Source organism: Emys orbicularis, chromosome 4, assembly GCF_028017835.1.
Source record: "Emys orbicularis isolate rEmyOrb1 chromosome 4, rEmyOrb1.hap1, whole genome shotgun sequence".
In the NCBI taxonomy this organism is placed as follows: Eukaryota; Metazoa; Chordata; order Testudines; family Emydidae; genus Emys; species Emys orbicularis.
In genome coordinates this window covers 43,074,639-43,218,817 of record NC_088686.1, presented here as the reverse complement: position 1 = coordinate 43,218,817, position 144,179 = coordinate 43,074,639, and the positions used below count along the sequence as shown (strand labels likewise).

General features: G+C 45.4%; 1 protein-coding gene across 4 annotated transcripts; it reads left to right on the top strand.

Moving 5' to 3' along the window:
* Positions 1 to 49,530: 49,530 nt before the first annotated feature.
* ESRRB (estrogen related receptor beta) lies at positions 49,531 to 99,782 on the top strand. Of its 4 annotated transcripts, none has more exons than XM_065402988.1 (6): positions 49,531 to 49,927; positions 60,694 to 60,810; positions 79,186 to 79,296; positions 80,241 to 80,402; positions 91,713 to 91,982; positions 99,538 to 99,782. In XM_065402988.1, the coding sequence occupies exons 1-6, from the start codon at positions 49,531 to 49,533 to the stop codon at positions 99,780 to 99,782; spliced, it is 1,302 nt and encodes a 433-aa protein (XP_065259060.1). The 4 variants fall into 4 exon arrangements, with proteins under 4 accessions (XP_065259060.1, XP_065259059.1, XP_065259061.1 ...); XM_065402987.1 differs by having other exon boundaries at positions 80,214 to 80,402; XM_065402990.1 differs by having other exon boundaries at positions 49,810 to 49,927; positions 80,208 to 80,402.
* Positions 99,783 to 144,179: the final 44,397 nt, after the last annotated feature.

Sequence of the window (144,179 nt, the reverse complement as noted above, 5' to 3'; positions counted from 1 at the left end):
TCCTATTCTCTACTGCTTCTGACACCCTCTGGAAAGCATTCTGTGATGCCCTTTACGAAGAGCACTGTGTACAAATAAGTACTAGCACATTGCACTGTTCAGTGCATTCTGATCACCGCAGGCAATGTTCCCATTCAGTGCCCCCTTACACTTCGCAAAGGCAACTTGTGAAAAGCAGGTGGCAAGCTGTTATCACACAACCTGTGTTGGGTTTGTGTCCCTGCTGAGCTGAATTTTTCTTGCTCCCCTCTTCTAAATAGGGGAGCCTACTCAGCTCTGTTTCTTTCTATTGGGAGGGGCTGAAGGGAGTACAAGAAATCCAATTCCATTTTTTGGGATCCCAGAAAATCCCACTGTAGTCATCCTTATTCTGACTTTGTCAGTTTGTAAAGAATATTCTTGGCCCAGGAGGATGTTATGAACAATAGAACCAGAATCCATGGAAGAAAGTCACTAACTTGTGTGTAAGGGGTAGAGTGTCCTTTGCTTTCTCATGCAAATTCCTTCATTAGTTTCTTTTCTTCCCCTTTCTGTGCTTGGGATTTAAGTTGCAGTAACATTCCATGACAGAACTGTTTTTGTTTTGTTTTTTAGTGTGAAAGGGAATGGATTGAGCATAGAGAGAGGCGGCCTGTCTTGTCCGATGCTGCACTGCCGGTGAGGTGTTCATTCTTAGGGCATCTCCCTGATTTTACATTCCATTTGAGAGGGGTGGGAGAAAAAGGAAACCTGTTCTAGGTTTGTTCTTTAGGAGAGTAAGAGCATTTGGTGAGAACCCTTCTCTTACAGTCCCGACTTTCCTTTTCTGTCCCAGGAAATCATGTCCAATTCACCATACATTTTAAGTCTCAAACACTTTTAACATAAGAAAACTAGGCCATCGGATGGGTTAGAGAGAGCCAGTTACTTTCAGTTGGGGAGCTTGTGAAAGAGTCTTTTTTCAAAGTGCAGTTCATTCTGAACTGATTGTGCATTTTTAATACAGCTGTTTTTATTAGGAGATTTCTTGTTGCTATTTTTCTCCTATTCTCCCAGTCTTTCCCACGCATATAGTTTCACAAAACATTATTTTTGAATTCCTTCTGTTTTTCTGGCACTTTAAAGTTCCCTTCAGTAATATTGAGCCTCAATCGCTGGTGATGGAGCCGTCACCGTGAACGATACCGGTGAGCGTATTGTCTCACTGTCCTTTGACTCAAGAGAGAGGTCAAAAGAACAGCCTTAAAAATGTTTAATTCTGTGATTATGATTTTGCATGTGGAGATGATCATTTTAAGAACATCTAGTTTTTCGTCCTCCACAAAAATGTGGGGAAAAGTAAAGGACAGAAATATAATTTTCTGTCAATTGCCGTCAGTAAATAAACAATAGCAAAAACAATTACAAAACATGCTTCCACTGCGCTTTATACCAGTTTGTAGAATTAAAAAAATTAAACACACAAAAATAAGGACAATAAATAATTTTGCTTTGCCTGATTTTATTTTTAAAAAGTTGTCCTTGCATTTTTTTGTTCATTCAATCTGACATGTTTTGAAACCTCAACAGTGTATTTGCTTATTTTTAAAAAAATTCTTTATGGGATTTTCACAGACCTAGAAATACAACAGTTAAGAATATAGGCTTGTGACATTGAGTTCCGGGGCTCATTTTATAACTGTTACCACAGTACTGGTAGCCAGGGTTAATCCAAATTTTTTTAAATGTTTGTGTGTGTGTATTCATACTTTGTCTGCTTTTCATTTTTAAAAATGATCCTTGATTGAAAGACGTTTCTGAGAATTACCTTTGTCTTTCATTTGTTCCTTGTTTCAGAATTGGATGTGATAGGCAAACACGGTCTGATTTTTTTTTTTAACTGTCTAAAAGGTGGGGGGAAGGTCAGATTAATATCTTTACAACACTCAGATTGCAGTCCCTCTCTAGCCCCTTTTCAGCCTCTCTGGGCATTGCCTTCCTCTCCCGACCCCTTTGACTTGCTGCTTCATTCAGCCTCTCAAATGTTTCTGTTTTTCTGCCGTTTGCATTTTTGGTCATTGTGAAGGAGTGTGTGTGGGGGGGTGGGGGTGGGGGCGCTGTGCGTAGTGAGATACTGGGCAGCTACTCCTGTGAAACCAAAGACCTTAATACCCGTTGCCTGACACTCTTTTAGTAGTCAGTTTGCTTATCTGATTCATCTGTAGTGCAAAGGTATCAGAAGGGAGCAAGGCACTCTGTACGCCTAACTGGATTATTAAGCAGTGACTTCCAGGCAATTGAGCGTAGCCTGCAATGCAGTCTAACCTGGGACCAGGGGCAGGGAGAGGAAGCACAACTGTCTGATACAGTCAAAACTCACTTTCAAAGCCAAATGAATCCCTGTATGGGGGCCTGTAACAGTGGCACTTCAGCTTTAGAAAATATTTTACTTTCGCTCCTTGTGGGCTTTTTCTGCCTTAACAGATCATAGAAAGTGTGACCTTTTGAAAATGATGGTGAGATGTATTGATGTGTCCACACATTCTACCTTATACAAATGATACCAGATAAGTCACCCTTAGAATAATTGATGAAAATTGTGCTGTTGCACCTTATACACTACACAGACTTAACATGAGTAAAGATGAGAAAGAAATAGTTTTATTCTCACACGTGTGTGAATAAGTGTTTATATATATATATATATATAAAATGTGTGACCTGAAGAAGAGCTCTGTGTAAGCTCGAAACCTTGTCTCTCTCACCAGCAGAAGTTGGGCTGTTAAAGGATAATACCTCACCCACTTCTCTCTCTAATATCTTAGGACCAATATGGCTACAACATCATTGCATGTAATATATTCTAAATAAACACACACACACACACACACACACACACGGTATTTCTATATAAAACAGGTACATATACTGTATATGTGAATAAGTGTAACCTAAGTGTACTGTGTGTGAATACTGTCTATATATGTGTATATCTATACAGTGTGTGTACTTAAAGTATATATGAAAATACTTCCTTCCTCACAGGAGTGTTCTATGGCTTAATTAATGAATGTTTCTAAAGCTTTTAAGATCTTTGGATAGAAGGCGTTCTAGAACTAAAAAGAAATTTAATGGTATCTAGATACAGTGTACATAACATCTGTATTTATAGATTTTTGTAGTCTGAATTAGAGCAGATATAATTAGATCGTAGATAATAAGATTAGATATCATTGGATAGCTAAATGTGGTTAGATATTCTGTTTATAGATTCCCCCCATCAGGGTTTCTGATTTTAAAGAAATGCAGTGATATTTTTTTATATTAAAATGCGAGAAAGGATGAAAAGACAAATGTGCAAAATATGGAGCAAACCACAAAATACTATTTGGATGAAGCTGGGACTTGTGCCGAAGCCGGAAAAATCAGCACTTTGGTTTAATCTTTGGATACTTTGGGAATTTTTATTTTGTTTTGGGGAGTTTTTAAGCATGGTGCTTATGGGAGGGCACAAAATGTAGCATGCTTCCCACTGTACAGTCCATCACTTTTGAAAGCGTTATTTGAGTAAGGAATAATTCAAGTCACACCCTATCGAAGCAAACAGCATTTCTGACCATCCTGTTATAACTGTTAGAAGCCGCTTGTGATTTAAAATGAGAACTTTTTGCTTTTGGTTCCAGTGATTACAGCTAAGAGGCTGAAAGAACCATATGCCCTAAACAGTGCCCATGCCCGTTTCTCCCATTCCAGTACAGACCCGTCTTCAAATTTCTCCCCTGCCTCAAGTCCCCTCACTACAAGGACTTGCCTTTTTAAGCCCTAAAACTGCAGTTTATTTCCCTACCGTCCTTCATTTTCCCTCTGTGTATATTTGCAAAAGGAAATCAGTTCTCCCAGCTCAGCACTACAGTATTATGTATATTTTTAATATATTCATTTTTTCCTTTAAATTTTCACCTAAGGTGTTTAGGAAAAAAATAGACACAACCATTCTTTAATGGTTGGTTGAAGGGGAAAAAATCTGCTTTTGGCTGTTCTGCTCTGTCGACGTAGAGCTTCTTTGCCTCAATCTGTGGAAAATGTTATAGATTCAATTCCCCTGTTGGACCAAGAGTTAAAAATTAATTCATGAATAATAAAAACCAATCAGTCTGGTTGAGTTTAAGAAGGATTAGAAGAAAGGTTTTTGTACAGAAGCAGTTATATATCTTGGTGCTGATGCTGAACTATTAGATATTGTCCTGGTCTCCACTGGTTATCTGATAAAGGTACTTGATTTGCAAATAGGGTTGTTATCCTGATGACTAGCTGGATCCAAATCTCCAGCTTGCAGCACACTCTCCTACATCCTACGGAGATCACCAGCTGGGAAGGGTTCATCTTTCAAGAGCAAAGTTTTGAAGGTACTGGACTAGAGAAAGTATGAATTGGATTAATTAAGAAAGGTCGGGTGGTTGGTGTCTATTACAAGTTCTCAACCACCTCTTAGCAGATAATTCATTTGATTAAAAATGTCTGGATGGTAAAGGGAATGTAACAAAATACATATTTTAAAAATAATTTAAACTCATTATTTGTAAAGGCTGTTTAGGCATCCAAATCCCCTTCAGCTTCAATGGGACTGTGGCAAATGTGCTGGGTTCTGTACAATACACAGCCAGCAAGGTAGTCCCTGCCCCAGACAGGCATAGAAAGAACAGACAAACTGGCAGAGCCAGAGGAAGGAGTTACCGCATATACTCGTTCATTAGCCCATTCGTTTATAAGCCGACCCCCCAACATGGCTAAGTAAAAATTGCAAAAAATGTATGACCCTTTCATAAGCCGACCCTATATTTCAGGGGTTGGAAAACTTTGGCTCCCGGCCCGTCAGAGTAAGCCGCTGGCGGGTCGGGACGGGTTTACTTGGAGTATCTGCAGGCATGGAGCCCCTCAGCTCCCTGTGGCCACGGTTCGCCGTTCCCGATGGGAATGGCGAACCGCAGCCACAGGGAGCTGAGGGGCTCCATGCCTGCAGACGCTCCAGGTAAACAAAAGTACAATGTATTAGATCAGGGATCGGCAACCTTTGGCACACGGCCTGCCAGGGTAAGCACCCTGGTGTGCCGTGCCGGTTTGTTTACCTGCTGTGTCCGCAGGTTCGGCCGATTGTGGCTCTCACTGGCTGCAGTTCGCCGCTCCAGGCCAACAGGGGTAGTGGGAAGCAGCGCGGGCTGAGGGATGTGCTGGCCGCCGCTTCCTGCCGCCCCCATTGGCCTGGAGCGGCGAACCGCGGCCAGAGGGATCGGCCGAACCTGCGAACGCGGCAAATAAACAAACCGGCCCGGCCCGCTAGGGTGCTTGCCAAAGGTTGCCGATCCCTGTATTAGATATTCAATTCAATGATTCCACAGAGTTTAAAATCATCAAATCATTTTGGTGTAGACCCGTTTATAAGCCGCTCTTTGATGCGTCACTTTTTTACCAAAAATATTCGGCTTATTAACGAGTATATACGGTACTTTCCATAGTCCATCACCTTCAAAACTTTGCTCTTGAAAAGTGGATCCTCCCCACCTGGCAGTTTCCTGTAGCATGCAAGTGGGTGGGCAGCAGGCTGGAGATTTGGATCCAGTTAATTTATTTGCTTCAGGAGACTAGAAAGAAAATGTCTCAGTTGTTTTATTTTTCAAACGTTGGGCTCCAGTTTTGGGGAGTTTCTTTGCTGTTGAAAATAACTGATAAAGAGCAATGTATGCACAATTATTCTCCCAGAGCAGAGTCTTGCTGTGCAGTGGTGTGGGATAGGGTATAGGGTGATTGCACGTCTCGTGAGATACTGCTGGAGCTCAACGCAAGAGTGAATAAGGCAAGCCAAGGACAGAAGCACTACGTTGTCTTTCCACACCACAGAGTGATTCGCCTCAATCAGTTGAGAAGATGTGGTTATGTGGGTGAGGAAGGAAGACATGACAGTGGCCTTGGGTAAGGCAGAGGAAAGGGACAGAGCCAGTTTAAGCTCCAAAAAGTCTGCACCTGTAAGAGCTGTTCAAGATTATATAGCACTTTGAGCTAAAAACAACTGCGCAGTTAACAGGAGTTTGAGGTTGACCCCAGCTACAGCTTCAAATAGCCACCGCACCTTCTGCTTTGGCAGGTCGGTATGGAAAAATTGTCATTGCAGAACGTTTGAGGTTACAGGATCTGTCAGTCACTAGTTTAAACCTGAAGGAGACTGGATGTTAAATATGGGGAATAGGAGAGAGACATGAGAAAGTAGTGTCATTTTTCTGAAACAAGAATGGATCTGCATCCCTTACTGGAAGACCAATCAGTGCCCATCATCTTTACCTCAACCTGCCTTAAAATAGCTCCGACCATTACAGTACTCCAATCCATGCACCAGATGAGAAAAATCAGAAGAACTCTACAGCCCCCTGCAGGACTTGGTTGATGCTGCATTGACACATAACTGAGTGTGGGTTCAGGGTTGATGAAGTACTGAGAAGGGTTACAATCATAGTTTACTTTTTACAAATGTAATCCTGGGAAATAATCAAATTAATTTGTGGTCTGAAAAGTAAATGTGGATTCCTTTCAGCCACTTGTCTTGGCAGTTCTTTAATTCTTGTCTCAAGCACAGAATCAGATATTAGACATGTAACTATTGGGTCATCCAGCTCATCTTCCTATGCCAATGCAGGATTCTGCTCTATGGTACATTTTCCAGTATTCTATCTAGTCTAGTTGTAAGTGTCACAAGTGAGGAGGCTTCCATCCCTTCCCTCCGGGGATGATTCCACAGCCTAAGGAGTTCTCATAATAGAAAATATTTTTTCCTAATATTCAGCGCAAAAGTTTTCCTTCTTAATTTCATCCCATTCCTCCTGATTATGTCCTCTACTATCATGCTAAGCAATTTCTGTCCATCCTTGCTGTTTACAAATATTTGAAGAGAGAATATATTGTTATCCCCTTAGTTATCTGTTGATCTCTCTTCCTAATGAGTGCAGACAACCACCTGATCACATTTGGGTGCTCAAAGCTGCATCCAGTTTGTCAGTATCATTCTGATAAAATGATGCCCACAAATTAACACAGTATTCCAGGTACAATTACGGCAGAACTGTGTAGAGCATTGTCCCCTCCATGCTTCATGATATTAAGGCAATGTCCCTGGAGTGCATGGTTGGCAGTGGAGATAAAACACAAGACTTCAGGATCTGAATGACTGGCTAGAAGATCCAGGTCTGTTGCTCAACGTCTGTAACAGGCTCTTTGTGGTCCAGACACTAGAGGGAGAGAGAGGGATTCATTGTGTAAGTGTGGTATACACATTCCCCAGGACTTTTCCAAAATAACAGTCTGTGGAGCCGGAAGTTTGTTAGCTAATCCCCTGTCTGTCATAGTATACATTTTGTCCAGAACAATTGATGAATATATATTCTTAAGTATTCTTTTACCTTCTTAGAAGCACCCTGCTAAGCCAGCTTACTTCTAAAATGTTTGTTCCTCTTTTATTTCTCGTTAAAGGCAGATGTTGACAAGCAGTAACCCAATCATTTTTGGCTTGTCACTAAACTCATCCCCCTATTCAATCTTTAATAGTTCTACTTCCCCCAAGTACTTCTACCACGGGGAATGATACTATGAAAGTCATGGTGTCCAATATGAGCAGTCTCAGTATGTAATGCTCATACAACACCAGTGTTACAGCTATATTAGAGCTTTGATACTTTTCATGGTGGACTATCAGACTAGACAAAAGAGCCTCACAAGCTCAAGAAGCAATCTTTGGTGCCTTCTGAGATGGAAGGCCATACTAAATGGCAGTGACTCAAAGTGATTCACTTTTCCCCACACTGAAGTAATCTAATCAGTACTTCACAACTTCTAGGAGAGACTGATGTGTAACTGATTCCATTTTACTTCCAGCAATCAGTAATTTGTAATAGATTACTGCACATTTTCAAAGTAACTAACAACCATGAGATGCTGTCAGTGCATGTATAGAAGGATATTGCTGACAAGAATGTAAATGGGAGACTAAGATAGGAGAGGTCAGCAAATGAAGACACTATCATCAAGTCTTTTGAGTTCTGCTCTAAGGATCAGCTTATATCTGAAGATGCTTTGGGCTGATTCTCATTTTCACTGTGGTAAATGAGGAGTAACTCAATTGAAATCAGTAGTTACTCCAGTGTAAAACTGATGTGAGATCAATATTAGGCCATTCAGCTTCACACCACAGTAGGGAAAGATACACCTGGAATTGTTTAGAGAGTTCTCCGTGAGAAGCAGACTAATGCTCTCACTGTACGGGGAAGACAGAAACTAGCATTCTACGCTCTGCAAAACTCTGCCAGGTGCTCTTATTGAGTCAGATCACCAGCTGCTTCTTTCAGAGTTCAGGTTTCATGCTTCTAATGCATGAAACGATTCCTTCAGTCCTTTGGGAATAATTTGGAGTATGTTGGAGGAAGCTACAGAGTGGTAATTGGGGATGAATTTGATGCATTGCTGAAATGCACAGAGGACAAAATGGCAAATGAAGTGTGAGAGGAGACAAAGTGTGAACTCACTGAAGTTGCAAAGAATATTATTTGGGATAAAAACATGGCAGAGAGGAATAAAACAAGGCTCAGATGAAGTATTATGTCATGTGGAGAATCCCTGAGAGCTCCAGGCAGGAAGGCGCTCTGATGAGAGAATGAGGAAGAAATCCGTGTGGAGGGAGTTGACCCATGCAAATGCTGTTGAAACTCTATAGTGCCACCAAACCGAGCAACAGTAAAGCCCTCACAACAGCACATGAAATCAAGAAAAAGTGAAAGAAGAACGATAACCTCTGCTCTGAAGCAAGACAGGCTGCCTGATAGCCCCGACTGGGAAGGAATTCCAAAAGAACTCTCTGGCCCCTCAAAATCTGAAATGAGCAACGTGTAAACAAAATCCACAGAGACAAAGCTTGGAAGAGATGACAGCTCTGCTGCTGAAAAAGGGATGAGTTTTTTTACACAAGATCTCTGAGGCCAGAAGGGAAGCCAGCATTGGCTGAATGACTGATACCAGGTAATAATCACATCCCCACCCCAGACAGGTGGTCTGAAGGAGAGTTGGAATTGCAGGCTAGCATCACACATTTCTCATGTGAGCAGCATCCTACAGCCAGTCACTCTAGGAACAGTGTTTGAAGATGGAATGCAAACTGGAGGCAGAACCAGCAAGGGTAGAACCAGCAAGGGCAGAACTGAGGTCAGGGAGCATGGGATCAGACTTGTAACCTAGACATAATGATTGAAAAAAACCCAAACAAAGTGAACCCAGTCATTGTGACTGTCTTATTCGTATAAGCAGGATTTCTGGTTTTAGGTTGAAACTGATAAATGATGACAGACTCCCCACATTTAAGATAAGGTTTTATAAAATATACACTGCAAATGCCCAGGCCAGGGGCAGTTCATTCCAAGGAAAGGCAGGGTTTTGAGTTTTTATATATAGTGAGTTGGGGGAAAGGATTTTTTAAAATGCATATTAGAAAAACCTACTTTCACAAAAACTGAGTCAGGATTTGCCTAAAAATAAACATTAAATCCAACAAACAATAATAACAGCACTAACCTTCGTCCTATCCATCTCACAAGCACTTTCAGTCCAACACATCAGTACACCTCTGAGCCACTCTGCTGGAAATGGGCTTTCCTGCAGGTTTGAGGAACATGTTATATTGAGAAAGTGGCAGCCAGATCAGTGCAAGGTGTAGCACTGCAGAGAGGTTTCGCCACAGCTATTAAGCTTTCATACAAATATACAATGCCCTTTGTGCTTGATGACTCTGATAGTGCCAGGTCATTTGTGAAAGCAGAGTCTGCTACCTGCAACCTTCTTGATGAACGACATTGAGAGCTGGAACTATGCGCAGGCAGAGGTGAATTGTACCTGAGAGAGATGGTGAGACTTGGGAAGCAGGATATTCCAAAGAGCAGAAGAGTTTGAAATGGAGCCATTGATAATGGAAAGAGTTACAGTGCTGGACTTCATGGAGTTTGAGGAATAGGAATTGCCCTCATCAGATCAGGAGATGGTTTATTACAGCATGTTTAGTGTCCTGGAAATTGGAGAAGACACACTCATTGGAAGCTGATAGAAGCCCTATCTTGCACGGATGCTCCAAAGGAGTTGGCGGGGACAGGAACCATGTCCCAGTATGAGGCTTAATGGGAACTGATGGGAATGGAATCCAAAGGTGGTGTTCAGGGTGAGGTGGAGCACATGGCCTGCTGAGTCCTGGCTTGGCACTTGGAGGGAGCAGAAGCTCAGAACCATCCTGTTTTGTCATTTTTGCCTCTGTGATGGATAAAATAAAAATAGCCATAAGAGAACAGACAGGGAGGAAAACTTATAGTGAATCAATCCTAGAGAGAGAACGGTGATTAGCTTATAAGCAGATAATTATCTGAGGGTTTTCTTTGACCTGCTCAGTGGGCTTATGCTGACTCTTGCTGTGTCTTTAACTCTCTGTGCTCTGACCTAGTGCTTAGTCCTGTTCCGTGGAATTACTGAGCCCTCCAGTTGTTCCATTGCAGTTTAACAGCAGTGAATGGCGGTAGCCAGCCTCGCTCTCACCTGGCCTCTCTGCTGATTTGAAATATTTTATACTGAAAACAGAGTGAGTGAGGTGAGAGTAGAACATGACGAAGACCCTCTCTGCTTAAAGGGTCATTAAAGGGCCAGGCTGATTTGTGCTCTGGCCATTTACATTTGCAAAGGTGCTTGTCACAGAGCATGTAGGTCTGAGTGGTGTGGGGCATGGTGGGGTTCTGTGGTAAGTGTTAATCTGCATGTGTGTTTCATGAATGCTTTGTTTAATGTCTTTGTGTTGGTATTTAATGTGAATGTAGGAGTGTGCATGCTTGTGTTCATATGGTGGGTAGTGGAGTATGTGTCTCTTTGTTAGCGGTAATGGATTTGAGTGTGCCGATGCATGTGTGTATTGTTTGATGTTTTGTGCATGCATCTTGTGCACACTCGTGCTTGATCCTTGTGCACATATAATTCTTTTAAGACATGCAAAATGCAAGTTACAAATGAGGCCTACTCAGTGTGGCCCTGTTATTTCAGGCAGCCGAGGTGCTCGCAGCCATCCCAGCTCCATGCAGTTCCTATTAGCTTGGCCAGAGGGAAGGCTCCCTTTGGGCTCACCTGGTAAAGCTAGTGCCTAAGGATACTGGAAGACCTAACTGGAGTGTGAATTGCAATAATGTGCAGATGCTCATGCTTGGGGACTCAGCCTTGAAATGGGGAACTCCAGGAACCAGAGGCCTCCACTCCAGTTTTGTTGTGCCTGGATTAAAGGTGCAGAGTTCTGAGTAAGCAACAAATATCTGTGTGTGTGAATGAAAGAGCAAGGCACTGTTGCTCCATGGAGAGTGAGGGGGTGAGGTGGAAACATGCACACACAAGTGATTCTAAGTCCCTTTTAAAACGAGGTATTGTCAGTCGGGGGTGTATTTTGACATTTACTCATCACTCTGAAAGTGAGGACACAGCCTCTGTCTCCAACAGCAAGTCTCTAGAACAGAGTTAATATCGTTCTGTGACCAAAAGGTCCAGTTAGTCTCCAAGAGACACCAACCAGCAGCACTCAGAAAAATTAACAATAACAGTACATTATACAATTCATCAATCTTTTTGTTTCCTGCATTGAAGTGATGCTGCTCAGGGCACTCTGGTTACACAGAGGCACAGAGGTCAACACTTTCATTAGAAACTCCCCCCCCTCCCCCCCCCCCCCCCGAGACATACACCCTTTCCCAGGGGTGCTGTAGAACTTGCCTATAGAAGTGGGTGCAGCTGGAAGCTTGGCACAGGCACACGGGTCCAGGAGTGATGGTTTAGTTCAAGACGTAGTGAAAAATCAGGCTGTTCGATAGGAGTGAAAATATTCTACATTTCCTCAGTGTCAGTGCAGGCCAGTTCTGATTTTAAAAATGAAATATGGCAGCTAATTAATCTAGATCACAGCTTAATCGCCTGTGGTGGGTTTAAAAAAAAACATTTTTGTATGAATATAGTGCTCATGAAAGTGAGGAACTCATATTATTGGGCAGACTAAGGCACAGTGTGAGCAAGCTACTTCCCCCTGCCTCTCTGCCAGTGCACCTCAGTCTTGACCTGCCGCAGCCTCTGCTGTTCAAGTTCTGAGTCTACCCTTATTTTACTAATGTACCTTAAACCTAGTGTGCAGCAGATTTCCACAGCTCTGCCAATGAACTTTGATCCAGATCCGCAGCACCCCGGTACTTCATTAATCCAGTCATGAAGATTCCAAAGCACAGACTTGCATTTGTGCAGATTTACAGTATGATGTTGGTAGGCAAATATCCACTTATGTATTTGCATTATAGTAGCACCTGGAGGGCTCCTACCAGGATTGGGGCTCCATTTTGCGGCATGCTGTTCAAACACATGGTCAGAGACAGTACCTGCCCTGCAGTGCTTCCAATCTAAAAGGACAAGTAATTGACAAAGGAAAGGGGAGCAGGTTAGAACAGGATAAAGTAATCAAGGCCCTGATAGGTGCACATCTTGCCAGTTCCATTCTTCCCTCAGAGGACATCCCAAGTGTAAGTAGCAGCATGTAGAAAGGCTTGTAGACGTTTACGTGAGGGGCTGACAAATTGGTGGAGATCACTGGCATAGTTGATGGACTAGAAAAGGTGAGCAGGGGAACATGATAAGAAGTTTTGTATTAAATTCTGTATGGTGATTTAAAAAATCCTACAGAAAGGCGATCATTTTCTATTAAATTCTGTAGGACTGTTCATTGATGGTTACATCATTTAAAAACAAATCACTTGCTCCATCCTCATGCTTGCGGTCATCCTTGCCTGGGTTATGGTTTTGGCTGATCTAACAAGCTAGGAAGAGTTAAACCCAATTAGTATGCTGTGGGAGGCCTGCAAGGAAAACTTTAGGGCAGTGCAGGAAGTGATGCTAGTGAATCAGAAGATCTTCACTCTCAAAGAGTTGAACCACAGCAGAGTGCTGGTGTTGGGGGGCTGTGCAAGAGGCCATCGTCTTTCAGATGAGATGTGAAGCTAAGGTTCTGACTACTGTGTCCTTAACCATCCCATCATGTTGGGGTATTAATCAGTTGGGACATTAATTCCAGTGTCCTGACCAAATTCTAACTGGGGTAATTACATTCTCGCTCCTTGTGTTCTGCGGGACTTTCAACCGGGCACAATATTCTTCTTCGCTTCCTATCTTAAATGGTTGTGCAGCACTGATGTGTACTATAAAATAGCTGCTGTGTTCTGCCTCAGAGGTTTCTACATTTCTGGAGAGGATGAATTGATCCCTTGATGTGTGATCAATTTGCAGAGTGATTTGAAAACCTTTTGGCTGAATGGCACTGTGTAGTACATATAACGTTATTGCAATAATATGAACACCACATTCTGCCAATTTTTTTCTTTAAAATGTCCTTCTTACTGAGTGGATAACATGAGTGCTTCCATTTTGTGAGGTAATAACTGTATCATAAGGTTAAATAAAATCCAAGGCCAATAACTTTGTATTAACAAGAAGTTGTTAATATACTAATAAAACTTAGCAATATTGCTTGATATCCTTTATATTAACTGATTATACTTATGTGTCTAAGGAGTGAAATGTTTTGAGATATAATGGGGTAAAAATATTGTCTCTTATTCTGTCATCTGGATGAAACAAGATGATGAGGTGGCTGTTTGTTGAGGGCACATGGAAGGTGAGCCCTGAGGACTGCAGCAAATCAGAGTGCACGGATTTGAAGAATGGATGGTTACCATTCAACTAGAGCTCTCATTTGTGGAGAGAGATGCATCTTAATATAGTAACTGGGATCCAGACAAACTATCATAACCCTGAAAGCACAATACTAATGGGATAAATTTTGCTAGGCAGCGTTTGAGACGTGACTCTCCCATTGGCTTCAAGTGAGGGTCGTGTGGCTATCTTGTGAAATGGGTATGCGTCAGAGAAAGGGGAAGAATTCAGATTTCACAGTTATGTGGATCAGAGCAGTTTCACTGTAGTCTAACTATTGTAACAGGTAGAGCTGCAAACACCCTTAGCCCAGCCTGAGGGCACTAAAAGTCATTTGTGATGGCTCCAGGTAAGGATGTGTCTGTTAATCACAATTAAGACTAAAATTTTGTCAGTTATTTTTAGTAAAAGTCACGGACAGGACACGGGCAGTAAACAAAAATTCATGAAAGCCTGTGACCTGTCCCTGACTTTTACTAAAAATAACTGTGACAAAATGGGGACGGAGGAGGATCCAGCACCCACCGCTGCTGGGACTCTGGGGTCCCCATGGTGGCTGAGAGGGCCAGGGTCTCCCCCACTGCCTGTGGCAGCTGGGAGCTGTGGCTTAAGGCCAGGGGCTGAAGCGGAAAATGTCATGGAAGTCTCTGGAAGTCACAGATTCCATGACCTCCATGAAAATCTTAGCCTTAGTCATGATCTCTCTCTTTTCCATCTTCTGACCTAATTCCATCTGTCTACAAACTACTTGCACTACTGTACAGCCTCCACCGCCATAGTATCTCAAGTCTGTTGGGTGTTTAGTAGGAGGAAGAATAGTAATATTTATATGGTTTTTAGTTTTACACATTATTAATTCTTACAAAACAGGGCTGCCAGGAACCCTGGGGTCATACAGTAAACTGTTTCATTTTAATGCAGTCCCATGGGGAAAAGTCTGGGTTTCTGTCTCTGGAATTGCTTTGTAAAGGTGATGGCTAGTTAGCATTTATCTTGAACATTTGATCTTTGAAGCTCAGTGAACTGTCATTCAAACTGTGTCCAGATTAGAGGAGGAGAGAAAAACAAGACTGGGCTAAGCACCAGTGAACTGACTTACAAAATAGTCTTACACTGACCCCTTGGGTTGCCAGTGGACTAGATGGAACTTGTATGGCTTTTCCAGCTCTAACTTCCATGATTCTATGAAAATTAGTGAGACAAGGCAGTCAGCAATCCTGGAATGAAAGAAATCCAAGGACTTCCAACCAGTGTCCTTTTCTTTTTTCTCCATCAAGGGGAACTGATTAAGAGGTAAGAGCATTACAGCAGGTAACAGCGCAACCGCCACAACCTCCATCCATAAAGTCATTATTCATGAAACTGAGTTCACACTTACTGGCCTAATGGAAGGATTCTTTTCCCTTCATTGCTTATTTCCGTCCCATACCCAGGAGTTTCCCACTGATGTTATTGCTGTGCAAAACTCTCACTTGCCTTCTCACCAAGAGTCATTAATTTAGCCTGAGGACAAAATTTTTAGAGAAGAAATGGCAAAAATTTGACCTTCAAAAAAATTGAAGGTTTCCTGTGTGATGTTGGACAAGTGACTTAATTTCTCTGTGCCTCTATTCTCCATCTGTAAAATGAGGGTCATAGTATTTTCTTTTTCCTACTATTTGTCTGTCTTCCTACTTAGATTGTCCCTGCCCTAATAAGTACAATCAATTAGTAGGAGTATGTGCAGTGCCTAGCGCAGTGGGGCATCTAGGCACATCTGTATTAATACTAGTAATAATAATGATGATGCTTTTAATAAGAGACCTTTCTGCTTCATCCATAATCCCATAAATCAGATTGTTTTCCATTCCTGTTTTGTCAGGATTGGAGTTCCCAGAGATGGGTGCCCTGTGCCCTCAAAGATGCATTTCTGAATTCAAGGGGACAGCTTTCACATTGGAGACCTGCGCATGCGCTACCTTGTCATAGAAACTTTAGGCAAAAAAAGCAGAAGCTGACCTTGCTCCTCTGAAAATGGCTTTGCAAGTAAGGCCTGTATTTGTGTGAGTACTCCCCTCCCACAAACATACAATGAGTCATTTGCATATGGAGTCACCTGATTAGCGCCTCAGGTGATGAGGTGCGTGCATTTTGCAGTTTTTAAAAATATGCTCCTATCTAGTCTTTCCCTTCCTGCTAGTAGCTATGCTAAAAATAACCAGGGCCCTAGACTAAACTCTGTATGCACCTATGACTAGGACTGGAACCCTTTTGGGATTGTGTGTTTCTTAAAGTTATGGACAGAGCTGTAGATCAAAGGAGCAATCACATTTTTTTTTTAATGTCAAGAAGTTGCTGGTCAGTTGACTATCATTATTAATTTGTATTTTGGTAGCAATCTACTGGTCCTAATCAGGATATAGGCCCTAAAGTACTGGATGCTGCACAAACATAAGTCAGTCCCTGCCCCTTATGGTTGATCTACACTAGCAACTTATGTTGGTAGAACTATGCCGTTCTACTGACCTAACTCCCAGCGTAGACAGCGCTATGTCAACGGGAGGGCTTCTCCTGTCAATACAGCTACCGCTTCTCAGGGAGCTGGATTACCTACGCTGACGGGAGAAGCCCTCCCATTGGCCTAGGTAGTGTCTTCACTGAAGTGCTACAGTGGTGGAGTTGCATTGGTGCAGCTGCAGCACTCTAGCCTTTACGTGTAGAAAAGCCCTTGGAGTCTACAATCTAATATAATAAAAGATCCAAGAAAAGTATGTAATGGACAAAGATGGGAATTGGGGAGGGAGAGTGATGGTAACAATGGTATGAACACACAGTACAAGTGTAGGTGGTTGGGTTTCATAGCACAGAGTAAAGTGACAGAGCTCAGTGGGGCCTGATGTGTTGCCAACTCTTCTGAGTTTATTGAAAGTCTTGCAGCATTTGGTGGTTTTTCTTATAGCACCAGCTCCTGGACTCAGTTTGGTGAGAATCTCCACTTTCATTTTAAAAAGTAACTCTCTAGCCCTCAGGAATGCAGAGAAAAGTTTGAAAGCATGACTCAAGAAACCCCAAAAGGCTCAGAAACATAGAGGCAAATAAAAAGGATCTACTATTTATTATTATTTAAAATCTCGGGGTTTTGGGGATTATGACTCGTGATTTTTGCATGCTTGAGTTGCCAGTAGTAAGGCTGAACAGTGTAGGACAGATCTGAGCTGGGGAGTAATGGGTTAAAGCAACAGAGTGGAGTATGGAGTGAGTACTGTAGGACAGGCCTGAGCTGTGGGAGAAGCCCTGTGGGAGGGATCTGTGCTCATCCAGAACCCCATTGACCCAAATCCACTGGCTGCATTAACCCATGCAGATCCGTAACTAGAAAGCGGGAGGTGACTCTGCCAGTGTTAGGCTCTGCATTGCTCCAAGCATTCAGCCTTTGTGCCACACACAGACTAATCCTTGCTCTTCCTCAGTCCTGGAATTGAAGCCTTGTTTCCTCCCGAGCTCTCCTCCTGTGTGGGGTACATTCCTGGAAGAACTTTGCCTGTGACACAGCAGGCTCAGGCTCAAGTCACCTCTCCTCCCTGGGATCAATACAATGTTGGCGTGTGATGCTGGGGCTGGCATCACCTGCTCCTTTCAGGTCTGGCATTGATTAGCTGCAGCCTGCAAATAGAACAGAGCGGTAATGCTGTGTGACCTCGATAACCCCTCTTCAGGAGCCTGCTGGAGCCAAGGGGCTTCTCACCACCATCGCAGCCAATAGAACCATTTCATTAGTCTGGAAAGGTTAATTGCATTGAAAACTGGCATCGTCCTCAGCGCGTGACCATCATAAAACTGCACAGCAGTGCAAGGCCTGGAACCTTCCCAGTGAAGGGGGAGCACATCTGAGCTCTGAGCATGAACCAGCTCCACCTAACTGCACTTCTGAACAGAAATAGTCAGACCCCAAGTTTTCCTCTCTTGTCTCCATTCCATTCCTCCTGCCTGCTGCTGCCCATCCCTCTCTTCACTTCTGCTTACCCTTTATGTCTCCTATCCCTCTCTTCTCTGCCAGGGTATATCCTGCTTTGGGGAGGTGTGGGGTGGGGGGAGAGGCTTCTGAGCTGGTGAAAGCTATTCCCTTGTTATGCATCAGTCTGTAGAGCGGGTTGGCCAAAGTGCAGATTGTTGGCCACATGCAGCCCACGGAATCCTGTCATGCAGCCCACAGCTGCTTGAATGGTTAATACAGATGTGTAGCCAGTAGGAGCATTGCAGGCTGGGATCTGTAGTCTCTGTGAGCCGCAACTCTGTGCTTATGATAAGGCAATTGCATTCTTCTCTATTTTATGCCAGTTAGATACAGAGCTCGGGCTTCTGGCAAGTTGTTGCTTCAGCTCTTGGCTGGGTGTAGTTTGAGTTCCCCCTGCTGCAAAATGCCATATTTACATTTTGCATCCTTTCCAATTCACATTACAATCACCACCTCTGCGGAAAACAGTAGGACGGACAAGCTGATTTTATTAAAGGTTTGCCCTTCATCTCAGGCAGTTTATTGATAATATAAAATAAAAATTATATATTTTGCAAGATGAAAATTCTTCCCGGTGAGAATTGTTAATGAATTTGCTCTAGGGAGCATGTATATTTATTTACATATCTGTTAGCTGTTGGTTACAGGATCATATTTTGTGATCAGGATATTACATGGGCCTTTGCTTCTATAAAAAGATTGTGTGAGAAGAACACCCCAAATAAATCAGCCAGCCAGGGCATTACAAATCAAAAAAACTTCTCCAAGCATCTGAATCCCTAAAGGTTTTGAGGATCTAGTTAGTATGTTTTCTAGTAGCCAAAGAGAGAGCTATTTTTGATGGAGGATGGTCTTGTTCTTAAGACACAGAGCTTGGAACTGAGACTGGGGTTCTATTTCCAGCTCTGTCACAGATTTCCTGGGCGACTTTGGGCAAGTGCTTTCACCACTCTGTGCCTCAGTTTCCCAACCTGTAAAATGAGGATCGTGACACTGTGATCTTGTGTTTTGAGGTGTGATTCATAAATGTTTATAAAGTGCTTTGAGATCCTCCAGTGGAAAGTGTCAGAAAAGGGCAAATGATTGTTGATGTGTTTGGAACAGTGAGTTTGGCACATCAGAGACTTCAGCTCAATCATGGATAGAGGTGCCTAGCAATAGCTGGGCTATTTTATCTCTAGCTTTAGCTACTTATACAAAATCTCCTCTTTTCCTTTTCTTTGCCTCCCTCTCCTAGTTTACATCCACCCAGGCTTTCCCACCTAACAGGAACTTCCCTCATGTCTCTGCATTTCTTCTGTGCTCCTTGTGACAATGCAGAGCACAGACTTCAGAGAGAAAAACGTATTATTTAAAATACGAGGATTTCCACTCCTGGGCTGTGGGAGAGCTGAAGATGGGCGGGGAGACGAGGTGTAAGGGATGCCACCTTCTAAACACCATCCTCTGTAGTAGACTCAGTCACATCCTGCTTCTAGGATGTGTGTATTGTGGCATCACAACATGGTGTTATGATATCCTGATGCAGCCAGCACCACATCAGGTTTAATGTTTTGTAAGCAGCCACTGGACAGCTCTTTTGAAATTGAGACTCCCCTTCAGCCACAAGCAGGATGGTTTGCTATCTGGGACCCCTGCCTGCTAGAGATTCAGCAGTGTTGGAATTCAGCTGTCAGAACTAGAAGCATCCCCACTTTGTTAGTTTTAGCCCCCTTCCCAGCACATACTAAGGCTCAGTAATTCCCATGAAGAGGAGAATATGGTGTGCAGGGACCTCCTGCAGCAGCTTGAAAGGGAAGGAAGGAAAGAAAGAAAGAGAAACTGGAAAAAGAAAGAGCCAAGTGGAGGTCCAAAGGATGAAAAGGAGAGAGGAGGATGGGGGGATGTCTTGTCCATGTCAGGAGGGCTGTTTTTGTATTTTGAATTGCTGTTCCCATGTGCGCTGGGCTCTCCGTGGGAAGGGCACAGCGAAGAGCTCTCTTTTTAATACAGTGTGTGCTTTATCTCCACAGACTTCTTGCAGACTTAGTTTAAAGATCTCAGCTCAATACCATTAGTGTATCTCTGCTGAAGGCCCTTTATAAAATTGATTAGAAAGTGGGCTTTTGCATGTGTGTGTGTGGGCTCTAATCTGATTTCAGTCCGAGATGGTATCTTTAATTCAGTGCATCGCAGCAACTAACTCACGAACTTCACCGAGAGTCAGGGCCCCTAATTTGGTTTGAGAATACATTAGCAAAACGAGCTCAGAAGGCCCCTTTTGGGAGGGGGTGCTGTGGGGAGGTGGGGGTGGAGTGACTTGATGGAAAAGCGTAGTGGATTTAACCAAGAACCTGGACATGATATTCCTGCAATGGTTCCTAGGGGGGGGAAAAAGCAAGATTGATTGATTGCTGGGCTTGCACAAATCATGGAGAACAAAGTGAACCTCAAAGCAGGCTTAACTCTTTCCACTCCAGGCAAACAAAGGCCTAACGAGCTGTTCATTCAGCACTGTTTCCTCCTTCCATGCTCTTTCCTCTCCTATCTGTGTAGGTGCCCCAAATAGTTGCCAGTGGTGTAGAATTGAAGCTACATTACTGCAGTGACATACAGTCCACAATGTCAAAACCTTTTGGGGCTGTTCTGATCCAAAAAAAACAAACCAAAAAAACCCCAGCCATGCTGTCATTGCTGGGAGTGACCGTGAAAACCATAAGGTAGCCAAGTCCCATTTCACTCAGTTAAGTAAGCAGGTAGTATGGGGGACAACCAACTTTGAGGGAAACTGACTTGGCCCTATAGGGAAGTCGTTGCACACAATAACTGCTTTATTACTTCCTTTCACTTTTACATTGATTATTCATTGATTGTATATGCCAGGGATTGTGTAACATTGCATACCTCCCAAAACCTACATTTCCGCTAAAAACAATTTTTTTTTTTTAAAAAAAAGGAGGGGACAGGAAGTAAGCCTAATCATTCCCCTTCTCTTGGGGAAAAAAAATTCATTTTAAAAATAAAATAAGCATGCAAAAGTTAGGAAAGCAATTAAGTGTTAGATTCTATAGGGTGATATAATGATACCTAAGATAAAGAAAAGTAAATATTTATTTTGAAAAGTTAATTACTGAGTTATTAAATATAAAACCTATGGTATATTAATTTTAGTTTAATGGCTGAGGTTTTACATACACAGGATGTCAGGAAACTCCAAGTTCTGCTTCCTTTGGTAACGATACTGCAGTCCCCATGCAATTAGATAATGTTTTGTATTACTATGAGTGATGATAACTTTAGTGTTTTAGAGCTGGCTGCCTATCTGTTGTAAATCGTCCCAGCTACATTGTCTTCAAGGGACCTATGCCAATTTACCACAAGTTGAGGGTCTGGCTCGCAATGTGGCGTGTGTGACACATTTTTTAACATAAGTGTCTAAATCATGCCTGCAAAATATTCACAGGCAAACACACACAAATATTTGTATGCATAAAGACGTGCGCACATAATTTCACATGCAGATACATATTTGTGGGCAGTTGAGTCTGCTTTTATTTTTGAAGCAAAAATGCATATTTTCTGTGTAAAATGCATGTTCATACAGGCATTTTTTATGGGTGCAATTTAGGTGACTGCTTGAAAATATGGCCCTCTATGCAATGTGTCCATGTCACACTTATTTTGGAAAGTGTAATATTGAATTTCCTGACTTCAGTGCACGTAAAAGCTTAACCATAATGTTCCTTTGGGATATTTTTTTGAACTTGAATCCCTGACTAAAACAACAAACAAAGATCAGAGCTGTCCCTGAGAGCCTGGCATATTCAGTGACGTTGCTCTTGTAGTTTTCAGAGGCCCTTCGCTCTGTGCTACTTGTAGATCACCTTTTGTGGGGAGGAAGACTGATCTACTATTTAAAAAGAAGGAAAGTCCAAAAGTGATCCCTCAAAATCAGGAAGCTCCTTTGATATCCTGGGATGATCTGACAGGTGGGCCTATCACTGTCACTTGAATTGAAACTGGATATGCTGCTTGATTCGAACATATCCAGACCTGGCCACCATATTATTTAGGCTCACCAAGTAACTCCATGCCCTTCAAATTGTATCCCCATATGGTTAGCTGATTTCCCTGTTTCTACCTCCCCTGACAAACTGCTGAGGCCAGCAATTTTAGTTCAGTAGCTTGCTCCAATGAATTTGAGTTCTATACCAACCTACCCATCCAGTCAGCACCGCAGTGCAGTGAAATAATCCAATTTTACTTGATTATTAATAATTACTCTCTGCTGCTATTTTTTGAGTTGATTGATTAGAATAAACACTGATCCAAGGGGACTCCCTCCCCTTCACTTCCATCCACCCTGCTCTTTGGGGGTACAGAGACCGCACAGGCAGCAGGAGGGGAAAGTGGGTTACAGGGATATTTTAATATTGGGGAGAGACAGATGAAGGGTTCTTTCCATCCCTTGTAGCCTGAAACTCTATCCAGCAGTTCTGGAGGGTCAGAGGAACTTTAAAGCATTTGCAGATTTGCCAGAAACCTAAACATCTCAGCTAAATTACACACACAAAAATAGGAAAATGAACACTGATAGGACTAGCTGTTTGTGCTGGGTCAGGAGCAGCCACATCCAGGATTGCAACCCAATCCTCATGGCTCCCTTGCTGACCCATTCTGTACTGTATCAAAGGCGGTACCTTCACACAAGTTCCCTGTAGGTGCCTAGGGGTGAGCAACAATGCAGTTGGTCTACAACAGGTGATTCGCTAGGTAGCTGGTGTGATCTGCAGTTTTTCTGTTGAATAGCTGTTGTCACTGCATACTGGGATGCTCTCTTGTCAAGTGGCTGGTGCTCTGTTCTGGTTAATTCTTGTAGTCCGAGCTTGGGGACTCACTTGAGGTCCTTCTGTTTTGAGGATATTGCTGCTTTTGGGAGGAGAAAGTTGTTTGGACTTGGACTGAATTTTCTGCATCTGTGAAGGCACAACACTTGTCAAAGGCACCCGGAGCTTGGGATGGGTGGCTGTTGTTTGCTTGTTATGAATTCAAGTAAATAAAGGAGTCATTCATAGAGGGACCCTTTTAGGGCAGCTGTTGCTGCTGAAGATTTCTTATAGTGATCTGCACAGGGTGGGTGAACTTGCTGACGGCTAGCAGTGAAATGGTCTCTCGGGGGTCATTGTACTACTGGATGTCACTGGAGGACTGGGACATGTTAATTGACTTATTGCTTCCAGTGATACTTAAAGGAGTTGTACTGCAGTTGCCACCAGTTGGGTATCTAGCACCCTCAGCAATACATGCAGCGTGACTGACACTACAGTTTGTTAGCAATGTTTATTAGCATTACAAGTGACTTCTGACAATTTTGTATCATTGTGGCAGGTCTGCTCACCCCCTTTCCTTCCTTGGAACAGCCTTGCCTTTGATCTAAGTACCTATTTCAAGAAGAGCTGGTTCAGCTCAGGCATGGTAGGCAGATGGACCTCTAGCAGGGACCTTGGAAATCTGACCCTCCAAACTAAAGGCAATGGGTGGCACTACTTTTTACCATATCCATTCGGGTACATGTGTCCTGTATTCTCAGGTCCAACTCCCACTGGAGTCAATGGGATTCTCACCATTTAACTTTAACGGGAGCTGGTTCAGGACCTAAATGCAGATGTGGGTATTTTTCTTACCTTATTTCTGATGGTCTTTCAGTGGAGTTATAAACCATTTGGGTAGGATTTAGGTGGTAGATAGGATATTGCTTATCACTTGAAACCATTCTTCCTCAGCAGATTGTAAAATTCACTATTGTTCAATGGCTCACGCAGCTTCTATAGCTCCTATCACAAGTGGATGAGGAAGAAGTTTCATTCAAGCTCATTTCAAAGGCGATAAAATGTTCAGGTCACTTTTGCAAATCAATATGCAGTCAGAATTTCTGAACCTCTTACCAGACACTAGCACTAAGTTCATCTTGTAGCAGAATTGGTGTAAAGCTTAAATGGCACCATATGGAAAAACAGACCAGGATTTCTCCATGAGCACTCAGCTTTCAAAACAGGGTGTTTGGTTTTAGCTGTGTGAAGCCTACAACATGTGGCTAATCCCCCTATCCTGTACAAAGCTCTGTGTAATACAGGGTGACCATTTCATATGAATTAAGGGCAGAGCATCCACTGTACTTGTGAATTGTCAGGGTTTCTCTTTTAGCATTAGAGCTATTAAAGTTATTTCAATGTAGTTTGCATGCCTCCCTCTTTCTTTCACCATTAACCTCCCTATTTATATGGATAAGTGTCAAAATAGAAGTCCTTTCCATATACAATACATATGTAAAGGGGGGACATGAAATGCTGTATCTTCTGTACTACAGATCAAAAGAGAACAAGGCAGGATTCAGATACAGAATGCGTCACAGGTAGATGGAGTTGGGATTGGAGCTGTTCAAATAACAGATTTTTCAGTTTGCTGGCAGTCCCGAAATATGGGGCGAGGGGAATCATTTCAAGTTGACCCGAAAACTACTTCCGGTCTAGCTAAAAGTTTTGTTTGTCCCAAAATGAAAATTTTCATTTAAATTCTGAGCAATTATTTAAAAATATAATTAAAGGAAATTCCAAAATGGAAAGTCTTTTTGACCCAAAAAATCAAAACAATTTGTTTAGAACATGTCAAAACAAAACATTTTGATGTCTTTTGAATTTTTTTTCCCTTCTAGACTAGCAATTTGGCAAAACTGACACAAAGCCATGAGCCAAATCAGCTGGGAGGAAGAATTTAATAAAAAAATGTGAATGATCACTGGAAATTCTTTAATAGAAATACTTTACTAGATGCCCAAAAAGCCACAATCGAGGAAGAAATCTGTATTGACAGGAAGAAAGCTAATGTTGTACCAATATTTAAAAAGGGTAAACAGAATGACCCAGGTAATTCTAGGTCTGTCAGTCTGACATTGATCTCAGGCAAAATAATGGAGCACCCGATATGGGACTAGATTAATAAAGAATTAAAGGAGGGTAATATCATTAATGCCAATCAACAGGGGTTTATGGAAAATAGAGCCTGTCAAACTAACTTGATATCTATTTTTGATGAGATTACAAGTTTGGGTGGTAAAGGTAATAATGTTGATGTAATAGACTTCTATAAGGCGCTTGACTTGGTACAGCATGGCATTTTGATTTAAAAAAATAACTAGAATGATATAAAATTAACCTGGCACACATGAAATAGATAAAAAGATGGCTAACTGATAGGTCTCAAAACGTGACTGTAAATGAAAAACCATTCAGTGGATATGTTTCTAGTGCAGAGGTGGGCAAACTACGACCCGTGTGCCTTATCCGGACTGCCAGCCGTTTTAATCCGGCCCTCGAGCTCCCGCTGGGGAGTGGGATCTGGGGCTTGCCCCGCTCCAGCACTCCAGCTGGGGAGCAGGGTCGGTAGCCGCTCCGCATGGCTCCCGGAAGCAGTGGCATGTCCCCACTCTCTGGATCCTACGCATACGCTCCGCTCTGCACACTGCCCCTACCCAAATGCCACCCCCGCAGCTCCCATTGGCCAGGAACTGCAGCCAATAGGAGCTGCAGGGGCGGCGCCTGCGGAGAGGGCAGCGCGCAGCAGAGCCGCTTGGCCGTGCCTCTGCGTAGGAGCCGGAGAGCGGACATGCCACTGATTCTGGGAGCTGCTTGAGGTAAGAGCTGCCCGGAGCCTGCAATCCTGAGCCACTCCTCCCCCCCCCCCCATGCACCAACCCCCTGCCCCAGCCCTGATCCCCCCTCCCACACTCCGGAGCACCCTCCTGCACCCTAAACCCCTCATCCTCCACCCCACCCCAGAGCCTGCACCCCCAGCCGGAGCCCTCACCCCTGCCACCCCATGCTCCAACCCCCTTCCCCAGCCCTGATCTCCCTCTGAACCTCTTGGTCCCAGCCCGGAGCACCCTCCTACACCCCAAACTCCTCATCCCCAGCCCCACCCCAGAGCCCGCAACCCCGGCCGGAGCCCTCACATTTCCCCCCCCCCCCCCAGCCTGGAGCTTCCTTCCGCACCCAGAACTTCTCATTTTTGGGCCCACCCCAGAGCCCGCACCCCCTAGCTAGAACCCTCACCCCTACCACAATTTAATGAGCATTCATGGCCTGCCATACAATTTCTATATGCAGATGTGGCCTTTGGGCCAAAAAGTTTGCCCACCCCTGTTCTAGTGGGAGCCCACAGGGGTCGGTTCTTGGCCCTATGCTATTTAACATTTTTATCAATGACCTCAAAAAGAACATAAAATCACTTCTGATGCAGTTTGCGGATGACCTAAAAATTGAGGGAGTGATAAATAATAAAAAGGACAGGTCACTGATACAGAGTGATCTGGATTGCTTGATAAGCTGGCACAAGCAAACAATATGCATTTTAATATATCTAAATGGAAATTGTATACATCTAGCAATAAAGAATGTAGGGCCTACTTTCAGGATGGGGGACTCTGTCCTGGGAAGCAACTCTGAAAAAGATTTCGGTGTTGTGATGGATAATCAGCTGAACATGAGCTCCCAGCATGAAGCTGTGGCTAAAAGGGCTAATGCAATTCTTGGATGCATAAACAGGGGAATCTTGAGGAGCAGATGTTATTTTCCCTCTATATTTGGCACTGGTGTGACTGCTGCTGGAATAGTGGGTCCACTTCCAGGGTCTGCAGTTCAAGAAGAATGTAAATAAATTGGAGAGGGTTCAGAGAAGAGCAACAAAAATGATTAAAGGATTAGAAAATATACCTTCTAGTGATAGACTCAAAGAGCTCAATCTATTTAGCTTAAGAAAGGGAAGGTTAGGAGATGACTTGATTACAGGCTAGGAGTACCTACCTGAGGTACAAATATTTGATAATGAGCTGTTCAATCTACCAGAGAAGGATACAACATCATCCAATGGCTGAAAGTTAACGCTAAACAAATTCAGACTGGTAAGGTGCAAGTTTTTAAGGGAGAGTAAGTAACAACTGGAAGAATTTACCAAGAGTCATGGTGGATTCTCCATTACTTCCAATGTTGAAATCCAGTTTGGATGTTCTTCTTGAAGACCTGCTCTAGGAATTACTTTGGGGAAGTTCTATGGCCTATGTTATACAGGAAGTCAGACTAAATGATCACAATGGTCCCTTCTGGCCTTGGAATCTATGAATCTATAAAAGTCAGTAAATGTTTGTTTCACCAAATCTGCATTTTTTCACACAAAAATTTTTGTCTGGGAAGTTTTGCCCAGCCCTAGTTGGGATGTAACAGAAGAATAGGTTGTGTGGAGGTGGGGATCAGGAGATGGCTGGAGTCCGAAATGGGACCCAGGGAGATAGAGATAGATAGCATAGAGTGATAAAGTTCTTGAGTCACAGGGAAGTGAGTTTAGGGTGCAGAGATGGTGGTGCAGACAGGTAAAAGGAACACAGAGTTGGTCTGAATGATGCTAATACTCATTGTAACATGTTTACAAAGTACAGTATATGTAAGGCTTCTGTTTGTCAAGGTTTATTAATTTCATTTTTCAGGGTTTACTTCTAGCAATTTTTGAGTTTTATGTAGGTGTCCAAAACCTGGGTTTTTTCAGGCTTTCTCTTCGTATATACTGTAATGAGTAATCTCTTTGTAATGTTCTTTAGTGCATTTTAACATAGTATATTTCAAACAGTACTGTGTTAAAATGCACTTGGGAACTTTTAGTGTTCACCAGCAGGGTCTACATGGACCCATAAATGCTCACGTGTTAGTGTACTTTCAAAATCACAGCCCTGTTGTCCACATTACTGCTCCGTGTAGATGAGACCTTGGACACAAGTAACCATTTCTGGATTTCATTGTTTTTTGTGTCAGGGTATTTTATGTTTTTATTGGTTATAACCTAAAATAAGAAGCCCTAAGTATATGTTGTGTTCCCATCTAATGGCTAGTTCACATAGAAGAAACCTACTTACTACTACTGCCAGCTAGTGGAGTTACTCCTTTAGTTGAAATGGCCGAGGTCTGTGCTTTGGTGCTGAAGGAATGTGTTCAAACCCTACTGACCACTTGTGGTAGAGGTCATTATATGAGCACTTAAGATAAAATTAAGCCATCGTGTTTAATTCATTCATTCTCATAATATCTATATGCTTCATATTTCCAAGCACTGTATAAAAATTAACGGATTAACCCTCACAATGCTCCTGGGACGTGGATCAGTCAATTGGGGAAACTGAGGAACAAGGTGTTGAAATGACTTGCCCAAGTTTATAGAGGAGGGTGTCAGAGTTGGAATAAGAACTTGGAATTGACTCTGTGCCCAGTGCTCAGTGCCCTGTATCATGCTGCCCCACTGTGATGATGAACAAGAGAGAGGGAACTGAGTTAAATAACGGGTCTCAAGGGCATGCGTGGGGCTAGGGAATACAGTATCCACTGGAAAAAGAAAAGGTTAGGGTGCAGTATAAGTCACACAGAGTCAGGGCCAGCTCCAAGTTTTTTGCCGCCCCAAGCAAATAAATTTTCCTGCGTCCCCCAGCCCCGCCCCAACTCCGCTCCTTCCCCGCCCCATTCCAACCCCTTCCCCAAATCCCCGGCCCCGCCTCCTCCCCCGGGCGTGCCGCATTTCTCCTCCTACCCCTCAAAAATCAGCTGTTTTGCAGCAAGTCTGGGAGGGAGGAGAAGCGGAGCGGTGGCGGCGCGCTCGGGGGAGGAGGCAGAGGTGTGCTGGGGGGGAGCGGTTCCTCTGCCTCCCCCCCAGGGTTACTTCCTGCCGCCCTCCCCGCGCCCCCCACCGCCGCAGCTCACCTCCGCTCCGCCTGCTCCCCTGAGCCCGCCGCCGCTGCTCCGCTTCTTCCCCCTCTCTCCCAGGCTTGCCGCAAAACAGCTGATTCGCTGACTATGTGCAGTTGCTAGTCTGCTCCCGAGGGGCTGGGAGCGATTGACAAGGGAGCTGATGAAATGAGGGTTTGCTCATATACATTTAAACAAGAGAGGGTTCATTGGGACTCTCACCTTCTGTGAGAACTAAAGATAATTTCACCCACTGCTCCTCAGCTTAATCCCCTAAACCTAGCCTTGGACTAGTGTTAAAGTTATACAATAAAGATATATATTCAATACAGGCATAGTGAATTCTGGTCATAGTTTAGGTGGTAGCTGATCTTGTAGTTGACGTAGCTACTTTTTCTTAAGCAGGGACTCTGTCCATCAACACCATAGGACACTGAAGTTTAGAGACCAGTGTTTTGATTCTCTGGTGCCAACATATCTACAGGGTCTAGCTGAACAGGAAAGTAGGGAAAGTTAAAGCTGGCAGAGTTTACAACTCTAAAGAAGAAGAGACACTTTTGTTTTCTTGAAAGATAATTTTATTTACCTAAGTGCTGACAATTTTAAACTGTTTCTAGGAGAAGCTTTCTCTGCTTTCTTCCTGCTTCTCACAGGCAGGAGCTTGTGGGCGCGGGGAGGGCCGCAGGAAGTAACCCTGGGGGGGGCAGAGGAACCGCTCCCCCCCAGCTCACCTCCGCTCCACCTCCGCCTCCTCCCCCGAGCGCGCCACTGCCACTCCGCTTCTCCCCGCCGCCACTCCGCTTCTCCTCCCTCCCAGGCTTGCAGCAAAACAGCTGATTCGTGCGGCAAGCCTGGGAGGGAGGGGGGAGAAGCGGAGCGGCGGCGCGCTCGGGGGAGCAGGCGGCAGTGGAGCGGAGGTGAGCTGGGGGGGAGCGGTTCCTCTGCCCCCCGCGGGTTACTTCCTGCGGCCCTCCCTGCACCCCCCACCGCTGCAGCTCACCTCCACTCAGGGACGGCTCCCAGCTTTTTGCGCCCCAAGGGAAAAAAAAAAAAAGGAAAAAAAAGGGGATGGAGTGCCGCCCCTTTGAAAGTGCTGCCCCAAGCACATGCTTGGAGCGCTGGTGCCTAGAGCCGGCCCTGCACAGAGTGTATTTGCGATAGAATGATGAGTCAGTAGAGGACACAGGTATATGGCTAGGGGGAGACAGGGCTTAAGAGTTTAGAACAGGTTGGAAGGAGATAGGGCTGGGATAAGGCTTAGTCTCAAGAAGTCAGGGTTGGGCTATAGATCAGGTCAAAGATAGCTGGAGGTTGGCTAGACACTGTAGATGAGGTCAGAGGGTGTGGAGTTATAGATTCTGTCTTTACACATCACATTGATCTCATTCCAGTGTATTATACTGAGAGTTTCATTTATGTAATGTGGATGTTTTATATGGACTTGTTTATTTTTAACCCCTGGGTGGCCAGCAGTTTCCCACTTTGTCAGACACGTAGAAGCTCAATGTGGCTGGGCTGGGAGCCAGAATTCAGGTCTGGATAAAGATTTTGCAAAATGGCCCTTAAAAATTCATAACCTCCACAAAAATGGCAAGTTCAAATGTTCTGGACTGAGTCAGAAGCAGAATATCTGGAGCCTGATTCTCCATTGCCCGGCACCTTGTGTTGCCATTTATGCAAAGTGAGCGGAAAATGCTACCAAACCAGAATGGCGGTATTCTACACCCATGTTGAATGGATGTAAATGACTACAGGAGGAGCAAGGTGAGGATATCAGCCTTGTTGTGATTTTGACTCTCCATAGCTAAATGTAGAATCCTGACTGAAGAGATGAGGTTAAATGTGTGTGTGTGTGTGTGTGTGTGTGTGTGTGTGTGTGTGTGTGTGTGTGTGTGCGCGTGCCTAGGGGGCAGTCCTGGTGCTGTGAAAAGTAGCAGTCTGTGAGCAGAGGAATGCTCCTATTGCATAAGCATGTTTATTACTTAACTCCACAGTGAGAGCTGATTCTGTGCTCTAATGAAGTGATCTTCTGTCCCTCCATTTGAGAATACATCCGTGTGGCATTGGAGGATATATTATCTAGTTGATCCCAGAAGAAAGGCTCTTTCAACATCAGTGGGGCGACATGGCACTGGACAGAAGCTTTCTGTGGCAGCTCCACCTCAGCAGCTTTATCTGCAGGAGGAGCTGGGTTTTTTGAAAACGAGGTAGCCATGTGATCAGAAAGTCATTGCCTTCCAGAGAAGGTTGTTGTTGACAGAAGCCCAATAAGAGGCAACCCTTCTATGTGGGAGTTCAGGGCTGATCTCCACGTGTGCGCCTCCCTTTGTGTGTTTTTACAAATAGTCTGTGTTAGTTTGGGGTTGGTATTTTTAGTTGGTTTTATGTTTTCTTTGCATTTGATTTTTTTTTTTTTAAAGAAGGGATGATGTAAAAAAAGGTACTGGAGAGGGTGGATACTGACACCTGCCACTTGACAGGGGTATGAAACTTTTGGAATCCTGACCCAGGTCGTGTGATTTAGGCCAGAAACTATAGATCAGTCTCTTACCCGCACTTTTGTGTGTCATGCTGTTACTACGCCACCTCCAGAACTAGCCATGTTTCCTCATCTCTTCAAGGCTGCAGTCAGGAGTTCAGAGGATTCTCTTTCCCCAAACTAGAGTGTAATGCCCTGTTTGCATCCTGTGTATTGCTAAACCCCAAAATAGCCAGGAGAAAAATAATATCTTGGAAGCCACCCCATCTGCCAGTGATTGGTTTTCAATTCACACTGCTGGCCCATAATCACAGATTGATTTCCAATTCCCATATCTCTGAATTCTCGCATGTCTCCAACCTCATGAGCTCAGTCCCATCTGGAAGATGGACCGTCAGAACCAGCCATTCGCAGGCTAGAGCTGACTTGCCCCTTGGAGAACTCCAGCTGGCAAATGCCTGGCAAACTCCTGATGTCAGTGTGTTCATGCTCCTGCTTATTCCTGCCCCGGCTCCAGCCCCCACCCACTTCCCTTTCTGCACATCTGTTCCCCTTCATCGCAAGACTGTCTGTCCATCACCCTTTCTTTCTACGCACCTAATGGAGGGTGGTAATCCCGTTAGGTGCTTGCAGCAGGCACTGCCGAGTTTGCTCGCAGCGCCTGTGCCAGGTCGAGTGTCATTGCCAGCAGCGCTCTTGGCGGGATGAAGGTTGCATTAGTGAACAGTAATTGAAATGCAAAATAACATTTTGATCGAGCGAGCAGGCTGTTTATTTATCAGATCAATAGCCAAAATGCCCCATCTGGAGAAGTCAGCGTGATAATAAGTGATAGCATTCCAAGGGCAAACGGAACGCACGCAGCAGGGAGGACACGCCGTCAGGGTGGGCTGCGCTGTCTCTGAAACATATTCCCCTATGGCTCCCCTTCACCCTTCCCTGCAGAGGGCAGCCCCTCTCCTACCAGCAGCCACTAAGAGCTGCCCCTCAGGAAAGAGAATGAACATCTCTAAAATATCAGATTCAGTGTAGTGCAGATGTATGGGAAATCATATGAGACATTCTCCCTTTCATGTCCCAGTAGACACAGGGCTCTGACTCAGGGTGCTGCTCACAGATATTGTGGTAAGCAGTGATTTTCTTCTTTACTTAGTATGTTTTGTCTGTTGTAAAGCTCTGTGTACAATTATGCTGCTATATAAATATTAAATCATAGTTGGGCAATGCAAGGGACCCATCACCGTGGTATTTAGGCACATTTAGAGAGGGAGAGCAGTGTGTGTGTGTAGCATAAATCTATATTATACATGCATGGTATACATTTACCACATATACATATACACATATGCGCACACACACACACGTAACATCACATACACCTCTCCCTCAGCACATCTGTATAATGTGGCCTGGATACCATGGTGGTGGATTCATTACAAATTCCTAATTGATTTAATATTTATACCACTTCAGTACATTATATTTAGATATACACGCATAAGTATAGAAACTGATTTGTTACAGATTAATTTCTATCTGTTTCATTCTCTTTAATTTATGTGGCTTATCCAAAGTCAGGTCAGTTTTTATTTTTTTATTTCCTTAACGGAGCTGCCAAATGTTAGGAAAATCCGCCCAAATCTCCATTGTCTTTCTGTGCGCCTCCTGGTCCAAAGTCCCAGCTGAAAACCACCTTCTCCCATATACACTCAATGAAGACCATCTGACCCACAATGCTCACCCTAGGCAGGTACACAGCGGAAGTCTGTCTCTGCCATATAAACAGATGCAAATCTCCTCCTCCCTGGGTTGCTCAGCTGTGTTACTCTGTGTCTCTGTTGGCTTCTGTTTGTCAGTTAGTAGAAATATTGAAAAAGGAGAGCAGGAAGTGAAACTGACATTGAAGTAGTTGTGAATTTGATGCATTTCCCTTGTGTCCCTGCGGAATAACAGAAGGCCGAGTGACAAATTCCAGGGATGGGAGAGAGGATTCCAGCTTCTCAATTGAAATCATTGCTTCAATATTTTTGTATTTGATTATTTTTATTTTCCATCCAGTGATGTCATGTGCTTTGGGAAGGTACAGGGAGAAATTTCATGTTTGGTTTGGTTTGGGTTTTTTGTGTGTGTTGGTGCTCAGAGAAGTGAAAGGCACCTAGAACTGGCTAAAAATTAAGGCATGATGTGGGCATTTGCTGTGCATTTTTCCTTCACACAGCTGTCCCAAAGCACTTGAGACCTGACTTCAGAACCCCTTGCTGTTCCAGTTCTGGGTCCGCTGATGAGCCTCAGTCATGATCTGCAGATCCATTGCAGTCCTGGACTCCATATTCTGTATAGATATGAATACAGACATGTAGATGTAAAACCATTAAGAACGTAAGAACGGCCATACAGGGTCAGATCAAAGGTCCATCTAGCCCAGTATCCTGTCTTCCAACAGTGGCCAATGCCAGGTGCCCCAGAGGGAATGAACAGAACAGGTAATCATCAAGTGATCTATCCCCTGTCGCTCATTCCCAGCTAGGGACACCATCCCTGCCCATCCTGACTAATAGCCATTGATGGATCTATCCTCCATGAATGTATCTAGGTTTTTTTTAACCCTGTTATAGTTACATAGGTTAGATATAACACAAGTATAATTTGTAAAGCTCTGCAGAATCCTTTGAGAGGAAAGGTTCTCTATACATGTAATAAATTATCACGATAATAAAAGGACCTGCTCATTGCGAGGATGAACTTTATCAGTACCCTCAGTGGACTATTACTGGTTTTGAACTTTGTCAATAACTAGGCATTCTCAGTACCAGATTATATCGCATAAAAAGTGAAAAAGGTAAAATGCTCCTGTAGTTGTCTTTGTGATGCTTTCTAATCATCTATATTGGGCAGCTGGAATTAAAGGTATGTCTCTTTTGTAGTCAGAACATGTTTCTACTCTTTTTGTTCTTTTAGTCCTAGGATAATTGATATTTTAGGGGCCTGGAATATTGAAAATGTATTACATTCTTTCTGACTGTTTCCTAAGAGACTGTGTTTTCCATTGTTATTGGCCACTTCACACTCTGTAACAAGGTGACTGTCCCATATCGCAGTTCTACTGACATCTCTCTGATTCCTCAGTCAAACAGTTGGAAGCACTTGCAGTATTTATGAGTGTACAGAGGAGAGAATGAATGTATGCACCATAAAATTCCAGATTATGGAATTATCTAATAGAACAACAGTTTATCATGACCTATGGCTCCTTCTCATCTCTTCGATCAGTCAGGCAAGAGTGCATCGCATGGTGTGGCTGAATTCGGGCTGGGCTTGAGTGCGATGGAAGCTTCTATGTCAGTACGAGGGAGGAGTGGATAGACAGATGGTCTGGAAGGCAGATGAATGAGGTGGATTTAAAATGAAATTTAAAATATCAAAACCCAAACTGGAATTTGGGTCCAGTGTAAATGGCTACTTGTTATAGCAATGACATGTGTCTTAAGGGAACTGCTAAATAGCTACCAAAGGTGGGTCTTTAAAGGTGAACAAAATTGCATTGGAAACCTTGGGATAACTTAAATTTGTGGCTGAAAACAGTGCTGTACATTAACAGTGGCCTCTGGTATACATAGGTACATTGGGTGTTTTAGGGACACCAGCAAACAGATTGGGTTAGGTTTAGCTAACCCCTCTCTAACTTTCAGTATTGCTTGTGAGATTGAGAGGCTGAAAGGGCGAAAGCCAGACACAGAGCAGGTACGTGCCATGCAAGTGTACTTCACACAACTCTGCCAATGGATCTCAGTCCTTATCTGTAGTGCCACCCCCACCCTCCACTTCTTTTCTAGACCTGCACTCACCCCACAGGCCTACAGCTGTACTTCAATCCTGATTTGCAGCATTCCTCCCCTCCCCCCCCACCAACTCTGTCACGTGACAGGTCTATAGCACTCCTGTTATTTCGTTCCTAATTCCCTATACCATTCGGCAATAGCCCAGGGGATCTGTGGAAGCCAGAGTAGGCCAGCTCCTATGCCCATGTTCACACCCTCATCCTACTTTTGTGCTCTCTCCATCTTATGACTGCTTCCAGGAAAGTCAGAGAGAAAAAGGCCTTATTGAAAAGCACTAATTGCCCATCGTTATTTTCCGTGCCATAATTTGTGTGGAATGAGATTTCAATCAGTTGTCCAGATCAGGCTGGTTTTGACTAATCTTTATAATGATGAGAGACTGCTCGTGACTGGTTCAATTCCTCAGGTGGGTGGGAAAGGAAGATAGAGAGGTGATGTCTTGCTCCTGCTCTGGATTTTGGGGGGGTGTAATGGAGGGAAACTAAGAAAGGACAGAAAAAGAAATTGAGCAACACACCAAAGTCAGAGAATTCCCAAGCACAGTGAAGTTGAAGAACAGGAGTGTTGGGGTTTCCAGCCTGCAGGGGCAGCTCCAGGCACCAGCGCAGCAAGCGCGTGCCTGGGGCGGCAAGCTGCGGGAGGCGGCGTGCCGGTCGCCGTGAAGGCGGCAATCAGGCAGCCTTCAGCGGCGTGCCTGCGGGAGGTCCGCCGGTCCTGCGGCTTCGGCGGAAATTTGGCGGCGGGTGCGCCGAAGGCGTGGGACCGGCAGATCACCTGCAGAAACGCCACCAAATCCGCGTGACCAGCGGACCGCCCGCAGGCGTGCCACCGAAGACCGCCTGACTGCCGTGCTTGGGGCGGCAAAAAACATAGAGCCGCCCCTGCCAGCCTGCCTATGTCTAAATAAATCCAGAGTCCACTTTTCAGCAAACACATATTTAGAAGGTAATTCTTTAGTCCCTTTTCACCCTTGTTTCTGGTTTTGTGTCCCTGATTTCTCCATCAATTCAGTGCCACTTCATTTTGTGTAGTGTCTTTTCTCCCAACTCCTTACCCAAACACTTCCCGGAGTTAAATAATCCCCCACCTCCCTCTGCTATTGTTCAACATGAAGCATAGGCAAAGTTAAGGGGAGATGCTATCAAGGAAGATCTAAATTGTGATAGAGAATTGGTGATGAGGCAGGGAGGAACAAGAAGGCTGGTCCAGACTGAAAGAAGTTGCCAAGGAGGAGGCCTTCTCACTGATGGTGCGAAGGTGGTACTGAAGGTAGGAGTGCTAAATGAGCCGAGGGAGCAGGGCAGAATACTAAAATGAATGGGATCTCAGGAAGGTGCTAGAGGGTGGCATGTTTGCCTTGCTTTCCACATCTGAGAGAGTGGAGGCAGAATTCTGCACATGCTGGAGTTAAAAGGTTCTTTTTTATTCTGTTAGGTTCTTATATAGCACTTATTACCATAGTGTCTGAAGGACATTGGGAAGGACACTTTAGATACCAAGGTGTAAAGTATCTTGTAAATACCATAGATAAGTAGACTGTAGAGAAGGGGACTCCAAGAGGCAGAGCAAGAGGAGATGATGGTCTGGCTGAGAATTTCATCAGGGGCTGAGTTGCGGCCTTGGGCATTGTATGAACAATATTGTGGAGGTGGTGTGGTTAGATTTGCAGATACAGGAATTATAGCGGTAGGTGCAGTGTAGTGAGAATCAGGCAGGCTGGAGACATGAAAAACAGGATTTTAGGGGGAAAATTGGGGTCTTTTTGGATAAATAATGATTCGCAAGTCAGTCTTGGTCTTCATTTTGTTGGGATTTCACCAGTAGCTCTCCGTTAAAAGCCTTAGCCCACATAATAAAGCAATTTTCTTTGGAAGAAATGCTTGCAATGCACCAGAGGGCAAAGTACCATCAGAAGTTGACCTGTTAATAAGAGAGTGAACTGATAATATGTGTCACAGCTCCAGATTAATTGTCTTAATTCATCTGTATAATTCTTCTTACAGTTTACAAACAAGAGAGTCCTTTTAAAGGTGAAGAGAAATAATGAGGAGTAGGACGGGGGCGAGGGGAATAAAGGCTAACAGGAAAACCAGAAAGTCTCCTCACCTCAAGAAGACTCTTATTTTTTTAAAGACATCCAGACAGCTTGTGGGGCAGCTTTTGTCAATATGATCAGACCTGGGCTACTGATGTGTAGCTGGAATCTAGTTATACAATGGATCAGAGGAATAAAATGTTTCCTGGGCGTTAGACGAGTGATTATTATTTGTGCAAGACTCTGAATTTGAGCATCTATTTACCCATCCCCCAATTTGCAAGGAAGCGTGGATTTAAGCCTCCCCTTGGCCCCATGCCAGGAATCGATTTCTTTGATCCATTTGCAGGAACTGGGTCCCAGCCAACATCCCATATCAATAGACCTAATATAACCCAGTTCTCTTGTGGCCACCAGTGAGACTGCCCCCTGGAGACCTGCCTCAAGATAGACTTCTCAGGCTGGGGAGCTGTTGGGTTTACTGGCGAACTCACTTGTTTACAGTTTCAATCCAGCTCTTTCAATCTCTGGACTCATTAACTTTTCCTCCCTACAGGAAAATATAAGGCCAAAAAAAACCATCACCCAAAAAACCACATCACTGCACAACAAATCAGAGACAAGGGGGCAAGGTGGTTGCAACGTATTTGTACAAAAGAAACCAGATCAATAGCAAAGAGAGAAGCAATAGAAAAATACTCCAGGTTAAACTCAAAAAGTCTGGGCTTTGTTACAATCTGGAGCTAAGTCCAGGTTTGGTGGAAGCCATCTAGCGCTTGAGGATTTTCCCCCCAAATCAGGGAAAATTCAGCAGCCTTCTGCTGTGAGCTGTTCTTTGCGTTTGAGCCCAAAACAGAAATCTGATATTAGTGAGTATACAAAAAAATCCATGTGAACACAAACCCGTGCAGCCTGAAACCATGGGGATTTGCACTACTCTAGAGAAGAGGCGCAAGAGACTCGGGAGAAATAGAAACTCAGACAATCCAAAGGGAGGAGCTGCAAAGAGCCCTTAGAAAAGCATCTGTAGTCCAGGCCAAAAACACATAAATTAAATTAAGGTTGAGACTCTCTTGACCTTTAAAGCAACCTAAGCAAAGTGCTTGAGTTAAAAATCCCCAAGCCCTACATGCTAGAAACTCAAGAACATCACAGTTAAGATCCAACTTCCAATGCCATCTCTAACTTTGCCCTAAACCCTGCCCACTTACAGGCCAGAAACTCTTCCCTGCTGCCCTACAAAACTGAAGTTTGCCCTGCTGAATGCATGAATTCAAACAGGATGCTCTTTAGTTGTAGAATGGGTTAGCCCACACCTGCCCTTCCAGCCTATGCCAGCTATAGCCTCTTCTATATAATGGTAAAGTGTCCAGAGCAGATCCTGGTATCCTTAGGATTCAGACCTTGCACTGAAAAGGGCCACCAAGTTTGTCAGGAGGTGGTGCCCAGGTGATGATGCGCTGCCTTCTGCCAGTGCAACATGCAGGGTTCATAATGAGTGGTCAGAGGAACAGGGAAGACTTCAGGAGTATCTGCCCTTCAGATGACATTGTCATTTATTGACAGACCTGAAAGAATGGAGGGCATGTGGCAATTATGAGCTGTCCAAGGTGATAAGCTGTCAAACAGGCCCACACACATGGCAGCTTCCCTTTCACCTCCCTTGCTTCACAACATCCCTTTGCATATGCAGCCCAAAAATTACATTTGCCATTGTTGTAGCCACATCACATTGCAAACTCTTTTCTGATCTGCTGCCAACTCTCTCCCCTTGGTCTCTCTCGCGTATTCTTCATAGACTGATAGATTCCAAGGCCAGAAGGGACCATTACAATAATCTAGTCTGACCTCCTGTATAACACAGGCCATAGAACTTCCCCAAAATAATTCCCAGAGCAGATCTTTTAGAAAAACATCCAGTCTTGATTTTAAAATTGCCAGTGATGGAGAATCCACAATGACCCTTGATAAGTTGTTCCAGTGGTTAATTACTGTCATGGTCACACTTATTTCCAGTCTGAATTTGTCTAGCTTCAACTTCCAGCCATTGGATCATATGACGCCCTTCTCTGCTAGATTGAAAAGCCCATTATTAAATATTTTTCCCATGTAGGTACTTATAGACTATAATCAAGTCACCTCTTATCATTCTTTTTGTTAAACAACAGAGATTGAGCTCCTTGAGTCTATTAGTATCATTCTCTTGGCTCTTCTCTGAACCTCTCCAATTTATCAACATCCTTCCTGAATTGTGATTGCTGCTGGAATATTGTGTCCAGTTCTGGTGTCCACAACAATGCCAAATACAGAGGTAAAATAACCTCTCTACTCCTACTCAGTATTCGTCTGCTTATGCATTCAAGGATTGCATTAGCCCTTCTGGCCACAGCGTTGCACTGAGAGTGACTTTTTCAGAGTCTCAGCTTCCCGGGATAGAGTCCCCATCCTGTAAGTAGGACCTACATACTTTGTTCCTAAATGTATACATTTCCATTTAGCCATGTTAAAATGCATATTGTTTGCTTGCACCCAGCTTACCAAGTGATCCAGATCACTCTGTATCAGTGACGGGTCCTCTTCATAATTTACCACTCCAATTTTTGTGTCTGCAAACTTAATCAGAAGTGATTTTAGGTTCTCCTTCAGGTCATTGATAAAAATGTTAAATAGCATAGAGCCAAGAAGTGATCCCTGTGGGGTCCCACTGGAAACATATCTGCTTGATATGATTCCCCATTTACAATTATGTTTTGAAAACCTGTTAGCCATCTTTTAATCTATTTCATGTGTACCATATTAATTTTATATCGTTCTGGATTTTTGATCAAAATGTCATGTTGTACCAAGTCAAACCCCTTACAGAAGTCTATTATGTAATCACTATTACCTTTATCAACCAAATTTGTAATCTCATAAAAAAATATCAAGTTAGTGTGAAAGAATCTATTTTCCATAAATCCAAGTGGATTGGCATTAATTATATTCTTGCATCTGGGTTTCTGACTACTTTTTCTCAAGTATAGTTACTACACTTTTCTAAGCTGACTCTCATTTTGTTTTTTCTTGCTCATGTTAAATCTCTCTAGGTCTGTTTGGATTATTCCTCTGTCCTCATGAGCATTTTGCAACTCCTCCCAGACTAGCATCATTTGCAAATTTCACGAATGTTGTGGGATTTTTTTGGTTATAAATCTGTTAGACTCTGTTAACATAGCTTTGAAAAGCAACCACAACACCCTGAACTTTATCACTGTATATTAACCACGTTTTTGCCTGAGAATTTCTTTACTTTCTATTAAGGTTGGACAAAGTATTGATTTCCGATGTATATGCCTGGACAGACTTTGCTTCTAACTTCAGTGCAGTTTCTGTTTAGCTGGTGGTGCTTATGAGGCTTAAAAGTTTTGCAGCCTTTGCTGGTGAAGCTTAAAACTTCTGCGCTGCTGCAAATGTGCTTCTCAGCTGGGTCACAAGTTGGTATCTCATGTGAGTTGAACAGAATTATAGTGGTGGCCTCATAGATCTTCGCCAGAAAAGCCTGTAACACTTCTGAACAACCTCCCCCCCCCCCCCATCCTATTTGAGGCTTTACAAAAGTGGTAAATTCCACCAGCATAGCCATAGGCACATGGAAGTTAGATGCTCTTCTGGTATATTGCTTGCAGAGGTTACAAACTTTATGGCAGAGTTTAGGGATTAAAATATCAAGATTTCATACAGTTTAGAATCCAGATCCCATAGTGGGAACCAATGAAAAGGCCCCTTTTTGACTCTTTGCACTGCCAGAATATCAAGAACAGAGAAAACTCTGCAAGTAGATAGCAATTCTGACACCCCCACTTCAGAAACACCTGAGAGAATGTTCCTTCCACCAATTCTCCCACTCCCAGAAATGTCTGCAATTTCTTATGGGAAACGGTTCAGTGTTTGTCCTTTTTAACCATGATTTAAATCTTGGTCTTGGAAATCTCGACCACTTTGGGTCAATTTATACATGACTTGGGAACAAGACCCTGGTGAGAGGCCTGGCCTATAGGTCAGAACTTCCAACAACCAGGTCCTGCTCCCTTACAGGAAGTTGGAGTCTAGTATTAGGCTTGGGTGGTGAGATGCCACTGCCTCCTCACTGTTCGTTTGTCCATGTGGTGAAGACTCAGCCACTGGAGAAGTTGAGCAGAATTGTTTCCTGTAGCCTCCAAGCCCCGCCTTCTTGGTACTGTTGGCAGGAGGCGGAGAGTTGGGGCCAGATTCTTGGTTCTGCTACGGCCACTTTGTGCTGCTCAGGTAGCAGAGAGTAGCTGGATTCTGGCCAAAAGTAGCCAACAGAAAATCCCTCTGGTGGACAGGAGCTCCCCTCTAACATGAAGCCAGCTATTGTGCCAGCTGTCTCACACTGGCATAGAGTTTGTGCCGGGGGTAGGGATGTGTCTTCGTTCCACTGATCCTCCACTGGCCTAAGTAAGAGTGTGTTACTGGAGATTAGAAAATGTTGGCCTTTTGCAGGAAGAAGTCTGGTATTCCACAGCTGTGTGTGCGGGGATGGGGACGGGGGTGGGGGAAAAGGGTGACTTCTTACAGACATTACCATGAATAACATGTCAAAAATTGGTGTGGGAGCTTTAACTGCACATATCCTGAGTTTTTGCCATTTAGGTATTATTTTTGAACTCAAAAATTCTGTTAAGGGTGTGTTAAAGGGCAGTATTCACTACCTTAATGTTATAGAGAGAATACTTTGCCTTCTCTAGCACTGTCTGTCTAGCAGCCTTTCCAGCTCCTAACATTGCTCTTAAGAGTGTGTTGAGCCATTAGCAATCCAGCCATTTCAGGGAAGAGGGGGAGGATGAAAGGTAGGGGAAAAGCTAGAAGAGAACTGGGAGAACTCCTAACTCCCATTAACTTAACATCACTGCCTAGGAAGATAATGCAACCAATATTAATAGATGGAATCTGTAAGCTTCCAGTGCCCAGTTCTGCCCTCATCTAAATCTGTGCAGCTCCATCCAAAGTCAATGGGATTTGTGCACGCGAGTCTGAGGGCAGGATTGGGGGTATAGAGGCTAACAGCATCATGAGCAATAAACAACAACGGGTTTATGAAACAAGTTCAACAGACAATTGCTGTTCTTGATACAATTAGATAATTAGTGGGCAAAGGCAATACTGTGGATAGACTGTCTGACTTTACTCAGACATTTGACATGGAGCCATGCAAGATCTTGTTAGGGAAATTAGATCAAATTGGTTTGGATGCAAATCCTGTGAAATGGATCGCAGACTGGCTGACAAGCTGTAAAGGGGGGGTGAGAGAAGTTCTTGATCATGCTAGGGCTGAAATGTTCAAAAGGTCCTGGAAGAGTATGTGAAAGGCATAAGTTGTTATATTCACAGACAGTCCCCAAGCTGGAAGGTCCTGGAAACAAGTACCAAGCAAGTGAGGAAGCTGTGTTAGAGGGGTTTGGGTAAAATGGATAGAAATTAGAAACATGAGGCTGAAAATGGCAGAGGATGCCCTTGCAGCAGGGAGAATCCCCTGTGCTAATGGGAGCAAGGTGGCTAAAGCTGTTATGTTCCAAAAGACCAGGGTGGGTTAGTGCAGAGGTTCTCAACCTTTTTCTTTCTGAGCCCCCCACCCAACATGCTATAAAAACTCCACGTTCAACCTGTGCCACAATATTCTGCATATAAAAGCCAGGGCCAGTGTTAGGGAGCAGGGCAATTGCCTGAGGCCCCATGCCATAGGGGCCCCCATGAACTACATTACTCAGGCATCAGCTTCAGCCCCGGGTGGCGGGGCTCAGGGACCTGGGCTTCAGCCCCATACGGTGGGGCTTCAGCTTTTTGACCTGGGCCCCAGCGAGTCTAATGCTGGCCCTGCTTGGCGGGCCCCCTGAAACCTGCTCGAGGCCCCCTAAGGGGCCCCGGGCACCTGGTTAAGAACAACTGGGTTAGTGGTTACCAAGTGATAGCAGCCTACAATGTGATCCAATGGCTAGAAAAGCCAATGCTGTACTGCACGGCCAGGGAAGAGATAGTCCCTCTCCACAAAGCCCTGGCACGATTGCACTTGAAGTTCTGCACGCAAGTCTGGACACCTCGCTACAGGAAAGACAGGCAAATTGGAGAGAATCCAGAGAAGGGCAACAAAGATGCTAACGGGATTAGAGGGAATGACCTATGATTAGGAAAGGTGAAAAGAACGAAACGTTTAGAACCTCTAAGCTTGTTACATGGGCACAGAAATAGTAACGGAGCTTCCTGTGCCAGCTCGGAGGAGAATTGGATCAAGTCTCTCTCCTTTTACATTCCCAATAAGGTAACCGGAGTCAAGCAAATAGCTGCTGTTCACTTTGTGAACTTGCAGGACAGGTGGAAATGTTTTGCAGTTATTTCTGCTGTTCAGAATGCTGTCAAGGTGTGTTGACTTTCCCAAATTTTGCCTCATTTTGTGCATTTTGCTGCCATCACTTTGAGTCAGCTTAAAAATAACAAACATTCCTTGTCAAAAGGGGGATTTTTTGTTAGGAGTGTTCGTGGAAGGTCAGAATTTGTCAGGCTTTGCTCAGCTTCATGGGAGACCCAGAACAGTGCTAACCCTGGGCTGTGATGGGATGCACAAATTGTTCCATAGAGCAAAAAATAAAAATATAGGCTCAGTAATGAACAAAGATGTCCTGATTGCCAGTTCTGTTCCTCAATGGAACATGCAGCCTTTTACTCCAGGTCACTGATGCAAATCTGGCCTAGTCAGTAGTCACTAGTCATTACTTATTACCATATATTGGCTTGTCGGTGTCCCACGTGAAATGGGTTGGGGAGGCCTCAGTCTAGATCCTAGAGGACTGGTGTCAATATCTCGAAAACCACCATCACAGATAGCACTATCTGGCCTCTATGTGGTCTCAGCGCTGAGTCAGAGAACTGAACTGGGCCAAGGAGACTGAGCTCCCCTCACGCTCCTCCAGCACAGGAAGGCAGCACATTGATGGGTCAGCATGTAGGGAAGCTCACCCTGCCTCTATTTGTGGCCTGCCTATGCTGGGGATAAACAGAGGCCTTCAGTCTCCAGGTTTGTCAGTCCTTAAAATACACATTTGACTATCAGGGATTATGATTTTGAGAAGTGGCTGCAAACTAGAGTCACCTCTGGGCTGGGTTATGATTGGCCCAGACATGGGCGTTCCTAGATGAAACCTCACTTAAAAGCCATTTTTAATAAACGAAGACTCAGTATGGAAATAAAGTAGAAGATGTTTCTAAATGTTCCTGAATCTCATCCAGAGAGAGTATATCTGGATTTTCTTGAACTATTATGGGGGAAGTTACACTAGTACTGTTCTCCCAACAGTCACAACTCTATTTCTTCTAATAGGGGTTTGCTTTATATTTTTGAAAGTTACCATTAGACTGTGTGTTGCAGCAGGGTGAGTATGTTTCCTAAATGATTCATGTGGAATGTGCTCTTCCCAGGATGTGGGTAGCTACCAGCTCAGATACAATATCTGAGTATTCTCCATCTGTTTTGTTAGCCCTTGATGCTGTCTGTCTTCCTTTAGGGGTGTTTGGTGCCTGACCATGGAGTGTGCTAGCCTGGTTGTATTTCATTTCTGTGTTTGGCTTATATTCTCCCAGACCCTTAATTTATCAGCTTTCAGTATCCTTTTCCCAAGTCATTGAAGGGTCCAATTTGTATTCCTGAGGGAATTCTGTGTGACTGCATGTGTGCAGAATTCATGGCCTCCGCAGATTTCTTTGCTTCCCTGCAGAAAAATGACTTCTGACGGAGAAGCAAAGGGAAGCCGCAAAAGCGGTCACACGTCCCTCCCTGCAGTGCAGGCAGGTCAGTTTGGGTGCCTGGAGCAGCCAGTAGAGACATAAATCACCACCAGGACGGGAGGTCTGGGCAGTCATGCGTTTGAGAGAGAGAAATACTCTGTCACTCTCGCTCGCTATTGCGGCATACTCGGCATGGAGGGGCAGGGCTTTGGGGTGTTTCTGGGGAGGTAGGCATGTCCCTCTCAGGCAGAGCAGAATGTAGCAGCTTTCCTGCTTAGAGAATTATTCCCATTGTTTTTAGTGAATTCCCCCAGGAGTATAAAACTGGTGTAAAAATTTTAAGGCCCCTTTACATTGCCAGAGTGGTCTAAAGGAGCCTTATTGTAAAGGACAGTGTGGCCTCATAAATACTTATGGTGCTTTAGTGATTAGAACGGGTCTAAATTTTTGGACTGAAAAAATTTCCTATCAAAATGTGCTCCATGAACTGTTTGTTACTGACCTTTCTGGAGTTTGAGTCCCCAGCCCTCGCTTGCTCTTCAGTTGCCTATGATGTAACACTGAGCATATGGCTGCATACATTTGTTGACTAATAATTAGAAGTAAAGGGTCAATACTAGCTATGTTACTATTAGAGGGGATTTGTGGGATTTCCTCCAATGCTCCCCACTCCCATTCTTCATCCATTGGATTGTAGTTTAAATAAATTACCAAAATAATTGAAACCAGAGTGATTATACTGTGTTATTTTAACAAATAAAATATGCAGAATTTTGCAGACTTTTAAAATATTGTGCACAGAATTTTAAATTTTTTGGTGCAGAATTCCCCCAGCAGTAAATTTGCCTTCCTTTGTCTCCCCTTCCCCTTGAGCATGTGAATTACAGTCTTCTTAAAAGAAAGAGGCTGGGATTCTAATTCACCTGTTTGAATTTGGGAATGTGGCTCACATCCCAGTCTGATCTTTTTCGTAATCCCCAACATAGTGTGGGGGCCTTGCCTATATGCACAGCATGAGTCCCTCCATCCGGTGTTGTGACACAGCCTGTTCTCACCTGTGAGCTCCTTTGTGCAATAAAAGGCAACCAACATTGTTTTTTGGTGTCTCTGCCTTCTGTTGTGACCCTAACCCACCTTTCAGAAGTGGTGTGCCGAGTCCTCATTTATTCACTCTAATTTAAGGTTTCGCGTGCCAGTGATACATTTTAACGTTTTTTTAGAAGGTCTCTTTCTATAAGGCTATAATATATAACTAAACTATTGTTGTATGTAAAGTAAATAAGGTTTTTAAAATGTTTAAGAAGCTTCATTTAAAATTAAATTAAAATGCAGAGCCCCCCGGACCGGTGGCCAGGACCTGGGCAGTGTGAGTGCCACTGAAAATCAGCTTGCGTGCCGCAGATTGCCTACCCCTGCCCTAACCTGATGGTATTGTGCCAGCTGCTCTTCAGATCCGGGCTGCATCTGGACTCCTTTAGCAGTGGTGGTCAGATAGAGTGAAGCCGGCAGCTTTCAGCAGTGTGACCACAGCTTTCGTCTTTAATACAGAGATGGGGCCATGGAGGCTAGAGGTGGGTCTCAACGTGCAAAGCTGTATTTTGACCAAAACAGACAGGCAGCTTTGCATGCTGAGATCTGTGGTTGCTGTAGCTGCCCCTCTCTACTAAAGATGAATGCAGCTGCATTCAGCTACATGTTTGCAAACGGTTGGTGGACCTTAGTCCATTGTAGCCCTCTGCTGGGCGAAGCTTGGGTTGTCCTTAACTTTTCAGATCTCATCTCTGAGTGGGACCAATAGTTGGGCTCCTCTTTAGTAACCCTGGCGCACTGGAGCCCATCAGGCCAGGGATGGGAGATGCCTGCCCACACTCTTGAGGTCAGAAATCTCAATAGGTAACAGAGTTGTTGGCAGATCTAGTTGGGGGGAGGTACAAGATCAAACATATTGGGCTAAACAGAGAGTGGGGGGGGGGAAATTAGGAGAGACTTGGTTAGAATGAGGTTATGAGGATACAGGATCATAAAGCTGCTGCATCTCCAGTGTGTAGCAGCACATACACATTGGAATAAGTACTCACCTACTCATGCATACTCTAATTTTGGTACATGAGAGAAGCTCTGTCCTGTCGTCTCTGATGGGTTTGCCCTTCTGACGGCAGGATGGTGGTACATTTACCAGGTACATGGACTGATATTAAAAACAGAATGATAAAATACCTAGATGATTAGGGCATGGCACCCAAAAATCAGTAGAGCTTCCACGAAGGAAAATCATGTGTCACCGATCAATTAGAATTCTTTGGGCATGTCAACAAATTAGTGCATACAGGACAACCAAATGCACTAATCCAAATAATTTATTTGGATTTTCAAAAAGCTTTTGACAAATTCCTTCACAAGAGGGGAAACTCAGTAGTCCTGGGGTGAGAAGTTAAGTACTAGTATGGATTAAAAAGTATCTAAGAGGCAGAAAACAAAGGGTAGGAATAACTGATTAATTTTCAGCATGGCAAAGGAAGGTTATCGGTGGGGTGCCCGAAGGTTCATACTTGGGTTGTTAAATGTGGAGAGCAGTGAGTTGGCAAAATTTGCAGATGACACAAAGTTAGTTATTTAGATTATTCAAGACCAGAGAAGACTGTGATGAACTCCAGAGGGTCCTAACAAAGCTGGATAAATGGGTAGCACAGTGGCACATGAAATTAATCATTGACAAATGTAGGATGATGTACATTGGAAGGAATCATTCAATTTTTCATACACGTTGATGGATGTAGGCATAGATTTTGCTGGGCATGAGTAAACTTGCACATAGCTTGATTTTGAGTGTAAGGTTAAACTGTAAACAAGGGAGTGACAGGCTGTGTGCTGGAGATGGCATTTTTGGGCTATTTGAGATAAGTGGGAACACCCTGAACTGATCAGCTTGAAAGGTAAATAAGGTGAAGGACATAAAGCAATTGGTCCTTACACGATTTGCGTGATGGCCAAACCAATCAGATGAAGAAATATGGATGTTAGTAGCTAGGAAAAATATATATAAATTGTGTAGTGTGTGACATGATTTGGAATTGTTGTATCACTCTGTTTCTAAACCCCTGTGTCTGGCCCTGGCCAGCGTGAGCATAGGGTACAAGCCTAAGTGATGAGGGGACTTGAACTGAGTTTTTGGATTTCAGAGAACTGGATGAAGTGTTCTCCCAGAACTGGACGAGGTGTTCTGGATAAGCTGAGTGGAAAAGGTCTCAGAGGGAATCCCAACAATGGGTTCTAAATTAACTGTAATCACTCAGAAAAAAGACTTAAGCATCATTGTGGACAACTCAATGAAAGTCTCTGCTCAGTATGTAGCAATGGTTTAAAAAAAACCAAACAATGGTAGAAGGTATAATAAATGGGATGAAAAATAACACTGAAAATATTATAATGTCTGTATATGAATTTGAGATTCATCCTTACCTAGAACGCTGGGCTACACCTTCAGCTGGAGAATTAATTTCAATGTAGTTATGCTGATTTACATCAGCTGAGAATCTGGATCATTGAATTCAGTTCTGGTCACCCTCTCTAAAAACAAATATAGCAGAAATGGAGGAGGTTCAGAGATGGCTAATGAGACCTTTGAAAGACTTCTGTATGAAGAAAGATTGAAAAGATAGTGAGGAGATGAATTAGTGGGGAAATGACAAAGGTACACCAAGTAATGAATGACATAAAGAAGGTAGATTGGGCACTCCTCTTCACCTTCTCATAACACAAGAATAAAGGGTCTTTTAGTGAAATTGAAAGGCAGCAAATTTAATACTGATACAAGGAAATAATTTTTCACAAAGTGCACAATTAACCTGTGGAACTCACTGCCACAAGACATCATTGAGGCCAACAGTTTAGTGAGATTCAAAAAAAGATCAGATGTGTGTATGGCTAACGAAAATATCCATAGTTACTATAGATGAGGTTGTTTTGTTTGTTTGTTTCTAAAAAACCCTTAACAGTTGGGAAGGAATATAAACCTTTCTGCTTCAAGGAATAAGGCAATCCCTAACTGATGACAGTTTGGGCTAAACTTTGGCAATGGACGATTAGTCCAGAAATGCCCACTTCAGGGTTTCTCGCACTCTCCTCTGATGCATCTGGTACTGGCCCCTGTAAGAGACAGGACCCTGGACTAGATGGAGCACTAGTCTCATCTTGTATGGCAATTCCTGTGCAGCTTTCTCTCAGCAAAAAGTCCCTGTCATTAAACTGAGGAGAGATGAGGAAGTTGGAGGAGGCTTTTACAAACTGTTCTGTCGGCTTCTGAAGCCTCTCTTCTAGAGAGGATTCCCAAGTGTTTAAGAAAAAAAGAAAAAGGTGAAAAAGAAAACAGTGGGCATAATAACCGATTTTACTTTACTGCAAGGGAATTTACAAACAGAAGGAGTCCTCTCTACTTCATGTCCTAGTATGGAATCTGCTAGTAAACTCTGTTTGTCTGGAGCAGTGGCCGGGAATCCCCGATTGAGGGATCCTGCACCTCGTCTGACACCACTAAAGACCTGCTCAGTTCATGATCTTCACCTGTCCTCCATGGTAGTGAACTCCTGCTCTGGATAGTTTATGACCAGCTGGCACTGCTAACAACATAGCCGCTTCAACAGATTGTTCACTGAAATTTGGGACTGTCTGAAAAGGTGACCTACAAAAATTACCATGATGCTTACCCATTGCTCAGGTTGGTGGAGAGTAGGGAGGCAGCTCTTAACAAATTGGACTGACGTCCTTTAGGAAGTCAAAGGGAGTGGGTTGAACTGGACCAAAGGTGGGAATGGGATGGATTTTGTGGTGACTGCACCCTGCCTGATATTTCTGTGGACTGATAAGTTTCTGTGCTCTCTTCCTACAGGCTGCTTGGCAGAATGTCCACAGAGGAGCGGCATCTCACCTCTAGCTGCGGATCCTTCATTAAGACTGAGCCGTCCAGCCCATCTTCTGGCATTGATGCCATCAGCCATCATAGTCCCAGCGGCTCCTCTGACGCTAGTGGTGGCTACGGCATCGCCATGGGTGGCCACCCGAACGGCCTGGACTCGCCACCCATGTTCAACGGTGCAGGGATTGGTGGCGGATCCTGCCGTAAGCGCTACGACGACTGTGCCAGCGCCATCATGGAGGACTCGCCCACCAAGTGCGAGTACATGCTCAATGCCATCCCCAAGAGGCTGTGCCTGGTGTGCGGGGACATTGCATCTGGCTACCACTATGGCGTGGCCTCCTGCGAGGCATGCAAAGCCTTCTTCAAAAGAACAATTCAAGGTACAGTGTGGTGGGAGAGGGAGCTCACACATCCATGGGGGGCTGGGTTCCTGTGGTTGCAGAAGCTCTTGTACTCCTATGGCACTTTAAAGGAGAGAAGGAAAAACAACAAAAACACACATAATCTATCCTGTGCTCCCCAGCACAGCTCTGCCAAGCCTCCTCCAGCCCTCCCCCACTCCCACCCCTGGATGTGAACCAAAGCCCTTATACTTTGTGAGTCTGGGAAGCTTTGCTAGGTTCCCAGCTGGCAACAGCATCATCACACGTGGCAAAGCTGTTTTCAAACTGTTGCTGCAGGAAATGTAATTCCAGGGAGTTTTCCAGTTTTGCAGTGAAGAGACAGCACCCTTCCCCACTCCTGGAGTTACCCACTGATTTGTAGCTGGCAGGGGGATAGGGTTTACTCTGGGAGGGCATTTGTTTGGCACAGACTCATCTGGAGAGCAGAATCCCTGCCTGCTGAGGGCATCAGGATAGGGCTGGGGCCTTGTTAGTAATGTCATGCACCTTGCGGGGAAAACAGTGCTCCAGGAAAAGAGATTTTCACACAAACCTGTCAATCCTGCTTGCATCCGTTCTGAAGCACTGTAGACCTCATGGAGATGCTGTATAGTGCACGCAGATATGGAGATACGCTGATGCCCTTCCCTTCTCAGCAGCACAGCACATGGTTCTAAAGATTTAGATGGAGATTTTCAGATGCCTCGGGGGGTTGGACACCCCGATTTCTGTTTAGTCTCAGTCGGTTGCAAATTCCTTAAGTGGTTTTGAAAATTTCAGCCTCGACATTTCAGCATAAACAGCAACGCATGGACCACAATCCCCAAATGTGTGCATGCATGGACACAGACACAAACATATAGCCAGATATACCTGCATGCATACCTGCATGTGCACACATATGTACACCTATTACATACCACGCACACACACACAAAGGTACGCAGAAGAATTGTACATACCTGCAAGACCAGTGGCGCATACCAACAACGGCACATGTGTATACAGGTACACAGATATACCATGCAAATATAGACAAATAAACACACACTTACAGGCAGGCTGCCATACACACAGATACTTGCAGGTCCATTCATACACATGCACTAGTATAAGCACACATGCATAGACATGCTGTGCATACATTCCCCCCTCTCTCCAGTTGAAAAGATGGACAGCATCATTCACCCTGCAATGGAAAGTGTATTGAATTTACCCCAAAGACACCTTTGACTCTGATTGAATTAATTAAATATGTATGTGGGAAGTACACATGTTTTATTTGTACTCAGTGAGTGGTTCCCTCATACCTGATCACACCCCATTGCTGGGGATGCTGGAATCAGGACTGGACAGAGCAGTGCAGGGAACAATCCTCCATGGGTCTCTGTGGATAGACTATTTCTGTCTCTGATCTCCCTGATTCCAGGCATCTCTCCTTACTGTTACACTCCCTGGAAATTAACACTCTCCATTGCCCCAGACTGACATGGTCCATCTCCCTCTGCCTGGCTTGTCCTCTCTCATTACACCATATAGAAAACATGTACCACTATGGAACGCCCAGATGTTCATATGCAATATTTCTGTAGCTTGTCATTGCAGAGTTTTCATGGGTTGAATGTGAACTTTTACATCCACTCTCGCCTAGCAGTGCTGAGTGTTGTCCCTCTGTTGATCCATTCTTGGTATTTCAGTTCTGAACATTTGGGCAACCAACGCTAAAGGAGGGTCTCTGGGGGGAGGGCGCACCAGGGGATCTTTGTATGGAAAGAGAGTAAAAGGTTAACCCTCTAGGGAAGCAACACTGGGGAATCTCTGTAGCAGAAGAGAAGGCCGTCTTTACCTTACCCTAGTAAACTACCAGCCAAAATAGATCAGGAGAGATGGGGAAAGACCAGCAGCTGTGGAGAGTTTAGAAAGAATGAGAGAAAGTGAAGGGGAAAGAGACAGAGTAATCAGAGACTCCACCAGCCTGTGTAAGTTGTCAGCTGATTTCATCCTACAGCATTGAGGGACCCCCTGAGTGCAGCAGCCTTGTTGGCTGTTCCCTAATTGTAACATGTAACAGATGGGGAGAAAGAATAAGTGGGGATTTTTCTCACCCTGTCATCAGCCCATCTCAGGCAGCTTCACGTCCCTCTCTCCATCGGCTGGTCTGGTACTTAGGGCACCAAATTGCTCTTACTCATCTGAGCTGCAGAGCTCGGTCTGATGCAGTTGAGACTGAGGCTTTTATTCCATTGTGGAGATGAGGGGCAGAGGCAGAGAAGGGGATCAGATAGGAAGCGGGGCCTGCTTGGGAGCCAGGGCAATATGCAGATTGCAGGATCAAAGAAGGCTTTGCTGTAGGACATGTTGAGCAAAAGGAGAATGAGCTCTCAAGTGTGACAGGGGGCAGTAGGAGGGAAGAGACAGAGGCTCTCTATATATCAGTAGCAACAGCCAACAGGTTTCCAAAAGCCTTATTCATCCTGCAGGTTTATTTCATTCACTAGATTTGATAACAAATGAGAGAATTTAAATCACCATCCAGACTTCTTAATATACATGTGCGCGTGTGTCTGTGTGCACCCATGTGATGTATTTGTGATGTGTGTTTTGGTCTAACCTATTACATTGCCTGCTAGCACAGGTCATCTTTTTTGTGGCTGTGATGTCAGAGAGAGGTGCTGTCTGATAGTTCAAGCACAGAATTGGGACTGGGGACGCAGCTAGCACGGTGATGTGCATGGTATAAGACTCTAGATAGACAGATACTGCAGGTAGATTCTGTACTGAGTTCTGACACTGACACCCTTATGGCCTTGGACAAATCACTTCACCTCTCTGTGATTTAGTTTCCCAATCTGCAAAATCAATGACTTCATTACAAGCATTTCTAACCTGTCTGCTTTACACACTTTACATGGGGAGCTAAAGTAGCAACATGCTACTGTGCTGTTCTCTGCATGGTGCTACATCCTGATTTCTGTGAACAGTGAGACCGAGTGCAGAATGTGGCCTCTGATTGCAAAGCGGAGTCTCATGCTGAGAGCACATGTCACTGATGCTCCCTAGCTGCACTGACTCCCTGTTGATTTCATAGTGGAGTTGAAAGCTGCAGACCCCTAAATTGTTTGGGACTGGATTACTTGTCATATCTTCTCTCCCCATATGATACTGCCATAGCTGTGATCAAACAAGATGCCCAGGCTGAAGATCCTTTGATTTAAAGGACTGGTAGAGTGTTTTCTGTGAAAACCCATCAGCTTTGGAGCTTGCTTCCTTCTCCTAAACACATTGCAAAGTCCATTTCTTTCAGGCTCGGGAGGGATAGGAGGGGCAAGCTGGTTGCTATGTGGCTATCATGAGAGCTGGTCAGGAATCTTCCAGCTAATGATTTTTCCAACAGAAAATGCACTTTCCACCAAAAACAAAATTGTGGGGAAATTTTGTTTTTTCTGGAAATTTTTGATTTTTTTCCCACTGGGTAAAATCTAAATGAGATCTTTCATTTGAGGTAACAAAATATTAAACTGAATTTCCCAATCAGTATATTGCCATATAGGAGTTGTAGTTCAGGCCCCCATCCTCTCATGTAAGTTGGGCTCCACATGTCCAGTAATGCAATGCAGATTTCCCTCTGGCTGAGTGCGGTGCATCATGGGAGTAACATGACTGTGGGTGCACTGTGGGAGATGTAGTCCAGCCACATAACCTGGCACGTAAGGGGAGAATGGGGGTATTAGGCTCCCAGGCTACAGCTTGCATGAGGCAGTGTGCCAGTGTTAGAATATGCAATTTATTATTGATCAGATTCAAAGTCTTTTGGGTAAGTTCAATAAACCTGAAATGAAACATTTTGATTTTGCGAATGTTGAAACATTTTGTTTTGATATTTCACAACTGGAATTTTTCAGAATTTCCATTCTGCAAAACTGTTGACTTTTTCATCCTGATTTGGGACAAAAGCAAATGTTGAAATGTCTGAATTTCTCTCACGATGGAAATTCCAAATTTTGCTCTGTTCTAGCCATTATTAATTTATTAGTTTGGGCTAGTATTTTGATATTTTTTTTTCAGTCATTAAAAAATTGGGGCTCTGGGTAGGCAATAAAATAAATGTAAATTGTTGTATTCCCCTCCCCACGAAATCAGCTTGTACTGGGTCTCCGACTCCCAAATCTAGCCAGTGTACTAAATGAGAAGAGATACCAGAACCTACAGCTAGTGAAGACACAGACAAAGAGAAACATTTTACATTATATTTTACCTGGCCAGGTTCTGGATCAGCCATATCTCTGAAAGTAAATTCCAGAGTGGGCAGCCCACTCATATGAATGCCTTGGATCCTGTAAGTATCACCCTCAGGACAAATAGCTGAATGTAGCTGCTATGGCAGGACATAGCAGGATGCGCAATTTCTGGGGGGGGGGGGAAATAGCTGGAGTTTACACCATTTAAGACTTCAAATGTGGATAATGCTAATCACCCACCTCACAGGAGTGGTAACAAAGTGCTTGTAACAAATCCATGGACTTCTAGGTCTCTGTGGTTGTTGCTTTGCTGCTCAGAGAGGCCCCTGGGAATTTCATAGCAGCAGCAAGGATAGAATCCAGATCCTCCTGTTCCAAAAATCCAAGCCACTAGTGTTTGAGCTAAAGGAAATTTCCCCCTAGCAGTTGGCAGTATAGGGCTTAAGACACACAATTGAGCAGTTCTGCTTCCATCCTGTAGAGAGCAGTGGCATGCATGTGTATGCACATACTAGCCCTCTTGTAAACTTATCCCCAGAGATTTATATGTTCTTTCTCAGCTGCAAGGTCATATCTGAGAAATAGGATTTTTTTTTTTTGAAAGCTCAGAACAACTTTTACATTACAACCGATAAAATTGCATGAACTAATATCAGCTATGTAGTGATTGGCTAAGTTATATCTGATGTCACAGTCCCTCCACCCATAATGAGAAGATGCCTTGAAATCAGACAGCATCTCAGACATATCCCTGGTTTTCCTTTTTCTCTGAGGAGCAGAATCATGCAGAAGCATATCTTCCCTGGGACTTCAGTAAAAATGTATTTTACTTGTTAAAATCCTGTGATAGCATTAAAATATAAACAAAGCAGAGACATGCTGGTGACTCAAGCTTGGCATTTGTGGCTACTGGCAGCAGATGCCCTTGATGGTATCATGCCTTATAAGTGTTTAGAATCTCACCCTTCCCTGCCATGAGACCTGGTTAAATGAAATTCTTGGTTAACCAAAGTGCTATTGCACAGAATCTGCTTTCTCAAAATCTCATTGTCCCAAAGGTTACACCCACGCACACATTGGTGCTTGCCAAAATTTTCAAAAATAGGCTCTAACGTTGGGCTCCTGAATCCATATTTAGACACCTAAATAAATGGCAGCTGGGAGCTGTAAGGTGCTCACCAGTTTTGAAAAAGAGGTCACAAAAATATGAATTTTGGAGCCTAATTTCAGGCTCCTATTTTTGAAAATCATAGTCACAGCGTATATTCCCCTCAGACACACAAACACTCACCTCACTTGAATATGGCTGAAGGGATTTCCCTCATATTTTCACAAAATATTTGCACTTGGGCTGGGAGCAGAATATAGTGTTTCAGTCCAAACAAGGAATGTATCTGTAAATGATGCGTGTGTAAAAGCAGTGGGTGAGCATGGAATCAACTCTGCAAACTGTTACTTACACATAGTATCAGCGTTAATGTAAATCTGAGTGAGTTACTGGGAAAGAGAGCACTGCTGAATGAGAGCTTTACTGGTACAGGGTGCTGCTGTATCATTTCCAGGTTCTTTTTGTGGTGGACAGCCTTGATTGGTCCTGCTTTGAGCAGGGGGTTGGACTAGATGACCTCCTGAGGTCCCTTCCAACCCTGATATTCTATGATTCTGTGATCCAAGTGAACAAGTTCAGGAACCAAACTCGAACCCGAGATAAAAAGTAACTAAGTAAAACACTGATGGAAACTGGAATGACCGTGTCATCTGACTTGGTTACTTGTTGAATAGTCCAGTTTTCTTCCCACCAAACTGTCCAAATTTTGGGAAATCTGGGAGTGTAGCCTGTATGGCTTTGTGCAGTCCTGATCATGCAAAACTGCTAAAGTGTAGATGCAGGATTCTGCATATGATGTGTTGCTCTTTGATTGAACAAAATAATTTGTCTGCTAAAGTAATCTCTTATATTTAGGCCATTTTGAAGCTATTTCTGATTAAAGAAAGAAAATGAGAGGAAACTTCTCTAATGTTATGAGAAACGGAATAAAGGAAGAACAAGTGTTGTGATCCGAAATGGACGTGGGACCAATCCTGATGGGAAATCCTGCTTCCCACTTCCCATGCTCTAGGGGACCGAGGAGTGGCATCATGCCACCCTAGCGAGTCTATAGCAGAGCCAGGAACTGAACCAAAGAGTCCTGCTCTAATCACTAAACAACACTGCCTCTCCTGCCTTTTAGTTTCATAAGTAATTTCTGATGTAAATAATGTGCAGATCTGTTTGGATCAGAGGTAAATACTGTTCTAAAGTGAGGAAAGCCCCTGTAATGAGAGACTCTTCAGAACACAGTTTCTTGGGAGCTTAGGTTAACCCATCTTCTACTCTTCCCTTCTGGCTCATATAATATTAAACACACACGGGGCGCACACACTCACCACAAATTCAAACACATGCAGATACAGACTCACATGCAGGAACAAACACGCACCCCTGCAGCTGCTCATTGACACGCACAGCCTCCTCCGCTGGCTGTCGGAGAGAATCAAGTTCTTTTAGCCTTTCTTCCCCAGAGCACCCAGTCTGTGGTGACTGAGCTGGCAGCGTGACCGCCAGCCAGCGGGAGGCTGCCGGAATTCCGATGAGTTAATCTCATCACTTTATCACAGGGCACTTACAGAAATTACAAGCCAGCGTGAGCAGCTCAGCTGTGCTGGCAGCCAGCCGCAGGACCCATAAAAGAAATTGAGAGGAAAAAAAAAAGTCCAAGAACTTTGCTAAAGTTTTGAAGACAGTAGGTTTTCTTGGATGAGTTTTGCTTGGCTAACGCTGACTGTGTCTTTCTCTCCTCTGTGGTGTCCTCCTCGCTTCCCCCCAAAATGAAGAACCTTTGCCTAAAATGGCATCTTCCCTGCACTTTGTCCTGTTTACAGCAGAGAACACATTTGGGCCAAGTGACATCTGGTGTAATTCCACAGAAGTAAATGGAGTTTTACACTGGGGTGAACTGGCATGAAGGAGATGTATTGAGTCTGATTCTCCATTGGCTTGCGTGCTTGCACCTGTGCAAAGTGGATATAAAATGCTGTCCTGGCTTAATACTTTGCACTGGTGTAAATTACGAGGCAAGGTGTGCGGCAAGAAAGAAAGGGGCACAGAAGCCTGGATAGAATTAAAAGAGAAGCCAGGAAATGAAGGATCCGCTATGCAAGGGACTACTGCATTCCCATCCTTAAGGGTCGGTCTGAGAGATGAGCACCCTCCTTTCGCCCTGCGGTGGCTGTTGTACTGACTGTGGGGAGCCACTGGCTCTTGCATACAGACTGTACATTTACAAACTAGTAGTACTCCCTCTGACAGTGTCAGAGCTTTCTCGGGGTATCTTCATGGGACAGTCCCAGTTTCTTATATGACAACTGGCTCCTCAAATTGGGGGTGATGTGAAGCGGTGGAACCTTTGCCTTAACCTTAACCTTTGCCTTAATCTATCTGTGATGACCTTGAGCTGCAATGTGATGAGCCCTGGCCATCCACTGATGCAAAGTTTTGATGTAAGGACTCACAAACCTCATAGCAGCATAGTGCAGTGTTGCTGCCTCATGAGGTGACTGCTGAAATCCCATAACACTATGGTGCTGTGGGCCTCTTAGCAGGAGGTGGGGCCCCGTTTGGGAGGGCTGGGGTTTTGCTTGTGAAAGAGAGGCTTGGAAACAGGAAGACAGGAAACCCCCTGAAAGAATGAATCTGCCACGTTCTTCTCCTTTGGGGTGTTACTGCTCCATCTCCTCACACGTGGGACACAGCGGCTGTGCAGCCCTGAGGGCAGGGACTCTGCACTCTCCGGTCTGTGGCTTACCGGATGTACAGGAAAAGAAGTGGGAGTTCATTTATTACCTTGGGACCAAGCCTGAATCTCAATTTCCAGCTTTCAGAGATTTGATACTTAGCTGGCTATTGAAATTCAGGTGCTGTACAATGCTGAGGTATAGACTGAATGGAAGTGGCTTGTGCAGCTCTCTCCACTTCCGCACAGCGTCTGTGTCTCGGATTCAACTGTGTGATGGCAGTGCCGTGAGCACGCAGACGGGCGATGGCTGAGAATTTAACAGTGATGCTGGAGATCACTGTCAGGGTGCAGGGCTTACAAGACAAGAATCTGAAGGTGAAAGCTCTACATACTGCATGCAGACATCAAGTCCTTGTACCTTTGGGGCTTACAGTGCTCCTGGCCCCATGTCACCAGTGTGGGGCTGAAATTCTCCCACATAACATTGTGAGATAAACAGCTGGTGAATCCTTCAGTTTGAATTTCCCTTCCCTGCCCATTTTTAGCCCTCTTCAACTCAGATTTTCAATGGGCTTTACATGGGGTTGGTTTAACTAAACTTCACCCCTCACCCCAGCCCCATGCAACAGGTGGGTATTAGAGCATCCCCATTATACAGAGGGGTGAAGGGACTTGTCGAAGATCACACAAGTCCACTGCAAAACCAGAAACAGAACCCAGGAGTCCTAACTCCCAGACTTCTGCTCCAACCCCACTAAATCAAACTCTCCCTCCCTGATGTGGTTATAGAATCCAGGAGTCCTGACTCCTTCTCCCCTCTGCTCTAACACTAAATGAGTACTCCTTCCCAGGGCTACCAATGGAACCCAGGAGTCCTAAATCTCAATTTCCGCTCTAGCCCACCAGAACAAACTCCCCCCCACAAAACTGAGTATAGAATCTGGGAGTCCCGACGCAAAGCTGCCTGCCTTCCTTAAATACATTATTGTTGTTGATGTATCACTATCAAGATTGCTTAGATTTCCAACCCCCTCTCTTCACCCCTTATACTGAACAATCCTGTCCAGAAGTATCTTCTGAAGAATGGTTGGCAGGAGGTGAGACAGCCCCGTTTGTTAGTGTCTTTAACAGTAGGGTTAAAAAAATTGTTCTGCGATGCTGTGACCTGGCATTACGACACTTACATCCTCATGTCAGGTCATTGTACCCGCGTCTGAGGTTGTGTTCTTGCTTCATGATAGTGTGCCATGTGGCCAGAAATAAATTTGGGATGTTTTCTTTGCCCTTGGGCCTTGCAAGTGGTGAACCAGACCCCTGGCAGCTGGAGGGGGAGGTGACCTAAAAGAGGACAGTGAGAGGTGCACCTGGAAACATGGGGGCTCTGTGTGCTGAGCTCAGGGGCTAGAGGTAGGAACTGATGGGGGTCAATATCCCTTAAATGCAGTAGGAAGCCTCCATCCCTCTTTGGAGCAGAGTCCTCAGGAGAGGTCCCTGTTTATAACAAAACCAGGTTCTGTTTTCATTAAGAAACCAGAGTCTCTGGCCAGGTTTGCTGAGGGCCATGCACCTTTTGCCAAGTCCAGCGGCCAAGTTTCAGGAGATCCGCATTCAGTTTATAGTTTCCATGGGAAACCATTGGAAATGTTTCTCCTTGTGATTTTGACCAAAATCAGGGGGAAAATCAGTATTTTTGGATGAATTTGACTTTGTGTTTGGGGTTCATTTGAACTCCAAATAAATTCAAAGACAAGATCAGGGGACATCAGTGGCACATCAAGTGAAACCAGAAAGGTTTGCATTATCCTTCCCTTAACCAAACCCGGGCTATTCCACAGGAATGTCCTACTCCAGACCGAGCACTTCCCTGCCCCGGCTATCCCATTGTAATGTGCCAGATCATAAGCCCTTAGAGTCAGAGTGTGTGAGACAGTGAAGAAAAAAGTCCCTTCTCCAGCTCCCTGCACTCCAGAAACAAAAGGTAGGAAAGATCAGCAAGAGTCCCAAAGCCCTGAGGGAAACACAATAATCACAATGAGCAGGGGGTTGGACTAGGTGACCTCCTGAGGTCCCTTCCAACCCTGATATTCTATGATTCTATGATCACAGGAAAGGCTGAGACTAGGGCAGCATAGGGTGACCAGATGTCCCAATAAAATCGGGACTGTTCCGTCCCGATATTTAGGTGTTTGTCTCACGTCCCGATATTTCGCTCCGCCGGCTTTTTTTTTTTTTTTTTTTTTTTGCTTCACCAGCAGCACTCGTCTTCCTCTCATCTGGTCACCCTAGGGCAGCAAACGGAACACTCCCCATGGGTTGGGCTCCTGGGGACATGGTTATAATAGTAAGGGATATGTGCCAATAATAATGCCAGGTGCATTGATTAGACTGGTAAGCAGTGCATCTCAGAGACGCTACATGGCTGAAGGTCCACCACCCCCCAGCTGGGCTTCTACTCTAATTCCACCTGCAAGTATGGCTTTTTATTTAATGTTTTCGTTTTGCTTTTCTAACAAAGGAGCCCAGCCTGTGTGGTTACCCCAAACATTTTCACAGATGGAGTCGTCATCAACCAGTCACAGTCCCCTAGTGCGTGAATGAATGAATGGACAGCACGCATGTGGGTGGTGCAGGGGGCATAATGCGTATTACCCAGTGCAGGCAGGAGGCATTGTACTCTGGCCATGATAGTGAATCCTGCTGTTAGAGGGAACAAGGCCTCTTGAGTGACCGTCTCTGTGTTTGATTGCAGGGAACATTGAATACAGCTGCCCAGCCACCAATGAGTGTGAGATTACGAAACGGAGGCGCAAGTCCTGTCAGGCCTGTCGCTTCATGAAATGCCTCAAAGTGGGGATGCTGAAAGAAGGTAAGAGAGCGGGTACCAGGGACTCGGGACCTCTCACTGCCTCTGAGCCTGGGCCAGGCCTCGTAGCAGCCTCCAGACTGACTGCACGGGGGCCTCCCTGGCTTTCCCAAGGTGCAGCCATTACAAAGAATTCAGGAAGGACAATGATCTGTTTCTGCTAAGTGGGAAGATGTGGCTCTTTGAGGGCTTGTTTCAGGGCATGTCTACGCTTACCTCAGGAGCGATCGATCCAGCGGGGGTCGGTATATCGTGTCTAGTGAAAACGCGATAAATGGACCCCTGAGCGCTCTCCCGTTGAGTCTGGTACTCCACTGGAGTGAGAGGCGCAGGCGGAGTTGATGGGGGAGCGTCAGCAGTTGACCTGCCACAGTGAAGACACCCTGGTAAGTAGATCTAAGTACGTAACTTAGATCGACACACCCCCCCCCCTGCCGCCCTAGTATAGACCAGGCCTCGGTCTCCAAAGGGCAAGGTCCTTATGTTATATGTTGTATGGAGCTGCAAATCTGACAATCAGTGAGAACCTGGCCCATGATAGTGTATGTTCCCCTTCTAAAGGAACCCCAGATGGGGGCATATCCCTCCCTCCCCCAGTGACTCGGCTGAGTAACTGTACTAATACCTGTACAACTGGAGGGAAGAGGGAATTATTGCTGTTAATAATGAACAGGTTGGGTTGTTTGTAGGAGAGGGTGCAGTTGGCATGAAGACCTGTCACAGAGTGCAGGGAGGGTCTGACAGCTATTCCATCCTGAGGGGAGGCTTTAAGAAAGTGGTGGGGAAGAGACCTTTGTCCCTGAGCAGGTGGGTCCCTCTCCCCCACATGCTCAGCCTGTCTCTCCTCTCTCAGCCTATTGATCTGCGCAGTGTTCTCTGAGCAGCACTTGGCTCCTTTCTTGTGGTGCTCTTTCCCCTCATCCTTGTCTGTTCAAGGTGAGCCACTGGGAATTCAGTGGCAATTAAACACATTCTTATGGATTGACTTTAAAGCTTCATTTCCCCAAGTTCCCTCTGGGAGAGGAGGGAGGAGAGGCACTGCTTGTAATTCTCTGCATTGCTGTACCTGGCAAAGCACAGCGGCTTCAGCCTAACCCCAGTGAACAGCAGCCGGCAGTCGTCTGTGCAGGTCCAGCACGCTTGAGCCAAGGATGCCAGCACTTCACACTGCTCATTTCCAGCCACGCCATCTTATGAGCCAGTGATGAATTGTAAGCTCTTGCCAGGAGGGAGTGTTGCTTTGTTGTAGGGTGCAGCTGCTCATCTCTTGGGAGACAGGCTGATGGCAGCCAGTGCTGTTAGGAATGTAGATTAGATTTTAAACCCTTGCCTGTTCTTTGATGGATGTGTAATGTCTGGGGCTAGATGTCTTCCTACCATAGCTCTCCAGTGACTGACTTTGTGAGGGAGTGACCAGTGTACTGTCTGACCCTCCATGGCCTTGCCTTAGAAGGTGATGCAGTTTGCAGGATACATCAGTCTGTTTCTAAGAGGGATGCACCTACTTTTGGGGTAGGGGTTGACCCCCTTGATACCTTGTCCTCTGCATTCAGTATTGCAGAGAATGAAGTATCCCCTTGTGCTATTTCATGTTATTGACACTTATTTGCTGTCGTGTCTTATACTACCAAACAGCTTTAGTGGCAGAGTTCCTTACTGTTGTTCTTATAGGGACTGGCACTGCATCATTAAAATCAATGGGAGTTTTGCTACTGACATCAGTGGATCTATGACTGGACCTGTAATATTTTAGATACGTAATATAAAGGTAGCTCAACTGTATTATAATATATGTGCATATAATAATCTACACCAGGGAGGAGGAGACTGGTTGAGTGATCTGAAAACAGACCTGGTATCCAGGATTCCTGGTTTCTACTCCTGGTTTTGACACAGACTTGCTGGGAGAGTTAAGGCTTGCTTTTCCACTCAGTTCTTCAGTTTCCCCATCTGTAAAATAAGGATCATACTGACCTGGTTTGCAAGGGGATTCTGTGGATTGATTAGTTAACTTACGTAAAGTCCTGTGGAAATACAACATATTATTATATAGAATTCAATCAATACACATTTTTAAAAGCAAAATCCAAAAAGGGAGAAAAATGGTTTTATGGTACGTGGCCTCCACAGAGTCAGGAGTTTCTGGAAAGAGGAAATCCATAATTGTTTGACTTTCTGCTCAAAAATGCAGAATTGACAGAGGATTTAGATTATAAAAGGTTCATTGGTCTTTCCCATCTCTGATTTCCGTGATTCTATTAGATCATCCACTCCATCTCCCAGCCAGTGCAGGATTGTTTCCTTCTGTACATTTTCTAGTGCTTTGTCCGGTCTAGTGTTTCAAGTCCCAAGTGGCAGGGTTTCCCGGGAGAGATTGCTCTGCTCTGATTTCTTGAAGAGCTCACTGTGAAGAAGTGTATCTGGATACTCACACTAAGTTTCCTTCCTTTTAATGATTTCATCTAATTATTCCTAGTTCTCCCCACTCCCTTATATCACACCAAGTAACGCCCCCTCTCTCTTCTTGGTGTTTACCCCTTTCAAAAGACTGTTAACACATTTCTCCCCCCAGCTGCCAGGAAACGAGGTGGGCACTAGAGACTGCAGATAGTCTAATGGTTAAAGCAAAAGGCCAGGGAGTCAGGACCCTGGTTCTAGTCTCCGATGGCCGTGGGCTTATTATTTGGTTCAGTGTAAAGACACTGACCATCCTCACTGGAGAGTTGGGAGACTGCATTGGTTAATATTTAGTTCAGGTGCTTTGAGATCTTTGAGCAGCAGGTACTATAGAGGGGGAAAGTATTATTTTTAATTAATTGTATTACACATTTATACCTTCCTGCCTGCTCAGCACTTGGGTTAAGCCAGAGGGGATGTCTGGGGACAATATGTATTTATGTATTATGATCTGGCACATTACAATGGGATAGCCGGGGCAGGGAAGTGCTCGGCCTGGAGTAGGACATTCCTGTGGAATAGCCCGGGTTTGGTTAAGGGAAGGATAATGCAAACCTTTCTGGTTTCACTTGATGTGCCACTGATGTCCCCTGATCTTGTCTTTGAATTTATTTGGAGTTCAAATGAACCCCAAACACAAAGTCAAATTCATCCAAAAATACTGATTTTCCCCCTGATTTTGGTCAAAATCACAAGGAGAAACATTTCCAATGGTTTCCCATGGAAACTATAAACTGAATGCGGATCTCCTGAAACTTGGCCGCTGGACTTGGCAAAAGGTGCATGGCCCTCAGCAAACCTGGCCAGAGACTCTGGTTTCTTAATGAAAGCTGGTAATAATTCTGAGCCTGCTTCTGTTGGGATCCATGGCATGATTTCCATTGGAGCAGGCTCAGACCACAGTTGGTATGTGTGGGCATGAGCAGGAGTACACATGCTCCCCCCTGCATCAGGTGAAGATGGAATGATCCAGTAGGATGCATTGATATGACTGTGCCCCTTTAAGACACAGCAAGACTATCCCTGGGATGAACACAGCAGTGTGGGTTTGTTATGGCAGAAAGTGAATGAGAAACAGGCAGGAAGGGAGTCAAGTGAGAGATCAATAGGTTTCTCAGATATCCCCAGCCCACTTTCTTTAAGAGAGCCTTGATCAATGGGCTGCAACCAGGGAGTTGCACAGGCACCGGAACTTTGACATCTCAAGTTCTCCCAGCATGATGTGGCAGAGCATGGGAGACTTGCTAGGGAGAATACAACCTGGGCAGAACATGGTGCAGAAAGCTCTCTCTGCAGAGCACATCTGGCTCCTGTAGCTAAAGCATTTGCTTTTTATGGCTTTCTTGCCTGTGAATCTCACTCTCTTTCCATCTAGAGCTTACCCCAGTTAGTACTAATTGGCCCTCTTGTTGGCAGTCTCAATAGAGAAGCCAAGGCTGTGTGGACCTGAAATTCTACCTAACTGCCAGAGCTGGTGCCTCTAGAGAAAGACATGTAACCTGGGAAATCTGTGCTACTTGTGCCGCACTGTTCGGTGTCCCTACCTGAATGACATCAGGGGACAGTGGTTGAGAACTGTTCACCATCTCCATCCTGCACCCCTGTGCAGGGCCGGGCACAATCCTGGTCCATGGGTTCCTACTGTGCAAAGACTGGGGAATCTAGAGCAAACTGGTACAGATTCCGGTGTACCCCACGCACAGGACAGTGGAACCGGGCCTGTAAAGGGAGATCATATGCTGCTTCTTGCAAAAGAGGGGGGATGTTCAGGACTGTGCGCCCCCACCAGCATTGTCTGTCTCAGACACACAATCGCTGGAATGTAGCTCCTCCTTATCCCACTGCAACACAGGCAGTGGTTACAGCACAGTCTTGCCCTAAGTGCTTATACTTTGCTACCTTCTGATCATGGATTTGTGGATCTCTGGAGTGCTGCAGATGTGACTTTTCTAATCCCTGTCTGTGCCATATCAGCTATGGGGAGAATAAGCCTTTGCTACTCATCCCTCAGTCAGCTGTTGTGTTTCTCTTTTCTAATAGTTTTTCAGTCATGCTCACAGTTTCTTTGTCTAAAAGTGGAGGAGAGGGATGTAATTTCAGACAATGTTCACGTAAATGGGTTCAGAGAAAGGGGGATTGGTTCCAGATGGAAGCTGATTGGATAAGGTCTCCCAGCCCAACTTCTCCATCTTTCTGATACTGCACTGAGGTCATAATCCTATGTTTGTTACCTCATAGGGTATGGAAATGACTGTGGTGTCAGTTTTCCCTGAAGGAGCCAACAGGAGAAGAAGGTGCCAATCCTTTGTTTAAACATAAATAGCGTGAGCAGCTACGAAACATGGGAAGGGGGGATGATGTATGGCCAGTGAGAAGCAGCTGGATGTTAAGTTCCCCCTGGGAAAATCCCTTGTTGAGGGGAAAGGGAGTGGGAGGAGGCCTGTTTGCTGGGATCACTGGAAGCCTCACCACAGACAAGTGAGCAAAGCGAAGAAGGAGAGGCGCTAGATGTTGCCAGAAGTATTGAGGGCACAACAAAGACACCCTCCAGCCCCACACTAGGCGAGCTCACGGCAGCTTTTTGAGCAGAGTGGCCCTAGGAGTTCTCTGACACAAGCCTTTCCTTCCTCCTTGTGTGGGCATTCAGCCCTTTGTGATATCCTGCTGAGACCTTTCCCCGCAGGGAATCCTTGCCTTGTTTGTGAAGCCGGGTAAACGGCAGGTGGCTGCCACTACTCACAGTTCTGAGTTGGTGCCTCTTATTCCCATTGCAGCTTGGCACACTCCTGGCAGGCTACCAAGGCTCAGCCCAGTCAGTCACTTTTCGCTTTGAAAGAGAAACTGTTTAATCTTCCAAAGGCCCCGTCCTTTCAGTGCCTGCTCCCTCGATGCTGCTTTTAGCTCCACTGCATTTCTGCAGCAGCATTTCACACATCTAATAGGAGCCAGAGCAACTCTGAAGGGAAAAATGCTCTGAAGTCAGGAGTGCCAGATCCCCTCACAAAGCACATGGGTGGGGTGGGGGAAAGAGGAGGGGTCACCAAAAGTGCACAGCCCTCTAATAATCCTGCCATGCTTTGCTGGCTGGCCGGCCATGGAGAGCACATCCTGCATTCTTGCTGTTTTCTTTCTCAAGTGAAGCAGTAAGAATGTGTTTTATGTTGCTAAGACTTAGTCATCTCCTGCTCCCTGAAAGCAGTGTGCTGAGACTCATCTCTTTTGAGTCCCCACTCGCTGTAAGGACTGGGAGCAAGTCTTTGAAATAAGCTAGTGGCCTCCATCCAGTTCCTCGGGGACTGGTAAAAACTGTCATTCCAGTTGGTACTAACTGGCTCTTACACTGGCACTCTCAGCAAAGAAGCCAAATATTGATTGGGCTATGGAGCCAGGAGCCCCTCTCACTCTAGAGATGGTCCCGGAAGACCACGGGTGGGGATTAGCACTAACACTGCTCATGCTGTACCCATTATTCTGTGGATAAACAGAGGCGCTTTGCTCTCAGCAGATGTTAATTACACACATTTCGCCAGCCTCAAATTTGCTAAAAACGCAGCTTGTAAAGGACTGAGAGTAAGTTACTCAGGAGGGGCAGTTTCTGAAGCTGCTAGTTCAGGAAAAATGATTCCATAAAAGGATCTGAAATCTGTTCAAACTAAACCTGGTACTCTGGGGAATTGCAGATTGGTACCAGGATGAGGTTTGTCAGATGCCCCTTCCGATCTGGTGACTCCATGGCCACTGCAGGAACCTGTATGCTGTCTCACCTGGCAGGTAGAAACTTCCCCCTCAGGCAAAGGAGTGTTCAGCTATTGCATAAAGCAGACAACAACTTTAGTCTCCCAGATTTTCCAGCATTTTACCCATAAGAACTAGAGTAATAAAGGCAGGAATGGGAACTTCCATCCTAGGGCAAGAGCTGTTGCTCTGTAAAGATTCTCCATACTTAGAATGTCTGGGAAGGGAAGTGTTCTTCTTGCAATGCTATTGGTGCAGGAAAGTATCAGGATTCTGAGGACTCCCCCAATGACTGTGCAACTTGTGTTTCTCTGTGAGATGGGATGTGGTGAGACCGACAAATGCAAAGAAGGTTCTTTTCATAGAGGAAAGAAGAGGATGGGCCTTCAGGAGCAGAAGAGGGACTCTCATCAACAATAAGAGACTCCCACAAGCCACTTTGACTTGGCAGAAATGGGGTATGATTTATTTTCCTCTCTACAGATTCCATTCTCCCAAGAACTGGAACTTCCATGGTACAGAAATCCCAGGTATTGAGATTCCAGAATGAGCCTTTCCTTTGCTACCTTTTGCTGCTTGTCACACTCGTGCATTTCCAAAGGACATGACAGAAAATATGTTAAAATTCAACAGTGCGTCCAAATTCTTTCTATTGCAGATCTCACAAGCTCTTGGACTCCTATCTGCCTAATCTAATCTCTTTCTTGTGCACTCATCACCAGAGTACCTGAGTATCACCATTGTGGGGCCAGGTAATGAAATAAAATATGAATGGGAAGTAAACAATGACCACAGAATTGACCCAACTATCCTTTCTGTTAACTGTGTACCTTCCCAACACATTTCCAACTGCCATGGGAATGGTCTCAGTCCTAGGACCTTCCAACCTCATACCAACTCGATCTTTTTGCTCTCCAAGCCTCTGCATGTCAGTGTATTTGGGAAGTGGTCACTGTTCACTTCTAGTGATGAGAAGACCTGAGATTCCACAGATAGGGAAATCAAACTCATCTCTCACCCCAAACAACTGTCCCTTGCAACCTGACCACCTTTCTCTGAACCCAGTCTGTGAGCTGTGAAGTCCTGTAGACAATGGCACTTTACTCCGGTTTAGCCTCCATTTTGCTGTTCCCGCCCCAACCAGCTGCATGGAATGGCAGGTGCCCCCCAGTTTTTGTAACAGAAATGAACTCACTTCTCACCCGTGGCCAACCCACATCTCTCATGATGTGAATAGAATATGGTGGTCCTGTAACTAAACAGGAGATGGCAGGCATCAATGATCTCAATCCACTTCCATTTAATAACCCTGGGTTCATCCTGCACAAAGCCCCAGAAAGCTGGATAAACAGTAGAGCTCGCTTTCAGCAGAGTAACCAAATCTGGGGTGTCTCTTTTCTGTTTAAGTTTCAGCATCTCTCAGTAGAGCAAAGTGTTTCCAGAAACCTCCCTCCTCCACCTCCTGCTCCCATCCTTGTTTTCAGACCATGTGTTTCCTAAATGATATTTGATTTCAGTGAAAGCTCAGCTGGAATCCATGCAGTATGCTTGGGCTGTCTCAGTGCTTCCTGGGAAGGATGAGGACTCCTCTGGGAATTCTGGGTAATTGGGTTAGTGGCCAGCTCATGTCAGGAAATTAAAAGGCAGCCCCGATCAGGTTGCTGCTGCATGGGATTTAATGGTTTTGTATTTATAGAGTATTCTGCCTCTAGCCCGTGCCAGAAATATCACTTTTCTAAGCATCCAAATGAAGAAAGAGAATGAAAAACAATTTTTCTTTCTCTAAAATACCCCTGTGCTTAAAAACAGACAGACAAACTCCATGCCCTTTAGAGCAGGAGCCATGGCCAGTAACACTTTGATGTCTGTGTCACCCACACCCTGACTACCTACCATTGAAGGAATTTAGATTTTATATACTGGAGCTACACCATTGGTCCATCTGGTCTGGTATGTCAGCTTCCTGCCATAACAGATCAGACCATTGGCCTAGCTAGTCCAATCTCCTGCCTCTTGGCATACTTGAACAGATTATTAGGTTACCTGGTCCGGTTTCCCCCACTCTCTGTGGATCATTGAGCTGTCTAGTTTGGTATCTAGTCTGCTGCCATAGTGAACTGGACCACTGCACCAGCAAACCTGGTGTCCTGCTTCCATTAGTGGTATATAGCTCTTGTTTCAGAAAAAGCTTCATGTCTGCACCAGGCACTCCGCAAATGGCATTTATTTTAGGGGCCTTTGGAGAGCTTAATAGATCTGACTCCCATTTCTCCCCCCTCCTCCATCTGCTCTTCCCACATCAGGATTCTATTCAGTACTTCCACAAAATGAACATTGGGAAAGGAGACATCTGACATGCTGGTGAAGGTCCCAGCTCTGCAGAGATGTCCAGACCCATATAGCTACATGTTGTTAGCCAACTAAAACCCTTTTATGCAAGCAAGACTGCGCTCCAAGCAGGGGTGGAATTATGCTAGATACCTGCTCTTCTGAGCCAGTTAAAGGCACTTGGGTAAAATTTTCAAAAGTGCCTACTAGGTCCCATTTTCAAAAGTGACAGACACTCGGCAGCCTAAGGCCCAGATCCTTAAAGGTACTTCAGGGCCTAAGTCCACCATTAGCTGCCACTGACATTTTCAAAGCTGCTGTCAAACCCGCCTGAGTCCCCAGGCACCTAAGTTTCCACCAGTCAACATTTGCCTAAATGCCAAATCCATCCCAGTGGCTAACGAGCTGCTTGGAGCCTTAGCTCAAGCCAAAGCCCCAGTGGCCCCATACCTAGATTCTCAAACTCAGGGGAATGCCTATCTTGCCAGCAGGGTCTGATCCCATGGGCATGTACAGAGCATGCCTAACACCTGTCATCTGCCAGCCACCACATCAGGAGGGCCAGAGGCAGGCCAGGGGCAGCTGGGGGTACAGGCAAATGCAGGGCGAGCACCAGAAAGGTATTGAGCAAGAGAGAGAGAAAGCGAGAGATATTTTCAGCTGGTAGGGTATGGGGTACCTAAGCTGCTGACTTGGTGTAAGTACTTACCTTCAGGAGGGGGGCTTGCAGCTGAGGATCCCAAGAGGCAGGAGGCCTATCAGCCAGGCACACCAGCTCAGCCACTTAGGGGCCTAAACTTCTGTCTTTTCCCCACCTGCTCTCCTTGGCATTTTACTCCTGGCTAGCTTAGGCAGCCCCCCATTCAGGTGGCTGACTTCTGAAAAGCCCTTCCTTAGGCACCTAAATCTCCCCAGGAATTGTATGTGGAGCCTGGGCACCTAGCTCAGGGCTGAAAATTCCACCTAGAGGTTAGGCAGTGCAATGCTGAGTGGAACAATCACTAAGTACTTTAAGGATCCGGGCCAAAGTCACTTTTGAAAATGGGACTTAGGCTCCTAAATCATTTGGACCCTGCTGAAAAAATTATCCTTGATCTTTAGTGTCGTTCCTCCCAATGTACCTGAGCTGTGTGCTATTACCTCCTCGCCTGAGGCATGCATTGCTTTCCTCCGTGGTGTTGCACTGAGGCATGCATTATCTAGCAGAACCACACACTTTATGATTAGCGTTTATAGCACAGTAGCGCACAGAGGTTCCAGCCATGATCAGGGCTCTGTTGTACTAGGTGCTGTGAAAAACCTGGAAAGATTCCCTGACCCGATGTGCTTACAATCGAAGAATGCAGATGCCATACAAAGGGTGGAGGGGAGAGGGTTACAACCAAATACAGATTGTATAGACACACACACACACACACACACACACACACAAAATATATATCTAGAGAGAGAGAGAGAGAGAGAGAGAGAGAGCATGCATAAAGGGCAGCGAGGAATAAGCAACAGAGATGTCTGGGTGAGAAGCTGACAACTATACAGCCGAAACTGGCATCAGTGGAGGAGGTGTAAGATGACGCCGCAAGATGCCTGGTTATACTTGATACTGCATGCCTCAGGGCAATGATGTACAGCAGATTATGTGCTTATGTCATGTACTGCAAGCCTAGGAGGTGACACTGTCATGTGGTGTTGCTCCTAGGCATGTGATATCGAGTGTACCTGTGCACCTTTCCATGTATTGCTGCCCTAAGCGGTGCAGCATTTGGCCTAAACGTGCACCACAAAGAGTGCTATTATTGACATTTGAACAAAAACATGGAAAGAAAACTATTGTAGGGCACCAACTGCTCTTTCAGCATGATGGGACTGGGCCAAGCTCACCCTCCAAGACCCTTCACTGCGTGCAGTGTCCTGTCATAGTCAGTGCAGTCTAGTCACTCTGTATTATTTTACAAAGGAAACTTTCACTTACCAACCTGCCTCTAACTTGATTTTGGTGGCTGGTGACCAATAAATACAGAGAGCCAAAATGAGCTCTGTTATGCTGGTGCAACCTCCCTGAGTCCAGGCAGCCTTTCTCCAGCACACCTGGGCGGCAGCAGAGAATTCCTACCCAGCTGGCAGGTGACACAACTGACGTATTCACAGGAACAGTGAAATACAACCCACCCTGCAGTGTGGCTGGTACCTGCCCTGATCTGGCCAATGCTATGGCTCTTGGAGCAGATACTTGGCTGGTACCCCTGCACCAGGCACATTCCAGCATGGCTCTTGCCAGTGAAGGCAGGATTTCACCCTACATTAGACTGATAGCATAACAAGAAATGGCAACAGCCTGTATGGAGGTACAGAGGGGAGATGACAGAAGCCAGGGGCAGAGGTAAACTGCTCAATGAGACAATCATTTAGAGCTCGGACTGTTTGTCGTATTTTTGTTTCATGGGTGGTTGGTGGGGAAGAGATGGTTTGATTTATTTATTTATTTATTTGTTGCCACGTGATTGTGTGAGGAAGAGGGTGCAAACAGGGGCAGGAGAGGAAGTTTGTTGAATCGAAATATATGTCGAAAATTCCTTTGAGATCTCATTGCATATGCCACTCAGCTAATCAACAGATAAGGTCAGAGGCTGGTTTGTGGTCTGGGAGACGCAAACCTGCTCAGGGAGGGGTGCAAAGACGGCCCTAGACCACCCCAGTCTTTGCTGATTTGCAACAACCAGGTGTCCCTCCGCAGTCTGAAAGCTGCTCTAGGCTATGCTAGCTGCCTTTGGCCCCGAAGAGGCCATGCCAGCAGGGAATCATTGATGGGAAGGGCTGTACCAGCCATACACTAGGAAGATCCTCCAGGGACTGGGTAAGGCAGCTGTGCAAAGTTGCCCTAATACAGCTAAGAAGCTAGCCATAGTGTGTATCAATGTCTAGAACTTTTTTCCATGGTGCCTTCTACACCTGGAGCCTTAGAATCATAGAGGACAGAGCTAGCAGAGCCTTGTTGGATCCCATCCCATCCACCTCCCCATGAGCCAATGAAGGGTTTTTCTTGGCAGCACCTTTTTTTTACTGTTGTGTCAAGTCTAATTATAATATCCTTCTTCGCCATTTTCCTACTGTCAGCGCTCTGCACCTCAACACATCCCAGTCACTTTCCCCTGTGGTTAAAGGCAAAACACAGCAAATGGTAGAAGAAAAATCACAGCATTATACCTTGGGAACAATGCTTTCCCGAGAGCTCTTCCCCTTCCCTTCAGCTTACCACTGCCAGACTACATTCCCTGCAGCCTCCATTGTCTGGGATCATTTGTTTCTGGAGATCTGTCTAATTTAGACTGCAAGCTGCTCGGGACAGGGACCTCTCCCTTATCTTCCTGCAGAGTGTAGCACACAGCTATGGCATTGTACGAATACCAGTGGTAGTGGTGCACTGGAGTAGAAGCTGTACCTGATTCCAGTTAGCCTGTGAAAGCAGGTTCTGGCCTCTGTGTCCAGGGAACAGCCATGCTGGTGGTGTGAACACTACGGCATCACTCCCTGGCCTATGCATTCCTCTTAGTGCTCCATTTAATTATGTTCTTTTCAGTCTGGGTACCAATCATCCCATCAGAGCCACTTGGCAAAACTCTGCTGTGAGCCCTTCGGGCTGGGATAGATCCCTCTGTTACTATCTGTTCAGGAGCATGTGATAGGACTCTATAGAAAGTGATGTGAGGCTAGTAATTCGACGTGACAGCTGATATTGGGCCTAGGCTGCATTTCCCACTGGCCAGGGCTCAGCTTCACAGAGCTTTTAAGAGTATTTTTAGTCCTCAGAATATAAAAGAGAAACTAAACCTGATTTCCTGTGCTGCTGCCTCTGCACACTCGGCTATTTTTACTTCCGACAGACTAGGCGTGGGTCCAGCTTTTAAAAAAACGCTGGAATTATTTTACTTCCATTAAGAAAAAAACCCCAAAGTCTGATGTTATCAAGTCAGCGAGGGGACATCTGATCCCGAACTCGTCAGGCAGATGTCTCTCTGAGGGGGCACAGCAGAGAATTACAGGGAGCTTGAACAGATCAGCAGATTGGCTCTTGCACTGCAGAGGCTTGGCACTGGCACAGACCCCTTCAAATGAGCTCCTGGAACACGAGTGGCACCAACAGGACGGTTAGAAAACTGACAGCCCTAACCAGGGCAGAATGATGGGTTGAAAAGGACCAGGCAAACACACAAGTCCAGGTCCTCCACCTTCCTTCATCCTGGGACCCCCTTTGGGATAGGGCAGGCAGGGGAACTAATAACATACACCTCAAATCAAAGAGAGCCAGACAAACATGGCAGACACTGGTCAGAAGGGAGTCTCGTATACGTGTCAGGGCTAACACAGATGTTCCGCTCAGAGGTGACAGGACTGGAATGTGTACTCCCTTTGTTACAGCACAAGTAGATCTGTGGGATTGTTTACATTTTCAGCACCGAAAGTGTCCATGTCAGAAGGAGCCCCTGCCCTAAAACTGGAATAGAAAAAGCTGGCTTTCTCATGCCAATGTGCCTCACGCCTGATGTGGAGGGACTCCCTCTAGGTGTGAGGAAGGAATTCGGTCTCTGTCTGTGCCTCTCTGCTGAAGCTGCCAATGTGGGGGCCAGTGAGTGCCAGGTAGTGGTCGTGATTTTGTGACCTGTCCTGCTGGGAACTGGACTGTGGTGGCCCATGTGTGAAATGAGTTGGAAAGGCATATAGCAGCTGGAGGGTAACAAGTTTCCATTGCTCCCATCCTGGGATGGGTTGAAGGCAGCAAATCATGCATAGGTGTGTCCACTAAAGGCTTGGCTGCCTCCCACAAAGTATTTTCATACCATGTGTCACACCCTGCAATTCAACCTCAAAGGAGTTAAGCAGAGTATTTAACCATGTGATTTCGGATTGACATCCATCTGTATGTTTCCAGGCCCTGCACAGCCTGGTGTCCTGGCTCGTGTGTGCCTCTCATCTCATCTCTGTTTGCTCCCTTTACCCGCCTTGTTCTACTCACGCCTCACAATTTGTCTCCTCCTCCCATTCTTATCTCATCTGCCTTCTCCCGTGCTGCTCTGGGCCTGGCACTGCCTCTCTAGCCGCACTCATCCTGCTTTGGACTTGATACCACCTCTCTGTGGTGCTCCGGGTCTGGCACTGCTTCTCTCACCCCACCCACCACACTTCCACTCTTTTTCCACATCTCTCTTGGAAACCCATTTTAACGCCCTTCTTCGTCCCACCCTGCTTCCTTGTAAGAGGCAATAACAAAATCAGACAACAAACAAACCAAACAGAAAAGTAACAAAACCCAGGGAAGTGAAAAGTGCAAGAGAAAAGTAAGCGTGCTTGTTATCAGCTGAGCTCCCTTTCTGTGTCTGTATGGGACTGTTTAGACTGTAAGCTCTTCGGGGCAGAGTACTTCTCTTGTTACTTACCTCTCAAGTATCTTGCACGCTATACCCAGGATCAATAATAAGACACGTAACAAATGGATTGAAATGCATTTAGTTGCTTGTCACACCTACAAATGGCTCGGATTAGCAACTGGAAAATGGATGAGATGTTTCTCATGTGGGTCAGTCCACGCACTGTCTCTTTAAGGCTAATACTGCTGCTGCTGAGGCAGAACAATGGTTGTGACCTTATTTAAAGCATTTGCCTCAAGGAGTGTCACACTGGATGGGGAACAGGAGGAAAATACAGTCTTGTTCAAAATTAACAAGCCAAAGTCCTTGGAGGAACAGGTCTGTATCCACTCAGCCAGGGAAGGAGGGATGGAGAGTAAATCTCCTTGTCTCTCTCTCTTATCTCTTTTAATGCACTTAAGTCCTTTGTGTCCCTATAATCTGATTGAGGATCCCTAATACCTCTGCAACCTGTGCAGCCATTCCACCAGCCAAATGCTGAGGACGATGCGCCTGTCTGCATGTCTCCTTGGTAAAAGTAAAATGACTCCCTCCCCGGGTTTTTTTTCCTTTTGCTTCATCAAAATGTGCAGAGAGTGCACTCTGGGGAATTGCAGATTGGTTCCCAGCTTCCTCTACTAAGCGGATAGGTGATTCCACCCTCTAATATCATATCTGCCCATCAGCACATAGAAGAAACAGGAGCTGCGAGCCTCTAGTGAGGGGGAATGGGAAGCTGTGGTTCATTCAGAAAGCCCTGCTTGGGCCAGGCAACTCAGACATATTTGTGATGTTTGTCACAGCCTTTTCCCCATTCTGCTGCTGACTCAACACTTCCCGGGGAGGCATATTTTCTCACTGACTGACTTGAGGCGCTGCTCATTCAGCGCAGCATGTGGTGGAGGCCTCATGGGGTTTCTGTCGTTTGAAATCCGAACACATTTATCTCAATGGAGAAGTCACAGGATAGAAGCCAGTCTTGGGGTCTCCTGGCTAATACAGGACTCCGGGTTTGTACTCACACAGGTCTACCATTCTTCCTGGGTCTCCCTAGGCTCCAAATTCTGCTGCTTTCTTTTTCTCTTCTCTCCCTGGAACTTGATGGGATGTCAGAGGAGGAGCCGTCCAGCCAGGCTCCCCGGTGCTGAGAAGGGAAATAAGAAACACGGGGTAAAATTTTCCAAGGTGCCCCTGTGATGTGAGAGCCAGGGCCCATTGACTTTCTGCGAGTTCAGTGGGTCTCTTCATTGGATCAGTGACCAGCTTAGATAGGGTGACCAGACAGCAAGTGTGAAAAATCGGGATGGGGGTGGGGGGTAATAGGAGCCTATATAAGAAAAAGCCCCAAATATCGGGACTGTCCCTATAAAATTGGGACATCTGGTCACCCTAAGCTTAGAAAATGTCCCAGTTGCAGCAAACTCACTCAGTATGCTCTGACTCCACACATTTCACTTCCTGGGCTTTCTTCTGACATATCTGTCTGTCTAGCCATCTGGCCTCCCTCCCCCTCCTCAGCACTAGTACCTGAGCCCGTGAATACCCTGACTTTACTCACAGGAAAAGATACTATCTGAACTCATTGGGGCTGCTTGGCTCCTGCCTTGCACTTTGGGTAAGATTCTCCAGTCCGCTAAGGCCTCTTTGTGCCAAATAAGTTTGCACCATGTAAGCGACACAGAGTGGCCTTAAAAGAGAGTAACATCAGTGAACTCTCTGCTGGTTGAAAGCTCTGCCAATCCCACATCAGTCAGTTCTAACATTCCGTGCACAAGGAGGGAAGAGGTGTATCGGGGCATTCGTGGGGAGTGATGTGGGCAGGAGGGGTGTGGTGGAGCAGAGATGTACCATATCTGTGCATCTACAGGCTTTGGCCCTTACATCAGTAGTGGAAGTTAGAGTATGCCCTGTGCGGTTCTAACTTCTGCTGGGGCCAGGTGGCTGAAGATCAGCCTTTTACCCTGCTCTATGCAGCCACCATTCCCCGCTATATCCAGGCACAGCTCAGACATCATCAGGGCCCTTGTGTCATCATTTGCACCAGTGCAAAGTGGGTATAAAACGCTGCCAACTCAGAGTGATCGCATGGGACACGTACTTTGTGCTTTCTGCACTAACGTAAATGACAATATAAAGGGGAAGGCAGCGGAGAGTGAGGCCTAACATCTCAATTCAAATTAATAGTTCCGGTGCCCAGACTGATGGCTTTTAAACTATAGTTTTAGGGCTTGATTCTCCACTGTGCTGGACCTGGTGCAGAGAGGGGCTGACATGGAGCTGATCTCACCCTGATTCTTAGCAACCCAGCCTCACCTGCAGGGGGGCAGCTTTAACTTATACCGCTAGGGCAAGGTCCCATGTCAGTGGAGAACCAAGTGTAGCATAGCCTAACTCAGCCATGTTCCCTCTTCTCCCTGACATCCGCCTCTCATGCACTTCCCCTCTCTTTCCTGCATGCTGGGCTATGCAAGGGCCACTCACAATAGCAATTCCTTTGCTCTGGGGATTTTAAGGACTGGTCGTTTCTGCTTCTCTCCACACGGGAGTAGGACTCTGAAAGGGAGCAAGGCTAGACAGGGAGAAGGTGGGTCTATGGCTCCTCCCACTACAATGCTGGCTCCTGGAGTGGGGATGGCACACCAGGGGAATCAATCTGTTCCATCATATTGGATGGCACTGATTGCATTTACCTATCTACGCACGCCCATGCTCATGTGCAAGAAGCAGCACTGGAGAGCTGTGCTTCATGAAGAGGAAGCTCCTTGTGGCAGCCCCAAGGGCCTTAATATGCATACAAACACCAGCAGCAAAGCAATACCATGCAGCACTAACAGCACCATTGTCAACAGAAACCTCGCCAACAACTATGCTCCTATATCAGTACCACAGGTGTCACTGTGCGGCAGTGTTGCTCTCCATCACTCACTACTTCGGCCTGTAGCTTAAAAACTACACCATAGCCCTCACCTGGGCCCTGACGTTGGGCTTTGCCAATGACCATTGGTAGCCCTATACGTGTTGCTGTAGGATAATTTTATTGGAGTTTGCTGGTGTCGGTGTATTTGTACTGTTAATTGTATTGGTACTGATGCATACAGACATCCATAGTAAGTAATGGTATGGTTAGTTGCAGGGTATGACTGCTCGTATTGGTTAGGGGTATCATTGCTTCTGGTACTGATTTCATATAGTTCCTCCAGTGTTAGTGTAACGGTATTGATTAGTGAACAAAGTGCTGGTCTGAAATGAATAATTTACTTGTCAGATTATGTCTCTTTCTGCTGTAAAATATCTGTGAGCAGACTGCAGTTTCCTCAAAAGTATGTGTTGAGAAAGTGATAGATGAATAAATTTTGAACATTTTTATTTTTTACTGTATGGATTGATCACCAAATATTTGTTGCCTATTATGACTGGTCAGATAAGTCACAGGGTATTGTTTCTGTACTCTGGATGAAATCAGCACACGGATATTACAGGTGTGAATACTTGCATTTGCAAATTTTAAATTCAAATTCCATGTATACTCACAATTGACTTTCAATGGCTGTTTGTCCATGTAAAATTAAATTCCCCCAATTTCATAGAAATTGAACCCAAAGGACCAAGGATCCAACAAGAAAGGAATTTATTTAATAATTTGGACAACTATTCATGGTCTTATTTTTCCACTATTCGCTCAAGTCTAGTACTGATGTAGAAGTTCAGCTGCTGTTCTTGTATTGATGCTTGATCCTGCTGTTGCTGTTTGTATAGGTATAGTGATTTCGGTGTTGTATTTGATGCTTTGTTTGCTGTTTAACTCATTGTATTTGAGGCGTTGTTGCTACAAATCTTCGCTGTCTCTCTAGTTCAGTTTTATCATTGCCTTACTGTGGTAGAGGTTGCAACGTCTTGTTTCTGTTTGTATTTAGCTCTACTTTCATTATGGGTTGCCTTGCTTGACAGATCTTGGTTCTATTCATATTTCATAATCTATTTGTTATGGGCAGCTTTCCTCAAATACAGACAGTGAAAGGTCACAGAACATTTAACTTTTCATTTTTAAGAACAATCTAAAGGGTTTTTTTCATAAGCACAGGTTCAATTGACATTTCTGAGACTTCCTTTTTAAAAACATGATCATCCAGAGGGCACTGAAATCTGAAGCCCTCAATTTATCTGCCAAACAGACAATGATTCAAGAGTTGAGGTGGGCTGGGTTTTGTCTTCATTAATGTTTTCAGAAGAGGTAACTATCCCAGTGATGTTGTCAGAGCAGGAAGCTGCCCAGCTGGCATTGTTGGGACAGCTGTGCTGGATTCAGTGGACAGGCCAGGTGGCCTGGTCAGGGAAGTTCTGCTGGGTAAGGACGAATATCCAGGCCTCCTCTCTTACAAAGCTGTAGCAGTGAAATTCCAGGATTCACTATGATACTGCTAGGGGACCATGAGTTTCTTTCCTCTCTTACCCGCAGGGGTTCGTCTTGATCGAGTCCGCGGAGGACGCCAGAAGTACAAGAGAAGACTGGACTCTGAGAGCAGTACTTATCTGAGCTTACAGATCCCTCCTCCAGCCAAAAAGCCATGTATGTACAAGCTTCCTATTGTGTTCCTTAAGGCCAGCACACCTTCTTTTTCTATTGGTGCCATGGATGCACAAATAATGTTGTGTGGTGGTTGTCCCCTTCTGTTTCCATTACAAACCACCATTGTCAGATATTCATTTTTTTCCAATAAGTGTAGTGTGTGGGTGGAAGAGTGTCATCTGAGGCTGTGGCCCATTGATGATGGGATTCTATGGATCATCAGTCAGAGTTTTCTCAGAGAGAGAGACTAAGTGTATAACTTCAGTGATGTTCTGGTCTTCCCTGCACCCAAGATCCACTAAATCAGCCCCACACCCTGATCTCGCTCTACCGTGTCACCAAGTTGTTTTCTGAACTTCTCAAAATCCCATCAGTTGTTTGTCCATCACATTTATCTTAGGCTTCTTTCACCCTGTCATATCCCTATGGGATCTACCTGGTATAACTGAGCCTGTCTTACAATGGGCTCCTGCTTTTGTCAGACTTCTACAGGTGTTGGCTCAGTACTGAAGAATCACAGATTCTAGTTTCCAACCTCTACACTAGTGGTTTTCAAACTGGGGTACACATACCCATAGGGGTACGCAGGCTCTCATCGGGGGTACATGAGAAAAGTCCTGTAATGGCGGACAACGCATTTTAGTTAGGAAGACTTGGCAATCTAATCATAGGTCTATTATTACCCTATCTCAGATGGGGGTACCTGGTAGACTATGTTATTTGGAAAGGGATATGCAGCCGAAGAAGTTTGAAAACTCTACACTAACTACAGTGCAGTCTCCCTCCTGCTGTGAGCAAAACACATTTCTGAGATCCCAAATTGCAGGTCGTATGGTACGAGAACTCCTATCAGTTGTTTATCCTGCTAAGTGTTGTCTGAAAGCTGCTACATACACACCATCTCCTGAAAGGTACAGTAGTAACTTCTCCTTTGACATTTGCAGTGACTAAGATCGTCTCCCACTTGCTGGTGGCAGAGCCAGAGAAGATTTATGCCATGCCTGACCCCACCATGCCGGAGAGTGACATCAAAGCGCTGACAACCCTCTGTGACTTAGCAGACAGGGAACTGGTGGTGATCATTGGATGGGCAAAGCACATCCCAGGTAACAAAGGGGAAATTAGGGGAGGGGGCGTTAGTGTGAAAGACATGGGGAGGTGATGATTTACCTCTGTGAGCATCACTTTATCTTGGCACTCTGATGGGTTGAATCTACTTCAAGAGAAAGCTGCTCATGGTGAAACCCTCATTAGCATTGAGTTCCAATACAGTATATGATTAATTTGTGTAAATTAATTATCATATACACATAGTGTCCTGGGATTATGTGGTAGCCTTAGAGATAATATTGTACAGCAGTCAGTAGTGACTGTGACTGGGTGGTACAGCAATAACCCCTGGTGACTAGCCTTTGGGATTAGGTGGTACAGTGGTAGGCTTTGGTGATTTTGCATGACATGTTGCATTGGCTCAAGACAGTCTGAATCCATCTTGTAAATAACCATGGCAACTAGACATTGTATCCAATGGAAATGTAGGTTGTCATATTCCTCTATTGCCACTAGTGGGCAGGATCTGTGCTGCCGCACCACCACAGAATAGGGAGCTCACTGCCCATCTGAAGGGGAAGCTTTCCTAGCCATAAGGAGCAAAGCCACAGAGCAAGGCCCACTCATGCAGGAGACTGATTAAGGCACTGCTTTGGAGCTTCTGTTTCCTGTGTTGATGGAGGCTGGGAACACTTTGAGGTTGATCACATCACAGTCAAAGGGGAAGCTGACTGGAGCATGCACAGGACTTCCATACTGTTTGTTCAGCACAGCAGCAGCAGTCCATGTAGAATATCAGCACTGTAATAACAGGTCCAGGACTCAAGGAGTGGCCATCTCCCTCATTCAGATATTGGGGGCTCCCATGTGATTCCTGCTGTTGGATGAGTTGCATTCTGAGTCCACGGCTTGACCTTATGTCAAGCTCCATAACGTAAATTATCAAGGGGAGATGCCTAGGCATCTTGGACAGAAGTTCTGATTGCATAGCAAAAGTGCAGGGGCTAGTGGGGAGGGATTTCAGAAAGTGTCCCCAGGGCTCACTTTGCTGCATTGCAGAAGACTGCTTCAGATAGACATGCAGTATGAATAATCTGATACAGCAGTCTCATCCCCTCTCCCTTCTTTCCCTCCAGCCCAGAGGAACATTTTGTACTCAACTACTGGACCTAATCTGCCAAACCTTGCACACGTTACTCCAGCTTCAGCACAGGTTCACACTCTCCCATCCCGCTTCTTGATTCATCAGTTCCTTGCTTCAGCCATGCAGCATGTTTCCATGAAACATTTTTGACCCCGTCTGATCATTTGGGAGTATCTGCCATAGTTCAGTTGTCCTAGCCTAGCGGACGTTTGGCTCACGCAATGACTAATTTCTGCAGCTTGTCCTTGTTCTCTTTTTGGCTGCTGTTCCTCTTTGTTCTGAGTGACTGTTTCCCTGTAAAATTTGTCATCATTGGATTCTAAGGTTGGAGGCTCCCCTTGAGAAGATTTCCTGGGTTGCTTGAAGTGAGGACTCTTGGGTACCTTGGCCTAGATCCACAAAGGGATTTAGGCACCTAAAGTGCAGATTTAGATAACACTGTGATCCACAAAACCCCCACTCAGCTGTCACCCAACCCTATATGCGCCTAAACTCACTGGGCACCTACGTTTCCACTGTAAAAGTTCCATAGGCCCCTAAGTTTCTGCCTCTGGGCATGTGCATCAGGCAGGGGTCCAGATGCCCCTCTCATGCCTAAGCCCCAGCAAAATCCTCAAACCAGGGGAAGACAGGCCTGTCTTCCCCCAGGGCCCAATCCAGTAGGTTTACTCAGAGCATGACAAACACCACAAGGGGGCCTCCCTTACATCCAGTGGTTAGGGTACTCACCTGGGATGTGGGAGACCCCAGTTCAGTTCCCCCACTGTCCAATGAGAAGGGCTTTGAACAGGGGTTTCCCCACCTCTCAGGTGAATGCCCAAACCACTGGGCTACAGGATATTCTGATGTGAGTCTCTCTTGTCAAAGTTGTTCTACTTTCATTAAAAAAATATATTAATTGGCCCTAGAGCAGGGATCTCAAACTCAAATCACCACGAGGGCCACATGAGGACTATTACATTGGCCCGAGGGCCGCATCACTGACACCTTTTCATACAAAGATACAAAGGCCCTCCCCCTGCCCCCACTCCACCTCTTCCACAAAGCCCCGCCTCTTCCCACCCCAGCCCCGCCCCAATTCCAACTCCTTCCCCAAATCCCTGCCCCAGCCCCACCTCTTCTCCGCCTCTTCCCCTGAGCTGTTTGGCGGCGGGAAGCACTGGGAGGATAGGTTGAGGAGCGGGGATGCAGACTCGGGGGGGCGGGGGGAGGGGAGCTATGGCGGGCTACAGGAAATAACTCGTGTTTGAGACCCCTGCCCTAGAGCGTGAGGAACACTCTCTAGTCCAATGGTTAGGGTACTTGCCTGAGAGATGGGCAACCCCTGTACCAATCCCTTCTACCCATCAGGCAGAGAGGGGGGAATTAAACAGGGATCTCCCATGTCCCGGGTGAGTACCCAAACCACCGGGCTAAAGATTGTAAGAAAGGCCACCACCGTCACCTCCTCCTCACAAGAAATGGCTGAGGCGCCTACACCACCTGACTCCAGGCAGCGGGTCCTGGCTGTGGATTGCAAGCAGAAATAGGTGCCTGCAGCCTGGACTCAGATGCCTATCTCCATGACCGGGGTGGGTGGTGGGGATTAGGACACACCCCTCTTGCTGGCATCACCCACTGACTACTTTACCTAGCTCTCTGCCTATCATGCAGCAGGCTTTTATGGATCCCATTCTTAGGCACCTACCTCTCCCCATTCATTGTATAGGAAGCCTAGGGGCCTAACTCAGGCTTTGTGGTTCCCATTGTTGTTCCAGTGATTTGCTAGGAGCCTACGAGTTAGGTGTTTCACAGAGCCACACGCCTGACTGTAGAGTTTGGAGAAATCGGTCTTTCTGCGGGCAGTGGTTCTGAGCGGAGGTTAATGCCAGGGGTGCCCTTCTTAGAGGAGATCTGCAGTATCAGGGATTACACCATTCGCTAGCTGTGGAATCCACCTGGGGCTGATTCAGCACAAACAAGGCTATGTTGCTGATTGAGGAATCTCAGCCTGGATTGCTCCATTAACCCAGCAGCAGGGTTAACTCCATTAACAGAAAGGGCATTAACACAATGCAGCTACGGGTATGGCTACAGAGCCGAAAAAAACCTACAAGAGTGAGTCTCAGAGCTCAGGTGAACTGATTCAGGCTCACGCTACAGGGCTAAAAATAACAGTGTAGATGTTCCTGCTCAGGTGGGGCCCGGGCTCCAGCCCCAGCACAAATGTCTACACTGCTATATTTAGCCCCGGAGTGCAAGCCCAAGTCAATTGACCCAGCCCTGAGAGTCCTTGCCATGGTTTTTTTTTTTTTTTTTGCTGGATACACATACCCAAACACAGTTACTCACAGGTTACTCTCAGTGTGGCTATTAGTTCCCAAACACCTAGGTGTTGCAGCCTGGGGAGGCCCTACCGTAGCTCAGGGATCACTTGCTTACACCGGTAATGAACAGCTGCTCCCCCCTGAATTTCATTTTGGAACCAATGCACTTCCCATCTTGGTGCTGCTGCTGTTCTCCTAGAACGGGGAGGTAAGCGCAAGGTGACTGCTACTCTGTAAAAGGGGCTGTTTTTTCTTCCAGAAGGACAGGGTCCTCCTGCAACCACCTCTATTTTCTCTCTATTTCCCTTTCCTGCGAAAAAACCCCAGTGTGGCAACCCAATCAACACAGCTCCTGGGTCAGTCAGAGGGGTCAGTCCAGCTCAATGGTAATAAACTAATCATACTGCTTTTAGAGCAAAGTGCTCTGGGTGCTTTATACGAGAGATTTTAATACATGTAAAATAGGATACAACCTTTTTATTTTATTTTAACACAGGGAAGGGGACTGACTCAAATGGGCATGTCAATGTAGTCTGTTCCTTTGAGTCTGCACGCCCCGAACCCCAGACACCAAGGAGCTCACACACCAGGGCAATCACACGCTCCGGTTCCCACACAACTGAGCTCGTAGACATGTGAGGCTTGATTCCCAAGGGGCACTTAGGGCTGAGCATTTGCAGTGCCTAACCATTAGGCACCGTGCCACCCAGTAGAATTCACAGCCCCAAGTGAGGCACCCAGGCCTGGGGAGAGTTCGGAGCTAAAAAGGGGATTCACAGAAGCCAGTATGCTGAGGGGGGAGCTGTCTAAGCTAGCCCCTCAGAGGGAGTTGGCTCAAGTCAAGGCTGGCCAGAGATGCCTTCCGCCACTTGGGATTCTCTTATTGAAGCTGTCCCACTTTGTATAAAATACTTAAATCGCCCTTGGCCAAGGGGAAGAGGCCCCTACAGGTATTTTTCCTGCAACAGCCCAGCAGACTCCTTCTTACAAACAGCTTGTTTATGATGTTAAACTTATCTCCCATTGGCAAATCCAGGCAACAGCATTCTGGCACGTGGCTCACACATTAGGAGCGCATTATACCAGAGGGTCCTGAAGGAATATTTTTCGTAACATCATTCAGTAGTTTTGAATTGTCCACAAGATTGTCTTAGTGGGGCACTGTGGTTCCTTCGAAATAATAGAGTTCCCATCAAGTACAGGGATATACATTGGCAGGTATTTCACCAGAAACTGTATGTCAGAGGTAACTCACAGGGGAAGCACATAATAGATAAAGGCTTCCCCTGGGACAGAGGAGACTGTGGGTTCCCATGCAGTGCAGACATTCCTGCTTGGGCTGGAATCCAGGCTCTGAGACCCGTCCCCCCACGCTCCAGCCTGAGTGGGAACACCTACACTGCTACTTTTAGCCTCATAGTGCAAACCCCATGAGACTTGCTGCCCCAGGGCTTTTTCTGCAGTTCAGATACACTCCATGGCACACTTCCTACTATTCTGCTCCTTTAATGGCCACACTTGGGATCTTTTGGCCTGAAACAGAGAGTTCCACTGTTGCATGGCCAGACTTATGGCCAATTGGCTTTTGAACCTTTTCAAACACCAGCGGATTTGGTATCTACCTCGATAAGGAAGGACAGCCATTTGCTGTGTATTTTCTTTGAGCCTCTGGCCGTTGTTACTGCAGTAATTTTATACTACCTCTGGCAGAGCTGCAGCTCAGCCTGCTTTCAGGCACAGAATGACTTACCTGAAACTCCAGTTCACACTGTTTGCAGTCATGCAGTTGCTCGCAATGGCTAAGAAAAAAATACAGATGAGTTTGGCAAAATGGCAATCTGATGATGGCCTATGACATCAAATTGACCTCTTAGTTCTCAGACCAAAAAGTCTGGGATGGGGAGGGGTTGGTGGTTTTCTTTTCATAGCTGTGATCTGTCCCAGTTGTGACTGTGCTTTTTGTTTTGGAGTTTATTCCAGAGGGTTAGAGTCTGAGACTGACTCCGTGGGTGGGCACTCATGTGGGAGAGTTCAAATCCCTGCTCCAGTGACTACTTAGGTTGTCATTGCCCCCAGGACTTGGGCAGCTGGGGGCATGTGCACGACCCTGGCAGAAATTTAGATGCCATGGGGACCTTATCAGTGGAAACTTAGGTGCCTACAGTGTTAAGGAGCTGCTGGGAATAGGGATTTTTGAGGCTCTAAATGTTGGACTTAAAGGCTATGTCTACACTATGCAGCTTTTAGCGACATGGCTGCCGACAAAAAACTTCCACCCCAACGAGCGGCGTTAGTGTTGTCGGCAGGAGAGCGCTCCTGCCAACAAAGCGCTGTTCACACCAGTGCTTGTCATCGACAAAACTTTTGGCTTTCAGGGAGGTGTGTGTTTTTTAACATCTCTGAACAACAAAAGTTTTGTCTTTCACTTGCCAGTGTATCCAAAGCCTTTGGCACCTAAAGTGGCAGTTAGGCGCCTAAGCCCCCCTTTTCAGAGTAGCAGCCGGGTTAGTCTGTATCCGCAAAAAGACCAGGAGTACTTGTGGCACCTTAGAGACTAACACATTTATTTGAGCATAAGCTTTCGTGGGCTACAGCCCACTTCTTCGGATGCATTTTTGCGGATACAGACTATTTTGAGTTTATGCTCAAAATAAATTTGTTAGTCTCTAAGGTGCCACAAGTACTCCTGTTCTTTAAGCCCCGCTTGTGAATCTAGCCCCTGGATCTCAGACACTAAGAACAAGGCGAAAGGACTAAAGGTCACATCTGTCAGTCTTGTGTTAAATTAGAATGCTGTTTTTCAAACCAAGGCACAGGAATGGGCCCAGCACTTCAGATACCAGGTCCCAGAGCAAACTCTTGTTCTTTAATGTCAGCAAAATGAAACAGATTAAGCTTAAAGCCACTCTCCTGCAATCAGTAACATGAAAACATGATTTAAAAGTGTTCAGCAAACATTATTAGCTCAATGTCCTCCCCAGCCAGCTTGGAGTCCTTCCCCTTTGGATGAGACTCTCCTTCTCCTCCTCCTACCCAGCCCCTCTGTTAATCACCTTTGTATTTCATCTACCTTTTACACATGCTTTTCTGCGGGAAGAGGGGACTTCTCTTGAGGGACAACAACAGAGGCTGTCCCAAGGTAGCCGTTGTGCTGTTCTCACTAAGAAGCTGATAGCACCAGCACAGAATGAAATATGGCAAGTGGAATGACAGCAGCTGTGTCTGGAGTGGCCTCAGATCCTATAATTACAGCTCCCTTTATTACCTCTGCTAATGGCCCTCCAGAATGACAGAAATGATAATAAATTAACAGATTATGAACTCCACTTGCCACAAATTATGTGTGTGGGTTTAAAAAAAAAATTCTGGGAGCTCACCCTGCCAAATCACTGAAATAAAAAAAACAAATGTCACTACATCAGCTAGGGCAAATCAAGTAACTTTCCACAGGGGATGTGGCAACCTGCAGCTGGAAGTTAGAGCAGCCCTAAATAGTGCTCTAATTTGCACCAGGGATTGAAACAGCCTCTAGCTGGCTGCACGCTGGTGGGGATTACAAAGGTGACATAAAACAGTTTCTTTGCCCTGTGTTGAGCAAAGCTCAGCCAGACCTGAGGATCTAACCCCGTATCTCTATTTTTGCATTCAGTGGGGTTTTGTCTATGCACTGTTTCTTATCATACCTGCCTCCCTAGTCTTGTTTCTTCATTGGAATAGGAGGCAACTGGTGAATTTGCTGTGCATATAGATTAGGTCTTTATGGCCAATAACTCTCCCAATTTTAGTCCAACTGGCAGAGATTCTGGAGAATGGACAAGAACAGGGGAGATGGCTGAAGCTGGGTGTAGAGTCCCTGCCAATGCCAACTGACCCGTAACCTCACACTGTTACTAACTAGCTCCAGTAGAACAGGAAGCTTCCTTCTTCCTGGGGACAGACTCACTCACTGCTTCTAGTTCTTACCACAGATCTCTACCTAAACTCCTTGGGCCACGTTCTGATCTCAGTGACACCAGCGTAAATCCAGAGTTCACTTTGGCTGGGGTCCATGGAGTTACTTCATTTATACCAGTGTGAGATCAGAATCTGGCTCTTTAAATCACAGATCTCTGGTGGTGACTGATCTTTGATAGAGACAGGCACAGGTGCCATAGGTCAGTGGTTCTCAACCAGGGGTACATGTACCCTGGGGGTACACAGAGGTCTTCTAGCAGGTACGTCAACTCATCTAGATATTTGCCTAGTTTAGAACAGGCTACATGAAAAGCACTAGCAAAATCAATACAAACTAAAATTTCGTACTGACAATGACTTGTTTATACTGCTCTGTATACTATATCAGAGTTTTTCAACCTGGGGGGTCACAATTTATTTTATAAGTATATGGTAAAAATGAGAAAGTCGGCAGTTTTTCAGTAATAGTGTGCTGTGACCCTTTTTTGTGCGTGTCTGACTTTGTGAGGTGAAACTTGGGGTACACAAGACAAATCAGCCTCCTAAAAGGGGTACAATAGCCTGGAAGGGTTGAGAACTACTTGCATAGGTCCATCTAATATACACAATTCATTTCCATCCAGCATACTTTCTAGCAGTTTTCCAAACCTTTCCACAAGTGATTGCCATTTATACAGGCCATAAAGGAGGCACTGTATGTAACAATACAATAGCAGTATAGGGAGCAGGCCACATTCTGCTCTTACATGGGTGCCTACTGCAGTTAATGGAGAGCATGCCTGTGTGAAAGAGGGATTTGGACCAGCAGCTGCAGGTGGGATGGGAGTTAGGGTGCAGAGGTGACACTTTGGAGAGAATGACTGAGCCCGGGGGGCAGGAATTAACTGGTTCATTAGGAATCAGAACCCAGCAGGAGGTGGGGTTCCAAGGTGTGTTTTGAAGAGAAAGTTTAGGACACAGGTCTGTGCAGGAGCAAAGGGGGCTGTTCCAGATGATGCTAGCACAGTGAGGAAAGGATGTACTGCGTACTGGGCCTGGGGACAAGTAGGTCAAGCTGGGGAGCTACTGGATGACATCATGGGAAGACTGGTGATTAATAAGGTGTACTTACAGAGGTGGATGGGTCTGAGCATTGCTCTGTGAGGCCAGAGGAATCAAAGCAATGCACAAGATCCATAGAGAGCAGGATGGACTTTGTACACACACCTGCAAGGCCACATACTGTGCACACCGGCAGCTGCAAAGAAAGGAGATAACTTGGAAGAACTGATTGACACTATCCAAAAAGAAAAGCAGGAGGAAATCCTGTGTGTCTGGGCCCCATTACCATATGGCTGAGCACCTCAAAATCTTCACCATATTTATTGTCACAACACCTCTTTCGGGAAGAGAAGTGCTATTATCCCCATTTTACAGATTGGGAACTGAGGCAGATCAAGACTAAGCAACTGACCCAAGACAGCTATGGGAGTTGAACCTAGGGCCCTCAAGGCTAGAACCTGAAGCACTGGACCAGCCTTCCTTTCTGTAGTTGAATGAACGGCTAATGCCAAAGTGGTTGGATAGAGGGTAGGGAATGGGGAGTGTAGATAGGAGAGAGAGAGAGGCTATAAACTTTGGGAACCGAAGCTATAATAACTGCTCTGCAAAGCAGACATCCTCTCTCCCAGAGGGGATAGCATCAGCTCCACATGCAGCAGAGGGCAGTGTCAGCAAGGCGTCAGAAATCCAGAGGCCAGGAGCCTGATGCACACTTCTCATCAGACCATTCTCCCATTTACTCAGAATGCTGCCTTTAGGGGCTAGGGTAAAAGGGGACCGTATACTAGCTGCCAGAGGAGAGGCTGAGGACAAAGGAAGAGGCAGGTCTCAGAGAAACAGATTTTTTTTAAAGAAGGAACCCACACGTTACTGTTCTCTTGGCTGTGACAGCCTGCAGTAGGGGGCCCCAAACTTTGCTGATGTGAACACCTAAACCTCCAAGACTTCCATGCACTCCTGGCCAACCTTAGCTAACTTAAGAACACAGCAGGTCCTTCCTATACAAACATATTCAGGGCCTGGAACAGGCCTGGATTGTTATCTGGAGAGACGCCTGCGACAATGGGGATTGTGCGCGAGCATCCCTCACACAGCAATGATAGACCAGACGCTGTTGGGCAGATAGCACTCAGCTAGGGATTCAGTCTAACTCATTTCACTCTCTATTCCAGCTCGTCTCCCTGGTGGTCTTTAGCTGTTCCCTTATTCCCTCTGGCACTCCTCCCCAATGGATTATCGATTCCTCCCTCCCACCCACTGCTACCCCCAGACCTCACACACACACAACACGTGACAGCTGATTGGTATCTGTTAATTAATGTGGCCTGGGGCCTCTTTTCTATTCAGGGGCCTGATAAGGGAAATTGGATGTCCAAGGGCTGCCATGCCATTATCACCCTTTGCTTCCCCTGGCAACAGAAACACAAAACATGGCGTAGTGATAAATAAATAAGACTAACCCATCCCTCTGCCCTCACTTCCTTGGGCTGAGATAGCACAGATAGAAAAATAGAACCCACAGTCGGTCAATACAGCAATCACCAGCTCTTTTGTTAATTGCTGACTTGATAACAAGAGAAATCAAATGATCATTGCAGTGGCTGGTTACCTGGGCCCAGACACAGCGACGTGAGCGGTGAAGGCTGTGGGAATAAAGGGCATCTCGCTGCGCACAGTTCGCAGCCTGTCGGGCTGGGAAGTCTCGGAGGCAGAGGCTAATGAGCTTAGACAGGGCTGCAGGAGGAGAGTGATCCAGGGGCAGAGGACGCTGAGTTAGGAGAGAAAACTAGAGGGGAAAAAAAGCCAGTGTTGGAGAGAAAGGTGGGAGCCTGAAGGTGAGGGAGGGGAGAGAATGCTGCACCAAGTTCCTGCTGCTTAGAAATACTCAGGCCTTCCCATTTCAACTCAGTGCTGTGAAACTATTGCCAGGACAGGCTGCCCCAGTGCTGCTAAACAGAGACAGACACCCCACTCAGGTCTCTGTCAGGGTGGGCAGGGACACTACACACTGTGTTTAGGATTTGCTGACAAATGGACGCAGGGCAGCTGTGTCCATTCGGGATCCAATGTCAGGCTGCTACAGAGCCTGAGGTCATCTCTGCTGTCTCTCTCCTTTTTCTTAGGCTCCAGCAGAGTTTTTCCTCATTGCTTTTCTTATGAGAAGCTTCTTATGAGGTCTGATCATTTCAGGAGAAATCTTTCTCACACTCCCTTGTATGTCAGACACTGGAGCAGAGTGCGCCTCTCGTCTCACTCTCCTCTGGGTTGCATTACAGAAAATACAGCAGGAGGAACAGGGGAGCAAAGTACCTACCAGGCAGAACTGCAGGAGGAACAGGGTCAGGGTACATCCCACCATGGTGTGGCCTGAGGACTGGGCTGTATTCAGGACAGTGCTGCAAGGAAAAATGGGGAACACAAAGGATGGATTCCAGGCAGGGCTGCAGGTGGACTGGGAAGTAGAGAGATGGGTAAATTCCAGAGGTGCCAGACACTACAGGATGAGGGCCATGTAAGTACCTAGACAGGGCATGTCTACACGGCCCACGGCAGCAAGCCTCCCAGCCCAGGTCAAAAGACTTGGGCTCCCAATGACACACTAAAAATAGCTGTGTAGACATAGCAGGCCAAGCTCTGAAGCCTGGGGGGAAGGAGGCGGCATTAGAGCTCAAGCCCAGGCCACAACTTCAGAGCACTGTCTCCACAGCAGTTTTTGAGTGCTAGTGTGAGCCCCACAAACCCAAGTATATTGACCTGGGCTGGGAGGCTCGCCACAGGCTTTGGAGAGATGCTCAGTGACCCCATGTAATGTGCAGGGGATTGGGAAGATGGAGTGATTCCCAGAAAAACTGGGGAGCTATTGAGGATACAGCCTTTGGAGCCCATCCCAGTTTGACCCTGCTTGTCATTTGCCCTGTCAGGTTTCTCTAATCTCTCCCTGGGGGACCAGATGAGCCTCCTGCAGAGCGCCTGGATGGAGATCCTCATCCTGGGCATTGTGTACCGCTCACTGCCCTACGAGGACAAGCTGGTCTATGCCGAGGACTACATCATGGATGAGGAGCATTCGCGCCTGACGGGGCTGCTGGAGCTCTACCTGGCCATCCTGCAGCTGGTGCGCCGGTACAAGAAGCTGAAGGTGGAGAAGGAGGAGTTTGTCACACTCAAGGCCCTGGCCCTTGCCAACTCAGGTAAAACCACGGCCCGGACTGATGTGAGGCTCAGGGAGCCAAGGCCAACATGGATCTCGCACTCTAAGATGCTCCTGAAAAGTCAGAGGACCAGTGCCTGGCTATGCGCTGGCTCCTGGTAACAATGAGTCTCTCCAGTGGGTCTAACACAGCGCCCACTCTCTCACACTGTTTTTCTTTCAGCTTAGAAGTGAATTGAGTACCTGGTGAAAATGTAGGCCTTATCTTCAGGGGTCTGGAAATAGGGTATAGACCCTTTTCCCTCTTAGAATGCTGCTCCCAATATGGGCCCTGGTTGGAGAGGAATGATTGGCTGGAGCAGGAGTTGAGGTATGAGATATGAGCCCTTTCACTCATGAGTCCCCAGCTCCAATCTGGCCTCAAGTTCGTTGAGACGGGGGACTGGCTGGCTTTTGGAGAGAAAACTACTGAATTTGCCCACTAGTGTACTGGATCCAGTCAGACCTAGGTCAGGGGGACAGGCTGGATCAGAGAATGGGATATGGAGCCTTTTACCTTGAAGTCACCAGTTCCTATTCAAGCCCAGGTCAGGGGGAGCCGGCTGGTTCTTGGAAAATGGGATTCAGCACTTTTTGTTTCTAAGGCCCTGTTTGAATCTGGCCCAGCTCAGTGGTGACTATAGAGAAGTCAGACTGTAAAATCAAATTTTACACCCTACTCAAACGAATGGGGTGTTGGCCAGTGTGAACTTAGTTGAGGGTTCCAATCCCAGTTGACAATTGGCCCCAACACCAAAACCACCACTCCAGTTGGCACTAACTGTCCCCCTTTGTTAGCAACCTCATCAGAGAATCCAAGGTCTGAACAGGCCACAGAGAGTAAACTCCAGTTCAGCTACAAAATGGGGAGAGGCCCTCCAGAGCAGAGTGAGGCGCACTGGTTGGGATTAGGGCAGTAAGAGCTTGCCCCAAATCACAACAGATAGTGTGTGCTATGTTAATACTGCACATGCAGCTGAAAAGGTTGCTATTCTCACTGTTCCCTGGTGGACAGATGTGTAAGTCACCAGAGCTAAAGCTACTGCATGATGAGATTTGCCTGCCTAAGCTTTCAGAGATTCATAGCGCTTAAGGCCAGATGGGACCATTAGATCATCTAGTCCAGTGGTTCTCAACCAGACATCTGGGGTCCCCTGGGGGACGCGAGCAGGTTTCGGGGGTCTGCCAAGCAGGGCCAGTATTAGATTTGCTGGGGCCCAAGGGAGAAAGCCAAAGCCCCACTGCATGGGGCTGATGCCCCAAGGCCCCACACCCGGGGCTCAAGCCAAAGCCTAAGCCTGAGCAACTTAGCTTTGCGGGGGCCCCGGGGCATGGGGACCCAGGCACTTGCCCTGTTTGCTACCCCCTAATGCTGGCCCTGGCTTTTATATGCAGAAAAAATATGTCGTGACACAGCTGGGCGGTGGAATCTCAGAAAGATAAAGGTTGAGAACCCCTGATCTAGTCTATAACACAGGCCATTTAACTTTACCCAGTTACTCTGTATTGAGCTCAATGAGCTGTGTTTGTAATAGTCTAAAGCAGAGCTTCCAGAAAGGCATCCCGTCTTGAAGATATCAAGAAATGGAGAATCCACCACTTCCCTGGATAGTTGGTTCCATGGTTAATCACCCTCACTGTTAACAGTTTGTCCTTACATTCCCATTTGAATTTGGCTGGCTTCAGCTTCCAGCTATTGGTTCATGTTATGCCTTTCTCAACTAGATTAAAGAGCCCTTTAGTGCCTCGTATTTTCTCCCCGTGAAGGTACTCAGACAGCATAATCAAGTCAGCTCCCAAACTTCTTTTTGGTAAACTAAACCAATCAAGCTGTTTAATCTCTCACTGTAAGGCATTTTTTTCAGCCCTTGAATAATTTTGTGGCTCTTTTTTACACCCTCTTCAATTTCTCACCATTCTTTTTAAAACATGGACACTAGAACTGTATGCATTATTCCAGTCTCGGTTCCCCCAATGCTGTAACAAAGGGAAAGTCCTCTCACTACTCCCGTTTATAAGACCACATTGGCCCTTTTTACCATAGCTTTGCAGTGGCTGCTCATGTTGAACTGCTTGTCCACTATGATCCTCTAAATTATTTTCAGATTCACTGCTCTCCAGGATACAATTCCCCATTCTAGCGGTGTTGTCTGCATTCTTTGTCCCTAGATGGATAACTTGGCATTTTGTTTCAATGGTTGCTCTGTATGATCACACGGTCCTCATCATTAGTTACCACTCTGACAATCTGTCACCCACAAGTTGTACCAGTACCAGCAGTGATTTTATATTTACTGCCAGATCATTGATGAAAATGTTGAATAGCGTCAGGCCTAGTACCAATTCCTGCAGAACCCCACTAGAAACAACCCCATTTGAAGACGATTCCCCATTGACAACTACTTTTTGAGATCTGTCAGTTAGCCAGTTAACATGCTTTATTGCTATAGTGCTAATTTTTTAATCAGTGTTGTGTGCTACTAAGTCAAACATGTTACAAAAGTCTCCATCTATTATATCTATTCAGTTACCTTTATCAAGCAAACTTGCAATCTCCCCAAAGAACAAAATCAGGTTTGTTTGACATGTCTTATTTTCCATCAAATAATGTTGACTGTCAAATGTTATATTCCTATTCTTTATTAATGGAATCCTGAATCAGCTTTTCCATTATTTTTCCTAGGATTGAACTCAGGCTAACTCGCCTAATTCCCTGAGCTTCACCTTTTTGAATATTGGCATATTCGCATTCTTCCAGTCTTCTGGATTTTCCCTGATATTCCAAGATTTATTAAAAAATTATCTTTGAGACAAAGCTCCTGAGCCAAATATTTTAGGATTGTTGGGTACAAGTTATCTGGGCTACTGATTTTAAACCTGTTCATACCGAGATGTTGTCTAAGGTCGTCCTCAGTTACTCATGGACTGGACAGTAGTTCATCATCCTCAGATAATGAGATTACATCATTCTGCTTTTTTCCAAATACAGAACAGAAATATTTATTGAATACTACTGCCTTTTCCGCATCATTATTAACAAGTGCACAATTTCCATCTAGTAATGGAGTACTGTTGCTAGAATTTCTTTTGTTCCTAATATACTTTTAAAATAAACCTTCATTATTGTCCTTAGCCTGCCAGCCATGGATTTTTCCCTGATGTCCTTAGTTTCCCTTATCAATTTTCTGCACTTCATCACTTCTAATTTATATTGATTGCCATCTATTTCCCTCTTTTTCCATTTGTTATGAGTTGCTTTTATATTTCTAATTGCTGCCTTCACTTTGGACTGGACCAAGCTGGGCTTTTAGCCACAGTGGGCCTCTTTCTTCATTGCCAAAAAGCCACAATTCCACAATCTAATAAACTCTTTATGAAGAAATAGCCTCCAACCTAAAAGGAGGGTCCCTCCATTCGACAGGGAGCAGAAACCAGAGCAGTGGTGTGAAGGAAGCTACAGGCCCTAACACTCACCCAGCTGGGCTAAAGTGCTAAGGGGTACCACAGGAGGCTGTTTTGTGGGCTGTGCTCTAAGTGGGGACCTATGAGTTCGATGCTATCATCAGGGTTTTTTGCAATCGGCACTTCAGTACTCGGTGTTGCTCTCTCTTGATCATGCTCATGCCTGGGGCAGTGCCCAGCTCAGGACAGGCTGGAGCAGACAGTCTGTGGGGAGAGTTACAGGGCAGTGACAGAACAATATTTACCATAAAATAAAGCAACCAACTCTCAGCAGCTGCTTTGTGGTTCTGCTTCTGACTCCATGAATCAGGAAAAACAAGGGTAAGGGTTAGAAAACACTGGGCCAAATCCTGCTCTCAGTTACAGGGGTGCAACCGCTTTGACTTCAGTGGGTTGGTGCAATACAGCTGCAAGCAGAATTTGGTTTTTACAGTCCCGGTATTTCTTGCTCGAATGTTTGAAAGTCAACAGCGTGTGAGATCTCCCTGCATGCGTCTGTTTTTTTCCTGTGTGAAAAATAGGATGTGATCATGTAACTAAAAACTGTATCACAATCTATACACACACGTGGCTGAATTAAGCTAACCTTAGGCTGGCATTTTCTAACTTTTTAGTACTTGACTTAACCTTAATGTCCTTGTAATGTCACTATGGACTCAATTTCCATAGCAAGGGGCACAAATGCAGTGACACATATAAATGCTTGCATGCAAATGGCCAACACCTGCACCTATAGCTGTACCTCTGAGCCAGTCCCCAACTCTAGGGATCATGAGCTAATTCAGTTTAAACTAAGTGGAAGGATAAACAAAAATAAGTCTGCAACTAAGGCCTTTGATTTCAAAAGGGAATTAGTTAGGGAAGTGGACTGGACTGAAGAACTCAAGGATATGAATGTACAGGAGGCTTAGAATTACTTTGTCAAAGTTGCAGAAGCTATCTGAAACCTGCATCCCAAGCACGGGGGGGGGGGGGGGGGGGGGGGAAATTCATCCAAACTGGATGAGCAAGCACCTCCAAGAGGTTAAGAGAAAGCAGAAAGCCTACAAGGAATGGAAGATGGGACAGATCATCAAGGAAAGCTATCTCCTGGAGGACAGAAAGTTTAGGGAAAAAGTGAGAACTGCCAAAAGCCAAACAGAGTTGGATATCGCAAAGGAAACTAAAGCCAATAGTAAAAGGTTATATAGCTATATAAACAATAAGGAAAGAAGAAGTGGGGCTGCTAAGCACTAAGAATAGAGTGGAGATGAAAGATAATCTAGGCATGGCCTCTGTTTTTAATAAGGCTAATAAAGAGCTTTGGGAATAGTGGCAGGGTGGCTATTGGGAATGAGGATATGGAAGCAGAAATTACCACATCCAAGGTGGAAGTCAAACTCAAACAGCTTAATGGGACCAAATCAGAGGACCTGGATAATCTCCATAGAAGAATACTAAAGGAACTGCCACATGAAACTACAAGCCCACTAGCAAGGATTTTTAATGAATCTGTAAACTGGAGGGATGGTCATGCCCTCTGACTGGAGAATTGCTAATATGGAACCTATTTTTAAGAAAGAGGGAAAAAAGTGATCCGGAAAATGACAGGCCTGTTAGTTTGACCTCAATTATACGCAAGGTCTTGGAACAAATTTTGAAAGATAAAATAATTAAGGATATAGAGATAAACAGTAATTAGAATAAAATACAACACGGTTTTACAAAAGTTAGATCATGCCAGATGAACCTGATCTCCTCCTTTGAGCAGATAACTGATTTTTTAGTCAAAGGAAATGCAGTAGATCTAATCTAACTGGATTCCAGTAAGGCATTTGCTACAGTTCCACATGGGAAATTATTAGTTAAATTGGAAAAGATGGGGATTAATGAGAGAACTGAAAGGTGGCTAAAGAACTGGTTAAAAGGGAGATTACAGTGGGTCATTCTGAAATGTGAATTGTCAGCCTGGAGGAAGGTTACTAGTGGAGTTCCTCAGGGATCGGTGTTGGGACCAATCTTATTTAACATTTTCATTAATGACCTTGGCACAAAAAGTGGGAGTGTGCTAATAAAATCTGTGGATGACACAAAGTTGGGAGGTATTGCCAATATGGAGGCGGATCAGAATAGCATACAAGACGACCTAGAGTATGTTGAAAACTGGAGTAATAGAAATGGGATAAAATGTAATAGAGCAAAATGCAATGTCATGCATGTAGGGACTAATAACAAGAATTTTTGATATAAGCTGGAGAGATATCAGTTGGAAGCAACAGAGGAGGAGAAAGACCTGGGTGCATTGTTTGACCACAGGATGACTATGAGCCACCAATGTGATGCAGCCGTGAAAAAGGCTAATGCAATCCTAGAATGCATCAGGCGAGGTATTTCCAGCAGAGAGAGAGAAGTGTTATTGCCATTACACAAGGCACTGTCGAGACCTCATCTGGAATACTACATGCAGTGCTAGTCTCCCATGTTTAAGAAAGATGAATTCAAACTGGAACAGGTGCAGAGAAGGGCTACTAGGATGACCAGAGTAATGGAAAACCTACTTTACGAGAGGAGACTCAAGGAGCTTGACTTGTTTAGCCTAACCCAACAAAGGCTGGCTGTCCATTATCACACGTGCACTCTGTCCCCCATCCACGGAGCTCTGCAAAGTGCAGGCATGGCTCTTGCTGAATGCACATTAGGAGGGAGTCCTTAGATTACCATGCCGTATGCCCCTGTGGGCCACAGCCTGGCAGCCTCCCTCCTCCTTGGTGCTCTGGCAGCTGTAAAAATTCATAGCCATTGATTTTGTAATTAACAGTTTATCAATGCAATCAACACTGGCTCACTGATGGATTGCTGGGAAATTAATCCTGCAATGTTATTTTAGTTTTTGCAGGCCGCTGCAGATTTGGAGCTCTTCTCAGCTCTTCTTAGCATAGAGAATGGGTTTGGGGTGCGGCTGGGTCTTTATAAAAGAAACACAGAGGCGAGGTAATGGGAAATACATTGCTGCTAAGGCTCTTCAGCCTATAGAAATCAGCTGGCGAAGAGAAGCAGCACTGTTACTCTGATTCACCTATCATACAACAGCAACCCCTCTCCAAGAGTACCTGGTATATAAAGCACAGCAAGGTACACGCTTCCACCTGATCCCACTGCCCCGAAGGGAATGAACACCGGGAGCGTGAGCTGGGGCACAGAGCTAGTGATAAGGAGTCAGATCTGGTGTTCTCTTTTGAAGCTGACTCGCTGCACCTTTGGACAAGTCACTTAGCAGCTCTGTGCCTCAGTTTCCCCTTCCTCTCAGCTGGGGTTTGAGGCTTATCTGTAAAGCACACTGAGACCGGCAAAGTACGATTGTAAGCACTCACCTCAAGGGCAAAAGCGTGGTGTTAGCAACTGCCCATGTGCCTCAGCTAGATTGTGCAGCCACTCCAGTCACACTGCTCAGCAAACGGGGGGGGGCGGGGGGGGGAGCCACAAAGCAGCTGTGAAGAAAGGATAGTTTTATTTTTGCTGGTTAAAAACCACACTGTCGCCGCTCTGTGAGCCTCTGCTCCACCATGTCCTGAGCTGGGTATGGTCCTGCCAGTACTCCAGGAAGTGTTTCCATCTCTCTGCCACCCTGAGCAGCTGCTCAGCAATTAGTTCATACAGATGAAGCTCTGTGGAAGTGTTAATTATACCTACTGTGATCACTTCTGATTGGTGGCATAGCAGCACCCCCTCACTGTTCATGCCACTCCCCCTCAGGAACCCAGAGGGCTGGTAAGCAGAGGAGTAGCCAAGTACCCAGCCTAACCTCAAGCTAGCATCGTTCTTGCACAGCTCTCTAGCCCACCTGTAGAAGTGGTTTGTTTATAATCCAATTCACCAGCCACCCTTTGCAACCCTAATGGCCCCTGAGCACCCACTGCCAGAGTGCTGCAAAGCCTGGCACAGGCAGCCACACTGGGGGCACACCCACCCTGACAGCTCTTCTCACATGGGCCCTGATGCTTCCTACCCATGAGCTACTTTCCAGCAGCCGCAGCATTGACAAAGCCTTAGATTCAAATGAAAAATGCAGTTGTGTTTTTTGACCGTTGCTCTTTGCTATTCATCCCCCCTCGCAGATTCCATGCACATAGAGGACATGGAGGCGGTGCAGAAACTCCAGGACCTTCTCCATGAAGCCCTGCAGGATTACGAGCTGAGTCAGCGCCACGAGGAGCCGCGGCGGGCGGGCAAGCTGCTGCTGACCTTGCCCCTCCTGCGGCAGACGGCCGCCAAAGCGGTGCAGCACTTCTACAGCATCAAACTGCAGGGCAAGGTCCCCATGCACAAACTCTTCTTAGAAATGCTAGAGGCCAAGGTCTGACGGCACTGGTGCCAGCCCACAGCGGCCGGGGAACAAACTAGAAACAAAGACGCAGACACAGAGCAATCCAAACAGCAGCAGGGGCTGGCTTTTATCTCCAATCATTTAGTATGGAAGAATTATTTAACGTCCAGCTGTCGGCCTGTCTGCAGACTCTCATGTACAGAGGGGGAAACTCTTTTAATCAGTCACCTGTTTCTCTGTTTTTGTTTTCTCTGTAGGAAGTACCAGAGCGGGCTCACGCTCATGCACTTGCAGAAGGGGCTGGAGGGAATGTGGGCCCCTGAGCCTCTCTGCCCTATCCGGGGAAGCCTGTTCCCCAGCTCCCTCCACCAACTCTGGAGAGGGGAGGGGGGATTGAAACAGGACATGAGGAAGCAAAGAGTCAATAGACTTCATCTACTGGTGTTGTGAGGGGGGAGGCAGAGAAGGCACCTCCTGCTGTTTGTCATCTCGTCCCAGCTCACAGGCCCATGGGGCAGGTGCTTGTTTAGAGAAGAGCCTCATGGGACCTCTTCACTCAAAAATGGATGCCTCCTGCACTCCTCTAGCTACACATAACACATGTACATAGAGGCCCCACTTCCTATTGGGAAAGATGCTCCTGCCCATGTAAAATAATCCGTGATCTTGTACAGTGTGTCATTAGGCCTGGCTATTCTAATCCTGGGGCAATCCCACAGGCTAGTCAAGTGGGAGGCTCCATGTTTCAGAGAATGCAAGTCCCCACTCGCGAGGGGATGAGCCTGACATTTTGCTCCGGTGCTGGATTCACATGATAGTCTCTGCATCCTCACACATGGTGCTAATTAAAATCCCCTCATTTCCACCATGCAGTGCATCAAATCTGCCTCGTCAACTCAGAAAATCGTCCTTCCCCCACTCACATGACACAAATACCTGTCTGTAATAACGGGGCCCAAATGTAAATACCCCCCTCTCCCACCCAGGGATTGCCCATCCATTTTTGAGAGAATGGATGTTTACCTCCATAGATGCTTGGACTTTACTCCACTCATTGGTTGGGAACAAAGGGAATTGTCCTTTGGAGAAAACTATGTACCACAGGCCCGGGAAGCTGCTAGTTGATGCCAACTGAAAACACATTTAAATGGAGTCATTTAATCCCTGACTCCCACTTACCATTGGCCATGTCCCTTGCCTCCCTTCCACCCCAAAAATAATCAACAGCCCATCTCGGACTACTCTATGGCCTCGTGAGGCCTCATGGGGCTGGCTCCAAAAGAAAATATTTATTTTCAAGAAACATTCATGGAGGTTTGTGCCTCTCTCCTAGGGTTCTCCTACTCCCCACCTCGAACCAGGTTTCTAGAGTGGTTTTCTAGAGGGGAAATACCCCAACTCCAGCAGTCAGAGGGGAACTTGGGTGGCTGAAGAAATTGGGGAAGGAGTTTTAGTGACTATCTCTTCTAGGGCACTTGTTCAAAGCCAGCCTGACACAGTGATGGCCAAAAATTATCTTCTGGCACCAGATTTGGGACGGGGTGAAGAGTCTTGGTTAATTTGTGCATCCTAAAACTACCAGCAGGACTGGCACTCATTGAGCCCTTGCTGGCAGTCTCAGGAGAAAGGCTATGAACTCCCTAGAAGTAGTACCTCTGAGGCAAGGGTGAGGCACATTAGCAAGCAGTATAGTGGAGCTTGATCTCCATGAGAGAAGCAGGCATCATTGTCCAGGGCTGTCATTCAAACAACTTTTGCTAGTGCTACACTCACTCCCTTTCTGGATCAACCACGTTAGAGAACAGAAGAACAACCCAATACAAGGCTTAGATGGCAGAGCCAGCTGTCACTTGGGAGATGTGCATCCACTTCCTCAAGGCCGAGAATGGACAGCAGCCTTGTGCTTCGAAGAGACTCCGGTGCTGCTCACCAGCTGCTCTGGAAACAGAGACTTTGATTGTATAAAACATCCCCATAATGCTCTGTGACCTGAGATGGGAAAAACCTGTTGTCGGCGTGTAGCCAGCTCTGAGTACATGCTGCACCTTGGCAGCTGTTTCTGGCTGTGTAGCATCAGGTAATTTTACTCACAAGCTGGGATGGGCTCTCCCCAGCACTGTGGCCAACACCCTGGATTCACTGCCTGTCAATGCCATTTCCACCTGGAGCGCTGCAGGCAGCTGCACTGACCTCTGTTCTGAGCAAGCATGGCCATGCCTCTTCTGTGCAAAGCACCCTGGTGCAGACCTGGCTGGGGAAGCCCTCAGAAGTGATTAACATCAATGGCCTCAGCCACAGGTCCCTGGCAGTAGCCTTATCTCTTTGTTGCAAAAGGGCTTTTCCTACACTCCTCCGGGTGAGACAGTTTTTGAGTCACTAAGGGAAAGTGAGGAAGGAGGGAGCTGCTGAATCTAGGTCCCGTCCCCCCGAGGCTGCTGGCTAGTTCAGCCTGAAGAGTTTAGTGGTGTAATTCTTGTAGTGATAGTGGAGTGTAAAGCTTTTGAAGGTGCTTTCTGCAGTTACCGCCTCACCCTTCTCCCCTAACGTGCTACCAGTGGAGATAAGCAGAGCCTAAAGCAGGCTGGATGTACACACTCTGCCCTCAGAAGAGCTGCAGGACTCTTTCTCCATTTTATCTGCATAACCCTTGTGCCCATCAGGTCCCCTCACACCCATAGCTCCAAGATGACAGACCTTGGACCAAGCCATATAAGTATCTCAATGGGCTGGAAAAACCAATCAGTGTGTTAATGAATCGCTTTGCCTCTAAGCAAGGGCTGTGATCTCCCCCCCGGAAATGCAAAGGGAACACATGCCTGGAACAGACCCCCCCCCCCAATGGCTCCCCACCTTCTTTAACTAGGAAACAAGGCCACAGCTCTTTAGCATATGAGGTAGTCATAGGAAACCTACACCCAGGCTTACTCTAACCAGCCAATATAGCACTATGACAGCAGTACGTAGACTAGGGGGATGGATGCCCAGAAGAGCAATGGCATTTGGGTTTATGGGTGTGTCACACTCCAGGCCTCTCACACTTTGAGAGAGCCTGGGGGGGCTGCAGTGACTGCTTAGGCTAGTGCAGGGGTCGGCAATGTTCGGCACGCGGCTCGCCAGGGTAAGCACCCTGGCGGGCCGGGCCAGTTTTATTTACCTGCTGACGCGGCAGGTTCGGCCGATCGCGGCCCCCACTGGCCGCGGTTCGCCGTCCTGGGCCAATGGGGGCGGCGAGAAGCCGCGCTGCCGAACCTGCCGCATCAGCAGGTAAATAAAACTGGCCCGGCCCGCCAGGGTGCTTACCCTGGCGAGCCGCGTGCCGAACGTTGCTGACCCCCTGGGCTAGTGTATGCTCAGCAACATCTCACACACACAGTCAGTGATATAACAATCTAGTCTTTAAATAGGAAAGAGGTTCTAGGACAGATTCCCTGGGAGTCCTATAGGGAATTCATGCCTAGTGTAAGAGTCATTGATCTAGTCCTGTATTACTGTAACTTCACATGGTGTAGGAGATGCTGGAATCCAAACTCTGGGATGCACGTGGTTACTAAACACCTGAGATTAGTTTAAAACAACACACAGAGGTAAGTGCCTCAACAAGCGTGCATAAGCATGAAGCTGAGTCCACCATTCATTCACACTAACGGGAGCTGCATCACAGCTCCCGCTCACCATGTACCACACACAGCAAAGCTTTGCATAGGCAGATAAACTAAATAGCTGCCAGCTGCTACAGTCCTACTCAAGAGGGGACAGCGCCTCTTAGACAGTCACATTCCTCTTGGAAAACAGAGGTCTCTGGCCTCCGGTGCAAAACAAATTGCACAGGGATCAATTCAGATAAATGGTGAAACACTGCATGGAACTAGGTTTCTGGGCAAACACGGGCATTACCTCACAGTGAAACAATGAAGCTACATAAGAAACACTGAACCACAACCTGGCAGTATAGTTCATGCCAAATAGGGGGCGTTATTCTCTCTCATTAACCTGACTGCATCAATTTTTGAACTATTACAAACATATTATAAAATCATGCTGCACCAGAAATATGTAAGCAACTATTAAAGGAAAAATCACTGAGAAAGACCCTAAAATGTAACCGGCTGAGAAAGAGCTTCCACCATGTATCCACAAGCTACAACCAGACACATGGTCAAAGTCCACCCCGTTTCTGTGGCTGCATTATATGGGGAAGCGGGAGAGATAGTGAGGCTGTGAGAATGATGCAGGGCGTTATAGTCAGACAGTGCAATAAACAGTATCTATTTTACTCAACTATTATCTGCTCCTGAAAAACTGTTAAATAAATTGTATTCTTGTGGTACAGGACATTTCAAACAAAACAAGAAATAAAACACAGACATGTACAAACTAAGCCAGCCAAGGTGATGTTTATTGGGTTTCTGAAATGCTCCTTCCCCCTTTGCTTAGGGCAGGTGGCGTTTTGCAGTGCACTGTAGGGAAACTATACCCATTTCACTTTGTACAGAGCACTATGAGAAAAGGTTTAGAAAAGCCTGACCTATGAGAAAGGATTAAAACAAAACTGGGCACGTTTAATCTTGAGAAAAGACGCCTGAGGGAGGATCTGATAAGTCTTTAACTATGTTTAAAGGGGGTTATACATGGACTGTGATCAATTGTTCTCCATGTCCACTGAAGGTAGGTCAAGAAGTAATAGGCTTAATCTGCAACAAGGGAGATTTAGGGTAGATATTAGGAAAAGCTTTCTAACTCTAACACAGCAGGGCACAGATTATCCAGCAAGTTCTTGGAATGTATTGGAGACAATTTTTTATTTCAGAAGGTGGAGAAAGCTACTAGGGGGAGGCTGTTCTAGATTTGATTTTGACAAATAGGGAGGAACTGGTTGAGAATTTGAAAGTGGAAGGCAACTTGGGTGAAAGTGATCACGAAAGGGTAGCGCTCATGATTATAAGAAATGGAAGGAGGGAGAACAGCACAATAAAGACAATGGATTTCAAGAAGGCAGACTTTAGCAAACTCAGGGAGTTGGTAGGTAAAATCCCACAGGAAGCAAGTCTAAGGGGAAAAACAGTTGAAGACAGTTGGCAGTTTTTCAAATAGACATTATTAAGGGCACAAGAGCAAACTATTCCACTGCGTAGGAAAGATAGGACGCATGGCAAGAGACCATCCTGGCTTAACCAGGAGATCCTCAATGATCTAAAACTAAAAAAAAAAAAAAAGAGTCCTACAAAAAGTGGAAACTCGGTCAAATTACAAAGGATGAATATAAACAAATAAGTACATAGGGACAAAATTAGAAAAGCCAAGGCACAAAACGAGATCAAACTAGGGACATAAAAGGAAACAAGAAAACATTCTACAAATACACCTCTACCCAGATATAACGCGACATGATATAACATGAATTTGGATATAACGCTTTAAAGCAGTGCTCCGGGGGGGCGGGGCTGCGCACTCCGGCAGATCAAAGCAAGTTCGATATAACGCGGTTTCACCTATAACGCAGTAAGATTTTTTGGCTCCCGAGGACAGCATTATATTGGGGTAGAGATGTACATTAGAAGCAAGAGAAAGATCAAGGAAAGAGTAGGCCCGTTACTCAATGAGGGGGGAAAGACAATAACAGAAAATGTGGAAATGGCAAAGGTGCTTAATGACTTCTTTGTTTCGGTTTTCACCAAGAAGGTTGGTGGCGATTGGACGTCTAACATAGTGAATGCCAGTGAAAATGAGGTAGGATCAGAGTCTAAAATAGGAAAAGAACAAGTCAAAAATTACTTAGACAAGTTAAATGTCTTCAAATCACCAGGGCCTGATGAAACGCATCCTAGAATACTCAAGGAGATGACTGAGGAGATATCTGAGCCATTAGCAATTAACTTTGAAAAGTCATGGAAAACAGGAGACATTCCAAAAGACTGGAAAAGGGCAAATATAGTGCCTATCTATAAAAAGGGAAATAAGGACAACCCATGGAATTACAGACCAGTCAGCTTAACTTCTGTACCCAGAAAGATAATGGAGCAAATAATTAAGCAATCAATTTGCAAACACCTAGAAGAAAAAGTGATAAATAACAGTCAGCATGGATTTGTCAAGAACAAATTGTGTCAAACCAACCTGATAGCTTTCTTTCACAGGTAACAAGCCTTGTGGATGGGGGAAAGCGGTAGATGTGGTATATCTTGACTTTAGTAAGGCTTTTGATACTGTCTCACATGACTTTCTCATAAACAAAATAGGGAAATACAAGCTAGATGGAACTACAATAAGGTGGGTGCATAACTGGTTGGAAAAATCATTCCCAGAGAGTATTTATCAGTGGTTCACAGTCATACTGGAAGGGCATAATGAGTGGGGTCCCGCAGGGATCGGTTCTGGGTCCAGTTCTGTTCAATATCTTCATCAATGATTTAGATAAGGGCATAGAGAGTACACCTATAAAGTTTGCGGACGATAGCAAGCTGGGAGGGATTGCAAGTGCTTTGGAGGAGAGGATTAAAATTGAAAATGATCTGGACAAACTGGAGAAATGGTCTGAAGTAAATAGGATGAAATTCAATAAGGACAAATGCAAAGTACCCCACTTAGGAAGGAACAATCAGTTGCACACATACAAAATGGGAAATGACTGCCTCGGAAGGAGTACTGCAGAAAGGGATCTGGGGATCATAGTGGATCACAAGCTAAATATGAGTCAACAGTATAACGCTGTTGCAAAAAAGCAAACATCATTCTGGTATGTATAGCAGGAGTATTGTAAGCAAGACATGAGAAGTAATTCTTCCGCTCTACTCAGCGCTGATTAGGCCTCAGCTGGAGTATTGTGTCCAGTTCTGGGTGCCACATTTCAGGAAAGATGTTAGGGTGACCAGATGTCCCAATTTTATAGGGACAGTCCCGATTTTTGGGTCTTTTTCTTATATAGGCTCCTATTACCCCCCACCCCCTGTCTCGATTTTTCACACTTGCTGTCTGGTCACCCTAAAAGATGTGGACAAATTGGAGAAAGCCCAGAGAAGAGCATAAAAATTATTAAAGGTCTAGAAAACATGACCTATGAGGGAAGATTGAAAGAAAAAATGGGTTTTTTAGTCTGGAGAAGAGAAGACAGAGGGGACATGATAACAGTTTTCAAATACATAAAAGGTTGTTACACGGAGAAGGGAGAAAAAATTTTCTTTTTAACCTCTGAGGATAGGACAAGAAGCAATAGGCTTAAATTGCAGCAAGGGCAGTTTATGTTGGACATTAGGAAAAACTTCCTAACTGTCAGAATGGTTAAACACTGGAATAAATTGCTTAGGGCGGTTGTGGAATCTCCATCATTGGGGATTTTTAAGAGCAGGTAGAACCAACACCTGTCAGGAATGGTCTAGATAATACTTAGTCCTGCCTTGAGAGCAGGGGACTGGACTAGATGACCTCTCGAGGTCCCTTCCAGTCCTACGATTATAAGATTCTATATAGTTAAGACACTGGAACAGGTTACCAAGAGAGGTCGTGGAAGCCCCATCATTGGAGATTTTTAAGAACAGGTTGGACAAACACCTGTCAGGGATGGGCTAGGTTTACTTGTTCCTGCCCCAGTGCAGGGGGCTGTACTTGATGACCTCTTGGGGTTCCTGCCTGCCCTGCATTTCTGTGATTCTGTCAAAATTCTCTTGTGAACAGGTAAATAAACCTGGCTGTTTAAAGGTTGGCCAGCAATTCTGCTTTTACCTGTGGTGATGAATGCAATGTACTTGGCACTGGCCTGGGAAAGGTCCATCTCTGTTTTTGCACTTTTGTCCCTGCAGCCTGAGCTGCACTTTCATAGGGCACAAAAATAAGCAAGTGATGAAAAAGCTTGAAGCTGTTCCAGTGAAACAGTGACTCGCTAATCATAAAATACACAGTAGGCCTAAATGCAGCAGTGACATGAAGAATGATGCAAGCTGCATAGCAGCTCTAAGTTGCTCAGAAAATCAAGGGAAGCAGTAAAGTGGTGTAACTTGCCCTCATCTGGCATTCACAGGATGTGAAAAATCTCACACATTGAGCAGGTGGAGGAAGAGTGGTTCACTGGCTGAGACAGAAAATTGGGAGTCATCAAACCTGGGTTCTGAGCCTACTGCTACCACCAATACTGGGACCCGGGGCCAGTCAGTTCCCCTCTCTGTGTTATTCACTCCATGCTGAGTGCATCTTACATTGTGCATGGTGTGAACTCAGCAGCGCTGTGGGGCAGAGCTGTAGTTCCTCCTCCAAGCCACCCACGACCACTGTGATACCTGGTGTCAGGTAACTAAGGGTATGTTGGACCCTGCAGCTAGAAGCAAGCCTCAGCGTGGGTAGACAGGCCTGAGCTAGCACTAGAAATAGCAGTGTGGACCTTGCAGCTTGGACAGCCCATCAGGCTCTCAAGCCTACCCAACCCCATGTCTGAGCTCTGGCAGCTAGCTCCAGTCTCCGCTGGAGCTGCAACATCCACACTGCTAGTCCCAGTGTCCTAGCTCAAGCCTCACTAGTGCGAGGCTGTCTACCCGGGCTCCCTCCCCGCTGCAGTGTAGACGTACCCAAGAGGCCTCTCTGCCCTCTGGCCTGTAATCTATAGAGAAGAGGAGGGGAAGACACCATTGGTGGCTAGAGGAGGAAGGGGGCAGGATCTGAACAGGATTAGTATGGAAAGCAGGGGCTGAAAGAGGATGGGAGAGTTTGATCAGAAGAGTAGTGTGAGTAAACCCAAATCCCTCACACATAGCCCCCAGGTGTTCCCCCACCCACCACTATCTCCGCACACCCCCCAAAAATCTATCCCTCTTCCAAACTCTGCCCCCCCCCCCGCATTGGTGATCTCTGCATCCTCTCACCACCAGTGTTAAACTTTGTTCTCCAGTACCAGTAAATGACAGAGTTATGACTCACTCCACATACCACATCCAAATGCTTCATCGTCCAAGGAAATTTTCTCTCATTGCCACTGACCTGTAACTGACACCGCCCAAAAAACTGGAAAACTAACTATGGGAAATAAACTGAAACCCAGTTACCGGGATGGGAGGGAAAAACCTAAAAGTAAACTAGGTGTGGCTAAGAGAGATTGGGTAACACATTATCTGTATGGTAGCTGTAATGAAACACAATGGGCCTGATCCAGAGGCCTTTTCAGCCAGTGGAGAGATTTCCATCGACTGTAAACAGATTTAAATCAGGCCCAGTGTGACTTTCGTCTTTATATGCAGAGTTCAGGTCACAGAGAAGTTGAGGGCACCTCAGTATCAGAAAGGTGTTGCTAAGTCGGAGGAAATTCAAAGAAGAGCATCAAGAATGACCAACAGACAGTAAGGACTGATGTGAGAAAAGATTACAAAAATGAGGGCTCCAACACCAGCTTGGCTTGAGGGTACTCAGCAGCTCCCATGGTGACCCCTCTGGTCAGATTTTCAGAAGAGTTCAGCATCCAATGTACTGAGCTCCTTTGAAAATCTCGTCACTCAGGTTGTGCCTAAACGGGAGCTGAGCTCTTGAAAAGTCTGACCCCAACTGAGGGTGCTGAGCAGTGAGCACATATGAATACCTGGCCCATAGTGGCCCCTAGAGACCATTTTGATGTTGATGATTGCCAGAATGCAGGACTCTTCTCCCGTCATGGCCCCTCTACTCTGAGTATGTGTTACGAAAACGAGTGGTCCAAAGCGAATTTCCCCTTTAAGGCATCTGTCCCGATGCTTTATTCTGCCTGAGCTAGGTACTTTATGGACATGTATGAAAGCAAGGTCCCTTCCAAGAAGAAATTACAGTTTAAATGATATAGAAGATAGATCTCTTTAGTCATTCTTTCATGCACAGTACTGTATGCAGTTAGCGTGTATCTTCAAAGCAGTTTACACACAAGAACTAATTAATACCGTACTTAGACTGGTGATTTTTTCTGATTTAAGAAACAATATACCCTTCTTCCTTTTATTATTCATTTAATCCTTGCCCTAATAGATTCCTTTCCCACCTGAAACTGAAAGAATGATAAACGCACCTTGCCCTTTACCTGGTAATCTCTCTTTATTACAGTACAAATGAAATGTTTGGGAAAAGCCAAGTTTTTAAAGTATTTCTTGAGGCTGCTGTCTCTCTACTAAACTTATTTTCTGATTAGAAATCCCACTTTTCGTAAATTCCAGAATCAAAATTCTCTTTTCCAAAACATTTGCAATGAAAACATTTACCCTTTTACAAAATAGTCTGAGCCAAATGCATTACTGGAACAAATGGAGTTACACCTGGGATGTATTTACTGCTCTGATTTCAATGAATTGGCACTGCATTTTCAATAAGCGTTATCATACACTCCGAACATGGCTGCAATTGTAGAATAATAAAGGTAGAGCAATGATCAGATAAGCAGAAGCTAAAATAGAGCAAACTAAAACCACTTTACCTAAATTGCCCGGAAAGCAACACAAAATCAACCCTGTATTTAATAGATCAGTTAGAACCAAACCATGTAAACCACGTTTTTAAGGAGGGTTAATTTATACCACCTGTCAATTAAATTGAGTGCAATGCGTAGGTTATGAATACATTTATTGGGATGAGAAATACTATATTTGGAAGGAAAATGATCCATCTGAAGCCAAAATTATAATCACCTCCGATAATTACATTTTCAGAGTTGTAAAATTCATTTCTATTGCAACACTGAAATCAGTCAACTCTGCACATAATTTTCTAATACCATGTACATGATCAAACCCAGACTCATTAACCAAAACATAAACAACCATTTTACCAGCAGTTAATGCCACTGCTAACCAATGATCCCCTGGATCTGATTTAGAAGACAGTGTAATCTCACCAGAACCCAATGACCAACCCCACTGAGCAAATGTAATCAGGGCTAACAAGCAATTATTTATCTCCCATTGGTTTCTTCAGAGCTTTACAACATTCTCCCAGGAAAGCACACAAAAACCTCACGATTGTACTGTGGGAGTAATTCTATCCCCAGCCCTCTCACTACCCCTCTGCCTCAGTTTTTCCAGCTGGGGATAATATTATGCAATAAAGGTGTTAGAACCCTGGACGAGTTTCCCCAGGCGGATGCTCACCAGGCTGGATCCCCTGTGCTGGGGGTGGACAGAGACTAAGAACTGGCTCTGGGCCTCCAGACAATCCCAGGGTGCAGATCTCCAACTCCCCTTCTGAGGTTTTGGACTCTGCAGTCCAACTGTCTAGGGCCTGAAACTAGTACCAACTCTCCCATGTCTCCCTAGTGACTACTTCGCTCTATCAGAGTTTCACCGAAGCTGTGGACCCTCTGGAATACTATTTCACCCGTCAGGGTACATGACAATTAAAGCAAGTAACACAGAGACTTTGCACAGGAATCTCTAAACCCATTTACTCACAGACAAGCATAAGAGATGTACAGATCTATGGAAAAACAACGAAACCCGCATGGAAATCCCTGCCTCAGCTTCCTCGCAGCTACACATGAGGAGTGATAAGGATTTGGTTATATAGGGAAGATGAGGATTGGGTCAGTGTCCTTTCAGGGTTCCAGAACCCTCCTATCATCATCTTCCTTCTCTTGCCCCTCTTGACGCCTTCTGGCTTCCCTGGGCAGCAGCTAACTCTTTGTTCTAGGGCTCTTCCATTTGACCATCCAGGTTAACAACTCTTGATTGTGCTCCATTGTTAACCCTCTGCTAGGAAGCACTGCTAACACCTCCTGGAATCCCAGTCCAAAATGGAAGGTAAAAAGCAACAGAGAAGGCATGACAGTTTTACAATCAAAATGGTGTTCACAAAACAAAGCGGAGTTTGCAGACTGAGACAGAGACATGCAGACGTATACTAATCTGGCACAAAAGGGTTAAGCTTGAAAAGAAATTTAAAGTTGCCACTCATCCTGCAGGACCCTATATGGGGCTACACTTACAGACACACATGCAGACTGGAACCAGCTGCAGGACTGAGACAAAAACTAAAGCCAGGCTAGCTCAAAGTACATACTGCTTGGATGCAGTTAACAGTTATTTCTTGTTGATCGTTAGATAAATCAGGTGTCCTAAAACCTGCCTCAGTTAGCAATGAAATACCACATGGAACCAGATGTGAAAAGAATGGAATGCTGGTAAATTGCAACTAGACTGCAAATGTTTAATGGAAGTAAACGACACAAATTTCAACAATGAGAATGGTGAACTAAGAATGGCTGCTGCAAACCCTCTGCAAATGCAACATGTAAATCTCATAGCAGCTCTTGTAGGGGATGCTGAGGAGACCTGGAAAAGTTCAAATAGCAATTTCAGTTGTAACTAAAAGCCAGAAGAGTTAATAAAATGGAAGATAAGCCATACGTATTGCACAGTTTTTGATAATGGCTATGCTGAAGTGTGGCATATCCACAATGCATTTCAAGGGAGAGGAAGTTGTGAAGAATCAATGATCGGTTTAAGAATAATTGTACCACTAGAAAAAAGTGTTCCTTATGAAAGATATATTCCAGATAAGGACTCAAAAAAGGCAGAAGAAAATACACACCAAAAAAGGAACAATATAAGCAATGTGGCAATTGTCAGGAAGATAGCAAATGTCAAGCATTTGGGCAAACATAGAAATAATAATAAGCTCAACCTCTTTGCAGAAATGTGCAGACAAAGCAGAAAAGTGGATGGGCTAAAGGAAGAATGTGAGAATCCCTCAACTAAAGATGAGCTCTTCATAAACACGAGAAAGACTGATTCTGCCAACTCAAAATAATAGTTACTAAAGATGTGCACAAATGGTCTACATACAAAATACACACAGAAGTGCAAGTGAATGTAATAAACTGAAGCAGAGTAACACAAAGCAAATATTTAGCTTGAAAAGTCAAACGATGAGAGGAACAAACGCCAGCTCCCAGAGAGTGAGAGAACTGTCACTAAGGTACAAGAGCTAAACAAGACAAGAGTTTGTCGTAATACACCAACGACAGCAATCAGTTGGGCTTGCACACATGTGACCTGCTTGGCTTAGTCAAGAGAGAGAATGCCACAGAGAGGGGTCAGAACAGCAGTGCTGGTAACGAGCCGGAACCAAGATCTGCCTGTGTCCCATGAAGATGTGTCCACAGGAAAGTGATGTCTCCCAGCAACAAACAAGATGCAGACAGAGTCATTTGTAGACTAGAAGAGCCAATAGATGGGATTTGCTCCTTAGAAATTGTAGAGGGAAAAAAGGATGCAGAATGAGTTAGTGCATTGACCCCCAGGAGCTGAATGCAAACACTAAAAAGGAACATTTCCACATGCCTACAAGGAACAAAATGTTTGCTGAGGTGGCAGGAGCCACGTTCTTCAGCAGATTAGCTGCACTGGCAGGGTTTTGACACATTTCCTTGGACTCAGAATGCTCCAAGATTTGCACTTTCAAAACACTCTTTGGCAGACACTGCCTTTTGGAACACACTCAGCACCAGAAGCCTTTTACCACACAATGTCTCAGAATTAGGGATTCTCACGGGAGCGAGTGTGTGTGTGTAGAGAACCCAGCAGCCTGGTGCAGCACTACAGCACTTCTACTCAACATTAGGAATGAGTGTGAAGATTCCTGGGAACTGCAAAAAACTCTCTTAAATGGAACAAAGCTATGAGTAAATTTCCCACAACTGAAATTTACTTAGAAGAGAAACTGACCACAAGGGTATAATGCCTGATGAGTTTAAGACTCCAGTGACAAAAATATGCAGAGGCCCAAAGATAAAAAAGTAGAGACAGCAAGGTATGTTAAATGATGTCAGTGAATTCACATCCAATTATGCATCTTGGGCAAGTCACCTAAGAAAATTCATTCATAAAGATTCAGAATGGGCATGGAAGCAAAAGCATGAAATGCTAAGGGCTAGTCTACACTACAGCTGTAAGTCCACCTCAGTTACGCTACTTCCGTTCGGTAAGTTACATAACTGAAGTCGAGGTAACGTAGGTCGACTTACAGTGGTGTTTACACTGTGCTGTGTCGACAAGAGACACTCGCCGTCCGACTTACCTTACGCTTCTCGGAGAGCTGGAGTACAGAAGTTGACGGGAAAGCGTTCTGCCATTGACTTAGCGGATCTTCACCAGATCCGCTAAGAAGCGTTTCTCAAATGTGGCCACCGTGGCTACATGTGGCCACCAGGGGCTTTTTGTGTGGCCGCATGTAGCCACTCCTGGGTGGTGACGGGGGCTGGGAGGGGGTGCGCAAAGCAAAGCAGTGTTAAACATACAAACAACACTTTTCACAGAAACAGACTTACTAGCTAACAAGTCTAAAAAAAAAAAAAGCAACCAAACAAGCAAAAGAAAAAACAAAACAAAACAACAGACAAGAACATGCAAAGCACATTATTTGTTTCTATTCTGTTTAGGTCCAGTAAAGAAAAGAGACAACTGTACATTATTTTTTATTATTTTGTCTTCAATAAAAACCTACATAAATAAATTATAATGATCTGGACATGTATATGTGCATATCTATTTGTTTTTCCTAAAGTTAATTAATTAATTTAGGAAAAATTGTCAGAGTGGCCACCAGCAAGAGTTGGTGGTCGCACTCTGAGGCCACCAAAAAATTTCTTGTGAGACCCCCCCTACACTAAATTGACCCCGTTGCATCAATCACAGCAGTGCCGATCTAGCCATAAGTATAGACGTCTTAAAAATATCTGAAGGACGTACTGAACTCAGCACCAGTGCTGCTACTTTTTGCCCTACTGAAAGGACTCAAGACCTCCACAAGATTCTTCAAAAGGAGGGTGGAGAGCTGTAGTGTTACAGAAATGCAACAATGAATGGCTGGCTGGAACATTTGCTTTGAGAGCCATGACAGCAGCAGAGAATATGTATGTACAAATTAAAAGAGAGACACTAGGCATTGTCAATGGTTGTTTAGAGTTTCATAATTTTCTCTTTAATCCTCGTTTCACAGCTGAAATTGATCATAATGTCATCTAGATGAAAGTACTATAACAGGGGTGCACAGTTGATTGAAAAAAACACAAACTCAGAGAGCAGTTATAAATGGTTCACTGTCAAACTGGGAGGCCATAGCTAGTAGGGTCCCCCAGGGGTCTGTCCTGGGTCTGGTACTAATTCAGTAGTTTCATTAAAAACTTGGATAATGGAGTGGAAAGCATGCTTATAAAATTTGTGGATGACACCAACCTGGGAGGGATTGTAAGCATTTTGTAGGATAATATTAGAATTCAAAATGACCTTGATACATTGGAAAACTGGTCTGAAGTCAGCATGATGCAATTCAATAAAGACAAGTGCTTACCAAGGAAAAAATGAAATGCACAAATCCAAAATGGGAAATAACTGGGTAGGCAGTAGTACTGCTGAAAAAAATCTGGGGGCTATAGTGGATCACAAATTGAATGAGCCAACAATGTGATGCAGTTGCAAAATAGGAAAATGTCATTCTGGGTGAATTAGCAGAAGTGTCATGTGAGAGACATGGGAGGTAATTGTTCCGCTCTACTCTACTTTCCACCTGTATATTCCCAATATAAAAAAGTGAGCTTTCATTGATTAAAGAAGTACCCATCCAAGTACAAATATCGTATTTCCCACAGTGAGGAGATGGAAACCACTGGGAAGAATTCACAAAGAGCACTTTGGGATGAAGTCGTCCAAAAGAAGAGCTGGGAAAGTCCCATTCTAGCCACAATAGAATAGTGATATTGCTGAAATGGTGAGCTAGCGTGGGACCTGCCCGAAGTACACGGATACACAACCCAAACAAAGCACCAATTTTCCAAAGTGCTGGGTGATGCTCGACCCCTGGCTCTGCTCCAGGCTTTGCCCCCATTTTACCTCTTCCCCAAGGCCCACCCACACGCTGCCTCTTCCCACCCCACCCCCACCGCACCTCTTCCCACCCACTTCCGCCTCTCCCCTGAGTGCCCCGCGTCCTCACACCTTCCCCCACTCCCAGCCTCCTGCATGCCACAAAACAGCAGATTGCGGCAGGTGGGATGCATGGGGAGGCGCTGATCCGCGGGGCCCGCTGGCGGGAGGGAGGCACTGGGGGGGGGAAGGAAGCTGGTGGGGGGGTTGCTAGTGGGTGCTCAGCACCCACCATTTTTTCCCCCATGGGTGCTCCAGCCCCAGAGCACCCACGGAGCGGCGCCTATGCCCTATGATACCCAATGAACAACCAGCATTTCCAGGGGACATATTAGAATTACCAAGGAAAACATGACCAGCTGCTTATAATGGACTGTTCTAGCAGCCTTCCAGAACGGTGACACTTGCAGATACCACAGCTGTGATCAAAGATGTTAAATCCATCTTTTCACATAACAGAGACCCAAAAAACAACAAACATTGGACCATGGTCCAAGAACAGGGAATTTCTGGATTTTTCTAAAAAGTATGGATTTCAACCTAAGATATCTTGCCCAAGTTGCATATAAGCAAATGAACTAGCAGAATGTAGAGTCCATCTAATCAGAAACTTGGTCAAATAAGTAAGCGATGCAAGGGGAGATCCATATTTAGTAGCACTCAGGTTCAGAGCAACGCTGCTGCAGTGTGGAAAATCACTGGTAGAATTGCTATATAACTGACATATAAAACATACTCAATTACCAGAGATGAGACAAAAACCAAAGCATGACAAATAACTCTGTTATCTTGTCCAAAACATTAGTCAAGTCAAAACAAGGTATAACAGAGGCATAAATCCTTCATACAGATAAAGTTTAGAATTTGGCAAGATGGTTGTTGACCTGAACAAGTTACAGTGATTAAAGAAATGACGCCATGTTCACATTCACTGATCAAAGAAAGTGGGACCATTTTATAAATGAATCAAACATCTGCTAAAGGTGCCCAGGAATGGGAACGTGAAAGAAAACGAGCAGTTAACAGAGAAGAATGAAGGGAGAATAGATACGCTGGAGGAATGCTTCATGGATTGATCCTGTTTTGGACTAGGTGAAAGAGACCAAGTTGTCTGATAATACCACTGGCCATCATGCTGTCCAGTATCATCTCATTGTTTTCTTGTGCTCCCCCTTCCTGTACCCCTGTGTTGTCTATTGTCAGCTCTTTGCAGCAGGAACAGCCTTTTTTGTGTTTGGAAGCACCTAGCACAGTGGGGCCCTGGTCCAAGACTGCGGCTCCTAGGCATTACTGCAATACAAATGAATGAATAAAATAAATAAATAAATAACGGACATGCCTAAATATACTTTGCTTTACAGCAGATCTGGCATCCTGTTGAAATATTGCAACACGCTAACTGAGACCTCCCAAATACAAAATAAAAGATGTCAAATTGCTGTATTTGTTAGAATTTGTTCAACCTGGGATTTAGAATCCAACTGTTTAGAAACCAGTTTGTTAAAAGGGAAGGTGTCCAATATAAGAAATCTAAGCTTTAGTAGGGAGTTTAAAGTTGCCACGCATCAGACAGGACACTATGCAGTTCTGACACACTCACAGAGACAAAGAATACAGTCAGGCTGGACTACAGCAACAGGAGTGCTGTGTTTCTAACTTATTCCTTGTTGTTAAGTTACATATAAGTTATCCTACAACCTGTTTCAGTCACCAATGAAATACTGCAGCAAGTACTAATACTGTCACCTCCTTGGTACCACATGAATACATGGCTGACTTCATGCACCCACCCACCCACAAGTCATTAAGACAGGTGCCTTTTTCACTTACTCTGGCCACTGTGGTCTTGGTGGCATGAATGGTTTACCTGGCAATTACGCAATATTCTTTTTAAAAATCAAAACCACCAAAGGAAAGGAATTGCAACAGCATCTGTCTTGGTCATTTATATGACTCAATGAGATTCCGATGTGATACCCTTGGGGGAGGGGGCTGACCCAGTTTAAGGTGCTGCAGTAGGAGATGAGCAGTGCTGGCCGAATGTCCTTCAGGAAGGTGTTCTGTTGACCTCCCAGCTGCGATTGAGAAATGAGATAGTGTCTCTCATATACATCAGGTAACTGGCTACCCAGCAAATCTGGAACACACAGTGCCTCAGAAACAAAAGACAGAGGGGAAAGTACGATATAATGATAGCACATGAGCAAAAAAAAGGAGGCTTCAGCAGTTCCTCAGAATCTCAGCATCTCAGACTTGGCTGAGGATTCAACCCCCTTTTGAGGTTAGCTCTTCATTTCTCAATGATTAATGCACAGCAGATTAAAGAATATTGACCTTCTCTCTAGCTCTCCTTCCTTCACCCACCTTCTTGTTATGTTTCCTGTCAGGGGTTCTGTTACCACCTCCCTTGTAACTTTGGGTGTCTTAATGCTATGCTGCTGTCGCTCAAAGGCTTGACACCAAGAGCCAACTCATAAGCATAAAGGTTTCACCCTGGCTTCCACCAGCCAAGTTACTCTTTGGAAAGTGACCTAAACAGCCCTTCCAGTCCCGAATCTCCCCAAATCCGTCTACACCAAATTCTTAACTACCAGACACTTAGACTTTTCCCCTCTGGGACTTCACCACCAAAGTTGTGAAACAGGCCCCCAATTGTCAGTTAACTTTGGGGGGGACGGGACACTCCACACTGTTTGCACAACAGAGACCTACTTGGGGTAAAAATAAACAAAGTTTATTTAACAGAAAAATCACAGATTCCAAGATGAAATAATAATGCAAACACATACAAGTTACACAGGAAAACAAAGATTCAACCTCAAGTGTTACACTTCTATATCAGCTAAATTCCCTTCTCTAGTACAGGTAACCTATTGCCTCTGAACAGTTTCCCAGTGTTCCCTCTGTCCTAGGGGATCCAGTGTTTCACGGTCAGCACCCTGTTTAGATGTCAGCCCTCAGTTTCTGGATATCCCTCACGAAAAAGAGAGGGGGCTTGAAGTATTTCTTTTTTCTCTCTCAGACTACGGTGGTTCATGGTGGGGCAAATTCCCTCCTCTCTTAGGCTTGGTCTACACTACATACTTACTTTGGTATAACCACGTTGCTCAGGGGTGAGAAAAATCCACACCCCTGAATGATGTAATTATACCAACCTTAACCCCCCCTGTAGACAGTGTTATGACGGGGGAAGAGCTTCTCTTGCCAACATAGCTACTGCCTCTTGTGGAGGTGGAGTTATTAAGCCGATGGGAGAGCTCTCTCCCATTGGCTTAGAGCGTCTTCATCAGATGCGCCGCAGCAGCGCAGCTGAATAGGTGCAGCTATGCTGATGTAAATTTGTAGTGTAGACCTGCCCTTAGTTTTCCAAGACTGGGATTTTCTTTTCAATTTCAAGTTGTTTCAATGATTTCCCATTAGCTTTAATGGTCCCACCATTGTCTCCTCTGGTTGGGCAGTGGTGGGGTACTTGAAGTTGGTTTAATGCAAACAACTAGATTGGGAGGTGCCTTTCCCTGCCTGATTGCTTCCTCACACTGTTGTGAGGTGATGCTGTAGTTGCACCAGCGTTACAGTTACAATGTTCTACACATATACATACATAACTATAACCTGCATATCTATCTTCTAATGACCGTCAAGTTCACATTACAAGATTTCATAAAAGACCTTACTTGATACATTTTTATATTCAATAATATTATATACAACCAGTTGATTCAATTGCTTATTCTTTGGGGTTCAGCCCCCCTGTTCTCCCGTTGGGGTGTCTGGACCCTGATTGTCACTCTAACCTCCATGTCTTAAGGAGATGTGGGTAGACATTGGGCATAATGCAATTTCCCATCAAGCCCAGTTCAACAGGGAGCCAACCTGCTTGCCCAGAAGGAGATGGCCTTTTCCCTGCACTGGCAGAGCCACTTCCTGTGGAGAATCCTCACTGCATTAATGTACACCAGCCCCATTTTGCATGGTGCCTTCTACAGCCTGTGTGGGAAGCTAGGTTACCAGCTAATGGCTGCCAGGTCCTGCACAAAAAAATGCAGAACATCATCCAAGTGCTCAGCTGAGAGTGGAGGGAGGGGGGGGGTCTCACATCCCAGGTGGTATTTGGGATTTAGCTGGAGCCAGTGGTGGTGTTATCTTGGTTCCTCTCTCTGGCCTGGCCTGGCCGGAACATCTCTCAGGATTAGGACGAAGGTGGTCCAGGGTCCCAGAAGATAGTGGGGGTGGCAACCATGACGGGGAAGCTTGCTCCAGCAGTCAATGCTCTCTTTCAGGAGCCCCAAAGGGAATAGTGGGTAGAATAGCCCATCCCCCCATTATTTTGTCCACCAATTAGGCCTAAATTTCCAACACCAATTTTGGTTTAGTGATTTTCTTGTTTACTAAGCGTGATCAAACAGTCCTTGAGTTATGAGTTAGGTCTTTTTGTCTGGACTAATTCTGTCTGTCTCACTTTCGCGCCTTTTCCATACGTTTGTTATGGGTTATTGTGACATCTTATGAATTTACATTCACTTTTGACAGGTAAGCTCACAATTAGGATAAATTTGTAGGCCCAATTATCACAACAGTGGGAAGAAGAGTGACAGCAGTGAGAAGACAACACAGCTTCCCTCCCGTGCTGGTTGGCTGATGAAACAAGTTTTGCCAGTTGCTACATGGTTAGTTAATCAGAAGAGTAAACGGCATGGACTTTTTATAGCCTTTTATCCTGTCCCCATCAAAAAGGCTGCCACAAGTAAGGATATGGCAAGCAAATGGGAGGCTGCCATCTCCTTAGCGGAGGGAGAAAGAGGAACCACTGGCATTGGGGGAATATGACTGCTACCTCCAATCCACAGGGATTCATCTCTGACCTTTGCCCTCTACACAGCTGCCCTCCCCTACCATTTCTGGAACAAGACTTGGAGGATTTCTGCTGCCACCTGGGTTACAGAGAAACATGTCAGGCACGGATTAGGACACTGCCTTGTGCCATGCCTTGAAGGTCAACAGAGTTGACCATTTCAGATCAGGGTGGACAACAAGTTCCAGAATCAAGGCACTCTCACAGGGAATGCCCTGCCAGCAGCGCTCTAGTACCAAAGGACTGGCTGTCCCTATGCAGGTATCACATAGGGAGAAGGGCTCTCAGGCAGGCAGCTCCCATGACACCTAGGGCTTTATAGGCCATAACCAACACCGAAATCAACAGGCAGAGGGTTTCTTTGCCCAAGACTTCATCACAGAGGATGTCAGGGAGGTACTGCCTCCAGAATTACTCTTTTCAAGTAGTGAAGATGAGGCACCATCAGAGATCAAGGTATCAGAAAAGGTGGTGCTAGAACAAATTGATAAATAGTAACACATCACCAAACACCACAGATGTAGAAATCCAAGAGATCTGCATGAGCTTGAGAATGAAGTGGCTGAGCAGCTAACAAAACTATACACTCTCTTATTAAAGTCAGCTACTATACTGGAGGAATGAGGGTAGCAAATGTTGTAAATATCTCTTAAAAGGTATTGGGATGATCCAAGAAGTTACAATTCACTTAGCCTTACTTCAATACTAGGTACATTGGTGAATTACCAAATAAAGTTAGGAACCTAGGAATGGACTGATGCAAAGAAATCATTTAGCTTTGCTGTGATGTCCTCCTCCTCCCTCCACTCCCTGCTAGTCCAGGGGACCCCCCCCCCCCCCCACCATTCTTTTACAGGCTTCCTGCTTCTGTGATACTTTAATAATTTATTGTTTCTTTTTATGCCTTTGGCTACATGCTCATGAAACTCCCTCTGAGTCCTCCTTAACTTCCATCCTACACTAATCTAACACTGAACTAACAAAAGATGCAAATGGAAAGTGTATCTTTATTTATTCAAATAATATATTAATTACTGTCACTCATAGGACCCTGGGCCCTGCCCAAAAAAGTCAATAGTTGAAAAATCAAACTATGCTCAGTGCCCTACAGCTACCAATCCTCCAGCATCAGACCTTTCCCCTGGCTCGATCTCAATGGAAGAGAAATGGAAATTGTAGGAGGTTAATTGGAGAAACTGACCCAAATAGGACTTTACCAGGAGTTCTGAAAAGAGCCACGGAGGAGATTGTAGGAACATTTTCAGGGAAGGAGCTTCCCAGAGAGCCCATAAGTTGCCTGATACACACTGAGCTTCAGGATGGAGAGTAAAGCCAGTTGATCTGTCTCCTGAGCAGGACCCAAGGCAAGGGATAGTCCTGCAAGTGTCTTGGTCCTAGAAGCCAACTGTCAATCAAATGATCAACGCCAAAAAAAGTCTGCAGAGCCGTTTCCCCCTCTTCTCCCAAACTACTAAGAAGGCTACCAAATGCCTCTCTGAATGCAACATCAAATATAACTCGACACAGGCAATATGTGATTTGCAAAACTGTACTTGTCACAGTTGCAAAAATAAAATGTAGTTGGAGATAAAGGATTCAGCTTCTTAACGTGGTTCTGCCATCAGATATGGATCCAAGCAGCTTGAGCCCATGTAATGAGGTGTGTGGCTCTTCACAAGCATGAAGCTTTTAGAATCAAAATAGACAACAAGCAGCGCCTCTGAGGTCCCATGAGAATACCAGCCACAAACACTCGGAATTAGTGAGCAAAAAGGGTGGAAATAGAGGTGCTTTCGCCATGAGCCTTAGCAGAGCTTTTCCAGGTCTCCCCAGGGACTGGTGCCTAATGGGCCTTTGTGAATTTCATTTGGAGAAAATTAAACTCTTGCATCGCTGCAAATCAAGGGAGGGAAGAGGACCTGTCAGGGACAAAGGATGAAATGTCTGTTGCCATGACACATTCTGTATTGGAGCAGTGTCATTTTGTTGGTTTGTGGACAATGCAATATAGATGATTAGTATTTATTTATCCCGGGCATTGATCTCCACACTATGCAGACATAGTAGATGCCCTGGTCTCTGCCCCCAAGAATGCTGCAATCTAAATTGTAGACTAATCCTCTGTGGCTTTTTGTTGCTACTCACGGGCAGTTTCTCTCCAGCCAAAACTGCTTTTGCTGTGCAAGGAAGGAAACATTTAGGACGTTCTGAAGAAAAAAAAAAAAAAGTTGGAAACCTGAGCCAGAAGGACCCCCTGAAAGAACGTGAGAGGAGTTTACTCCCCAAGAACCATTCAATCCTTGGCCTCTCCGCTGAGACTTGGAAACCAATTGGTACCAACTGTGGTGGTTGTGTGGATAACTACCCACCAACATCAGGACTGTGTGCATCAACTCATTTCGTAGGCCACCAGACAGCAGTGTTTGTTTCTCTCTACCAGCCTGGGGCTGGACTGGAACAAGTGACCTCAAGGTGAAAGGCTTCCCACCCCACTCCCAATTCCTCCTTGGAGAAGAGAAAAGAACCTTTAAGAAAGGAAGACAAGCCCTTTGCTGGCACTGGAAATTCCCCTGAGTGACAGGGAGCAGTTCTACAGCAATTGCTTTGTTTAAAATGCAAAATGTGGATGTGTTTAGAGGACGTATCAGCATCAATCACTGTATGTAAATGCCAACCATGGGGAAGAGCTTCCCCTGTAAGTCACTCCTCGCTGCCCTAATCGAGTTAATGCTAGTGGCTGAGGGCAGTCTGAATGCTGATCGGCTGCTGATAGCGCTGTCCCAGGAGAAGATTAATAAGAGGCTGCAGGAAGCGATCAGGCCCAGCTGGGGGACACAGCTGAAGGGAGACAGAAGCCTCTTCCACTCTAGCACTCACAACCCACAACTACACCACTTCATCCTGCAGAAGGAAAGCAAAGCTTGCAAGCCACTCCTCCAGCCCCTGACACACTCACAGAAGAATGCCAGCAAAGCTCATGTAGGGTGAGCTTGGATATAATGAACTATTTATAGTACAGGGGAATGAGATCCTCAGTTATTCCAGCACACTGGAAGGGGTTTGCATTCCACATGGGCTCTGCCAACACTGGAGATATTTTTGAAAAGATTCCCACCATTGCTAACGCTGGCTCAGCTGAACTGGCATTAGCAACATTGGGAGCACTAGAGTAAAGGCCCTGTCAGGTGCTGACACAATTTTCAGCATGGTGTCAATTGACAGAGAACACGGTGTTGGAATTTAGTGTCAGCCACAGGCAGTCAGTCTAACCGACACAGATAAGGCCTCGGCGTGAGCGTTCCAGCTACAAGTGGTTTCCACTGTTAAGTGCAGCGGTGCTTTGCACTTCCTGAGCAGATATGAACGGAAGTGTTGCTAATGATGTTCATTAACATCACACCCCCCTCCTCACATCAGGCAGAGCAAAAGGGAAGAGCGGGAAAGTAGGAGGAGTGCAGATGTTCTCAGCTCCTTTTGCAGCAGCAGCAGGATAGAGATGAAGGTAACGGGGCTGGTCAGGTTGCTCTAAAGATGATTTAAAGATCGTTGCATCCTCCCCTTCATAACTCCACTGTTGCCTACACTTTTGCTCCCATTTCCTCTGACTCTCACCCTCACTCCACATGCACCTCTCAGGCCTTCCCGATTATCACCCCCTCACTAATTTCCTCCACTTTCAGTGTCACACCTTCTTCCATGCCAGCCCCTACTCTTGGGTCAGCTCCAAGCTTCCGTGCCATGAGGGGCTTCCCTCTCCTCCACTGAATCCCTCCTTCAAACATACAGCTTTTGCATAGGCTCCCTTCACTATCTCCTCTTCTACCACATCTGCCCTCCTCAGAGCCTGAATTACTGTCCCATGTCTCCTGTATGTCTGAGTTGCACTGGCAGCCTGTCAGCTCCTCAGAGAGCAGGAATCTTGTCTTTTATGTGTCTATAAAGAGCTCTAAACATTTATGATACTCTATAAATAAGGATAATAAGAAGTCTGCTGCCGGCAGCTCCAACAGATGCGTAGGGAAATTATGGTGCCTGGCCCAGAAGAAGAGAAAACTGAGCAGTGAGATCATTCTGCTTACTGTGAAGATTTTTTATTTTTTGTGCCCAACAGGCTGCCCTCTCTATGGAGTCCAGTGCCCATCAAAACTCCATTGATACCTGGGACATAAAAGCAAAGTCTGTGTTAGGGAAGCAATAGCAGCCGATTCAGATGGAATGATTTGTAACGCTGCACTTCTCATTTGCGTGGTGCATTGAAAGAAACAGAGCTCAGGTAACAATGTCTAGTACCTTCCAATCAACAGACAGAATCATCGAAATATAGGACTAGAAGAGACCTTGAGAAGGCATCAAGTCCAGCCCCTGCCTCAGGGCAGGACCAAGTAAACCTAGACCATTCCTGACAGGTATCTGTCCAACTCTGAAAAACCTCCAGTGATGGGGATTCCACAACATCCTTTGGAAGCCTGTTCCAGAGTATAACTACCCTTATAGTTAGACAGTTTATCCTAATATCTAACCTACATTTCCCTTCCTGCAGATTAAGTCCATTCCAATCCAACTCTCCACATGGAGAATAATCTATCACAGACCTCTTTATAACAGCCCATAACATATTTGAAGACTGTTATCAGGTCCCCTCCGCTCCTTAGTCTTCTTTTCTCAAGACTAAATATGCCTGGGGTCTTTTTTAGCCTTTTCTCATAGGTCACATTTTCTAAACCTTTTATCTTTTATATTGCTCTCCCCTCCGGATACTCTCTAGTTTGTCCACATCTTTACTAAAGTGTGGTGCCTAGAATTGGACACAACACTCCAGCTGAGGTCTCATCAGTGCACAGTACGGCAGGACAATTGCCTCCTGTGTCTTACATACAACACTCCTGCTAATACACCCCAGAATGATATTAGCCTTTTTCACAACTGCATCACATTGTTGACTCATATTCAATTTGTGATCCACCAAAAACCCCAGATCCTTTTCAGCAGTACTACCATCTAGCTAGCTATTTCCTCATTTTGTAGTTGTGCATTTGATTTTTCCTCCCTAAGTAAATTACTCTGCACTTATCTTTATTGAATTTCATCTTGTTAAATTCAGACCAATTCTCCAAATTGTCAAGGTCATTTTGAAATTAATTCTAATCCTGTCTTCCTAAGTGCTTGCAACCCCTCCCAGCTTGATGTTGTCTGCAAATTTTATAAGCATATTCTCCACTCCATCATCCAAATCATTAATGAAAATATTGAATCGTACAGGACTCATGACACGTGGAGAACAACTTCTGAACTCCTGAAAAACATCATATTCGCAGGGACAGACTGGTTCTGGGGATTGGGATTGGGATATGGACCCATCTGCCCCTAGTGGCTGTGTCCTACCTGAAATGAGTTGCTGGTCTGAACCCAGTTCCTAGAGAGGATGGTACCTACAAGAACCATCAGCACAACTGACAGGAATCAATCAAGGAATGAGTGGGCCATGAAGCCTGAACGCCTTTCTCACGGCTATAAGCAGTGTATCCAGGGCATTGTGGGTGCGTATCAGCAGGACAGCATGGGATACCACCCTCTAGAGTGAGCACAATACTCTCAGTAACACAGTGCAATGTTCCTTATGCTATTGTGGCAAGAGCAGGCAGGATGGCGAATGATAGGAAAAGTAGACCCTTCCAGCTCCATCTATGTTTCCACAGTAATTTATGGAGCTGTCACATTCTGCAGCTCCAAAATGTACCTGCACTATCTTCTGATTTTTAACTTAAAATATTGCCACAGCAGATGAGGGCAAGGGATAGTATCCAGCCCCTATGTTACCCTCCCCTTCCACCCCATATGCCCTAGAAATACCCGTTTGCCTCTAGGTTATCTAAAGTGATGCTGGGGATGGGCTATTGGTCTGCAGTTAAAGGGGTGCTTGTAGACTATTTCTTGGGGGGATATAGAAGGGGGTGGGTGGGAAGGAAACTCTTCTTCCAGTTATGTCCCTCCCCAGCATATCCCCCATCCATGGGCATACTTGATTCAACCCAGTGCTACACCATAGACCATCAAACAAATATACCAGGAGGTGGAAGACTGGGAAAGGCCCCACCTCACAATCTCTGTCATTTTAAATTGAATACTGATGTCCTTACTCAGGCATCAGCCTCAGTAGGAGATTCCCTGAGTAAGGACTGAATAAAATGTGGGAGGAGGGATAGCTCAGTGGTTTGAGCATTGACCTGCTAAACCCAGGGTTGTGAGTTCAATCCTCGAGAAGGCCACTTAGGGATCTGGGGCAAAATCAGTACTTGGTCCTGCTAGTGAAGGCAGGGGGCTGGACTCGATGACCTTTCGAGGTCCCTTCCAGTTCTCTGAGATAGGTATATCTCCATATATTATAAAATCCTCATGGTTTGGCTCTTACCAGCAGTCTCTCTCCTTGAATCAGGTCCATCTCACTCCTCCCAAGCCAGAGTCCTGACCTATATAAACCATGGCTCTTGGCCCTGGGGATCTGAGAGACGGATAGAGTAGAGAGGGGGTCACTGCACTTCCAGGCCTGATTTCTTCATCCCTACTGGTGGAGAGAGTGTTTGCTTCTTGGATACAAGATATCTCAATGCTGGGGAGGCGGGGGAGCAGAAAGCCAGGATTGGGGGGTGGGGGAGATGCGAGCGGACGGTTCCGGCTTATAAGAGGATGATAAATGATAACAGCACTAGGAACAAAACCAAACATCCTTCATGCTGTCAGAGCAATGAAGCCAGCACATAACAAGACATGGGCACAGGGCAGCACAGCGCTTTCCAGAAAGGCACACAACTATCAAGTTACTTCTGCTCAGAATCAACAGACCAATTCATCTTCCTTGGGTTCCCATGGAACAGGGGCAGGGGCAGCGTGGTGGGAGATGCTTCTCTCTGGTTAGTTCAGCGCTGCAGCCTCTCCACAGTGTATTGGACGCATCATCTCTTTGCAGGGTCGGGTCAGTCCTGGGAGTCGGTGCTGAAGGTTGCAGACATGGAGCTTCTACGAGGGACTTAAGTGTGCTGGTTAGGAAGGCACTGCCTGCTCATGTGCCCCTCTCTATCCCCCACAGCAGTCAGCAAGGGAACACCATCATGAGAGAAATTTCACAGAATAGGTTCAGTCCACCAGGAAGAGGCAGACCGAGGGGCACCTGGCCCACCAGAAGGTGTTCTCACCCTCAGCTGAAGGGATTACATCAAACATAAAACCCAGGGTCTCCCCTGACTCCCATCACAACTCAGTGGGTGTGAGAGGGTGAGCATGGCTGTTGGTACATGTTATTGGCGCTGGCAGCCTATTTTTCAAATTGAGGGACACAAAGAAGTTGTTTAGGCTCAAATTCCAACCTCCCTTAACAGGATAAAACTGCATTTTTCATCTTACAAACATAGTTCATCTTCTCCCACCCCGGGAGAGACACGGGTGACTATCATTATCTTCCTTTTGCACATGGGGAAACTGAGGCAGAGCAGGGACGTGACCTGCCATGCGTCACAGACAGCAGGGGTTACAGTCTGAGTTTTCCTAGTTCCCAGTCCTCCATTTTGCTCACAAATTCTCTCCTTTTTGCACACATTTTCTCTCTTAAAATGGTTTATAACCTCTCATACCCTATAGTATGTGCTGCCAGCCTTTCCACAGGCTAGGTCTCTACCTCCTCTGGTGACAGGCACATGCCCAGCCTCTCCCCACAGGCTCCCAAAGTGTGGGAAGGCTCAGGGATACCAGCAATGGGGCTGGGCCCAAAGCTGTTGGCACTGCTGGCTGCCTTCCCGCACTTCGGGGACAGGAGCATAGGGAGACTGAAGTGGACAGAATATCATGACTGAAAGCATGCACTTCTCACATGGCTCTGGCAGGAATGCCCGTGACACAGGAGAGCTCATGAATATTAAATGAACACAGCCTTTGGATTCAGGCATAAATGTATTTTGCCATTTAACAAATCTCAAAGAGATTATTCAGGCCCAGAAAACAGAAAACCAACTTAAGCAAAGCCAGTAAAAAGGACCATAAATAGTAAAATGTAAGATGGACATTAGAATGTCAGGGAGATGCTGAAGCAATTAACCACATTCATAAAAATATAAGACATTTTAAAGTAGATTGGAAGCAGGAAGCCTGTGAGAGATTTGGTGGATCTCCTGGATTACCAGGGGAAAGGGGAACAATTAAGGAGGATAAGGACATTGCAGAGATGCTAAACGGTTGCTGGGCAGATACATACCCCAGAATTACTCTTTCCAGGTAATAAAGACAAGACACTGCCAGAAAAGGAAGTGTCACAAGAGGAGGTGCTGGAACAAATCAATAAGTTAAACAGCAACACGTCCACATGACTGGATGTCATTCACCCAAGAGTCCTGAAGGACATCCAGAATGAAGCAGCTAACACAAAATGCACTATCTAAATAAAATTTGCTATTATACAGAACTGGGGGTAGCAAATGTTGACCACTCACACCACTTTTACACTGCTGTAATTTGGACATTGGAATTACTGTAAGTGACAGTAAAATCAGGCCCACACACAGAGAACAGATTTCCCAGAGTGCCATTAGATGTTTAGGGCATATATCCAGCTGTGCATTTCCCCTCAGCCAGATATATACCCATTTCTCCAGACACAACAAAGCCCACTCACAGCCCCATTACTCTTCATTAGCCCTGATTAGAACTCTTCAGAGTGACCATATTATTCCAATATTCTCAGCAATGTTTAAGAACAATGGGGAAATCTCCTTAGCCACAGACCTAGAGCTTTGGGTTCATTTTGTCCACTCTGAGCCTGGTCCTTTACTTGCTCCACTCACTGCCGTTATACCACATGGCAGCTAAGTTCCCCTGCATCCCTCAGGCCCTGGCCTTTCCACCTTACTCCTGACACAATAGCTCCCAGATATTACTAACCCAGAGCAGAGAAGTAGGAGCTTCAGATGTCCTCCCATGTCCCACACCTCCCAGACAAGCTTGAAGCTGTAGCACAGAATCCTGCACATGCAGATGTTGGAGGCTAGGGAAAAATCTCTTCAGCTTGGAAGTTAAAAAGACATCTGTCCCTAACCTAATAAATCCCCAAATTTGCCAGGAGAATAAATGAGGAAGGGAGTCACGATGGAGACAAACATAGGCGCCGACTCCGTCAGTGCTCCGGGGCTGGAGCACCCACAGGGGGAAAAAAAATAGTGGGTGCTCAGCACCCACCAGCCACAGCTGTTTGGCGGTGCCCCTGATACTGTTTGGCGGCCGCAGCCAAAAAGCTGATCAGCAGCTTGGGTAGGAGCTTGGGGGAGGGCAGAGAGCAGTGGGCAAGCGGGGACCTCGGGGAGGGGGGTGGAACGGGGAAAGGAAGAGGTGGAGTGGGGGCAGGGCCTCGAGGTGACACACATTTGGGGAAAACTAGACGTCAGTGCCTATGGAGACAAAGATGTTTGACTGAGAGCTCTAGGAGCAGGTTGATGCACAAAAGCACCATTTTTGTCAGAAGTCTGGGGGTTAAACAGTCCATGGAAGCAAGAGCTCTCATAGCTGGTTCTGAACAAGGGGAATGGTGCAGGTAAGTGTTGTGTACACTTCCACCATACTGCTCTGCCGACGTCCCTCAATCCTGACCCACAGATGCCCCTTCTATTCCAATCCTGATCTCCTCAGAAAGCTCTGCTAGTGCACCTCAGTCCTGCCCTACAACACCCCTTCCCCTTCCACTCCACTATCCTACACCCAGCCACCCTGCTCTTCCAACATCTACCTACCTTTCATCAGTTTTCTGGGCTTTCCTTGCCCTACAAAAGGTATTTTAAGAATTTATATACAACTTCTAGAATTTACAAGTCACTAAGGAGAAATTTCCATTAAAAAGAATCAGTTACGAAAGAAGAAATAAAATGCTGCCCTTGAGCTAAGCTTTTACAGATAAAGTCTCAGCTAGGATGGAATACTCCTCTCTCAGTATGGGCTCATTATATAGTAGCCAATTCGTAAGTGCCCAGCATGTGACCCACTGGCCAAACATAGCTGCATGATGCATCTCAGTGCCCTCTATGTTTCAGATATAGAAGAAACCCATGGAAACTATAGGTACCAACATGCAATATTCATAGATCCTGGCAGCTGGGTTCTACATAGAGCACTGTATGCTGGGACATGTAGTCTTCATGGGCTGCACCTCCATCCTGAAGGTGAAGAGTGCTGCAATCTGCTCCATGAATGGCCAGACAACTGACTCACTGCTCCAACTATCTGGAAGCTCAACAACACAGGGCAGCCTGATGCACAACACAGACACCCTTGTCACCTGCTGTCCCACTGTCCAAGTTTCCTGGGCTCTCCCCACCGTAGGTGCATGTACACCCCAGAGGAGCACATACAGGGTTAACTTTCTTGAATTCCTGCCCAGAGACAAATGGTTTGTGTTGAGGACTGCTGCTGGGAAGGAAGAAAAAAAAAGCCCCTTTTTTATTATTCTGAGGTGCATTTTAATTTGCACAAGCGACATTGTGTCTGTGATGGATTACACAGAGGGAAACATTACAGCCCAGCAAGCTCGGCAAGGGGAAAAAAAATAAAGGAGATATGGAGAGGATTAAAAACAACCTATTGCAATGCTGAATTCTGATAAGGGGTTCGAGCTGCTTTCAGAATGGGAGCAGGTGGAGTTCAGAGTGCAAGTGAAAGAGAGAGGGACATGGGCAGAGACAACAGAGTACTCTACTCCTGTCCCCTCGCCTTGTCTAACCTACTGCTGCCTCCTTCTCCCCCCTGATACCCTGCCTCTCCTTTATTCTCTGTCTCCCCATCTCCCCATGTACCCTCTTTGTGCTCCCCTCTCCACTGTCGCCATTAATAATATTTTGACCTTCAAGGGTTCTCAAAGTGCTTTGAAACATTAATGAATTAAGCCTCACAACCACCCTGCATTATGGGTCAGTATCTTTATCCCCACAGCAGCCTAGAAAGCACTACCAGTCTTTGGAGTGGTGGGAAAAAAACCAACCCAGTCATATGCCTGAGAGCACAATACCTGCCACTGGTATAAGTAGGATTGTCACTTTGTGCAATCATCTCTTTCACATCTCCCAAGAATCCCAGAGAATGAGTCTGCATAGGCCAAGATCTGCATAAGCAGAGGTGGGTGCAAAGCATGAATCCTCAGCTACTTGTCTTATCTCTACCTTCTCACCTGAACGAGGCTAAAACCAGTGATGACATAGCTATTGCAAAAACACAGGACGACGCACTAGAGAAACAGTAATGCTTTTTGTAGCACAAAAGCAGCGTTGTTCAACTCCACGTATAGTGAGGCCCAACGGAGAAATTTCTTCGATGATGATGATGATGATATTTCAGAGAAGGAAAAATAAAAAAAACTGTTAAAACTACACACACCACAACGCTCTTGTGATGCCCATGTGCACTTCTAAAACTCCATGGCCCTATATTAAAAACGTAACTTACATTTGTGTAGGCCCACAAAGGTACCTTCCCGAAAGGCAGGCTCATACTACACAGAATCTCTAGATCAGGCTTACAGACCACAGAATGTGTCACCCAAGATCAAACCATCTAGTCCAGTATCCTGTCTCCAGCAGTGGAATCCATTACAGTATCACTTCTGGAATATATCTATGCATTGGGAGAGTGGGGTGGAAGATTCCTTCTTACCCTCTGGAGGCTTCTGTAGCGCAATGAACCCACAGCCACCTGGGACTTCAGTTGTCATTACGCAACACACCATGGCCACTTGGAATTTCACAGTCACAGCAGGGAAAAGAACTCAGATCCTTCTACTACAAAAGCACAGACTCCTACCACTTGAGCAAGGGAGAATCTCAATTAACCATTAGCTGTATATGACCTCTGACACAGTGTTAAACAACTGATTCCATGAAGTAGAGAGCAGAGTGACATTTATACTCTAGCTAGTCATTACAATATGTATATTCTCCTAAATGCTCAATGGTCTTTTTACTCCCTCTCTCTTTCTATAAAGACTAACTATAAAGGTATATCCACGGGGACGATACAGCATGGAATTAAGGAAGATGCATTTTGGGGCCTAAAGAGATTGGGGGGCACTTGACAACAATAATAAACATACAGCTCAATAAGTATCCTTAGAAACCCACTAAGTAGCAAATGGAAGTCTAGGAAGTAAACTGAATTAGATACACTTGGTGATAAACCAAGCTAACAAATTCTTCGCACTGTGTATTGTACAGAGGATTTTGAAGTGACCGCAATAAAGATTTATGTTTTAATTTATACAATGCATCTTATCATAAAAACTCAGGGCACGTGTACAAGAATGGAAAGAAAAGAAAATCCTCCCAGAATGTCTACAGTAATAAGCACATAAATAAAAAGAACAGGCCTGCCTCAAAAACAAACTAAGCCTGCAACTAGCAGCGATTTCTATGGGAGTTATGGATGCTCAACATGCCATTTGATCAAATCGAAATGCCAACCCCCACAGACCCCCCCAGTCAGGGAAAAGTCTGAAGAAAGAGAGGAGTCCAGGGGAATTTCCTTAAGGTCAACAAAATTGGGCTCAACTGGGCCAAGCATATTCTAGAGTTTCTGTTGACAACACTTGTCCTTCAAGGCATTTACATTTGTCTATTTATATACGCACACAAAAACACACCCACACATAAAATGGCAGCACAGCAGGGAGCTCCATGTTTAGGGTCTCTCAGTGATTCCAGGTCAAATGTCCTCATTTTATACGTACAATTAGATTTTTACTAACTGCCCCCAACACAAACTTCTCCTGGGCTCTGAGAGTCAAACTGGGTTCTTTGTGTCTCATGCATCATTAGTAATAAAGGTTCTGCAGACCAAATTTTGCTCCCAAATTACACTCACAGCTGCCATCAATGGATTTTCACAGAAGTACCTGACTGGACTCATTCAGTTGGTAGGGCTTGAGAAGGAACAGAACCTACAATCCTCTTTTATAGCGGTGTTGACTCTACAGCACTCTGGGGACTGTGGGAGATTTGTGCACTATTTTTGTAATATTATGTGTGACTCAGTTTACCTACCTACTGTTGTACTGTGGGCTGCAGGGACTCAAAGGGCTGACTCCTGCCTGGAACTCTCCTCCCAGGGGAGAGACAATGATCTGAACTGACTCTGTCACTCAATACTTCACCAACCACACAGGTGATCAGGGCTGCAAAGTACTGTCTCCACACAGGTGGGCAGATGCCCTGGCTTGGGATACAGGAGAGGGAATTATTGAGGTAGGAAAGCTGAAACAAAGGGATTTGATTCTGTTAAAAAGAAGCCCTGACAAACTGGACAAAGAGGACTCTGGGGGAATGTCTACACTGCAATGTAAGCCCCGGTTCAGAGTCAGGCTTGAGCCCAATCTCCCATTCCATCTACCACCTCGTTGGGGGGGGGCGGGGTCAAGCCTGAGTCAAGCTGGGACCCAGGGTCCAAACCCTATTGCTTTGCAGTGTAGATACAACCCTGCCCAGACTCAGGTCCTGGAAGTCTGTCAAAAGTATCCCACAATCCCATGGGCCAACTTCCTTTGTCCTGTCCCCGAATAATCACCAATTGATTCCAGGGAAACAGAAACAACCTCCCTTGTTGTAGTACAGTAGCTCAGCGAGTCAGCATTTAACCCTTCCATTTTATTCTGACCGCCAAGCTGCAAACACCCCTTCATAGAAGATTCTGTGTTTGCAATGGACACCAACCAGAAGTCATCCTTTGCAAAGTGTGCTGCTTCCTGGCTACAGGAGCACAGCCAAATTGATTAATCACAGGTGCAAGGCGCTCAAAACGGTGGATTTTAGTAAGTGTACCACGAATGACCACACTTAAGAAACAGGCAGCACTGGAAATTTACTGGACCAGTGACCAGTGCACGGAATGGATTAGGCAGCTCAAATCCAATTACTGGAAAACCAGGAACCAAAACCACATCTTGGGCAACTCACTGACCTCATGCCTGTTTTATGAGGAGTTTGACCAGCTACTGGGTACTGTGTCAAGCTCAGAGCCAACACCAATGCATGATGCCCTGGTCAGTTAGGATGGTGATCTACTGGCTCCTGTGGCAAAACCTCCTCTAGCAGCAGCAGAGTCACTTAGCTGATCTCATTCGGCACCAGTTGCTGCCTCCCATCAGTTTCCATGCTGGATTCTGGGGCCAGTCATATTTCAGGAGAGGGAGAGGGGGAGGGGAAGGGGGAGGGGGAGAGAGAGAGAGAGTATTTTCCAGGGCCCCCACAGTAGCTGACCAGCACACTCCACTCATAGATGTGCTGTTCAGTCACTGTATTTTGACTACTCCAAGGGTATACACTGCTGGTTTCCCACCAATAGCTTATTAATACACCTCTACCTCGATATAACGCTGTCCTCGGGAGCCAAAAAATCTTATTGCGTTATAGGTGAAACCGTGTTATATTGAACTTGCTTTGATCCACCAGAGTGCACAGCCCCCCCCCCCCCCCCCCGGAGCACTGCTTTACTGCGTTATATCCAAATTTGTGTTATATTGGGTGGCATTATACTGAGGTAGCGGTGTACCTCTCTTTGTCAGTCAGGCATCACAAGGATTTATGTCCTCCAAAATGTGGAAGGGCTAAAATGATAGAGAAATTTTCATAGTATGGCCACCAACTGTCCACCCTCCACCCCAAATCCAAATTATTCTGCAATTTTTATGGGGGGAAAGGCTTTGATTTTTGACTTACCATTGTCTCTGCACTTCTTTCACTGCAATTAACCAGGCTGTGTCCAGGGAGTGTCTGAGGCATCCCTCTCACAAAATAGTGAGGTTCAGTTTGGAAAAGTAACATTTTATGTCCTTGAAATTCCACCTGGATTTTTGCTGTGCTCCTGCACTGAGCTATTTGAGACAGACAATCAGCCTCTGTGTCTTGTCCTGTTCCAGGCCCCTTGAACTCTGCAGGCTGCAGTACCTCCACAGCTTGGCTCACAGTGTAGGAAGTCTGGCCCAACATACCTTCACACACACTGTTTCATGAGGAAGCATTTCATGATGAACTTATGGTTGAAGTTCTGGATGGGGACAATAAGCAGAGAGACCAAAGACAGAGGGACTAATGGCTAGAGGAAAGGCTCAGGCTGGCTGCACAGCTTGAGGACACAGTTGCAGCACCGAAGCAGGTACTTGCTTTGCAGTTCCTGGAACAGGAATGGCGGCTAAGAAAGGAGGACAGAGCTCAGCAGAAAGAACGGTTTGCGTGGCTGCTATCACTAATGGCTACAAGCGTGCCAGCTCCTGTTGCCTGCATCCTCTCCACAGTACCGGGATACAGTCCAGGAACAGCTTGGACAACTCCATGGCAGGGTGACCTATGCAATCAGGCCCTATGAGTGGCTGGGCAGGGAAACTTTGCCCCATGCCTTCCTCCATATTGACTCCTTTCCCTCCCCCTTCCCCCAGCGCCAAGTGTGCAGCAAATGTGGAAGGAAGGGAAAGGAGAACAGGCTGCCAGGGAATTTGTAACAGTAGGGGGTTCTGTCTTGTACATGCTTTCACTGTTTGCTCTTGTTCATGCACTTTTTTTTTTTTTTTTTTTTAAGTTTTGGCATGGGAATGGCAGCTGGCCTGCCTGGCAATAGGTTAATGTTGTACTTTTCTAATAAATGTTTATAAATAAAGCTTTTTATTTTATTAAGCAAGTTTATTGCTATCACTGCATCACATCATACAACATGTATTGCAAATAATAAAGGTAAACACATGATCAGGGACAACTGGGAATTTGTATGCAAACACTATTTCTCAGTGCAATTAGCTATATGAATCCATACATCAATCACTTCCTTACACCAATCCATACTGTGAATCAACCCCCTCACCTCCCTCCCACTTGCTAACCGGTCAGGTCATTCATAAGTACATTGCATGGCAATCAACCCCACCATCCATCCCAAGCACTGACCCTCCCCCTTCCCCCAATCACATTCAGGTCTGTATACTGCAGTGTGGACGCCAGAGTCCCGGATTCAGGCCCAAGATAAAAAAATCCTTAACCTAGGGTCACAGGCGCCAACTCTGTGGGTGCTCTGGGACTGGAGCACCCATGGGGAAAAAAAAATAGTGGGTGCTCAGCACCCACCAGAGGCCCCGCTGATCAGCTCCTCTCCCTTCCCCCCAGTGCCTCCCGCCTGCCATGATTAGCTGTTGAGCGGCGTGCAGGAGGCGCTGGGGGTGAGGGGGCGGAGCGAGGGCAGGGTGCACTTGGCTGCGGGAGCAGAATGGGGTAATAAGAGGTGGGGTGGAGCCTTGGGGGAAGGGGTGGAGTAGGGATCGAGCATCCCCTGGGAAATGACAAAGTTGGTGCCTGTGTCTAGGGTTGGCAACCAGTGTAGATGCTCAAGCCCTGGGTTCTCAAACCCAGTGTCTGCTGACTTGAGTGCCACTAACCCTGAGCTTACATTGCAGAGTAGACATGCCTTGGGAGAGATGCTGGCAGGAAGTCAGAGGTGGGAACTGCAGGCTCTCTCCCCCAACCCAAGGCTGAAGGCTCTGAGGGCTAAGCAGGGCCTGCTTAAGTAACGAAGGAGAAGCTAATATGAAAGGCAAGATACATTCATACAGGCCTTCTTTGTTTTTTGAATCCACATCTCTGCCCAGTGTGTTCCTGTTGACAAATACCTGCTTTTTTAAAAGGCTGACCCATGTCATTGCATATTATTTCCAGCTACCAACTGCCTAGAGAAAAAAGACTCCTAGGGACAGCCCAGCCAAATTGGCCCTGCTGAAGTGTGAAACAGGGATGCTGAAACCTAGGGACCTACAGTCCCACGAGTGGCAAAGTCCTGGAAATCCCCCTTGAGGGAAGTGGAGGCTCAAGGCCTGCCACTAGGAAGTTGCACTCCTGAGAGACTGTAGAAGAGTACAAGGCATAGCATGCTCTGTGATCTGTGACACAGACTAACAAGAGTAAAACACAGTAAACACTGTCACTAAAAACAGCAGATCCACACAAAGGGCAGATCTGCCCAGTAAGAAGGTGCCTTATTCAAAGTCACTTTTCAGAGGAGAACTGACTGATACCATAAAGCAAAGCTCTCATGAGTCAGGAAATGCCAGTGTTAAGGCTGCATGCGTCATGTCACAACATTAAAGAATCACAGAAAGTTACTTTCTTCTAATGCTGAACAAGGAACTTTACTGAAATAAGAAATGAGTTCTCTCTAAAGCCTCTCTCTCTCTCTGCCTCACTACACAGCTTCTGCCCAGAACCCTCCACAATCCCCCTTCTTGCTCCAAATGTAAAGAAAGAGTACTCACATCCTTCCAGCACACAAACACAACTTTAACTCTGCTCCCAGTGTGGGTGAAATTCATTCATATGAACTAAACCATCTGTCAGAAAATAAAATGCAACAAATGACACTTGGAAAATTCAATGTGAGTTCACTTGCAAACAGAATAATGCGAACAACTTAAGTTCCAAGCCTGGCCCCTTTCACCAGTGCTAAATTCACTTAAAAACAAACCAACCTAACATTTTGTCAGGCAGGGATTCTGAATTGAGTTCAACTCCCTTCTTTCCCAGTTAATCTCAAACGTTGCTGGCTCCTTCCCCATCCAAGTAAGCAACCAGTGCAGCCTAATTGGTTTCCTGCTGTGACGGACATACGAGGGGATCGACTAAAGAGCCCCTGAGATAACCTTCCCCACTGAGATTTGTTTTAGAGACACAGAATGAATGTGGCAGGAAACATTAGTGCTGCCTGGAGATCTCTTGATAGGAGAAGGCTCTTCTCTTGCAATGATTATATCGCTGGCACTGGGTCACCTCAGCAGGGCTCAGCCTATTCCTCTTATCCTTTATTTTTCTTTTTTAATTTAGTTTTATTCCAATGCTTAGTCGCTCACAATAAAGTCAGGAGTGGCAGACACAGTAACAGGGACTAACGTTTGGGTGAGAAAGGGAGAAGGGTCTCCTGAGAAATCACCCTTTGAACGGCTGTCGGGCTGGGACAGAAACACCATTAGGATGTATTTTGTTAGGGGACTGACTGGCTTAGGAAATTGGGAATTGGCCCCTGAGCTGCTCATCTCTAAGTCACACATCGCAGTTGGCAGCAATTGACCCATTAGGCTCAACTGGCTCAGCAGGGAGGCCAAGGATTCATTGGACACAGAACTCCCTTCTGACTTTCCAGGGGAAGCCCCTCCCCCAAAAGGTCAACATACACTGTTGGGGCAGTGTGTGCCCGCATGAGCGGGAAAAGCTGGCACTGCCTTTGCTGTACCTGCTGTGAGGATAAAGCCCCAGGCACAGCCTCTTCACAGCAGTCAAATCCAGCATCAAACATGTGTACACACAAAATTGTGTGGATTTTTAGCAAATTATTTCATTCAATATCCAACAGGAGCAGGTGAGTTACATCTATGAGCAATGTGCTTAAGTCTAGCCTGACCTCTCTGATCTGACCACACTCTCTTCCTGTTCCTGCTCAGGATTGTCCCCGACACTCCTCTGGATGGCTGCCAGTTCAGCACAGACAGGGACTGCTTCCCATGTGTATCATGCTACCAGCACAGAGGCACAATGGCTAGGAAAGAGGCGAAAAGGCAGCACACTGGTTCAATTATGAGCCACATGAAGGATAAGCCAGTCCAGCCCCATCAGAGAATCCTGTAGTGGGTACTAAGGAGCCCTTACAGACCAGCATGTGGAGTGATAACTGCTGGAGGCACATCTGAGGGGAGCAGAGTGTCACTTTGCAAGAAGCAGCAGAATCTGTGGTTCTGACACCTCTAACAACAAACATGCCAAGTCTCACACCTTAAGATGTGGCTGAGCTAATAGCTCAAGAACCTTAAACTCTTTAGGCACCTGACTTAGGATGCTAAAGTCTTCAAGCCTTCCTGTTGCTCTGATCTAGAGGTGCACGTTTAATTCATACTATACACACAAAAACCCCACTACCTTTAACATAATGAGAGTTAGGTTGCAAAGTCAAACACTAAGAAAAAAAAAGAAGAGGAAATGCCAAATTCATGATTGCCTGTGCAACTTTAATTCTGCCTTGTGTCTCCAACCTGTGCATTGAATGAGGCAGGGGGTCCTGTGGAACAAGCAGTATATGATTGTGTCATTAAAGACAATCACAGTGCACATGCACCAGGGGGACAAATTAAGGTTGCACAGGCATTAGTAAATCTGGCCTTTCCTAATTATAAAATAAAATAAATAAATAAATAAATAATAAAAATAAATAAATAAAATAAATTAAATGGAGATATCCCATCTCCTAGAACTGGAAGGGACCTTGAAAGGTCGTCGAGTCCAGCCCCCTGCCTTCACTAGCAGGACCAAGTGCTTAACTTCAAGTGCTTAACTTTGCAACTTAAACAATGTTCTTTTAATGTAGGATTTTAATGTAATTTTCTAGGTTTGTTTGTTTTTTAAAGAAAAAAAAAAGTAAAAACCAAATTGTATAATATACAACTGCAGCAAGCCACCATATCATGCCACAGGGTCGCTGTGAAATAACAGGGAATTGTGGGGAAAGTTTCTAGTATTAAACCACATATTTAGGATTTTCCAAATATGAAACAACAGAGCAGCATAGTAGAGCCTGTCATTTCAATGTTCCAGGTATACCAGGTTCTCAGGAGAACTCAGCCAGGAGATTCCTCTATTTCTTAATCCTCTTTTCCTTTTGGAAAGAAAAATATTTAAAAATAAATAAAGCCTCAAAAATCCTTGCCTTAAAGAGATGTGCAGGGCTCCCCTACTTCTGAAAACAACAAGTAGGAATTGGGTTAGTGTGGCCCAATAGCTGCAGAGGGGTCTCAATTACCTATGCTCAAGAAAGAGTAAGAACTACGTCCCCACCTTTGACTGGGCATTGACCAGTCAGATTCTTTACATAAAACAACACAGCCAGGTTAATAATTACTGACGAGGTCCCAAGCCACTCAGGACTTTACAGGTTAAAACAAATCACTTTGCCAACACAGCTTCTAGGGTGGGCAAGGTTTGGGTGTCCATGCAATTGATTATCCTCCTAACTGAGGGGTAAGCAGCGAGACATGTTTGCTGACTGCCTCCTTGCAGGCTTTCAAGAAGGCTGCTTGGCATTGATTTCTGTTCCACTCTATGGGAAGTTTGTTGGGTTTCAAACTCCTTCCATGTGATTCATAGGGTTTCCTTTCCAGTTCTTGTCCAGCATCCTCTCCTGATTAGCTCTGCCCCACCAGAGGGGAACATATCTGTGCTCTCCAGCTCTTGTTATGAAGCTGAACAGGGGACAGTGCCAAGTTATGCTTCCTACACTTTTTTCCCCCAGGGTGTGTGTGGGGGGGGAGTGTTGCCAACCCTCCAGGATTGTCCTGGCGTCTCCAGGAATTAAAGATTAATATTCAATTAAATATTATGTCATGTGATGAAGCCTCCAGGAATACATCCAATCAGAATTGGCAACCCAGGGGGGAAGAGAGGTGTGTTTCTGCTCTCACATCAACACCTGGATGGACATTTGAAAACACGGCATCCTTCCTTCCACATTTAGTCCTTTTCTCTTTGGCAAATATGGATTTAAAAAAGAATCTCCCTTGTGTTTTGAATGAAGCTGAAATGTTGTCAAAAATACTGAGTGTCTCATCCTGCCAATACCCTGGTCTGTGAGCCAGCAGCATTTGCAGCCTGTCAGCAGCGTGGTATGGAGCAGTTAGTATGTTGTGGCTGCAGAGCCAAAGGGGAGAATGAAATGAAGGATCTAGTAGACAGTGGCATGGTTCCTCCCCTGGGAAGTGTGGGAAGCTCCATCTCTTAAGAACATTTAAAATTAAACTGGATGCTGACCTGGAAAATAGACTATAAGGAACAATGCTGCCCTGGAAGGGAAATGGGCCAAAAGACCTAGAAGCTAGAGATTGAAAAGACCTTTTATGAAGTAAGGAAAACCAGCTAGCAGACAGTCTTTCCCAGCTCTCTTTCTCCCAGTCTACCCCATGTCCAGAGTCCATTTCACCCCCATTTGGAGTTGTATCAGGTTTAGGATGTGCCCAAGTCTACATGGGTATTATTTGTATCCTTAGATAAGCTGGAAAATGTAAAGCATTTGTGTGCTGTTTGGGTGCATGCGGACTTGCTCAGTGCATCATCCATAGAGCTGAGGGAAGGAATTGGAGGATACAGGCTAATTTCCAGTAGCCATGAGAATCTTCCCTGTAAAATGTATAGAATATATGCATCCTGTGAAGCAGAAGGCGTGGAACTCTTGTTTAAAGCACCAGTGACTTCAGGAAAGCAAAGAGGGCTACTGCTACTGCAACATGCTGTCATTCAGGAGGCCCAAGCTCAGGTCCCTGGGTAGGTGGGGACACTATAGAGGAAGTGGACACAGCCCCCGTGGGAAAGAACAGACTTGTAGCTAGCTCCTCTAGCCAATCTGGCATTGACAAGACCCAGCGAGAGATGCCTCCCACCCTCCTTGGCCAGAGAAGGGGATGCAATGATGACACAGGGCCTTTGAAGAATGGGAGTAAAAGGTGAAAACAAGAGCCCAGAGGCCTGCCTCACATAAAGGGGTCACAGGAAACATGTGTCCAGATAGATGTACAAAGAAAATGCTCCCTTTTTTACATCTGCTCCTATGTAAAGTCCTCATTCAATGGGCAGACTAACTCCTGTTTATATTTCACAGTGGCACATTTAGAGAAGAGCACTCCTAGGACAGAGATGGCAATACCCATTGCAGTGTGTGCTGGAGAGCCCCTCGCTCATGAGTTCTGGTATCAGCGATTCCTCCATGTGATTTATCACTAGGTAATCCATCTCCTCCATCCATTATCCAGCTCGAAAATCAGCTCTGGGCAGCAGCCTTCTCAGCAGTAAGGCAGCCGGAGCTGTCACTTCGCCTATTCTCTCTTCTGTAGGGCAGGGGAATCTCCTTTTTCAGATTCAATAAGTTTCATGCACTTTGGTTTAATGTCTTACAAGAATGACTAACTCTTGGTACTTAGTGCTAGGTTGTAGATTCCTTATTCAGGTTAGTGAGCACTTACCCACCAGAGCAGCCCTCATTCATTTCAATGGGACAACTCATGTAAGTGCTCACCAACGTAAATAAGGGTGTACACATTAGCCCTTAGAAAGCTCTTTTTGTTTCCTACACACTGTATCAATATCATCTAATTAACCCTTCAAAGACCATGTTATTGTCCATATCTTGTTGATGGAGAGACAGACAATTTTTATGGTGTCTTACCTATCAAGCATTTGTAACGGACCCATTGCTGTGGTTTCCAGGCACCACCCTTCTGGAGCAGCCACTCAACCTCTTCCCTGTGGAATTTCAGCAGCTGTTGGATTCCTTGTTGGTATCCTTACCGAAAAACCACATTGCTCACATGCTGAACTAGTGAACAAAAAATGCAGTTATGTGAAACATACAGACTATAACTCAACTAAATATGGAGTAGTTTATGCTATGAAACAAAATATACAGACAAAACAACGTTTCAAGACATTTATTCTTCTAGTGTTTAAAAGATATTTGCTGAGATTTTTTCCTGTGATCTGAAATCAGACTCATCCAGTGCCTAAATAGTATGGTGATTCTCACTATATTAAGTCCTTCTGTACACTAGAAAAAGTTTGTGGTATAGATATACTGGCAAACCCTCCTAGTGTAGATGCAACTTATGCTGTCAAAAGAGGGCAGCTACAGCTTATACCACAAGTGAAATAAACTATACTGGCAAAAGACCTTTTCTGCCAATATAACGGTGTTTATGCTAGGGTTTCTGCTAATACAGAAATGTCATTCAAAAACCCACACCCCTAACGAGCATTGCTCCACTGGCAAAAGTTGCTAGTACAGACCTATCCTAAGTTACCTGTATTAGGGCCCAGACGGGCTCTTCCTATATGTTTGTACAGAACCTAGTACTGGGACTCTGCCGAAGAAGCAATGTATTGCCTCGGAGATTACGATTCCCGCAGCTGCAGTCAGTGTAGCACAGAAACTCTTTCGAGCAACCATGTTTTACAGAAAACTGAAGCTATACATGCCACGTGCAGTATCTAGTTCAAAAACAAACACAAATTGATAGAGAATACAGGGTTTTCCTATAAGGTGAAAAACAACCTTTCACCAACAAGCCATTTAGGTCTGGTATAGATTTGATGGATCTAGAATCTGCCATGCACCTAGAAAGAGGACACAAAAAATTCAAAGACACTCCACATTGGCAGAAATAACTAATTCCCATATCCCTCCTGCAATCCAGCTAGCTTCCCAGTTGGGAAGTGCCAAAAAGAGATCTATGCCCTACCAGTCTTATTTAAAAATAAATAAATTAAAATATAAAATAAAAAAATCAGAACAAAAGAAAGGGGGGGTAGGGAGAGAGGAAGAAAAAAGCACTTGTAAAATTAAAAGGCAGGGCCCCATCAGATTGTGTCGGGCAGGGAAAAGCGTGTCATAGGAAGGAGTAATTGGCAATCGGAGCAGAAGTGAAGAAGGGGATGATTTATGGGAGCATGGAGACAGGGGTGGAATAATTTTTGGAGCAGAACGGGGAACTTACTGAACGCCTGAAACTCAGCTACTTATCCACTCGTTCTCGTGATAAATTAGCTCTTGTTTAAAGTAACCGGAGCTCCATTTTTCATTCTGATTACTACACTTGATATCTCTCTCTCTCCCTCTGTTTCTCTCTGACCACTGCCCCTTAGCAGGTTTTCTGAGCTG

Bases quoted from the DNA above. Each gene is read 5' to 3' on its own strand.
- ESRRB (XM_065402987.1), top strand. From the start codon at position 49,531: ATGTCCACAGAGGAGCGGCATCTCACCTCTAGCTGCGGATCCTTCATT. The intron at 49,928-60,693 runs GTACAGTGTGGT...GTTTGATTGCAG, and splicing joins CTTCAAAAGAACAATTCAAG to GGAACATTGAATACAGCTGC. The intron at 91,983-99,537 runs GTAAAACCACGG...CCCCCCTCGCAG, and splicing joins CCTGGCCCTTGCCAACTCAG to ATTCCATGCACATAGAGGAC.